Raw genomic sequence first — 138,286 nt, forward strand, 5'->3', positions numbered from 1 at the left:
AGCCACGGTGTGGTCACCACTGGTAGAGAGAGGCAGGGAGGCAGACCTGCAAGGAGAGGGGTTTGGGTTACTTTGGTCGAGTGGGTAAAGGGCTTCAGTGGCTCATTTGTCTGCGTGGCAGTGTCAGAGGCAGACCTTGTCTAGTGTCTTCCTGTCCTTCAGGGAATCTGTGCACCCATCACTGTTGTTTGGTCTTTAATCTACAGTTGGTTTATGCCTTCTGTAGGAAACCTTCCTCCCACCACACATGGTATGGAGATGGACCAGGGACCGTGTGTAGAGGTTGCTGAGCTGGGAGTTAGGACACTGTGAGAGGAGCTGACCCAGGATGGTGTTAAGAGGGTGCTCAGCAAGGTTTTGGGAGGGTGCTGAGCAGGGGTTTAAGAGGCTGCTTGGCATAGGCAGGAGCATGGGCAGCAGTGGGAGTGGAAAGCCCCCCTGGCAATGCTGGTGCTGGCTGCCTTGTGCCCCCCTGTTCCCGTGCATGTCTCAAAGCCCAGGTGTGGTGGTGTTAGGTCATAGGCTGGACTTGATGATCTCAGAGGTCTATTCCAGTCTCAATGATTCTGTGTAGGCTCCCAAACAGCCTTCTCTCTTCACTGCTGGTTTTGGGTCTTTGTCTCATTTTGCAACATCTAAGGGGAAAAAAAAAAAGGCCAACAAACTCAAAACCCCAGCCACATCAACAGCAAAATGCAAAAACCTTGAAGTGCTTAAAATGCCTAATTTTGGTGACTTTCCACAGCACAAGCTGGTGGAGATTAAAGTGAATTAATGCAGCAGGACAGTGGGCACCAGCAGTGCTGGGAGACAGGTCCCTGAAGCAGGAGCAGAGGGTGATGCTCAGGCTCTTTGGGGCTGGTTTGGGCCATTTCTCTGCTAGGCTGACTGCAGCAAGCAGCCAGCAGCAGATCAAGTAGCAAAAGAGGTTCATGACATTAATGAAAGCTCTGACAAAAAGGAAGTGAGGAAAACTATTGTCTGCTCAGCCTTGCTCTCATAACGCCTGCCTGTAATAAGTCTTTTGGTGATGCTTGTGGCTTCTGTGACAAAGCAGTGATTTAGGGGGCTGTCTTTACAGAGGCAGAGCTTGCTCTCACGGGCCAAAGGGCTGGTGAGTAATATTTTACCACAAATTGTTGTAACTGGAGCTTGACAACTGCAGGAGGAAGGAGGGTGGGGGATTGAGTTTGATTTATTGGGTGAGTTAACTGCAATTTGCAAGAGCGAGCTTCGTGCTAGTTTGCAAATCCTGCAAGTAAAAGTCCATGGGAATGGAACCAGGGAGGGGGAAACTCCCTGTGTTTTGCTGCTGGGATCCCTCGAGATCACCTGGAGGCTGCAAACCAACTGCTCCAACTGATGGCTTCTTGGGATACCCAGGAGCCTTTCCCACACAACTGGTGAGGTGTCCTGGTGGAAAACAGGGTTGAGTTAGAAGGGACTTTAAAGATCATCCAGTTCCAACCCCCCTGCCACAGGCGGGGACTAGCCCAGGTTGTTCAAGGCCTCATCCAACCTGGTCATAAACACTTCCAGGGAGGGGGTATCCACAATTTCTCTGGGCAACCTCTTCCAGTATCCCACCACTCTCAGAGTAAAGAACTTCTTCCTAATGCCCAGTCTAAAACTCCCCTGCTCTAGTTTCAAACCATTGCTTCTTGTCCTATCACCACAGCCCCTTATAAACAGTCCCTCTCCAGCTTTCCTGTAGCCTCCTTCAGCTACTGGAAGGTCCTGTCCTTTGGTGTGGATATCAAGTACAAAATATCTGCTGTGGGCAGCAGTGCTTTTCTCTCTCAGCCTTCACACCAAGCCAGGAGTCCAAGGGATATTTTCTTCAAGCAAACCTGTGAAGGAGCTCTGGAGAGGCCAGGAGGAAGACTGCTGCTTGGGCTTGCATCATTGTCAAAATTCAGGTCATGTTTACTATGGGCAGCTGGAAAATGATGATCTCAGATGCTAACAAGTAACATCTGAAGGGAAGCATTAAAACACTCGAGTTGTTTTGTAAGCACCTACTTTATTTCTTTTTTTCCCAGACCAGCTATTTTTAAAGATTCGTTTGTCCCCTTAAGTACCTGATGTCAGCTTATCTAACAGGAGTGGGAAAACAAAAAAAGAGGAGGAGGTTGCCCTTCCTTTTCATTTCAAATGGAAAAATGGTGGTGGTGTTATTGTTGCTTTGAAAAAAGACCCCAAACCACCAACCAGAGCTGCTGGAGAGCAGAAGGGGACAGATACCCATGGTCTGAGGGCTTTCTGTCCTTCTGTGAGCTGACCTTGTGTAATTTCCTTTATTTACATTTGGCTGGCACTGGCTTCATTGACTACAAGAGTTTATACAACCACTTTGGAGAGGAATAGCAGCAGCAAAGCTTGCAGGAGTGAGTCCTACCCCACGCTGTCCTTTTATTTACTGGTACCAAGTAGACAGGCAGCGCTGCCCAATAAAAGTAAATTATTTAATCCTATTTTCTTTCTGGCCTTTAATGCCTTTGTAGCAGGGGAACAGGAGGTCATGAGCAATTAATTTATACCAGGTGGGAAAAAGTACTCAGAATTCTTCCTGTGCAGGAAGACATCTGATAGTTGTTCCAGTTTTATGGGCTTTTTATTTACGTGAGCAGTGTGCAGGGCCTTTGTAAGGCTTTTCTTAGGTGGGGGAAGGAAGGTGTTTTTTGAGGAAGCTGTTGCAAATGTTTGTTCACTGTTGCTGTTGAGCCAGAGTCAAACTTGGATGCAGATTAGCTTCCCAGGACTTTGGTATTTGCGTTAAGGCTGTGCCACTTGCGTGTGTGATCACGACCCTGTTCTAGGACTTTTGCAACCAGAATGGAAACAAACTGTCCTTAATCAGATCTGTGGCCTGAGGATTCCTTCAGTAAGTTCACTTACAAATCATAGAATCATAGTCTGGGTTGGAAGGGACCTCTCAAGTTCATCTAGTCCAGCCCCCTCTGCAGTAAGCAGGGGCATCCTCCACTAGATCATCTTCTCCCTGTAGAGGCATTTGGAGTTAAGCAGCGTGGCAATGTTACTCCTTGCAGGGTTTGGTGATGGGGGTAGAAATGGCCTCAAGTTGCACCAGGGGAGGTTTAGGTTGGAGATTAGGAAAAGTTTCGTTGCTGCAGGTGTGGTCAGGCATTGGAACAGGTGGCCCAGGGAGATGGTGGAGTCACCATCCCTGAAATGTGTGGACATGACACTTTGGGACATGCTTTAGTGGCCATGGTGGTGTTGGGTAGACAGTTGGGCTTGATCTTAGAGGTCTTTCCCAACCTTAATGATTCTATGGCTCTGAGCAGGGGAGGGTGTATCTCAGCTGGTATAAAAAGAAATAAGGTTTGAAGGAGAGAAAATTGCCTTTTAGAGTGTGACTACCCTGCTATTTAGTAGCTTGATTTCTGATACATGAGCCGCCCTCCCTGGCATGGAGAAAAGTGTCCTGGAATTCAGAGATGATAAAATAATTACATGATTGCATGCTTCTTGAAGACATGAGGATAATGTTCCCAAGTGCCACCAATTCAGTCACCAATCAGAGGAAGAAAAGGCTCCTTCTAATCAGGCCTCCCTGGGTAAGGGTTTACAAGAGAACCCTTGAGGTCAGCACTAATCTACCAGCTTCCAAGCAACTCATTTAGAAGAACGTAGGATTGCCCAATTTGCAGGGTAAACACTGCTGCTTGGGGCTGAGGAAACAGCATGTGACAGCCACGCTGAGAGAGAGCCCTTCAGGGAGGGGAAGTGGTGGCCAGATCCTGAGATAAACCCAGCCTTGTCCTGGGGATGGAGAATCACAGAGCATTAGGAGTTGGAAGGGACCTCCAGAGATCATTGAGACCAACCCCTCTGCCAGAGCAGGATCACCTAGGGCAGGTCACACAGGAACACATCCTGGTGGGTTTTAAAAGTCTCCAGAGGAGACTCCACAACCTCCCTGGGCAGCCTGCTCCAGTGCTCCAGCACCCCCACAGTAAAGAAGTTTCTCCTCACATTGCGGTGGAAACTCCTGTGTTCTAGCTTGTACCCACTGTTCCTTGTCCCATCATTGGGCATCAGCAAAAAGAGCCTGGCCCATTCACCTTGACACCCACCCCTCAGATATTTATAGATGTTGAGAAGATCCCTTTTCAGCCTTCTCAAGACTAAACAGCCCCAGGGCTCTCAGACTTTCTTCATAAGGAAGACACTAAGGTCCCTTCACCCTCATAGCTCTCTGCTAGACTCTCTCCAGCAGGTCCCTGTCTTTCTTGAATTGGGGAGCCCAAAACTAGACACAGCATTGCAGGTGTGGTTTCACTAGGGCAGAAAAGAGGGAAAAGGGTGAGGAGGAAAGTGTCTACATTCTCTTTTTTTCTTCTCAATAAATGGGGGGGGTGGGGGGAGGGGAGAGAAAAAAATAGGGAAAAAAAAGGAAAAAAAAAGAAGTTTATTGCAAAACTCAGTGGTTTAGAGGATTTCCAGAGTCCACTAGGTACGTTACAAACAGATCAGTTAAGTCCTGCTTTGAACACATTAAAGCCTGCTTCTGGGTCTTCTGTGCCCACACACACACACAAACTCACTCGCTCCCCTGCTCATGCTGCTACAGACAGGAACAGAAACGTAGGGGTGAGGTCAGTGACAAACATTATTATTTGATCTGTACTGGAAATTGTTGTAAAACAGAAAACAAACCAAAAGATATATAAACTGTTTAAGTTACAGTAGACCCTCGTGAATCTGCAGAACAGGGAGCTTCCACACACACAAAAAACCTGGAGGTCTTGAATTCCACTTCCGAGCAGAGTTGTAATAGCAAAGTGCTGTAGTGAGGTCTTGTAATCACAAAGACTTCGATCATCTGACACGTCTACAGAACATTGACCAGAAAAGGAGAACCCCCCCCAAAAAAAAAGAAGCTTGAAGTATCATAAATTAACAATAAATTACTAAAAAAAAAAAAAAAAAAGAAAAAAGAAAAAAAGAAAAAAAAAGAAAAAAGAAAAGCACATCTTAATGCAACATCATCATCATCACCTTTTGTTCATTTACTCACTGAAGAGTCACAAAACTCTCTAAGGGCTTCTTCCAGTCCTGGGTGCAACACAGCAAGGTTCTGCTGGCTGTGATAAAGTGCTGAGGCAGAGGAAGGACACAAGACCCAAGGGTCTCGGGCAGTGAGGATGAATTTGCTTTAGCCACTTGGTTGCAAGAGTGCCTGTTTCTTTCCTTTTTTTTTTTTTCCCCTCTTTTTTTTTTTTTCCCCTTTTCTTTTTCCTGTTTTTTTTTTTTTTTAATTTTTTTTTTTGGACATCTAAAGACAGACAAAACAAATCAAGCACCTTCCCCCAAAAGAGGTTGTTTTCAAACAGATTGTCCCACATTTCTTATGGCTGGTAAAATACAGACAGGTCAGCGTAGCAGTTAATGAATGATGATGCCACTTCCACTTAGAACACACAGAAATGTTGGTTTGGGATTGGGGTTCTGTTGTTTTGTGGGTTTTTTTTTTAACCCCCTCCCAAACCAGAACAGACTTGTTAGTTGTCCCCCTGAGTTGCCGAGAGGCGTTAAGATGCATATAGGTGGGGTAAGCAAGCTTGTGTCACCTGTGAAGAGGAATTGCTCCTGTTAGGACTGAATGAACAGCCAGTACCTTGTCTTTTATTCCCTTCATGCCTTCAACCCTGTGCACAGGCTCTGGTTCACCCAAGTCAGCAGCAAAAAAAAAACCCACCCAAACCCAGCACCCTCCTGCTGACTTTGGAAGAGCAAGAGCAGCTAGGGAAGAAGGTACAGCTGTGACCAGCCACCCTGAGTCCCCCAGAGCTGGTAGCTATAAGGAGTAGAGTGATGAAGGGCTGGGTAACATGGCAGGGGTGATGTGGCAAAGATTTCCTTGTGCACCTGTAGAAAAGGGTTTGGATACATTAAGACATACTGGGCCAAATCCTCCCTGCAGGGTGGGCTGGTTTTGGCAGCAGAGCCAGATCCACTGATAGCAGCTGAGGCCTCGTGGAACGAGATGCTGGATGTGTAGTTTATTAGTTTGGTGGTTGGTTGTGGTTTCTTCCCCCCCCCCCCCCCCTTTTTAAATAAAACTGGGTTACCTAAGACCTACTTATTTAAAACAGCTACACTCTATGCTGTAAGAGTTAAGTTTCCCAACAATTTCACAAGCTAGCAATACAAGAGAGGTGGTAGAGAGATTGATGTTAAAAAGTCAGCTTTGTTATGCAAAAAGATGATTTTTCCTCTCCAGTTCTTTTAAGCTAACCTCCTTTACCAAGCTTAAGAATAAATTAATAAATACTAGTTAAATTAGAAACAGTACATCAGATCAAGAGAGAACAGTTCTATGCATACCAAATCAGGAGAAGAAAAATGATCTTTATGGTATATGTGCAGTAATAACTGGCCATAAAGACACACAGAGCCTCCAATTTCCCAGCATTTGTGACATTCAAGTTAATTAGAAGAAAATTAGCAATGGTTTAAGTCAGCTACCTAGCCTAACCCCCCTCCTCAAACCTAAAACACGAGTCCACGTCCTTCCTGAAGAAGATTCAGTTGACTACTGGTGGTGTAGGAAATGCTCATCTCCACTTGGTATCATCAGTTTATTGGCTGCGTGGAATTTGTGGTAGGGGATGGGTGAGGACAGTCAGAGGCTGAGCTGCTTCTGCTGTTGGGTGTTGTCAGTTCTTCTGGGATCAGTTGAACCTTTACCTATGGTTGTTATCAGGATAGCAGGAGTGTGCATCACATCTTCATGCTAGGCAGATGTTATTCTTGTGTGGCTATCTGTATTTTCTATGGAGCTTTCCATTGTTGGTTTAAAAACAGAAATAAGAAAGTTCTTTCTAGTAATAATAATTAAAACAAAAGAAAAGTAGATGTTGCTGGCAGCTGTTCACATTTAAAATTCCACATTCCCTTCAGAATGTCGGTTTTAAAACGTGGAGCAGAGCTGACGTTTCCTGCAGCCTTATGCCGACTGTGGTAGGTGGAGGAGGAGCAGCAGGCTTTTTATGGGGCACTCTCAGAGGCTTTTCCTGAATTTTCAGCTTTCCCAATATCCATTTCAATAAAGTCATCTGGCAGGTCTGGTACCGCCACAGCCGCTGCCGTGCTCTCCTCTGTGCCCTGCTGCCGCTGCTGGCACAGCCCAACCTTGCAGGGTCTCACCAGGGACAGGAACACAGCACCCAGGACTGTGCCAGCAGCACAGGAGTAGAAGGCTGAGCTGTACTTCTGTGTTGTATCCACTAAGACACCTACAGAAAACACGTTCCCAGCCATTAGCCACAAAGGATTCTCCCTCTCCCTCATCTGTCCCTCTAGAGGATCTCTAATCCAGGTCCCTCTGCATCATTTTATCTGCAGTCAGAAGCTGCTCAATGGCAAACAGAAGCTAAGTATTTAAGTAAAACATTCTAGGGGTACACAATATCTCCAGGCAAGTCAGAAGCCTTTGGGCACTGCAGGGACACTAAGCCCAAGATGCAGCAAGCATCTGTTTGTTGTGCTGAAGACTTCCTCTCTGCAGTGTGTGGCAGAAACGCGCAGTGGAAGGATCTGCTCCTGCCGCTCGCCAGAGCCTGAAGTGATGCCAGTTTTGGGTTTCTAACAGGATCAGGGTAGCACTGCAGCTTTTTCCTGCACTCCAAGGTTCCTCAGTGGAGACTGCCTCATCTGTGGGACTCTGCAGAGCTGCAATGCAGCAGGCTTCTGGCTCTGAGAGTTCCCTCATACTAGTTGCAGGGCTTTTGGGACACCACTAGCGCTGCCAGAACACTTTCTAGACATCAGCACCAATAGCTGCCAAACACACCCAAAAAACCCCACCAACCCAAGGAAGAAAGGTTACCTGCAAGGGGTGGTCCTGCCAAGCCAGCCAAGCTTTGAATGAAGACATAGACCCCAGCTGCCGAAGACATCTTCTCAATGCCAACCACATCATCTTCTGCCAGGAGGGGGATGTGTGTGCCTGCTACCGTTCCCAGCATGAACCCAAAAAATACGCTACATGTCATCAAGCCCCAGAACTCAGAGGCAAAAGGGAAGGCAAACAACGCTACAGACAGCAGAACGACGCAGATGAGCTCGATGTAGATCTTACGGATGGGCTTCTTGTTGAGCACCCAACCGGCCGAGACCCTCCCGAAGACTTCCGCGATCGCCATGGCTGACAAGATGTAGGCAGAGTGGTCTTTGCTGATGCCGAGGCTGAGGCTCAAGGGAATGATGTAAAGGGAAGGAGCAAAGAAGCCCAGGGTAGCAAAGAGGCCAAAGAATGCATAACAGATAAAACTACAGTCTTTCATCACAGAGAAGTCCAGGAGTTTGGTTTTTGGTTCTGGAGGGGTGCTGTCAGTTTCAACAAACATCTGTACGTGTTCCTTTGGTTCTTCACTTTTCGGCTCTGCTTTGGTTTTTCCAGGCACATTGCTGGGTGAGGTAGTTATTTCTACTCCTGAGTCTATGGACTCTATTGAGGTGCGTGTTTGTTCATTTTCAAGCATGTACTTTGTCTCTGTGGGCTCTTCCCGAGGCTGAGCTTTCGCTGCTTCCTCCTCTTGCTCTCTGATGATGATGGGTCGCAGGAGCGAGCCACAGATGACAATGCTCAGCTGTAACATCCCAACAGAAAGGAGGCTGTACCTCCAGCCAATCTTCTCCTTCAAAGCAGTAATTACTGAGGGAAGAGGGCAGAAGAAGAAGTCACTAAAAGCCTGTAGCTACACCAAGGAGCTGTTTGAATTTACAACTAGGAAAGAAACTGGAGCCTCATCACTGGAAGGTCTCAAGCACCTCAGCTCTTAAAGAGGTCCCTTCTGGTCCATCCAACCCACGGTCTGGCACCCATACTCATGCTACCAGCTGCAGCAAAACAAGCTAGAAGTTGCATTTCACATCTAGCTAGCAGAAGCTAACCTCTAAGCAGCCACTTCTGAGATCCCAGCAAGTTCGGGATGCACAAGAACATTATTTTTAGTGAGCAAGAACACACTCAACACTGAGGTTTCCTCTCTCAGCTGACCCCACCCTGAAACCAGCTACTAGAGGAAGTCTCTTAGCTCTACTCAAAGGTGCATGTCACTACTTAATGACAAACCTTTATCTGCAATCAGAGCAGCTTTGCAACAGGTAATAGCTGAAAGCAAGTGTGCACAGCAGACCACCACCTGAAGGGCAGAGGACAGGTGGTGGCAGAGTAGTGATAGGGCCATGCTCCCTGGCGACTAGACCCCAGGAGGCTGCAGCAGGCCATGCATGAGCTCACTAACCTTTAGGAGCAGTTGTGTTTTAAATAGCTGAAGTTTCTCAGTCTTATTTTTAGCCTCCCAGATCTATATAGGGAACCCTTTGGGCTGCATATCAGCGAGGCAGGTCCTGCTCTGGCAGGAGATGCTGGGGAGAGCTCAGGCATCATTAAACCAGTCTCTGGGACTATGTGTAACCCTGCCTGAGTTGTTCACAGGCATGTGAGCAACCACCCATAGGCTTCAGCAACTCATGTGAAGAAGGTCCCCTTTGGCTCCCTTTTGCTTGGAAAAAAGAGGTTTGAGCAGCATTGTGCTTGAGGCATGCAGGGAGGAGCTCAGAACGTCTGGGCACTGTACCTGGTGCAAAGGAGAAGACAGCAAAACATTCCCCTGTAGATGCCACTGCTGTGACCAGCGAACGTCTTTTGTCAAAGTACTGTGATAGGATGGTGACAGTCGGGAGGAAAGAGAGGCAGTACCCAAGGCCTGTGAATAAATGCCAAAAATTGCCATAACAACAAGGAAAGGAGAGGGAAACACCGCTGCAAGAACACGTTAAGTCAGCTTTCCCAGTGGTGAGATTACAGTAGCATTTCGGCCAACTCAGCAAGTCACCCTGGAAAAAAAAAATCATTGGGGAAACCAAAATGTTATTTTCTTTGATTGGAAGGGGAAAAAAACCCCCAAAAAACCAACACACCCAAAAAACCCAAACCACAACCTCAAAAAAACCCAATAGAAAGAAAAATCAAACCAAGAGACCCAACCTCCCAAACCTGCCTTCTGTTCCCCAATAGAAAGCAGGGTCCACTTTGAGGACCTCATCTGTTTAAAGGGTTTGAGCCTGCAGCAGTTGCTCCTCTAAGCAAAGCAAGCTCCCAGCCATGGACATAAGCAGGACACCCAGGCCAGACTGGAGAGAGGAAAAACCATCAGAAAAAAAATTGGGAGAAGTTAGAGGATTCAACCCCATGAACAGCTTTCATTGCCCGAGCAATCCCAGAAGCAATCAGTACAGCTGCACTTGGACTGCAGGACCAAGCCTTGAGGTGGTCCTCAGGGTGAGGCAGGCCAGGAAGCCAAGCTTTAAGCCCAGGTCATCACCTCTGGCAGGAGGGTGAGGTCAGCTCAGAAGGGGCAGCAGCGTTTCGCAAGCACTCCCAGTGCCACAGGGAGGAAAAACAACCCTGGGCAGAGCTACGCTTGCAGGAGGTGAAGTGTTCAGCAGGTAGAGGAACGGAACTCACCAGAGATGAGGCCGATGGTGACGTACATGTCCACAACAGTGCGGGCAAAGGAGGCGATGACCATGCCGGTGCTGATCAGCACCCCGCCAGCCATCACCACCAAGCGGTGACCAAAGCGATTGCTGAGAACTGTTGACAGAGGAGCTGGATGGGCAGGAGGGGAAGAAACTTGTGGTCAATACCCAACTCAACAAATTCACCAGCTACCGTCTCCTTCAGAGGCTCTTCTCTACCCCTACCCTGTGACATGCCACCTCCCCAGCCAGCTGGCCTCACACAGCAGAGCCATCCTTGGAGCACTGCACCCCTCAGAACATTTAGGATGTGCTGAGAAAGTCAGGAGGCTAGGAGCAGCTCAGGACATGCCTTACAGACCACAGTGGATCTTGGTGAGGATCCAAGTTCTTTCTTATTCTTTTCACTAGTTAGGTTTCAAAACTCTTGTTTTCACCCTTTACTGATGAGAGCCAAGCCAGGCTCAGCAACACAGACCATGTCCCTGGACCACGTAGAAGGACACAGGCTGGGGCTCAAAGGGACTGCTGGGCTGAGAGAAGACATTTCTTGGCACTTCAGGAGCACACAGCCCATAGGCTTTGTGGCTGTCATTTTTAACAGAGCCATTAGAGACACCAAAGTCACAGGTATCAGGTCCTCGCCTGCTGAGTCAGCAGCATGACTTTTACAAAGGTTTGTTGTGATAGGATGAGTGGCAATGGATTGAAGCTTCAGGAGGGCAGATTTAGACTGGAGATAGGAAGAAATTCTTCACTCTGAGGGTGGTGAGACACTGGAACAGGTTGCCCAAAGGTTGTGGGTGCCCCCTCCCTGGAGGTGTTCGAGGCCAGGTGGAATGGGGCCTTGAGCAACCTGGGCTAGTGTGAGGTGTCCCTGCCAGTGGCAGGAGGGTTGGAACTGGATGATCTTTAAGGTCCCTTCCAACCCAAACTGCTCCATGAATCCAAGACTGCCCCTTGTGCTCCTGACAAAACCTCGCGGCTCTTACCTGTGAAGGTCTGCACGAACACACATATGGATATTATCCAGGAGATCCTGCTGTTGGTTTCATCAAAGCTTTCCATAAGGTCGTTGAAGAAGACCCCAAACGATTTTAAGATGCCATAGGTTAGAGCTTCCACAAAGAAGAAAGCAAAAGCAACTGTCCAACCCCATCCTCCATCAGGCACTTTAGTATAAATGTTGGGAGCGCCGCACGGCATCCTTCCAGCTTTGACAGTCATTTTGGATCTGCAAAACAGGGTGGCAGAAGGAGCCAAGCGTCAGGCGAGGGTGATCCTTGATGGAAGAGGCAGGGCCTGGCAGGTCTCACCTCCACCAGGCACCACCAGCCCGTCCGTCCCTGTGCTGCTGAGGGATTAACGGCAGGAGTTGGGCTGAAGTTTCTCCTTTTATCAGCCTGTGGGGCTGGGTTCTGCTAGTGCCCTTTGAGCCCTGGACCAGAATCTCTCTGCTCAGCACCCGGGCAAAATGTTCCCATCAGCAAAACCCATCACCCGAGAGCTGGTGTGTGGGGGTGGATGGATGCAGTTCATGAAAGATCCACCGTGGGACCCAGCGTGGGCTGGTGGAGCTGCAGGAATTCCCACCCAGGAGCACCCATCCTTCCCCACCCCTGTGCCTGCCCTGGAGTGGCCAGTGCCACCGCAGTGCCACCCCCATCTGCTGCAGGGTTGGTCAGACACACCTCACCATCACACCTTGCAGTGTCCTAAACCCATCAGAAACTCAGGGTGAGGGGAAATCCTCGGTAACCCACCCGTGCCCCAGAATGGCTGCTCCAAGCCCCCAAATTCCTAGCAACACGGGGAAGTCACACCCCAGAAGCCACCAACTCCCTCTGCTACTCCCATCCTGTCCTCAGGGTCACAGCCACCCCTCAGGGCAAGAGACTGCTGCGAGAGGGCTGGAGGGGGCAATCCTGTAAGATGGAGCGGAGGGGAGGGGGAGGCATGTGGTGTGTCTTCATCCCTGCTCCGTGTCAATCGTGGGGGGTCCGTGGATGTGCAGGGGCAGTTTTGTCCTGCTCCTGGCCACACCTGCACAGGGTAGGAAGAAACAGTGCCAGGGTCCGTCCCCAGCACCCACCCCGGGAGGGGACAGTGGGATGCCCACGGGCAGCCCCCCTGAGTGCTGCTGGCCCCTGGACGCCCCACGCATAGCGTGTCCCGGGCACAGCATGAACCTGCGGCTCTGGCAGGCGACGCGTTTCCTCCCCGGTAGCCAGCCGGCATTTCCCTCCTCCATTTTCTACTCCAGACCATCGGCACCGACTTTGTCGGCAAGAAGAACGCAGAACGGCCTCGCCAAAGGCTTCCCCATCCCACCGCCGAACTTATCGCCGAGGACCAGGCGAGTCCATGGCGTTCCCGGTGCCATCGGCACCGGCGCCCACCCGGGGGCGGCCCCACGGGAGCCTGCCTGGCGTGGGTGCTGCAGGGGCACACCCAAGAGGTGTTTTAAGCGGGGAAGGGGGGTTAAGGGTGTCTTAGCACCCCGCTGACCCCCTCCATGACGCTGCATGGTGGGGCAAGGCTGGTGCGCGGCTCCCGGGGGGGTGCTCTACCGAGGGATGGAGCGAGGCGTGGGCTCCAGCATCGCCCCGGGAATGCCCGGGGCTAGGCGAGGGGCAGGGAACGGGATCACTGGTGGGGGATGTCCAGGTGGGGGCTGAGCCTTTGCCTAAAGTTTGTGGTTAGTGGTTGGATAACGCCCCCCGCAAGGGGAGAGTCGGAGGGGCTGCACTGAATTCCTGTGTCACTGCACAAGGCATGGAGTAGTGGTGGTGGGAAAGGATTAGCTTAGGAGGAAGCACGTTAGTTTGAAACAGAAATAACCCCCCCAGACCCCCAAAACAACAGAGACAAATCAAACCGCAAACCCCGGCGTACGTTCTGTACCTTTTAAAAAACTGAAAGAAATTATGATGGGGGGGGGGAGGAAAGGAAAAAAAATAATTAAAAATTAAAATGGCAGAACTGCGGGGCCCGGCGTGCCCCCCCCTTCCCCCACCTCCCCCCTGCATCACTTTCCCAACATTTCAGACCTGATTTCTGCATTGCCACCGCCGCACCGACTCCGCGGCCGCCAGCTAAAAATAAAGGGATGCGGGAAAAAAAAAAAAAAGGGAAGGTGGGGGGGAAGTAATGACCAAAAAGAAGGAAAAATTCAAAATAATAAAAATAATTAAAAATAATAAATAGGAAACAAAGCCTCCCACTTTCCCTTCCCCGGAGTCCCCGCTCCGGAGCCCACTCACCGGGCGGCGCTGGGTGCTGGTGGCTGCGGGGCTTAAGGGCTGCCCATGGCCGGGGCAAAGCGGGTGGGCAACCGGGCGGGCGACCCACCGAAGCGGGTAACCGACCCGGGGCGGCGGCGAGAGGTAGGCGGCCCCGCTGCCCGCCGGCCCCCGGCCGCTGCTGCTCCCGCTGCCCGCGGCGGCGGCTGCTCTGCGCTCGCTCCCAGCCCTTTATATACCGGCTGGAGCCGGTCTCTGCCGGCGGCTCCGCAGCGCCATGTGCGCGCCCGGGCCCGGCTCGCCCCAGCGCCGGCGCCGGCACCGCGTGTGAGGGGAGGGGCGATGCTGCCGATTACCCCCCGCATCAATCCACCCCAAACCCCTCTAACCGCCCTACCCCTCCCAACATCCCCCGGGCCGGCACCTGCTGGAGCGAGCCGGGCTAACGCCCCCCAGACTCAAAACTAACCACGCACCCCCCCCTCCCCGCAAGCCCCAAACCCCTCCGGGTGTGGGGCGAGGCCGGGGCTGGAGCGGCGCCGGGAGCAGCAGGTCTCTGCCGGTTCGGCCCAGCCTGAGCGCTGCGGGGAGGACGCTGGGGGCTGGGGGTCGCCGGGTAGAGCAGCGGCAGCAGAAACTCAACCGGTGCAAAGAAGGGGGAGAAGTGCCCCCGCCGTACCCCTGAAGGACTTAATAGAATCATAAGGGTGGTTTGGGTTGCAAGGACCTTAAAGATCATCTAGTTCAAGCCCCTAGCCATGGGCAGGGACACCTCCCACTAGACTAGGTTGCTCAAGGCTCCATTCAGCCTGGTCTTAAACGCTTCCACGTTTGGGGTCTCCCCCCAGCGCTTGGGGTCCTTCCACCACTTTCACCCTGCCATGCATCACTTCTGACCCACTTGGTGCACCTTTGGTGCAGAGGTTTTGAGCCCCTGTTTTGCAGAAAGACCTTGATCTCCTCATAGGAAAGAGATCAGCTAGTGCAGGTTGGGATGTGAGGAAAGGGTTTCTTTACATGCTTGAGACCCTTTGGGCAGCAACACCAGGATCTGGCCACCTGCCTCCCTCCTGGTCCTGCAGCAGCAGGATGCAGTGCTGGGTTGAGGCTTGCAGCAGAGTTGGCAGCCACCATTCCATTTGGGACTGGAGCAGCTGGGATGGGGCTGAGCGCACACTGAAGTTCCACACACCGTTTCTGAGGATGCCATGTGCTGGTCCCCTCCATGCTCCAGCACTGTGCATGGCATGTGTTGCATTTTTAGGGAGAAACATCTGCTTTATGTTGGGAATTTCAAAAGCAGCGATTTGCGAGTCAAAGTGGGCGACTCACCACCTGCATGGATGGAGGAGGAAAGGGTGCAGGGCGTCAGACATCTGTCATGGGAGAGCACAGGGCAGAGGTCCTCCCCAGCAGTGCCCAGCTAAGGGGGATGGAACTAAAGCAATGGCTGCTTCACACTTACCTCTAAAATTCCCTAAGATCTGTAAAGAAAAAGAGGAAAAACCTGACAGTTTTGCATTTATATGGCTGGTTGTGCCATAGCCACTACTACTGCTGCATCCTGGCACTGGCCCCGATGCACTGGATACAGGACGATGCTGGTGGGGAAGTTTTGGAGCCTCAGGACTCGTGGACAAGCAGCTTTTGCCTGCGGAGGGCTCAGAGTGAGGCAGTGATCGGACTCCTCCTGGCCTGCCCTCCCATGCTGGTCCAGGACCCCAGCACAGTTTGTTGGGTCAAAGTGGAGCCTGGCCATTTGGGCTCCCACCCCTGGAAAAACTGCTTAGGTTGAAATGTTCCTTCAGCACCTCGCCTGTCGGCAAGGGCTCAAGGGCTGCTGCGTTTTCTTTGGCAGGAGTCCCTTCCCTGGTGTTCTGTGCTTTTTTGTCACAATGGGAGGTGACCATACCAGGTAGCAGGGGCAAAATTCTGGAATCTTCTGAGAAATGAGGCAGATTATCCATTGCTTTCACTCAGTGATTGGGAGAAAGCTGCTGCTGAGTTCTCATGGCAGTGCTGGTCAAACAGCCACTGCCTCCAGCAAGCCACCAAGGCTCTGGTCCTGGCAGGGAGGTTGCAGCAGCTTCACCCTTCACAGTCCCATTCTAAACAAGCTCAGCTCCATATGCTGAGCCATGGGGTGCAATGAGGACTGTGCTGTGTGTGTCCTTGGGGAGCATCACGTCACCCTGTCCTACAGGAAACCCCTTCCTCTGAGCAGTTCTGCCTTTCAGGGATAGGGATCCTGGGCCAACACCTTGTCTGGTCTCAGAGAGCTGCTGTCCCGTTACACAAGCTCCTCCTCGAGCGTGGATTACCCTTCCCTGAGCTGTAATTCTTCCTGGCAGCAACAGTGCAAGTGGTTGTGGGACAACAAAAGAGGTTTGTGCCCCCAGGGGAGAAATAAGAATGCAAATATCTTTGGCATGAAAAAAACCACCAAAGGCGATTTACTCCTTGGTATTTCTTGTCAGTACTTTGCATCTGCCTCTGCCTCACCTTCAGGCTTTCCAAGTGCAATAAGGCTTTGGGGAACCATGGGAGCTGAAGGGGCCCCATCAGAGGGACAGAGCAGCCCAAGGCTTCCCAGCTCCACCATAAAGACCTTATTCCTCCACGCTGTTTGACCACTTTGAGAGGATTTCCCCTACTGCAGCCCAGCCTTGGCTAGAACCTGGCTGTGTCATGCCAGGACACTTTGCCCCAGCACATCCATTTTGGGTCTGCGTGGTGCCTGGCAGCAGCTCACACCGAGCTCTGCTTCTCCATGGGGACTTCTGCACTGCTCCCAGCACAAGTGTGTGGCTGGTGTCTGAGTGCTCTGTAAAGCATCGGGAAGGAGGGAAAGTATCCCATCTGTAGGCATAAATCAGCCTGGAGCCGGCAAACAGGGCGGGCTGTGAGCAGAAAGGGAGCTGGGGCCCCGCTTGCTGCCGCCGCCGCCGGATGGGTCAGGGACTTCCAATTCATTTATTCTGCTGGGGTTCGCCCAGCCCTGCTCGGCATGTGTAATGTTTTCTCTGAGAGACCCAGCAGTTAGATGGGTGAAAAACATTCTCCTGTCCCGGGAGCTGGCAGAAGTCCTGGGCAAGCTGCAGAAGTATGTTTTTGTCGGTGCTGCTTACTCTGTTAGGGGAACTAGAATAAACTATTCCAGTAGAAAACCTTTTCCTGGAATAAAGTCTTGACTCTGTTCAGAGCATTGTCAGGACAGTTGTACCGGGAATGGAGCTCTGCTGGTAAACATCTTGGGGCTGAGGAGGCCTAACGGGCAGACACAGAGCTTGTGCACCCTCTGCCCCGTGGACAAACCCCACACGAGGCACCTGCTGCCCTCGGCTGTGCTCAAGTCAAAAATAAAATCTGTGTGTGGTTAGCTTGCAAACAAAACATGGATTTTTTCCTCACTCCTGCTGGGATGTGACACCATCCATCCCCTCCAGGATGTGGCTGGGCATCCCCTGGTGGGGTCAGGATCAACACCATGAGCCACACTGTGGGGACGAGAGGAAATGGCCTCAAGTTGCACCAGGGGAGGTTGAGGTTGGATGTTGGAAGAAACTTCTTCACTGAAAGGGTTCTCAAACACTAGAACAGGCTCCCCAGGGAGGTGGCTGAATCACCATCTCTGGAGGAGTTTAAAAGCTGCAGAGATGTAGTGCTGAGGGACATGGGTTAGCACCAGGCTTGGCAGAGTTAGAGAATGGTTGGTCTTGATGATCATAAAGGTCTTTTCCATCTGCAGTGATTCTATGATTCTTTGACATATTCCCATCCTTTGTTACTTGGTCAGCACCTGGCTTGAGCAACCACCTCTGCTTGCCTGCCTCAGTTTCCCTCAGACTGGCATGAGGGTTGATGCTGGGAGCCCCCAGAATGGTCCTGGGATAGCACTGGGTACCCATTCCAGTTTGAATTTCTCATTCTAAACGTCTCCTTATCTCCTGGCTCCTCACAGCTAGGAGGGGGATGCCTGCTGGACTTGCAGCAGGAGAGCAGGGTCGCCGCCGTGGGTTTGGGCAGGAGATCAGAGCTGTGACACTCTGGGTGTTGGCAGGGGACAGCTCAGCACAGCCGGGTGTGCTTCAAAGGGCAGCAGGTTTTTCTGGGCTCTGGCTGCTGCTTTGCTCTCCAGGCAGGCGTGAAAATGTGAAAGAATGTGAAAAATGTGAAAATGATCGTGCTGGCCCCGGGATTTGTAACCCTCTGGTTAATGTGTAAGGACTACAGGACAAAGACTCCCGGCTCTGGGTGGGCAACCAACAGCTGCTTGCTGGTGGTACAGCCAGGGGCTGGCATCCCCAAACCCAGGTGGTATCTCCCCTGCCCTGGGGCCAGCACTGAGCAGTGCTGGTTGTAGAGGCTTTGGGGCTATTCTGAACTGGTTTATCTGGTTTTGGCTTCTCCCTGCTCTTTCTGTGGAAACGCCTCGTCTGGCTGGCAGCAGTGCCCTTTGTTTGTTTGATTCTTGCCTGGTACAAGGTGTGTGCTGTGAAGGCCAGGTCTGAGCAATGCCCAGCACCATGTGGCAAGGGGTATGGTACTGGCTGTCGTGGAGGCCTTGGTTCTTGGGTGTGATTCTGCCCAGGCAGGGAGGCAGCTCATCAAGCTTTAACCACCAGTGCAGCATTTCCTGCTTGGAATGAAGCAAGCTGCTGCAACAGGCACGTTCCCACCATAGTCAGCCTGGGGGAATCTCTTCTGAGTCACTTATCTTTTGGGAAAATAGCTAAAAGATGGTCCTTTAGCAACGTGGTAAGGGAGCAGAGCTGCTGCTGAGCACGGGTGAGCAGGGACCAGGGCTCATCCCAGGGAGGCTCCCTGTGGCCACCTTGGCGCTGCTGGAGGACATTCACAGCGGGTGGCAGGGACAGAGCCGGCACAGCCAGAACTCGCCCAGGACTTCAAGATCAAAGGGTCAGAGAGGTGCCTCTGCCAAGGATCTTGGAGGAGAGCACTAGGGTTGATGCCAAAGGACGGCCTCATGCTCCACTGGGGTTTGGACCTGCTGTGGATGATGAGGATGGTTCTGCAGGAGCTTGGCAAGAGCAGCCCTGGTGCATCCCATCATCCATGGACTCTCCTTCAAGTGGCCTCTGAGCATCAGAGATCAAGAAGTTTTCTCTGACTCTAATGCATAAATTTCAGCTCTGGATGACACTGCCCTGTAATTTAGAGGGAAGAAAGTGTCCTTTGAAAATGCTTTTGATTGTTGTTGTTAACTGTGTTATCCTGGTGTCTCTGCCCAAAGTAAATGGAAGGGACAGAGGTTTGTGCGTTCATCTCCCTTGGTTGTTGCTCAGTTGTTCTGGGTGGCTGCAGGTGCTGATGGGGGTCATGTTGCATGGTGCAGGGCCACCCCCTGGGGACAGGATGTTGCATGGAGAATGCTCCAAGAGACTGGGGGTTGGTGCAGGGACCACTTTCAGCCTGCGAAAGTGGTCTGGGGTCTGCTGGTGGGAGCAGCTGGATGCTGGTGAAGGTGCCAGAGGGATAGGATCACATCCTGGAAAGGGTGAGCATCACCCTCCTTAGGCACAGCTCAGCTGGGATGGTTACATGGGTCTCAGCTGGACTTTGTCCCTACATTTTTCTCCCCAAACCAATTCCAGTGCAGGGTGATCTCCTGCTCCATCCCTCTGCAGAGGGCTGACATAGGGCTGGGGTCACACTTAGCCATGCCCAGGTTAATCCATGCTGTTCCTATGAAGGTGGTAGCTCAAGTCCATGCTTTCCTGGCTCCAGCTGTGCTCAGATCCTGCATGAAGGAGTTGGACTAAAGCAGGGCTGCTCGTGCAAACCTCTTCCCTAAAAATACCCCAAGGGCTTTCCAAACAAATTGCAAAGGGAATCTTTAATGGGAAAACAAAAGTGATTTAGGCACCCTCAAACATGCCCAGATACCCAGTCTCCACTCTTCTTGCTGTTTGGCAGTTCAGGGCATGAAGGCTGAGCTGTGGGTTTGCAGTTATGGTGCAGAACAGGACCTGGGCTCATGTGCTTTGGGCAGGGCTGGGCAGCCTCTCCCGTGGCTCAGCCCCCTCCTACAGCTCAGCCCACCAAACCACCACATCCCACCCCCTTAATTAATGTACCAAGAGCTTCCAGGCCCTGGGATGGAAGTTTCTAAGTGGATGCTCTGGGCTATGAATTATGGAGAAGTCACATCCCCGCAGTGCTGCGCCAACAGTTCTGAAGCTGCTGCTATGAGCGACAGCCCAAAGCTTTTAAAGATGTGAACAGCAAAACCTGGGAATAATTTGCTTTGCCAGCTGCAAACCTCTTGGTCTACAGATGGGGCTCATCCTATTCCCTCTCCTGTCTTCTCCTGTCATCTCCTGCTTTTTTATTCTCCAGTATTCCTCCCTCTCCTCACCCTCTCATTTTGTCTTTGTGGATGTTGTCCTGCTCAGCTGTGGTGACCATCCCATGGGAGCTGTGTTCTCCATGGCACATTCCTCCCCCAAGGTTGCTGGTACCAACTGCAGATATTTGCCACAGTACTGGTCCCAGCTGGGTCCCACTGGCTCCTGGCCATCCCCATCTAGGAGCAGGTCCTGTGCCATCTACACAGCCAGTGCAGAGCTCTTCATGCAGAGCTCAGCAGGGTTTTGGCAGATCTCTGCAGCTTCATCTCCCTTTGGCCATAACTGTGCTCAAGATATTGTATTTCACAACCCCATCTCCACCACTGATCTTTTGAGTGTTTGTCCTTGAACCTTTCTATCACTGGAGGCCAAATCTTGCCCTAAGGCCAGGTATTTCTGGGATTTATTCCTTTCTGGGTTCATCTGAAGTCCTTCATTTTTGCCTCTGGGACAAATTCTCAATGGTTGGCAGCTGGGCGGCTGCCTGCTTTGACCCATGGGCAGCAGTGGGGCAAGGTGAGCATAACTAACTTTAAATAGGAGCTCTAGAAACTTCTCAGTTTTCACAAATGAAGTGCAAGACCCTGCACTTTCCACCTCTCCAAGGGCTGTGCACCAGGCAGGAGGGAGCTGTGCTGATCCCCAGGGATGTCAGCACTGCAGGAACCATCACAGCATGAGCTGGAAATGCAGGCCAGGGATGCTCCTTGTTTCCAAGACCTTTCCAGTTGAGCCATCATGAGCCAGGCAGCAAATAATGCAACTTAAAAGGCAAAGTCTTGTTGCCTGGATTAACCATTCTGCCCTGGTGCAGGAGGGCTCTGGCAGGTCCTGATTATGTCTTGTTTCTCTTGCGCAGGGGATGCTGTAGCCATGCAAGGTGAAGGATGGACCAGCAGATACCAGCAGAGCCACAGCAGTTATTGATCCACCTGAAACAAGGAGGCCAGGGCTGCAGCGAGCTGAGGAGTGTGGTCTGCAGGGCAAAAGCTGTTTGTTGTGTGTGTGAACATCCCCTGGGCTGTGGTGAGGGAAGAGGAGCTGCTGCTGGAAATTGAACACACTTCTGGAGGGAAAAATACCACTTTGGTCTGGTGTCTAATTAGATATTTAGCAGGAAGGAAGGAAAGTTAAAAATAGAGCACCGGTGACTTCAAAGGGTGTTTTTGACTTCCAAGAATAACACCTTTGCTGCTGCTGATTTCAGGAATATCAGCTGTGCCTCGGTGTGAAAGATGCAGGAGGTGTTGCAGCTCCATCAATAGCCAAGGGAGCAAACCTGGACCTGCTGGTCCCCGACCCAGCCTCGAGGGAGCAGCGAGGGAGCAGCAAAGGAGGGAACATCCTTTTGAGAGCCCCTGGAGAGCTCAGCTTCACCCACAGGGACACTACAGAGGGAGTTTGGGGAAGACAAAGCCATCAGTGCCCCAGTGTGGGTGGGAGGGGATGTGTGGCACCATGGGGAAGCCCTTGTCGTGGGCAGTGCTGGTGCTCGCTGTGGTGCTGCTGGGGCTCTCAGCTCCATGTGTGGCACACAGGCAGCCCAACTTCATTGTCATCCTGGCAGATGATGTGGGCTGGGGAGATCTGGGGGCCAACTGGGCAGAGACCAAGGAGACCCCATGTTTGGATGAGTTGGCTGCTGAAGGCACAAGGTAGTGTGTGTTCCCCTTCCCTGACCCTCTCCAAGCATCCCTTGCTACTCTGTCCTACAGCAAAGGGGACTCCACTCCCGTGGGGCTGTCAGGCAGAGGGATTTCATTGATGTGCTGGGTGCACTGGGTGGGTGGCCAGAGCCTGGCACCTTTGCTGCAGGTCTGTCTGTCCCCACTGATGCCTCCAAGCTCCATCCCCTACTCCATACCCTCATCCCTGGGGTGGAAGGGGAACAGGAAGGGACAAGGCAGCTTTGGACCATGCAGGGGCTTGCTGATGAAGGCTCCTTTTGTTTTCCAGGTTTGTGGACTTCCACTCAGCTGCATCCACTTGCTCCCCATCCCGTGCATCTCTGCTGACAGGGCGCCTGGGGGCACGCAATGGGGTCACCCACAACTTTGCTGTCACCTCGGTTGGAGGCCTGCCCCTCAATGAGACAACCCTGGCTGAGGTCCTGCAGCAGGCTGGATACAGCACAGGGGCTATAGGTAACAGCTGCCTTGATAGGGATGGGAGGGGGAGGACAAAGATGCTCATGTCCCTGCCCTACTGAGGAGGTATCACAGGGAGTTAGGTGAAATCCTGGTAATTAAAGGAAATCTAGAGGATCTAGAAAGGCTGAGAGAGCTGGGTTTGTCAGCCTTGAGAAGGCTCAGAGGAGACTTGTTAGGATGGACCAGGACATAAAGGGTGGCTACTAGGAGGATGGAGACTCCCTTTTTACAAGGTGTCCCATGGCAAAGACAAGAGGTGATGGGGACAAGTTACTGCTGGGGAGATTCCCACTGGACTCCAGAAGAAAACGTTTCCCCATGAGAACAGTGAAAGATGGAGTCATCTCCCAAGGGAAGTAGTGGAGAAGTATTTGGTTCCCCTATGCTGGACAGTTTGAAGACTCAGCTTGCCAGGGTGCTGGGCCAGCTCATTTCAGCTCCACTGTCACCTAGACAGGTTGGACTAGCTGATCCTTGGGGTCCCTTCCAACGTGGTATTCTGTGATCACATGGGGCAGATTTTGCACTCCCCCTTGGATTTTGCCATCCCAAGTTTAAAAATCTTTGTATTCAGTCAAACATACTTCTTGAAGTGCAGACCCACCCTGTTTCTCCACTGAAGCTTTAATTGCTTCATCTCACAAGGAACCTGCTGGGTTTGCCTTAGGAAACCTGACAGTGCACAGCAGCTCTGCCCTCTTGCATCCCACCAGCTGGGATTGTGAGTGCCACCAGCCCTGGGGCTTTGAGCACACTCCTGTCACCATGGGGCCCCTCCTCTTGGCCAGGCCCTAGCTGGCAGCCAGCCCTTTAGACCTGCAGAAAATCCCTCAGTTTCTCCTCTTCCATAGCTTTTGCAGTTTTCCCTCTTGGATCAGTACTTTCAGTGGGAGAAAGCATGTGCTGGAGGTCAGAGGATGAAGCTGGCTGTTTGGGAGGGGTTAGAAAGTCAGCTCCTCTGAACACAAATGCATGAAAGAGCCTTTTAAGGCTGGGAGCAGTGGCTCTGCATAGGCAGGAGATACCTTCTGCATTTTTTTATGAGTTTCTGCAAAAGCAAAAGGCATTCTGGAGCCGTGGCCAGCACAAACAAGTAGCTTCTCTTGCTAGATTAAAGCCCCCAGCAGTGCAGGAGCCTTGTGGGTGCTGGCTGGTGGTAGCTGTAGCTGTGTTACCTTCTGAGATGATGTTCTGTGGCTTCCATGCAGGCAAGTGGCACCTGGGACACCATGGCCGCCATCACCCCAACTTCCGTGGTAAGAGCTGTACTGATGGGGACAAGCTGAGCATCTCCTGGTCACCTTGTCCCTGCTGACACCCCCACCTTGCCCTTCAGGCTTTGATTACTTCTTTGGGATCCCCTACAGCCATGACATGGGCTGCACGGATACCCCCGGCTACAACCTGCCTCCCTGCCCGCCCTGCCCACAGCGTGGCACAGCTACCAGGTACAGGGACATGGGGGGTTCAGGTGGTGGCACTGGGAGGTGGGTATTGCACTGGTGTCCCCTGCCCTTTACTGTGGGCACCTTCCCTTATGCTCCATGCACCCAGTTTTCCCTCTGTGCACTGCAGCAGGATGCAGGTCGGGGGGAGGGTGGGGTGAGTGGTTCAGTCCCTGCAGGGCATCGTGCCATGGGGGCACTGCATCACCCCTTTTCTTCTCCCCTCCTTGGCTTTCTGCAAAGCCAGGAGAAAAGCCAGGCTCTAGTGATGAGTGTGAGGTGACTTCTTCCCAGCAGGGTGGCAAGGAAGGACTGCTACACAGAGGTGGCCCTTCCTCTCCTGGAGAACACCACCATCATCCAGCAGCCTGCCAACCTCAGCAGCCTGGCCATGCACTATGCCCAGCAGGCAGCCGGCTTCATCCAGCGTGCCAGGTGAGCTGCCACCCCCTGCCCCCCACCCCCTTCACCAGACTTCTTAGGTCACTGCTCCCTTCTCCTCTTCACTGGGAGAGCCTCTGGGTCACTGCAAGTCTTCTGCATCCTGTTAGTGCAGTGCAAGGGGGGATGGCTGGTGCCTTACGATCCTTAGGAAGCAGATCTGGGGTCCCCATGGCTGGGCTCCTGTGGTAGTTTTAGGTTGCAACCCACCACAGCTCTCCAGACCGCTGGAGAAGGGAGAAGCCACCAAGGTTGTCACTGGTGTGGAAGCCTTTTGGTGCATCTGTTCCTAAGGGATTTTGTTTAAAAACACCATCACAAGGGAGGTCAAGGCCTCTGAGCTGAGCTGTGCCTCCTTCCTGGGTGTAACATGCAGTGAGATACCAGAAGGGATGAAGGAAATGCTGCCGACCCTCTGACTTCCATCCCTCCATCACAAAGATATGGAGACACAGGGTGAGGTGGCAGCAGGGTGCTGGAGTTGTCTTTCTGGGTAGGAGTTGCTGGTGGGTGTGCAGGAGGAGGTACTGGATGAGTGCCCACAGCAACTCTGGCACTGGGACCAGAGCAGCACCCAGAGGTGTTTAAACCTGTCCTGTATGTGGGGGTTGATCCATTTGGGCAACAAAATGATTTGGGATCCCTCAGCTTCAGGGCCTGCCTTCCCATTTGCATGGGGATATGAGGAGCCAGGGCATGTCCTTCCCCAAAGAGCAAAGTGTCTCCCCTGAGATGCTGCCCTGCTGGGTTGTGTAATGCTAATCCTCAGCATGGGTGGATCATGAGCTGTGACTCTGCAGAACGCTCCCCACAGCCAGGAGGAAAGTGCTGCCAGGCAGCCCTGTCCTGTGCCCGCATCCAGGCACAACACAGACACAGGAAAGGGCCATAGTGGGGTGTGCTTGTGGAAAGGTTTGGGTAATGGGGCAAATGAGTGTCTAGGCAGGGAGCAGCCTGTGGGGAAACATCTCCTTATAAGCCTGGGTACTGCTTTGTGCACACCATACCTGTTATTTATTCCCTTTGGGTGCCAAGAATTGGTGACAGTGTGGCAGGGTCAGGATGTCCTAGCTTGTCACAGGGTGGGAGGGTACTCAAGCAGTGGGCAGCAGTGAGTGGTCCCTCCTGCTGTGCAAACCTCCAGCACTCTATCTAGGCTGTGAGGCAGCTGTGAGGCTGTGAAGCCAAGTGTGTAAGCTCTGGGTTAATAGGAAAAGCCTTTAAACTCCCAGTAGTGTTTTGGGGTTATCTGCGTTCATGGAGAACAGGATTAAGCAGGTGCCTGCCTTTTCTCTCCTTCTCTTTGATGGCTTATTCCAGTTTTCCTCTGCCTGACTCATTCATTACAGGGCAACAAAAGAACACCGGATTTGTCATCTCAGTGTTTTGTTAACCAGTCCTGTCAAGGTTGAGCAATTCATGGTGGTGAGACTTGGCTCTGCCTGAGACGCTCAGAGCACAGCAGACATGGGAGCAAAAGTCAAGGACATTGCTCTGAACTTATTGATTACATGTTTGATCGATTCTCAAAGAGAATACCAACATAGGATCATGGAATCATAGAGTGGCTTGATTTTGGAAGGGACCTTAAAGATCACCTGGTTCAAACCCCCTGCCATGGGCAGGGATATCTCCCACTAGCCCAGGTTGCTCCAAGCCTCATCCAGCCTGGTCTTAAACACTTCCAGGGATAAGGCATCCACAACTACTTTAGGCAACCTGTTGCAGTGTCTCACCACCCTCACTGTAAAGAACTTCTTCCTAATGTCCAATCTAAATCTCCCCTGCTCTAGTTTCAAGCCATTGTCCCTTGTCCTATCACCTCAGCCCCTTATAAATAGTCTCTCTCCAGCTTTTCTGTAGCCCCTTCAGGTACTGAAAGGCCACAAGAAGATTTCCTCAAAGCTTTCTCTTCTCCATGCTGAATTCTCTCAGCCTGGCCTTACAGGAGAGGTGCTCCAGCCCTCCATGACCCTCTTGTATGGCCTCTTTGTGGCCTTTTCACACATGTCCATGTGCAAAGCAAGCAGGATGTTCAGCAGAATGCTGCTGTGGTCATGAGTCCATCTGGATGCTGGAGTCCTGGGTGGGATGTGAGCTGAGAGAAGCAGCTTTCCCCACTCCAGGGTCTTTGGCATGCCAGGGGGAAAGGTGCCCCTGTGCCTTTGCAGCAGCAATTTGCAGGGGATGCCTCAGCACCCTCCACCCCACAGTGTTTTGCAGGGGCTGGGCAGGGTGCTGTGGACACACAGCCCTGTGCTGAGTTCCAGCACTGCTGGGGAAGGATGTGGCAGGTCCGGGCAGGATGGGATTTACTCATTTTCCATCCCCAGGTAGGTGCTGGGTAAAGGAAGGAAGTGCCAAAACACACGTCAGAGGGGCCCTGAAAGCTCCTAGAGGCGACGATGGGGTGGCCAGGCTCCGGCGCCTGCGCAGGATGGAGCACGGCCCTGGGATCCGGCCTCTCCTGGCCGCTCACCATCCCACCCTTCCCCTTGGAGGTCCCTGAGGAAGAGCAGGCCTGGTTGGAGGAGATAAATATAGCTGTAAACAAGAAAACAGGACGTGTCCTCTGCTGGGTTGAAGGCAAACACGCAGCAAGCAGCGAACGTGCTGCGGTCCCTGTCCGGGGCTGCGTCCTGCTGCTGCTGCTGCTCATCCGCTGCTGCAATCGCCAGTGGGGTCAAGAGCTTGCTTTAGACATTAGGAAGAAGTTCTTTACTCTGAGGGTGGTGAGACACTGGAACAGGTTGCCTGGAATAGTTGTGGATGCCTTATCCCTGGAAGTGTTTAAGACCAGGCCTGGTGAGGTCTTGAGCAACCTGATCTAGTGGGAGGTGTCCCTGCCCATGGCAGGGGAGACGGAACTGGATGATCTTCAAGGTCCCTTCCAACCCAAACCATTGCCTGATTCTATGAAAATGGGCCCTGAGAGAGAGGGGAGGGAGGCAGGTGAGTGCCAGGGGAGTGCTGGCGCAGGGTGTTTCGTTGGTGGTTGGCATGCTGCTGGAGATGGAGAAAGGGGCAGGCTTGTCCCAAATGGAAGGACAGTGAACAATGAGGAGAGATTTAGCAGGAGAAGTGGCTCACACTGAGCCAAGCATCCCCTTGCAAGGAAAGTGGATCCCTGCCGAGCTGACAACTGGCTGAGGGCAGTTTTTCCCCCAGGAGCTGTGGCAGAGGCTGAGGTGGCTGCAGAGCTCCTGGGAAGAAGGATTACTGGTCTGTGTACCCAGCCTCAGCAGTGCCACTACCCCAGTGACCTCCTGCTGCTCTTCCCCTTCCCTGACCCAGCTGAACTCTCTCCCTGTCTTCCCTGCACAGTGACAGTGGCCGCCCCTTCTTCCTCTACCTGGCACTGGCCCACATGCACGTCCCGCTGGAGGTCCCCTCGCCACCACCATCTGCCTCAGGCATCTATGGAGCCGCCCTGAGCGAGATGGACTCCTTGGTGGGATGGATAAAGCAGGTGGCTGACAGCCACGGCAAGGGCAGCACCCTGCTGTGGTTCACAGGTACAGCAGGAAAACCAACCAGCCGTGGTGCTTGGAGGTGGCGCTGCTGGCTGCACTGGCACCAGCCCCAGGGATGTGCAGGAGTGGTGAGGGTCAGGACCTGTGCTTGTCCCCTTCCCTCTACTCTCCTGGCCTTTCTGTGCATGGGGAGTGATCAGCAGCCACAGCCAAGCTCCCTGAAATGGGGACAGGGGTCCTGGGCTACTGTGGCGGCTCAGCTGTGTCCCCACCCTGCCACCCGCCTTTGGCTGAACCGGCAGGGCCCTGCCTAATTAGACCACAAATCCTCACTCATTAAGAAGCCCAACTCTGCACTCTCTGAGCAGCTGCCTAATGAGGATGTCTTGCTCCTGAGGACAGGAACCACTCCACCGCTCATTAACACCAAAGCTGGTGGCAGCTGTGTGACCCCCACCCCCCAGCTCTGCTCCAGCCCTCACCCAGCCCCTGGGCAGCCCCAGCCCTTGGAAATAAACTTTCAGAAATAAAAGGCAGTAGCCCCTTGCTCTTGCTGATGTGGGAATGCAGCATGGGGATGGGAAAGAGGGGTCACTTGACCTTGTTCCCTGCCACATTGTGGGGGTGTCTCCTGGTCCTGCTGTTGCTCATGGGGACATTTCTTTCTCTTGTAGGTGACAATGGCCCCTGGGAACAGAAGTGTGAGCTGGCTGGACGTGTGGGGCCGTTTGTGGGGGCCTGGCAGAGGCAGCGAGGTAACCTGGCAGTGCTGGGGGGAGGGCTCTGTGTTCCCTGGGGTGCAGGGTGGGGGGCTGCTCCACAAATTCCACTGTGGGGGACATGGGCACCATTTCATCTCCCAGCCTTTCCACTGGTTGGTACCTGGGGCTGTGTTGCCCTGAAAACACCCCAGAATGATTCTGTATTTTCAAGCAGTCAAGTTTTCCACTAAAACTGCTGCTGGGGGTGGTGCTGGGAGGGGCAAATCCCTGTTACCCCAGAACTCAAGGTGAGTAGCTGCTGATTTTGGAGATGGGACACTGCTGGATGTGGTGCTGGGGGTGTCCCAGTCCCTGTTACCCCAGAGCTCAAGGTGAGTAGCTGCTGATTTTGGAGATGGGACACTGCTGGATGTGGTGCTGGGGGTGTCCCAGTCCCTGTTACCCCAGAGCTCAAGGTGAGTAGCTGCTGATTTTGGAGATGGGACACTGCTGGATGTGGTGCTGGGGGTGTCCCAGTCCCTGTTACCCCAGAGCTCAAGGTGAGTAGCTGCTGGTTTTGGAAAAGGGATGCTCTCACCACCCAAGCACCATCAGTTCTGGGTGAATCTCTCAGCCCCATCCCAGCCCTCCTGGCACTGCTGGACTTTGCTTTTCTTTCCATTTGTTGGGGGTTTTTTTTGTTTGTTTTGGGTTTTTTTGCTGCCTATTCTTCCTTTCCGGCCAAGCCATCTGCTCGGTGGGTTTCTTTCAGCCCCAGCAGCCAGAGGCATGCATGAGTCAGGCGCTTCCCACTTCTGCTTGTGTTAGGCAGAGCGAACGCGCCCCGGGCTGGCTTCCCCTCTCCGCTCGGGGTCAGCGGGAGGGAGCGCTGGCGGCGAAGGGGCCGCGGCTCAGCTCCTCGTTCCCTCTTTCCTCCTCCGCTTCCTGACACCCAGCTTTCCCATTCCCAAAGATCTTCCTTGGGCTGGCCTCGGGATGAAATCGTAACCTTTCTTTCTTTTTTCTTTTTTTGAGTAAACAAACCTTGCTGCCGACCTGGGCTGCTCTTGAGCAACCGGCAGTCACAAGCCCCGGCAGATGGGACAGGCAGTCCAGTGCTCAGAAACAAAGCTAGGAAAACACGGCTCCTTTCCAGCTTCTTGCTGTCCTGGGAAAGCACCCTGAGCCTTGACTGGTGGGAGGCTGGGGAGGACATCAGGCTGGCAGAGCGCTGGGATGATGGCCCTTCAGGATTCTGTGGCCCTCCTCTTGCAGGTGGGGTTGGACTTGATGATCTCCAGAGGTCCCTTCAGACCCCTGACATCCTGTGAGCCTGTGATATAGTTTAATGGCCATGGTGGGGGTCTTAGGTTGATGGGTGGACTGGATGATGTCAGAGGTCGCTTCTATGACTGGGCAGGATGGCTCCTGAAATCCTTCAGCTGGTTGGTGCAGGAATGTTTTGAAAGCCAGTGGGGTGTTAGTGTCTGCTGCCAGCTTCTCCAACACTGCAAACACCCACTGGGGTGGGTGCTGGGTGGGTGGGAAGGCTTGGCCATCCCATCCCAGGGATATCATCCTCAAAGGGGGAAAAAAAGCCCCTCGGGAGGAGGGGGTGCTCATGTAGCTTGGAGTTTCTTTCTTGGGTCCAACCCAAATTCCAGGGATGTTTTCCATAGTGGTCACTAGAGTCTGTCCATGTGTGCCATGTCCCTGCTTCTGTTGGGGAGCTTCCCATGGTCCCCAGAATCCCTTCTCCCACCTGGGGCCAAAAGCCCAGCAAGAGGTGCTGGGATGGAGATGTCTTTTTGGGGGCTGTGATGCTGGCTGTGTTCTGAGGCAGGTTTGGGAGGCCCTTTTCTGAGGACCTGCTGTGTGTGGTAGGAAGGGGACCAGTGGTTTTATCCTGGCATAGGAATGCTCAGTTCAGCTTTCCTGGAAAACCACAACCTCCACAGTCCCTACAGCAGCAGGGCTTTGGAGAAAAGTCCCTGCTTGGGTTTGGGATGTCTCAGCCCCATTTACTGCCCAGAGTGTTAATGTGAGCTCATCCATGGGCAGCTCCAGCATCCTGCTCGGCCAGAGGGACTGGGGTGGCTGGAGGGAAATACCCACCCAATGTCCTGCCAGAGACCTCCTGACCTTGCACAGAAACCCCTGAAGATGCAGCTTCTTTACTGGGAGGATGAGTTATTTAATATGTGCAGAGAGGGGGACTGCTGTTAATTGCCTTCAATTACTATAATTTCCTAGGGTGTCTGAAGGCAGGGAGGCACCTTGCCCATGCTGTCTGGGGTATATATTGGAAGTGCTGTTACATTTCCAACAGCCCCAGGCCACCTCAGTGCTGGCTGTGTCCTACCACTTCAGGCCCCAAAGAGGGAAACAACACAAGTTTGCATGGGGAGTAGCAGAGACTGAGGATGTGCCTGGCCCATGCCAGCAGGATGGGCAGCAGAGTCAGAAACCTTTCCCATATCCCTCATGCCACTGGTGCTATGGCATCCATATGTGCCATACATGTCCTCATCCACTCTGACAGCAGCTCTTGGGAGCATAGGATCAGCTCAGATGCCTGTAGCTCCAGGAGGTGACTCCCAGAGAGGCCAGGCTGGGGTGGGGACCGTGGAGGAGCTTGGCGTGGCTGTGCCATGGCGGGAACCTCGCCTTGCTCTTGGCTGTGCCCGGAGGAAATGGCTTTGGGCGAGCGCCGTTGCCATGTGCACGCTGAAAGGCAGCAGACAAAGGCTGTGCCTGGGAAGTTTGCTCCATGAATTGGGTTGGGATTTTCTGTTTGCCCCATTCCCAGCCCCTTCCCCTGCCAGCTGCCTGGGGGGTCCTTTGGGATATGGCCAATGCAGAGGCTCTCTAACACCCTTCCACCCATTCAGCATCCCCAGTTCTGTGCTCAACATCCCAGGTGGAGGATGAGACCTGCCAGTTTCCCCATGCCATGCATTTCAAACCCAAGGACAGAGCAGGGATGTTTTGGGTACTGGCAGGGAAACAACTGCCCAGGTTAATTAGCTGGCAGGAGGGTTCTCAGCAGGGTGGGATGGTTAATGGAGCAGGTTGCCAGCAGGCTGGGGGTCTGGTGGTGCTTTTCCTTGCAGAGGGCAGCAGCCCACCTGCATGGGACCATTCACAGCCACTGCAATGAATTGCTACATTTCCCACCAGCTCCATATTCTCACCCAAGATCAAAAGTGGGTGGAAATGTGGCAGCTCTGGCAGTCAGCTGCTTTTCTCATCACTCACTGGAGCAGAGGAGAAACTTTGTAGTGGTGCCAGACTGAGGCCCCTTTCTTCTCCCTTACTCTTTCTTTTAAAAACTCATGTAACTCTTCTCCATCCCCTGACCCAGCTCCCTTTCCAGTGAAATCATCCTCTGTTGGGGTCATTTACTCCACCTTGGCCTCTGCGTAGCTCCTTTCCCGGGGAAACTCCAGGCCAGGAGGTTTCCAATCATCACAGATCTCCTGGGCAGTGGGATGCTGAGCGTTGCCCTTTTCTCTTGCAGGTGGCAGCTCTGCAAAGCAAACCACCTGGGAAGGAGGGCACCGAGTGCCAGCACTGGTGTACTGGCCGGGGCACATCCCTGCTAACAGGACAAGCAGTGCTCTGCTCAGGTAAGAGCCCAGCTGGATCCCCCTGGGGGTCAAGGCAAACCCTCTGCCCTAGTTTGGAAGGACTCACAGTGCCTGTGCTGGGACCTAGGTGATGATCTGAATTTTGGCAGCAGCGGCAGCAGCTACCCACACTGGTTATTGCCTGCCTTGTGCCAGACCCTGTACTTTTGTCTTCTCCTAAGCCCCTGAGACTTCATGCTTCAGCAAAGAGGAGCTGAAAGGGCTTTTTGTGAGGCTGGCACTGGCGCTAGCCGGCGCTGGGCCCCTTGTGCCTCCTGCCCACGGTGGCCGAGTGCCTCCCGATAATTAAAAGCTGACGATGTTCTCTCTCTCCACCAAGAAGCAGGCTCTAGGCTTTGTGGTTGGTGAATGGCTTTATGTGGAGCAGGGTGCGGTTGTGGGAAAGGCTGGACGGGAGGTGGCCCCTTTGCAATCGGCGCAGGATGCGGCCGGGCTGGGAGGTGGCAAGTTTCCGGTGAGAGCCGAGGGGAAATGCTGCCTGCTGCTCCTCGCTGAGACCTTTGCACCACGGAAGGTGACATGGAGGGGTCCTCGCTGCAGCTGTGTTGCAGCTCTCCATGCAGCTGTGTTGCAGCTCTCCATGCAGCAGTTGCTCCCCTCTTCACCCCCACTTTGCAGCAAATGCATGGAGGAGGCACAGCCTGGGCTGGGGGCAGTGCAGTGGGGATGCTTCATGCCTTTTCATCCCTTGAAACACCCAATGGTGGAGGTCAGGGTGGTGGGGCTTGGGGGATTGCTGGGTGTTGGGAATATCCCAGCTGCTGGAAGTAGGTCCTGAGTGGTGGGTGCTGGAGGCCTTGGGTGTTTCTGAGGTCCATGAGATAAGATGGAGCCATTTAGTCCTTAAAGAGCCTGAGGGCAGCTGTGGGAGCTGGAATTTTGGAAGCAAGGGAAGATTCTGGTGGAGAGGATGGTGTGCAAGCAGCAACCCTTGGGTTTTTCCTCCAAAACCTTCTCCTCCATGGCTGGGTGAGGGAGTGACCACTAAGATGTGGGGCAGAGCTGCCAACCCTCTCAGGCAGGCAGAGCAGTGCAGTGCAGGATCAGTGCTGGGCCCCATCCCCCAAGTCCCACCTTCCCCCAACCTCCTCACCCCACTGCACACAGCTGTGGCCCTGCCACCAAGCTCAGGCATCCCATTTATCTCCTCAAAGACCTTATCTCCTGCATTTCCCAGCTTTAGTCCAGCAGGTTGGACAACTGTAAATCTAGCAAGCCATCAGCAGCACGGGGTATTTTGCTCCCCAGGCTCTTGGGAAGCAGCTCTGCAGCTTCTTGGGAGTCACAGTGTGCCTGATGTCCTTCCATCAGCCTGGCATTGCCACAGGTCCATGCCTGGCTGGTGCAGGGGGATGCTTTGGCATAGGAAGAGGCCTCCCCCCCTGTTTGGGAAGCAGCCTCGGGGATGTGAGTGATGGCTCATTCTCAGAAAGTTTTTGCTACTATGGTCTTAGCCCTGCTCTGAGCTTTTGGCCAGGGAATGCAGGGGGATGCAGAGGGAGGTTGAGGGCTGTGAAGGACAGGGGTTGCTTGGTGCTCACAGTGCTGCAGGGCAGGGACCTTTTCTCTGCACACAGAGCCACCCTTGGGGATATCCCTTGAAGGACAAGTGTGTGATGGGCTGACTTCTTGTTGCCCTCATGAAATAGGATGGTTCAACACTTGTCCCTACAAGCTGACAGGGAAGTCCAAGAAGCTGGAGAGGAAATGATATCTGCATGCAGATGTGGCTGGGAGACTTCTGCTCGTGAGGAGGGACCCCTGTCCAGTGGGATCCCCCAGGAGGAGTAGGAGCTGGGTGAGAGCAGGCATTAACCACCTGCATGAGCCTTCTTCTGCCCCTGAGGTTATGAAAACACTGACAGCCCTGGCCATGCAGCTCAGAACAGCCTATGCCTTGCCTCTCCCTGGTGCAGGGAGTGGAGAGGTGAGTGAGGGTGAGTGTGCCCAGGGGCTGGAGAAGCTGAAGCCAGCAGAGAAATGCTGAGGCATCACCACAGACCTGCACCTGCACGCTGGGCTCTGCAGAAACTGCCTTGTTGGCTTTTCTTGATTGTGTTTAATTGTTGGAGCCACCCGTGGAGCTGCTGCCCTTCCCTGCCCCAACCTGAACTAGGGCAGGGAAGAAATAGGTCAGTGGGGTGCTGAGGAAACAAATTGCACCACTCTGGCTGTGCCGGCGGCATAGGGTTGGGCAGGTTGGGCAGACTGGTTGGGGTGTGGGCAGAGCTGGTTTGGCTGCCTGCAGCTGCCTGCACCACGTCATTGCAGGGGCTGGGCAATGCCTGTCCTGCCCAGGATGCTTATGGGCCAGCCCAGCATGCTGGGCAGCTCTGCCCCTCTCTAGGTACTGCCCAAGCCCCTTGCCCTCAGCCTTTTGGGTGGCAGCAGGACACTGGAGTGACTTTATTAAATCTCTCTTGGCAGGGAGCATGGCTTCCCCTTCCCCAGCTCTTCTTCTGAGATGTGCTTGCTGGTAGGGCCTTTGTTTTCATGCCAGTTTTGACCAAAATCCTATTTTTTTGTGCCTTTTTCCATGTGTTACATCCAGCCCCTACATTTCACCACCTCTGCCCTCAGTCGTGTTGTCCTCCTACCTTGGTGATGGCTTCCAGCAGTCCCCATCCACGGGGTCAGGGCTGTTTGGATCAACTGTAGAGTGTCCACATGCACTGTGCTGGAGGTTGGATCATAGAATTATAGAATGCATCAGGTTGGAAGGGACCCTTGAAGGTCATCATGTCAAAACCCCATGCAGTGGGCAGGGACATCTCCAGCTAGATCAGGTTGCTCAGGGCCCCATCAAGTTTGACCTTGAATGTCTCCAGGGATGTGGCCTTAATCATATCCCTGGGCAACTTGTTCTAGTATATCACTACCCTCCTTGTGAAGAACTTCCTCCTAATGTCCAACTTAAATCTACTCTCTAATTTAAAACCATTCCCTCTCATTCTATCACCACAAGCCCTTCTAAACAGCCCCTCCCCAGCCTTCCTGTAGGTCCCCTTCAGATACTGAAATGAAGCCAAAGGTCTCCCCAGAGCCCTCCCTTCTCTTCTCTAGGCTGAAGTTCTCTCAGCCTGTAGCAGAGGTGCTCCAGCCCTCTGATTGTCTTCATGGTCTTCCTCTGAACCCCCTCCAGCAGGCCCATGTCCTTCTTGGATACAATACTCTGGATGAGGTGGAGCAGAGCAGCATGACAGAATCACCTCTCTCAATCCTGAGGGTGCTGAGCACCCGTATGACCAGGAGCACATGAAGCAGAGCCTGCCCTGGGTTGCCATTTCAGGTGGACCTGGGCTGAGCTCAGTGAGGTGGCTGCAGGGATGTCCCTGCCTGGGGCACAGCAGGGATCAGGATGTTTTTGGGAGCCTCCTGGCTGGGCTGGCAGCAGGGGCTGCCTCCACCAGCACCGTCCCGGGGTTGCACTCAGCAGTGTTTGTTCTTATTTGTTCTCTCCGTCTCTTAGCAGCTAAATCAAAACTGGTTCTGTGGCAGAGCTGGGGGCCTGCAGCTCGAGGCTCTTTTCTCTCTCTTCTCACACAGCCACCATCACACACTGAGCAGGAGCAGCATGGTGGCAAGAGCTGGGTGGTGGCACAGGGGCAGCACCCTGGGGACCCCTCAGTTTGGGGATCTGATGGTTTTGCCTCCCCTCCCCCCCAGCAATTTCTTTGCCCTGATCATGCCCACAGGGTTTGACCTCCATGCTGCCAGCCCTGGGTTTTGCAGCCAGAAGGCTGTGGGCTGAGTCCCTGTTGGCTTCCATGCTATCACTGCATCTCCAGGGAGGGCAGTGCTGTGGTGTGTCCTGCTGTCCCTTAGGGCTGTGGGACTCCCCTGGGGCAGGTGACTCCTTTTAGAGGTGTGGGGTCACCCTGTGACCATGGCTGTGAGAGAGAGGGATGCACTTGGTGGTGATGGTGGGGATAAGACCCTTGTGCCTTGCAGGAGAGGGACATGGAAGGTGGAGGTCAGATATGGTGGCTGTGAGTGGACTGTCCCAGACCTACTGGAGTTGAGTCCGGACCCACCAGGCAACACAGCTGGTGGAGGGGAAGCCCATGCCAAGGCTGCATGAGAGGCTGGTGCCAGAACTAGGTGGTCCCTGTCCCACCACAGCAAGGGGAACTTGGCACCATAGCAAGGGCTTTGCTTGAGCCATGGTCTCTCCACACCACGGGGGTGTGCTGGCAGGTGGGGAATGGCCACATCGAACTTTGGCCCTGGGGCCACTGACAGCAGGCAAAACAGAGACTCTCCCTCCGCATCCCCATGCAGCTGGGGGGGGGCATGAGGTCACCCACTCCTTCCCTGCATCCCTCCTCACTGGGATGTGACCAAGGGTGAGCCCCAAGCTCTTTTTTTGTGGCTGAGGCTCTGAGGGCTGAGCACTGGAAGGGCTGAGGGGTGTTGGTGGGAGAGCACACACAGCACCGCTCTCATTTTCCATGCTGGTCACTTCAGCTCCTGCTGTGCCCTGCAAATGCCGGGCTGCACTTCCCTGGGGCCACAGGATCTGCTGGAACTGCCCTAAAAATCCCTCTGCCAGCACTTTCTCCAGAGGGTGACCTGCTGGCCTGCTCCATTTGTCCCCTGGGGAGGAGGACAGGAGGGGGCTGCCCTGCGGGTGCAGGATTTGCTGGGCATGGGGAGAGGCAGATCCTGGCTGCACCCACAGTGCCTGGCACAGAGCCACGCTGGGGCTGGGAGGTGTGGAGAGTGAGGGCTTGCCAGGGCCAAGTTCTGCTGCAGGCTGAGTTTAACCTTTTCTGCAGAGCTCAGCTGTTGGGGTGGGTGATATGAAGCAGCTAGTCCACACTCCAAGGCACTCCCCTGCTATCAGTGTAGCCCAAGTGAGGGGCCTTGGGGTGCAGGTGGCCTTAGAGGGACCCTCGGGGGTGATTCACTACATGTTCTGATGAAAGCCACCTCTTTTCCCAGCACCCTGGACATCTTCCCTACGCTGGTGGCCCTGGCTGGGGCATCACTTCCACCAAACAGACGCTTTGATGGCTTGGACGTGTCACCAGTTCTCTTTGGCTGGTCAGATGTAGGGCACAAGGTAAGGCAAAGCCACCCCTGCCAGTGACATCCCCCCACTGGCAGCAGGTCCCACCACCTCTGAGCTAAACCAGGTAAGTGGGAGGCAGAAAGGCTCAGAAATGGTGATGGACAGCCCCATGGGATCATCAGGTTGGACTCGATGATCCTCGGGGTCTCTTCCAACCTTAGTTATACTGTGATACTGTGGTCATCCTGCTGGCCTGGAGGAGGGGGAGAACTGGAGACCGCTGCACCAAGGCTGGGCACATGGTACCAGGGTAAAAAGGCTTTTGGATTAATGAAGAGTTGTTGTACAGTTAGTCATAAATGTGGGATTACAGATGCAATGCCTGTGCCTGCAGCTTGCTGTGCCATCCTGTGTGCCACCCAGGCTGTGCCAGCTGTCCCAAGGGATGCTCAGGCTTGTCTGCCCACACAGCAGTGCCCAGCACCGTGTGTCTGCTTCCCACTCACAACAGATACATCAGTGTGGGAAAGAGAAGATCCCAGGGGCCCGCACCTAGCTGCAGCCACTTTGTTTCTCTTGTTAGATGGAGACATAGTGATGCCCTCCTCCTCCCAGCTCCTAGGCTGGGAAACGTGCCCGCTGCTGGTGCCCAAGCAGGGCAGCCCTGTACCCTGCAGCTCTCTGCCCATACAATGGGAGCTGCTGACAGCTCCTGCAAGCCCACAAAACGTGGCTCCCAGAACAAGCAGGATGGCCACACATTCATCTCAGAGTTGCACAAGAGCTCTGCAGAATCAAAGGGAAAAACATAAACAAGAAAGGACTTTGATGGCAGCCCCACAGATAAAGTCTGATTTTGCTTTTAAAGTGCCCCCTCCTGTGAGTACCAAGAGCCAGCTCCCAGCAGGGCTCTTGGATTTGGTTTCTGTGTCCATCAGGGTTTTGGTATTTGCTTTGTGTTTATGGAACCCTCTGCTGAACCAGGAGGTGAAGTGGGAGAGTGGATGGGATGCAGCTCAGCTCTGCTCCTCAGTGGTTGAGCCTCTTCTCCTACATGTGTGGTGCTGGGAGCAGGGATGGGTGGTTTGTGGGAGCAGTGGGTTGTTGGGAATAATGATTGGCTGGGAGCAATGGTTTGCTGGGAATGGTGGTTTGATGGGAATGGTGGTTTGTTGGGAATGGTGGTTTGCTAGGAGTGATGGTTCTCTGGGAATCATGGTTTCCTGGGAGCAGCATTTTGCTGGGAGCAATGGTTGCTGTGTGTCAGGGTGTGGTGGAGAGGCACCAGCCCCCACCAGCGTCTCAGACTGAGGAACAAAGTCCTGAGCTGCCCTGCGCCACCAGACCCCACAGGCTTCCCCAGTGCTTTTCTGGGGCAGTTGTGCTTCAGTCCAAGGTGAATTAGCCCCCGCAGGGCTGGGAGCCAGGGTGGGTAGGGACAGGTTGTTCCTGCCTGTCCTGGCAGCCTGAGCTGGGCATTCTCAGGAGATGGGATCCAGCTGCCAGCGCTGCTGTGGGACAGGGTGACCTTGGAAGGGGACAGGCAGCACTCCCTTGCTCCGGCCTCATGGAGCCATCAGGAGCCTGTTCCTGCTCCCTCCTCTCTTGGCTCTGCCTTTCATTTCTCACTTGAGAGCAGCTCACAGCAGCCCCCAGTCTTATCTTCCAGGGTTTTCCTTGCCACCAACCCTCCTGAAAGCAGTTCCATTGCTTGCCTCACTACCTGGTTTCCACACAGCTTCCCTAGCTGGGGCTCCCTGCTGCAAGCTGCCCAGGCTAACCTTGCTGAGTGTCCCAGCTCAGCCCAGCACAACCTGTGACAGGCCTGGGGTGAAGCCAAGGTCCTGCTTGGAGTGAAGGCTGTTTGCAGTAAAAATAAACACATCCTCCAAGATCTAGCAAGGGTACAAGTGTCAGATAAATGAGCTCTTTCCATGAGCTGAATGGCAAAGGGGTGTGTGCTGGCCACCCCACGCTCCCTCCCTTGTGCAAACAGCCCCTGAGCAGTGAGTTCAGACAAAGGGTTTTCTGGGGTGAAAAGGGTTTTCCCCTTCCCCCCCTCCTCCCTTTTGGAAAAAAAATAAAGAAAATTAAAATAACAAAGTCACAGAGTAATAGTTGAGCTGCAGACCTGGGAGTGTTTCTTTAAAGGGCTCAATGGAAGCAACCTCCTTAATTACACAGTAACTGAAAAGAGATTTCCTCAGTATGGGGTTTTATGAGGCAGGTTTAGGAACTCACTTGTTGGTAGCAAAGGAGCCCTGAGTGCATTAACACTGAGATGGCAGTGTCCCAGCTGGGCTGCTGAAGGTAGCTCTGACTGGCAGCAGGGTGTAGGCAAAGCTTTAAGGCTAAAAGCAGATGAATTGGTTCAGTTCCTGGTAACTTGGCTTTGGATATTGTGGTCTAGAGAAGGGCAATGAAGCTAGGGAAGGGTCTGGAGAACAGGTCTGGTGAGGAGAGGCTGAGGGAACTGGGGTTGTTTAGTCTGAGGAAGAGGAGGCTGAGGAGAAACCTCCTTGCTCTATACAAGTCCTGAGAAGGATGTTGGAGTGAGGTGGGGGTTGGTCTCTTCTCTCTGGCATCAAGCGATAGAATGAGAGGAAATGGCCTGAAGTTGTGCCAGGGGAGGGTTAGGTTGGAGCTTAGGAACAAATTTCTTTACAGAGAGAGTGTCAGGCATTGGAACAAGCTTCCCAGGGGGGTGGTGGAGTCGCCATCCGTGGAGGTATTGGAGCAATATGTAGACATGGCATTCTGGGACATGGTTCAATGGCCATGGTGGTGTTGGGTTGATGGCTGGACTCTGATCATAGAGAGCTTTCCAACCAAAGTAATTTTATGACTCTATGATTTCTGCTTCAGAGCTGTCTTATTCTGACCAAGAAGTGTCAGCAGGAGGACATTCTGTAGCCTGAGTCTCCTCCTTGCAGCAGGCTCACACTGCACCACTGTAATTTTTTCCCCTAACCCATGATTTTTAAACCAGATTCCAGAGGGAATTTCCTTTTTAATTTACCTTCCAAGGAAGAGTGATAAAATAACCTGACAGCATTTGGAAATCACTCCCCATCCTCAATCCCAGCATTTTTTGGGTGAGTTACCTACTGGTCCCCCGAGCTGGTGGCCACATCCTGACCAGGTAGCGTGGGATTGACCAAGGTGGGTGCCTGGTGGTGCTGAGCAGCAGGGCAGGGCTCCGTGCCGGGCACCTGCTCCGGCATCACCGCGCCGCTCAGCTGCGAACGCTGTTACTAAACTCGGCACCGCAGCTGCCTACAACTCCAGCAGATGTTTCTCATTTTTAGCACAGTGGAAACTTCTTGAATCACTTTTCAACTCGATTCCCAGGGAGGAAATCTCGAGTGACTCATCCCTTGATGAAGCCATTGGCTCCACGGCAGATATTATCTGAGCGGCGAGCCCGCTGACCCGGCCGGCTCACTTGTCCTCTCCTTCCAGTGTGCCAAAGCAGTCGTCCTGTGTGGATCAAGTGTCCTAAATACCAAAAAGGAGAAATTTGACCCACCCTTCCCTTCTCTGCCTTCCTTCTCAGCCCCATTCCCTGTGCTGTTGTTAGGGAAGGGAGCGCTTGCACAGCAGGGTGAGTCAGCGACCGGAGACGGACCGGCAGCGATGTTCCAGCACCTCACCTACCCCAGCAGCCTCTGCCTCGCATGAGCTCACCCTCAGCTTGTGGCTTGCTGCTGGCCTCAGGCAGCAATTCGGCTCCCTTCAATGCCCCTGCCACCAACTGAGCTGTGAGCACTGAGGGAGACAGGGGTCTGTTGGCGTGGGGCAGTGGTGGGGGACACAGAGCACCTGAGTAACATCTTGACTCCAAAATGTTCTGCCCTGCTCTGCTAAGAGCCTCCACACTTTCATGATCCCTTTTTCACATTAGAATTGTTCTGGGGAGGTAAATTCAGAGGGTAAAGAAGACACAGGAGAGATGCTGGTATCCTTTTGCTGTTGCCTCACTCTTCAGCCAGCAAAACTCAGTTGTTCAGAGCCCAGGGGCTAAATGGTGTCTCTAAATGTGTGCGTCTCTTCTGGGTCTCCCAGAGTTTTCTCTGCCAAGGGGCTGACAGGCACATTTCTGTTCTTCCTTCAGGGTCTGCTCCACCCCAACAGCGGGGCAGCTGGGAAGTATGGTGAGATAGAGGCACTACGGCTGGCTCAGTACAAGGCTTTTTACACCACAGGTACTGTGTCCTTTTAGCAATCATAAACCCTGGGGGAAAACCTTCTGGAATTCATGGTTCCATGCAGATACAGGCAAAAACCAGCTCAGGCTAATTCAAGCAAGAGCAGACCCAGAAAGGAGTAAGTCCAGGCTGTCCTGTGTCTGTGTGATGATGGCTTCAGAAGCACTCTCAGACTAGCAGCAGGACCTGGGCTTCCAAAGCTGGGCCATGGTGGGATTGGGCCATCACAGATGGGTGAGGAATACAGAAAGGATCCCTGGGCAGCCTGGGAGTCCAGAGTTTTTCTCTCCTTTCCTCCCTAGGAGGAGCAATGGCTTGTGATGGGAGCACTGGGCCAGCTGAGCATCACCAGCCACCCCTCATCTTCAACCTGGAGCGTGACATCCAGGAGCAGGAGCCTTTGGATGTGGCATCTGGAGAGTATCAGGCAGTGCTCCCTGCAATCAGCAGGGCTTACGCCCAAGCTCTGGAGGACATCATAACAGACAACATCACAACTGCAGATTACTCCAAAGACCCAGCTGTGACCCCTTGCTGCAGCACACAGCACGTGGCCTGCAGGTGCCAAGTGCCAAGGTCTGGCCCAGCCATGCTGGAGCATCGACAGGAACGAAGAGCAAGGTGGCTTTGTCTCTGAGCAAATGACTCCTCAGGCTGCTCCTCTCCCAGGCCTGCTGTCTGTGAACGGGACTGTTGTGCTCACTGGCTCCAGGCTAGAGGCTAGCCATGGAGATGGGGGATAGAAGGTGCAGTCACAGAATCAGAATCCCAGCAGGGTAGGGGCTGGAAGGGACCCCTGGACATCACCCAGTCCAATCCCCCTGCTAAAGCAAAGCAGGGACACCCACAGCAGCTTGCCCAGGATCACAGTGTCCAGGTGGGTCTGGAATCTCTCCAGAGAAGGAGATTCCACAGCCTCTCTGGGCAGCCTGCTCCTGGGCTCCAGCACCCTCACAGCAAAGTTTTTCCTCATGGCCAGTTGATCCTCTTTGCTCTGTGCTAGGAAGCAGGGAGGTGAGTAAGCTGTGGGTCTGTGTGAGCAGAGAGTGTCTCTTTACTGCAGAGCATGACTGTCAGTCACCCTGGCAGAGCCAGGCACAGGTGGCTGTGGGCACATGGAAGGAGACAAGATTTCTGTAGGGCTCTTGAGTTAAAATGATCCTCTGTGAGAACTGGCTATGGGAGAGAAATCCTCTGGGAAACTGGCTTGGCTTTCCTCTAAAGTAGACCTTACAGGAGCAGAAGGGTGGGGAGGAAGAGGCCTATCCCCTCTGAGCAAATACCTTCTGGTGCTGAGAGCCTGGAATTCTTGTGGATGCAGAGAAAGTTCCTGGCTGGCATGAGGTGAGCGCTCTGGGAAGTAGAGCATCTGCCCCACCAGCTGCTAGGTGTTGCCAGGGCTCTGTTAGATCCTGCTGCCTGCCTAAGACGGATGATCCCGAGCTCTCCCATCTCCCGGGTGCTGGGCTTGTTGCATTGCCATGGTGGAGGTCTGGGATTGCAAGGCCCCAAGTCCCAGTGCTTGGAAAAGGCTTTTTTGGGGGGAAGGTGTGGGGGAGAGGTCTGCAGTGCAGAACTGGGGTGGCTGCTCCCTGTCAACTCTGCATGGAAAGACCAAGGGTGTGACTGCAGGGAGAGGTCCCTGCCCTGGGGTCTTCCAGCAGATCAGGGCTCCAGGCAGAGAGAGGAACTGCTCCTGCTGATCCCACTGCAATACCAGGGGTGCAGGTGGGGTGAAGCAGCTCTTAGAAGGCCATTTCTGGGCTGATGCAAAGGCCTGGGGAGCCGCAGAGGCAAAATCTAAGGTGCAACTGAAACTTCAGAAACCACCAAGATTTCTCAGCAGCTGAGTGAGGGTTTTCTGAAGCAACTCTGAATGCCCAGACCTTTCTTTGGACAAGCCATACATGGATTTGTGTGGACTTGGCCAGGTGGGTGGTGTGAGAGCAGCCACCCTCCTCCCAGCCCCCTCCAAACCCACTCTCCCACTCCTAAAACTTAATCAAGACTGACATCTTTAGGGCCCCACAAAGAACAGCAGGAAGACAGGCAGCCAGCTGCCAGGGACAGACTATGTGTCTTTATTCTGTCTTTAAAACATATCAAATGGCATCTTCTCTAATATCACTGCAAAAAAGAAAAAGAAGTAATACTTTGCTGGGGTAAAAGGGTCTGGCTGGAGAGACTGTACAAAGACATCAGCTGAATCTCTCTTCTAGAAGTACATTTATACACAGAAACCAGCATAAATTAGAAAAGGGGACGACTGGGGGGGATATAGAAAATTCTGGGTACATACAAATCTTGATTAAATTAGCATTTACACTGTGCTCTTACCCTCTGCATGCCTTCAACAGAGCATTCAATGTGCAGACAGTACCTGGACACCCCATCCAGACACAAACTCAGCCACAGCTTGGTGGGGGAGAAGTCAGGCCAGGGAGTCACTTAAAGCACACCGCAGGGGGGGGAAAAACCCCAAAGCAGTGTCCCACCTTGGACTGATTTAGTTAGCAATTATTATTTTCTCTTCTCTTGGGGGGGATTCCCAAATCCTGTTCTTCAAAATTCCTTCCAAAGCACTTCCCAGCAGCTGTCCTAAGCGTGGCTGTTTGCTCCTCCTCATGACCTCTTGGCTTCACCCGGCTGGCCTCCGCGGCACAAGATTATCTACCAAAATCAAAACAGAAGGCCCTTACTTTCCCCCCACCAGCAACAGACTGTGTGGCAAGTTGGGTTTTTACACACATGGGAGTGGTTTTACTTTTTTTTCATTCAAAGACAGATCTGGGATCACTTTTCCATTTGTTTATTTACTTACTCTTCCCCCTCCCCGAATTGACAGTCCTGGGAACAGGAACCACCTGGCCTGGTGATAAAGGTGGCTTTGCCTTGAAGCTGGCTTTGGGTTCAGCACTGCCAGGCTTGGAGGAGTTCAAATCTGTTTGCTTTGTTAAGTACTCCCCAAAACAATTCACCTTCTGGTGGGAAGGGAAAGGTGTGAGCCATGCATCACCACCTCCCTCTGGGGTCTCCAGATCCATCTGGAGCGAACTCTGAAGCCCAGAGTTAATCACCTACATATTAGACTGGATAGGTGAGGGGAAGCCTAGCCCAAGATTCAGCAAAAGCTTTGAGTGAAAGAGCAAAGCAGGAATGAAAAGAACCAGCAGCAGTGAGGACCCTGACCCACTTCACATCAGCCACAGGATGAAGCTGGAGACTCTGGGGTAAGATGTGCACCTGCTCCTGGATGAGGCTTGGGAAGAGCTGTGGGGCTGCTGCAGCACCTGAGGCAGACACAAAGCACAAACCAAGGCACACATCTCCCTGTACCAGCTCCAGCCTTGCCAGATGTGACCAGTGTCTCCCAGCAGTACAGATGTGATCCCCACAGCTGCAGGAGGGTCTGTGCCAGCTCTCCTCCCAGGATCTCTCTCTCCATGGGCTTCAGGACCATCCCTTGTCCAGTTTTGGCACCAGGTTCCATGTTTCCCAAGGGAACTCAGATAATGCACTGATAAGCTGAGCTTAATCCTGTGAGCCTCAGCTGCCCAAAATGCCTGTCTGAGCTACCAGTGCAGGAGCTGCCACGAGGAAGAAGAGGCCAGTGGGGTTCTGCCAAACTTGCTCATCCCCAGTGGAACATGATCAGTGAAGAGCTTCACTGCAAAATCTTTACTGCCAGCTGTTGAAGAAAAAAAAATCCTTTCAAATCACCAGTGCCACATTTTGGTGCAACAGAAAAGTGGAACACCTTCCAGCAAACAGGAAAGAGGAACCTGGGCAAATCCTGGTCCCATGGAGCCAAAGATCCATCTGCAACCTGGCTACTTCCATGAAGATCATGGTTTGGAGTAGTGGGCATGCAGCTACCCCATGCAGGGGTCCTCTGCAGACAGCAGGGCTGCCAGGATGGGGATGTTGTGCTGTGAAGAGTGGCTGCTGGAGCCTGTCCTCCTATCTGTCCTTCCAGGGAGCAGGGCAGGAGTGGAAGCTGCAGGGGAGCTGCTGATGGCTGCTGTTGACCTTTGGGGGGGCTTTTCCTTCCACCCTGTCACCAAGGCTGGAGGCAGGAGCACTGGGCAGCAGCATCCTTTGGCAGCAGAGGCAGGGTGCTCAGGCAGTTTTGAATGTGGAAGAGATGTTTTTGAAGACTGTCAGTATGTCCCTGAGGGGAAGTCATCCCTGAGGAGCTGAGTGCTGTATGCCTGACTTAATGACATGGTTCTGATAAAGTCTTCACATCAACCCTGCTTTGAAGCTGACAGGTTTCAGTATGCCGCCAAATGCAGAACGGATCATGTATGCCTGGAAAAGCACTGAGCAGCCTGCTGGAAGAAATCACCTTTCCTGCTGAATCCCAACATTTTTAAGACCCTCTGGTTGTGTTCCTCAGGTCCACACAGGCCCTCTTGCTTGCTGAACCCCATAGGATTTCATCAAACCTCACAGCACTACCCCAAAGCTGTTCTGACCATAGTGGCTCCCAAAAGTGGAGCTGGCCAAGTGGTGCCCTGCCTGTCCCAAAGCACACACCAACAGCTCCTGACACCACTGGAAACCTGACACTGACAAACCCACAGGTAAGTGGCAGGTGACCAGAAAACAGCCATGATCACCACAACCACCAGCAGCCAGAGCTGAAACACCTTCTGACCACACAGCACAAGGGCTACACAGCTTCTCCCAGCTCATCTCAAGCGTGGCTCCAGCTGAGGCTTTAGGCTCCTGTCCATCTCAATAATGCCTGAGTCCTTCCTGTGTGAGATCAACAGCAGACCTGAAAGGACTTAATCCACCCCATCCCTGCTGGAGCTGAACTTGCTGACCTCTTGCTGCAGGATCCTTCAGCAGCCTGGCGCAATCAGTAGCAACATCCGCTTTTGCTCTTGTTGAGGCTATGTTTTATGAGCCCTCCTTGGGCTTCTCATCTCTTCCCTGATCTGTACCTCCTCCTGTTTAACCAAGAGGCAGTTTTCAACAATCTCAACAGATCCTGTGTTAGACTGAAGCTGCTTTTCCTCACTCCTAACAGCTGAGCCTCTGAAGTCTTGCTCGAGGTCAGGGGAAAGCAAGATGTTTCAAAATGGAGAAGAAACTGCTGGGTCTGAGCAGTGCTGTTTGTCCAGAAGTATGTCTTAAGTTCAAAGCCATCCTCGTGGCATGGGCTGTGGGTGAATATTCCATTTTGTCACAAGTTTTGAGGTTTTTCAAACGTCTTTTTTGTTGCACGCTGGAAAACAAACAAAACCCTTCCCATGTTTCCGCAAAGCGGAACGCTGGCAAAACATTTTTCTTGGATAAGGTCAGGTTTGCTCTCCTTCCTTCTCCACACAGAAAACGACTGATGCCTGAACCACCCCCTCCCCCCGCTTCTGAACACGTCACTGAGGCAGAAGACCTCAGCTCTGAGAAAACAGCAAAGTTCAGAGAAATGGAGAGCATCAAAACAGCCTTGCGACCCTCCGTGCGCACTTGGCCAGCGGGAGCCCGCGCCGCTGCCAGACCAGATGCTGAACATGTTAGCAACAGAGGGGCAAACCCAAGCCCTAGCTGAGAAGACTTCCTCTGGAAGCTCCAATTGCTAAGCCAACATAGCAGAGAGTATTTTAGGCAAGCACCTTCCCTCCCACACCACCTCCTCCCTAAGGTTACGGATGTTAAGTTGCTCTGTCAGGTTAATTACGGCTCAGGATTGTGACAGATCAAAGTTGGTTTAATAAAGCTCCTGCTGGTGGACCACAGGGATCTGGGGCTGCTTTTACACAGCGCAGCCCCAGCAGGAAGGCTCATTCAGGAGCAGCATGATTCCTGCTTGCTGGCATTTGCCTGTCCCCAAATCGTATGTTCAAGAGCAGGTTCATCAGAAGGAAGCAAAGGATTTCTCTCTGACCCTGTTGCTCCTTCCAGGGGGCCTGGGCCACCAGCTTCTCCAGGGCCACAGGACTGTGACCAGAGCAGGGACATTTCAAACATCCTTCTTGAGTAACAGGAGCAGGCCAACTAGAAAGCTCCTGTTCTCAGTTGTATCACAGCTTACAGAAAAGCACTGGCCTGAGGTTTATGCACTTTGAGCTGGGCCTAGGCAGTGATGTTTCAAAGGGCACTGATCATCAATGAGCTAATAATCATTTATCTAAGTAACAACCTTGTACCAGCTAGAGCAAAGTGCCTCACAGAGGTCAGCCTCAGCATCTGGAACAAATTCTGGGATCCCGAGAAGAGTTTTTAACCTTCTCCTTTTGTAGGCAAAACTTCCAACAGCAGGATGTGTAAAAATGGAGTAAGGGATTCAAGGGAGGCCAAGACTACAACTGAAAATCAATATTCTGCTGTATGAATGCATTACTGCTAGGAGCACATCTGACTGCAACCAGATCATAGCATGGTACCAACATCTGTCCCTTTAGGGCTGAGATACTTGACACAATAAATGTGTGTGTAGGAAAAGGAGAAGGAGAGACACTGCCAGGCTTCAGTTGGATTTTAAAAAGCCACTATCTGCTTCCAATGATAACTGAGAAAGTGCCACATAAAAATCACCAAATGCTTTAAATCTCTGGTTTGCCTTTCGTCTTTCTACTTGGAAAAGGAATTTCCTTTCCAGTTAACTTGGAAATGAAGAGACTGGGAAGGTTCAGGTATACAGAATCATAGAATGGTCCAGGTTGGAAGGGACCTCCAAAAGTCACCTAGTCCAGTCCCAGTTGCATTCCATGCACTACAGCAATTAACTGTTTATGCAACAGGGAGCATGAAGCTTGTGTTTCTCCAAGATGGCATTGTTCAAATTAAAGCTATTCCTGCTACTACTAGAAACCTGTGCAAGGCACAAAGGTCAGATCAGGATCTGAACATCACTCTCTATCTGCACTCTGCTGGTTTGTTCAGGTCCATCTCTCGTGCTTAGGTTTGATCACCTTTGCCCCAGCCCTAGCTGCCATTTCTGGGGTACTCTTCCTGGCACTGTCCCTATAACTTCCTTAGTTATTGTAAGCTTCACAGTGAGCAGGGACAAGGTGGGGAGAGCAGTATCTCTTCTGCAAGGGGTTAACACTTTCTTCTCAGTTTTAGGGGTCCCGAATGCTCACAGGAGGGAACTCATTCTCGTCATCCAGACACACCGGTCCAGTGGCAAACTCATGCTCCGGGATCACCTCTCCTCGCAGGGCACCACCGTCCTCTGAATAGCCTGTCCAAGAGAAAACACAAACCATTGTGGATGTCTGGGTGGAAGGAGGCTGGGTACAAACAGTGGGCACGCTATTGATCAGCCTCCTCAGCACAGAGCTGCTTTCCCTGGCTTTATGGCAGAGCTCTGGGAGACTGCAGAAGAGAAAGGGATCTCCATTGATACCTGGACTGCACACACCACCATGGACTGCATGGCTAGCTCCTGTGGCAGAAGATTTCATCCTCCCACCATGAATGTAAGCCCAATTTCAGATTAAGATCCATATCTGTATGTGGACCTTTAGACTCAGGAACATAAAGTAATAGTCACCAGTCTTCTGCAGAATGTAGTGCTAAGCTTTGGTAGGGTCTGGTGTAACAGGTTCAGGAGACTCTCTAGAGATCTGGTGTCAAAACCAGTAGGATCTCACTTCTACACCCATGATTTCAACTTCTGGAAACCAGCCTGGCAGCAACCTCTGCCTGCCAGACTGTGAAGCTGAGATATAGTTATGCTCTAACCAGCAGGCCTGTTTGTGGCACAGCTTTGCATGAACAGGGGAAGCTTTGGCAAGAGGTCCCAGGGAGCAGAGCAGAAAACGCCTCACCTAGTTCTGGGGAGTCCTGCACTGCACAAGTGGTGGTTCTATTCTATTCTATTCTGGTTGAACCTTTGGAAATGAGGAGACTTTCCACTTTGCCCCAGGTGGCTTTCTTATTTCTCACTGAGGGAGGGCAGAGGTGATGCTTACCTGGCATGGTCGAAGTTGAAGGCACTGTACTTTGTCTGGCTACAGTTGCTGCGTAAGTTTGAGGTAACGGAGGCTGAAGGTTGTTTTCATTGTTCTCTTCCATCTTTCCTGAGCCAAGGAGACTGATTGTACAGGAGCAAGAGAGAAGAGAAGAGTTAGCTCTGCTCCAAACTGTTTCTCCCTCCAGCACTGGCTAAGACAAGCACATGCATCCATGTCTCCTTGAAGCACATCACCCATCAGCATCACTGCATCCAGGCACTGCCTGCAGCCCTAACAGCACCGCAGAGGGGAGCATTGTGCTCCACCAGTAAAGCATGGGGGGAAGCAGAAGATAGGGAAAGGACTACTTCAGCTAGAGGACAATGCTGGCATGAGAATAGAAGGGACCAGACTGACCACAAAAGCTTTAGGTTACAAAGGCAAACAGTGTTTCTAATCACAGAGGGGGCTCCAAAGGGCTTCCAACAGGAGCGGACTAGATGGGAAAAGCAGCCCTGGCTAGTTTAGGATGGAGTTTGAGCAGAGATATAGTATGATGTAACATAACTCATGACCCAGGGGCCCTTTTCAGTCCTCTGCTGCTCAGAGGAACCCACATCCAAAGCGGGAGGGCCGCTTGGGGCCGGGAGCGGGCGGGCGGCAGCGGTGTCTGAAGGCGGCGGGGCGGCCGGAGCACGCTGGACAGCGCAGCTTTGAAGTGCTCTTGTTTTGTGGCTTTTCCAAAAACTGCTGGCATTTTCCTGGCTGTCAGCCACCTCCCAGCTTACAGCACATGTTACATCACACCCCACCCCAAAGGCTTCACAACTGGAGCCAAGCAGCCCAGATGTGTGTGTGTAGCGGGGGAGGGTGTTACGCATCGAATCCAATCTGCATACAAACTGACCAGCAGCAGGCAGACTCTGCTCTGGCCCCACGTGCCTGCAGGCCTGCATCTCTGTGGGGTTTTGTTCAGGAAAGCTCCCTGTCACTCCGCACCATCCTACCCACAAAGTCACTTTTCTAGTGCCCATTTGTGCCTGGAGAAGCTGCTTTGCTCTCCTTACCGCCACAGTGGTCAGCATTCCGCTGCTGGAGGCATCTCCTAAGGCACAGCCTGCCCACCTCTGCTGTCTAAGCTGTCCCACAACTGCCTACACATCAGAGATTTCTCTGATGTCCTCTGCAAGAAGCCCAACGTCCCTGCCTTGCTGACGTGGTTTCCACCCACGTCTGTTAGATCAGGCAGCTAAAAATCACCAAGTCAGTTCTAGTGTTCCTGCTCCTGCATTTACTGCTTTCCAGTGACGTTTCCCTGAAGCTGTGAAGGGATCAACCTGTGTCTCAGATGTGTCTGGAGCTACAGTTACCTGTGTTTCTTAATTAAGACACACTCCCCTCCATCTTGTGGGTCCAAGTTATAGATGTAGAGATGTCCATCTGATGTAGTCACCAACAGTCGAGGCAGCTTCTGAATCCTAATGAGAAAAGCAATGAGGAGTCCCAACACAGCTGCACCCACACACAGCTACAGCACACAGCGTACTGCATGCTCTACAGGCACAAGATAAGCAGCCACCCTGGTGGTGTCCTGCAGAGATAGTGGTGCCTGCTCCCAGGCTGGTGTGGCAGAGGGGACACAGGTGTCAGTACGCACGTGGAGAGGGCACAGATGTTCCTCTGTCCAGAGACGTTGAGGCGGACGGTGGCAAAGGCTCGATCCTGGTTCATCATGCCTGACACCTGAGCTGGGAGGTAGTTGGTAGCAGCCTGGAACATCTTCCCCATGTAACCACTCCAGGTTGGAGGCTCCTCTGGCCGGCTGAGGGGGGTCACAAAGCAGCATCAGTGGGGCTATCACCGTCAGCATGACAAAATACATCAGGAACAGACAAAATGATCCTGCTCTTGGATGCACAAAGGCTTCAGAGGACCTGCACAATTTGTGCACCAGGAAGGAGGCAGGGGGCAATGGCAGCTATATAAACCCAAAGCAGGCAGGGATGAAGCTGACAGGGATGTGGTGTGCATCTTTTCCAAGGAATGAGTTCCTCAGGACACAAAGTCGAAGAGTTTGCAGCTGGTATTGGTCATGGAAAGTATGTGGTGAGGAAATGAGAGGCCAGTGCATAAAGGCAGAGACAGCCCTGGGGCAGGCAGGTTAACCCAGGCCAACCCCTCACCTGTCAGTCAGATGCTCCAGTTTGAAGACATGCACAGTCTCCGTGTTGCTGGAAGCACAGAGGAACTGGGAATCCATGCTGAACACCAGGGAGCTGATGTTCACATACCTAGGGCCAAGCAAAGACAGGACTGATCACTTCATGGCATAGCACTCAGGGAACTGCTTGGTTTTGCTCACAGAGAAGAGGATGGGGAGGAAGGAAACCCACACATAGTGAGTAGCACCCTGCCTGGCTGCTGCAGAGCTTGTGGGCTGATTGAGGAGCATTTCCCTAATCCCTTTGCTCAGCACAGCTTAGGGGTAGCCTCGAGCTAGAGACAAACAGCCAAAGAGGTGGAAATGTCCTTGCCCACAGAGCAGCCTGTGGAGTGAACATCTGTGCTGGCCTTGCTATAGCAGCTAAAGCTTCTGGTATTGCAAATGCCAGGGAGGATATCCCAGGCGCTGGCTAGTGGGATACATATGGCACCTCCTGTGCAGGTTCAGCAGGGGCAGGCTGCCTCAATCACAGCAGGTTTTGTACTTGCAGAGGGGGGTGCAAAATCACAGGCAGGTCAGGGATGGGGAAGAGAGCTAAATCAGAGATGGATCTACTGAAAAGACTCGAGGGAATAGCAACAGCCCATCAAGACCTGCACAAATGACTTAGCTTCTTGCAAGCATCTCCTTTGAGAGGGCAAGAGTTGGGTTGATAACTTTGGGGACTTAATTATTTCAAGTAAGAAAGAAGAGAAGACAGAGTGAATGGACTCAATCTCCCCCTGTTCTCTGCAATCAGCCCTGCTCTGTGACACACTGCATTGAATCACTGAACTTGCTGGAGGCAGCTGGGCGCAGCGTGGCTTGTCTGGCACAATGACATTTCTATCTGATACGTTCACTCTTGTTTTCTTTCTGCTGAAGATGCCAAAGCCACCAGGATCTGACGTTGCCCCTGTCCCTCTGTGTTTACATTTGTGCTCTGGGAGCCCTCTGTGTACTTGTCACCCCCAGAAGAATGAACTGACCTTTTCATCCCTCGCCGGAATTCATAGAGCTTTTGCCCCCCAGGGATGGAAAATACACGAATGACTGTGCCCTGCAAAACAGGCAAATGGAAAGATCATGCAGGAGCAGGGCAAAGAGCTCTTCTCTGACACACCCAGGAAACTCTGGACGTGCAAAGGCCCCTCCTGTTTGCCAGCCAGGGTCAATGTGAACCTTTCAGTGCCCCTCCTCTGTTGGCTGTGATTAGGAATGGCCCGCTCAGAAGTCCCACTCTCCATGCTCCAGAGCTGGCTGGGACTCTGCCAGCCATGGGCAGAGGGCTCAGGCAGCAGGGAGGGTGCTCACTCACTTTTTCAGAAGCACTTGCCAGCTTGGAGCCGGTGGAGTTGAAGGTGAGGGCAGCCAGAGGCCCATCATGGGCAGGAATCGTGCAGGCTGTTTTCTGCAGGGCAAAAGATTATGTGAGTGCAGAGGCACACTGCTCCTTGGACTGTGTAAGGGCAGGGCATTCTCTGCCTCACACCCTATCCAGGCCTGCTGATATGGATTTGTGGGATCCCATCACACTTACGGTGTCTCCACAGCACCCTCAGCACTCCTTATCTTTGCCCTACCTTCAGCTCACTCTGCACCTACTATGGCCACTGTGATTACAGAAAGCTCATTTCAGGGGCAGAGGTCCTCAGCTCTCCACCTCTCTGGGCTGTGGGGGTCACAACTGTGCCCTCCCTGATGCCTCTGCCTCAATCTGTGCAGAGACAGAGCTGGCAGCCCTGCCATTCCCTCGCCTGTGCAGCAAATCCTGCTGCAGCGACACCGCCCTGGTGCCTGCAGGCAGCCCAGGCCCTCGCTGGTACCTCTGACAGCAGCAGAGAGTTTTCCCCTTGTGCTCTGCTCCTCCCCTGCTGCAGATCCTCAGCTCCCGCTGCACGTACAGAGGCACAGCCTTATGTAATCCAAAGCCCTGGCATAAACAGCAGATAATCATCACCCTGCTTCCAGCCAGGGACAGATTTCCTGAGGGGACTTTGGACACCTCGCCCTCTCTGCGACTTTGGGTCCGGCAGCCCTTCCAGCCACTGGCACGGCAAAGCTGCTGCTTCAGGTCCTGTGCTGTGCCTGGAGCACCTCCAACCCCGCCCCGAGCCCCCCTGCTCACACCACTCCCATGGGATATGCTGCTGAAGCTCCTATAGGAACCTCCTATAGAAATTCCCTATAGGAACTCTGTGTCAGTGTGGCATCAGCTCTGGCTCTCTGGGGCAATGGGTCACGTTTCTCTGAGTATCCCCTGCTGGGAGATAGATCTCCTGATCTCCATGAGGCTGTCTCACTTCACATGGCATCCATACAAGGGGGATGGGGCTTGTGGCTCCCCAGGCAATTCCCCTGCAGTCTAGCTTGGTGGAGTGCATTTCTTCATCCTTCCCAACGGCCCTGCAGGCTTTGCTGTGGCTGTGTTTGTTTGCAGTCTCCAAAGGGGCGAGCTGGGCGCTTACCAAAGTGTTTCCGTCGTAAAGCGCGATCTCCCCGCTGGCCGCGCTGCCGGGGTAAGCCAAGTAGGAGTTGGCGTGGTTGATGGAGAGAGCACACAGGCCTGGCAAGCAGAGCAGGACACAGCTGAGGTTGTTTGTTGGTGGAGGACCGAAAGCAGAAACGTGGCCACGGCCACGGCAGGGGGCTCAGGCTCTGTCTCGTTTTGGGGCAGTCTGGCACTGGGTGCAGGCTAGCGGCGAGCTGGGGCCGGGCTCGGCCGTGGGGACACCTGCTGGTCCGGGACAGTACGGCTCCCTGCTGCCAGCCTCCCCAAAAGGAGCCTGGGTTCCGCTCTGGGTCCTGCTCTGGGGCATGATTAAGGGCTTCCTTGCCCTTAATCATCTCCTTTGAGAAGGCAAGAAGTGCATGAAACACAGCAAGGGCCATCTCGGTATCAGGGCTAACACTGACTCGTGCCCAGGCACAGCTGGGCACCCTCAGATGTGTGCAGGCAGTAGGTGTGTCAGATGCTCAGATGAGCAGCACAGCCTGGATACAGCCCTGGTGCAAAGCATGGCATGTGAAGGCTGGCACAGCAAGGCAGTGGCTGTGGAGCTGGGCAGCACCATTTCCTTCTTCTCTGAACAGAAAAGGGAAGCAGAGAATGACAAAGCGAATGCCACTGTTCTGGCTGACAGGGAACTTCAACCTAGCTGAATTTTAACCACAGAGGGAATTCTTCCCCATAAAAGCCATCTGGTTTTGTGCTAACGTGAGCACAAAGGTTCCCAAGCAGCTCCTTCAAAGCAAGCAGGAACTACAGGATGAGACAGGGACTGTTGGATGTGTGTGAGGGGATGTCCAGCTGCCTGTCCCCCAGATGCCCTTGGAAAGAAGCATCTCTTCCTGCCACTCAATTCTGCTGCTGGCTGAGGACCCATCCTGGTGAATCCTGTCACATACAGAACAGGCTCTCACTCGCTTCCTGCACCACATCTGCATGCTCACAGCTCTCCCAAATCTGACTCAAGGCTTCAGCACAACCTGAGCTTCCTGGACCCCACCACATAAGAAGCCACGAAGTCAAAGGTTGCTGGGGATGCTGGCAGGACCCCTAGGCAGAGGACACCTGCCTGAGTGCACAGGGACACTCGGAGCACACACACAGTGTGCAGCCCGCTGGGGCAGGACACAGTGCTGGCCCTGGCCCAGCAGCAGGGAAGGATCAGCTGAAGCCCTTCTTTTAGGTCATTGTTTATAACTAAACAAAGAGACCACAGTGGAGCCAGGAGCTGTAGGATCAGCCACGGGCTCCAGGATTCCACTCCCTATCATTCAGAGGCATGTACCCCATGCCAGGGACAGCAGGCACCAGGTGAAGCTGCAGCAAAGCACGATCAGCTAAAAGGCACCCAAGGAGGGAGGGATGGGAGGGAGGCAAGGACAGCCCAGGGACTGTGCTCGTGGTGAGCATCTCATCTTTTCAGGATGGTGTTGCTCTGGCCCAGGCAGCATGGCAGAGGGGCAGATGAGCAGAGCCCTTTCTCTACGCGGAGGATCTAAGAGAGGGCTGGAGCTAAACAAAGCAAGCTCTGAGCGGCTGCTGTGAGTCACCAGCTCCCTCTGCTCTGCGCCTGGCTGGGAGAGGCGGCTGGGAAACCAGGCCAGGGGAAAACACAGCTGTGAGTGTACTGGGCTGACCTCAGGGACACAGGGAGCAAGGATCACAAGAGACATGGGCAGCCTTTGAAGATGCTCCTCTGCTCCCAGCAGCCCCACAGCCCTGATGAGGGCCCCAGGTTAGTGCATGCAGTGGCAGGCTCGGGAGGAAAGAGGGAAGATAGTGATGCTCAGGATGGCACCCTTGGGAATGCCACATTGCAGGTGGCTTTCCTGAGCAGCATGGAAAAATGCTACTGTGTCTGAGAAGCCTGGACTTGCCCCCAAGCCAGCAGATCCATGTAAGGTGGATTCCAAAGCTGCAGTCATGCCCAAGATGTGCCTTTGTGGCATACAAGTCACCACAAGCACGGTGACCTCCTCTGTGCAAATCCTGCCCCTGCCACAAGCCATATGACAAACAACATGCTTTAGCCTTGCCCACCATGGGCATTTTCCTCCCCTGCACGGAAGAGGCTGGATTGGGAGCCAGGCTCTGGCCAGGAACAGCCAGAGATCTCACTATGACCGGCTGGTGGGACTGTAGCAAATCCTGGTCCCCACCATGCACATTACTGTGCCTGGGGTACACATTCCGAGGAAGGTGGCACACTTGCCATGTGCTCCTATATCCCCCAGCACAGATCCCTGAGAGTCCAGAGAGTGGTGAGGCTGGACTACCTCAGCCTCCAGGACACACCATGTTCAGGGATCCTCAAGCCTGGGATCAAAACAGATGGCCCAAGGACAAAGGGAGCACGTGTGGCACAGCCCTTGTCACTCAGCTCATTTCAATGACAGCTGCTGCAGTTAAAGGGGTTTAAAAAATTAAGCCTGTATGAAGTCCTGTGATCCCCAGAAGCCTGCTCATGGCCCAGTGAGCTCTGATTGCTGCTGCTCTTAAAGCATGACCTGATCACTCAGCCCCCAGTGCAGAACAGCTTCAGTCCTGGCGATCCCCGGCCCTTCCTGCCGCCGCTGGGCTTTCTCGGCAAGGTTTTAAACTTTAATTATATTTGCAGTATTTAGTGTGTTTAATCCACATGGAGAGGCCATCTGTTGAGACCTGAAGTAGGTCAGGGGAGCTACCACAAGAGTCTCCCTTGAAAGCCTTACAAGCCATGCGTGAGCACATCAGCAGCTTCCCAAGCAGCCAGCCGTGAAACGCTGCCACAGCCTGTGCCCAGCCCGGCTATGGGAGCAGGGCATGGCAGCACTGCCATGGGCACCTGGCCAAGCCTCCCTCTCCAGGGCTAAAAATAGCTCCTCTGCCATCAGCAGGAAAGCCAGATTCACCCCAGGCTGCACAGCCAGGATCTGCTCTGCAGCCACCTGCCCTGCCCCTGGGGTTTGCAGCCTACATGGAATAGTATCAGGTGGTAGCCCAGGCTCCTGGGAACTCCCTGACAGGGAATTAGTGCTATGCCTGGCTGCTTCCTGGCCTGAGAGAGCTTTGCAGGAATGATCACTGTGGGAGGTGACCACAAGCTCTAGAGGGAGCTGGCCAGGCTGGGTCGATAGGCAGAGGTCAGTGATATGAGGTTCAACAAGGCCAAAGGCTGAATCCTGCACTTGGGTAACAACAGCCCCATAAATACCACAGGCTTGGGACAGGACATTCAGGTGCTGGAGCATGTCCAGAGAAGGGCAACAAAGCTAGTGGGTTTAAAAAAACTCCAGAGATGGAGACTCCACCACCTTTCTGGGCAGCCTGTTCCAGTGCTCTGCCACCCTCCAAGGAAGGAAGTTTAGATGGAATTTCCTGTGTTCAAGTTTATGCCCATTGCCTCTTGTCCTGTCACTGGGGACCACTGAGAACAGTCTGGCCTCATCTTCCTCACACTCACCCCTTAGATATTTCTAAGCATTAACAAGATTCCCCCTCAGCCTCCTCTTCTCCATTTCTGCTGTCCTTTGACACATCTGCTCAGGACAGAGCAGGGTTTTGCTCAGGACAGAGCAGGGTTTCTGCTCTCCCAAGCCCAACTGCCTGCCTCCATGCACTTCTGGCTGCCCAGAGCTGAGTTGGGACACAAAACCCACGTTTGCTGAAATTCTATCATGAGTCTCGTGGCTCTACAAAGCCCCTGGAGAGCTGATCCCTCCCTGTCACAGAGTTTTTCTGTACTTACCTGTTGTATTTGGAGGCGTGTCCAGAATAGTCTTCAAAAGCTTCATGTCCTTAATGTTGTGGATGTAAATGGACTCCTCCAGGCACACAACCAGCCTCTGGAAGGACACAAGGGACATGCACAGAACCTCACCAACAAGGGCATGGTGCCTCTGTCTGCTGCTCCCACAGCTCAGGCACCCAAATCTTCAGTCAGAAAAATTCAAGGGGAATTTCCCCCACACCAAAATGTAACACAGCTGTGATCTCTTCTGCTTCTCCATCCTCCCTCACTGGACAGCCTTTGGTTTTGTATGACTCTGCTTTTGAGAGCTGCCTGCACCTGCTCTTGCTCTGCAAACAGCTATAACATCATGAGCCTTCTGTTAATCTTGAGAGCTGCTCTTCCACATCCTCAAACCCCAGGTTATACCCTGCCATGGGCCCTTGCCTACCAGCCATTCCCACCTCAACTCTTCTTCTCAGATCTTTTCACATCAATTACTTTTTGATCATAAAGACCTGGCTGCAATCCTGCTTGCCAGTATGCCCACAGATGGGACTATGTGCCTCATATCTTGACTTTTTCCCGACTTGGAAGTGAACATTTAGGTGATGGGCCTCCCACTGCTGCTAAACCTAATCCATCTGTTCCAGCAAAGCCAGTGTTTCTCTTCCCATTGGCCATCAGCAGGCAAAACTGCTCTGTGTGTCCTGCAGAGCTGCATAAAACTGGGCTGGGAACCATTTGTTCAGTCACACTTACTCCACCTTGGTACTTGGATTAGGTACTTCCAACTTCATGTGCTTGCACCTCTTCTACTGAGCTTGTCAGGAACATCCACCCACCCACCCAGCCAAGACAGGAGCTGCTGAGCAATGGGAAGAAAATGCAGAAAGGAAAAAGGAAGCTCAGTGCTGCAACTTTTGCATGGGGCCCCCACATCTGTAACCACTCAGCTTGGTCCAGATCACTACGTGTCCCCACGGAGGCATTTTGCACAGAGGCTTTTATTTTGGGACCAGGCTTTGGATCTTCTGAAGGGTTGTGCTTTCTACATCCAGCAAGTGCATGGCTTCCACTTGGCACTAACAGAGATGGAGTCGTGCACTTGCTGGACTTAGAAAACCCTTCCAAAAGGGCTGAAAATCTAAGGCCAGCCTCCATCCAGGCTCCTGAAGTTGGAGCACCCAAATCCATGTACGGGAAACCTCCACCTCTTTAGAATTGAGGCCACTTATTTAGTATCTAAATGTGGAGCTTAGTCACTAACTTCAAACACCCACATTAGAAAATCTTTGCCCTGCTCCACCATTGCTCTCAGATCAAACTCTTTCCCACTTCTATTCCTGCTAACCACAGCATCTGGGGCTGTGTCCTAGCCATTCTGCATTTCCAGGAAGACTTTGCCTTTTCTGCAGTAACAACCATCAATTGCAGAGACCACCACAGTAATATTTATGCAGCTGATTTTGGCAAAGCCACCACGTGGCTTTCCCAGAACTGCAGCTATTGATGTACAGGTGAAGGGAGGCTTCCAGATGATGGCAGAGCAGCAATGAGAGATGTTGGCACCAACAGGAACAAAATCCAGCCAAGTGATGGGAGCTGGAGGTGAACAGGCAAAGGAGGTCTGAACAAGTTCACCATAGGTTGGGACAAGGCTGGTTCTCTGCCTCCTGCCCTCCACACAGCTCTGTAGCCCAAGCTAATGGCAGTGCAAACCCTGCTGAGATGAGGAATGGGTTTTATCAGAGAATGTCTTAGGCTGGAAGGGATTTCAGAGATCATCCACTTCAATCTCGCTGCCATGGGCAGGGACACCTCTCACCTACAGCTGGCTGCTCAAGGCCTCATCCAATCTGACCTGCAACACCCCCCAGGGAGGAGGTATCCACAACTTCCCTGGGCAACTTACTGCAGAGGCTCATCACCCTCATACTGAAGAACTTCTTCCTAAGATCCAGTCTCATCCTACTCTCCCTCAGCTTCAAGCCATTCCCCCTTGTCCTGTCTCTAGACACCCTTCTGAGAAGTCCCTCTGCAGCCTTCTTGTAGGATCCCTTCACGTACTGGAAAGCAGCTATAAGGTCTCCCTGGAATCTTCTCTTCTCCAGACTGAACAACCCCAGCTCCCTCAGCCTGTGCTTATAGCAGAGGTGCTCCAGCCCTTGGATCACCTTTGTGGCCCTCCTCTGGACTCACTCCAACAGCTCTGTGTCCTTCTTATGATGGGGACACCAGAAGTGGGCTTGCTGTGCACACAAACAGAGCCTCAGAGAAGGTCCTGGTGCTGTGATTGCTGCACTGCATCTTCTACAAAATATTATTGCTCCCCAGCATTTTTCTTGAGTACTTCAGAAGGAAGGTATCAGGTTAGGTAAGAGAGCTGTGTGCTCAGGGCTTAAATGTGCTGGGTACAGACACAGCCAGAGAAATGTTTCAAACCCCTCCAAAGAGCTCAGCAGGGTTTCAGCAGTGAAGGAAGACCCAGGGAGGTTATGAGAGACCTGAGCACTGCCTTACTCCCCATTTGAAGACAAATCACCTGCCTGAACAGTTATGATGAAGCCTGTAACAAAGAATGCCCACAGATCAACAACAGAGGGCCTGGTTTGCACAACAAGGACTTTCTCAAGGAGATCAAATCAAAACACCCAGCATTTGCTTGAGACCTGCTCTCGTTTCACTTGCCGCAACGGATGTGGCCTTCTATGGACTTTCAATCAAGTTCAACTTCTACACAGATGCCCAGGGAAGGGGTTCAGGGGTCACAGCACCTGACTGCCAGCAGTTTAAGTCCTGAATGGAGACTGAAACACCTCTCCAGGTGTGTTTGTGTTATGGCCAGGGGATGAACTCAGCCCAGGACCTCAACTCAAGCTCACAAAGCAGCCAAGCAACACTGATGCCAGGCCAGGCATCATCTTCAGGCACTCTCCAGAGCAGCACATGTGGGAGAGCCTGAAGTTATTTTATTCTCACACTAATCTCCTGCTAAGCAGAACCTCCCAGTTTGTTTTTATACATACAAATCTATCTGCAGTTCAAAAGAAATCCTTATTTTGCCAGCTCCATTGTAAGTTTAAGTGAAAAAAACCCAATTTTGGAGAGATTTAATTGTAGTAGAGGAACTTCTGATCAAACACAGCTTTACTGGAAACTCAACCCAGAGTTTCTTTAAGGGAGAGTCTTACTGCAGGACGTGCTGTTGCTAACTGAGGAGAGGCTGATTACATACAATTACACAGACTGCTCATTTCTTCATTGTAAAATGTGCTCTGCTCCTTATGGCATACACTTGGAAAATAATTATGGACGAAAAGATGACTTAAAATCCTCCAGAAAGGCTCAGGGCTGTGTCAGTTCAGAGAATAACACTCTAAAAGCTTTCTTCTAAGTAGCCTGAATGTTTTCTATACCTTCAGAAATACAATAAGGCTCCTAGCAGTACTTGAGAAGCAGCTTTTTGCCTCTTCCAGGGTTCAGATTACTCCTGGGGTTTGTTGCCAACTTTGAAGGGCTCATTTGCAACCAAGATGGCAGAGGTGGGCCTGAAGTCAGGACGTGGAACCCAAGGGAGGAAGGAAGATGAAAAGGTGGTTTTTTGGCAGAGTTGCCTGCTGAATAGGCAAGAAGGCAGCCAACAAAAAGCCTTTGTGCAACTGCTACAAAAACAAGGACTCAGCTTCATTTTCCTGAAGCAAACAGTTGTGGCAGACAATATCCACAGCCACCCTGCTCCTCTGCCAGAGGTCACCAAGCTTGACACGGAGCTGCTAAGGAGAGGACAGGTACTGACCCCTCCAGTCCCACTTCACGGCCTCTGTGCAAACCCACCCAGGCTGCTGCTGCTTTGGCAGAGGGGACCCAGCTGGAAAGCCAGCACCAGCCAAGTGTCAGAGTGGGACAGCCGTGGCTAAGCCCTTCCCCAGCCTCTCACCTGACGGTTCAGCCGGATGGACAGAATGTTACTGGAATAGCTGTAGTTGCAGATCTCTGTCCCCTTCTTGAAGTGGTAGACATTCATTTGCTGTGGCTTGGCATGACTGACCACAACCACAAGGCTGCTGGAGAACAGACGCTCCACGATGTAAACATCTGGGATTTCATCTGGGCACAGGAGGAAAGCAAGGCAGAGGCTTTAGCTTGGCTTCTGGCTGCTTGGATTGCAGCAACAAGACTCAGCAAGAGGCAGTCAGGTTGTAAGGCTCAGAGCTAAGGTACTGAGCATCTGCTTTTCTCAAACACTTCTCACACCTGGCACAAAGTATTTAGGTCAGAGCAGGAAGCAGGTTAATGGACCTTTCCCTAAAGGCAGAATTTAAGGCTGCTGTGCCCCTACAGTACAGGGCCCCCCAGCTTGGGAAGGGGCTATAAGGAGGAGCTCACCCAGCTTGGTCAGGGACTTTCCTGGAGGGAGTGAACAAGCTGTGTGTAACTGTTTATTCAGCATGGTGTCTGATTTCTCCCACCCTCATTAAGGGAGGCTGGTATGTTTAAACCTTCCCTGTCACTGGGGTTGTGGTCTCTAGAGAGCTTTAGTGTGGCTGTGAACAGCAGTATCTTGCAGAGACCATGTTTGGGATGTTTGTAGAGTCTTCTCTTGTGTTGAGAGGGCACCACTTAAATGGTGCTGGTGGATCACTACTTAAATAATCAGGGACTATGACTTCTAGTGTAGGCAGCCCTTAATGGTGCTCAGTGCTTGGGCTGTGCTGCAGGTCCAAGGATTGCTCACGTCTCAGCCCATTACCTTGAGTATGTCACCAGCAGGGTTTTTCTTAGGCCTGACTCCAGGGGCAATCCAAACTCCTAAATATTTCTGACCTATGTCTATGGCTTGCTGCTGTATAGCAACTCAGTTCCTCTGTAAGACAAAGAGGAAAGGAGCCTGGACTTTGTGCCAGATGATGCAGCTGTGTCTGGTTCTTGAGGCTCCTTCTACAGCCAGTTGAGGGACACTAGCATATCACAGCTGTGAGGTGTATCTCAGCTGAAACACTTTTGGCAATGGCCTGAACCAGATTAGAGTATGTGCTCCATGAGGCCTGACTTGTTTTGGGCTGTTAAACACATTGCATGCTGCTCTGAGCACAGCTAATAGCTGAGAGCCTGCTGTGAATGACCTTCTTACATGGAAAACCTGTTAAAAACATCTTGCTTGTAAATACCACATTGGACTAAAAGCTTGCAAGTGAGCCAGCATCTGTGCTGGGAGTCTGCAGCCTTCTGTCTGTCTGAAACATGGTCATGACAAACTACCTTAATGCTGGTTTGCAGGACAAACTGCTGCTGTCAGACTGAGAGCAGCAAAAAAGAAGCTGAACTGCAAGCTTGAGGGAATCCCTAACCTTTGCTGAAGTGCTGCTGACTGTTCAGAAGCTTCTCCAGGGCTGTAGCTCTCTCTAAAGGCTGCTAAAGGCACAGGGCAATAACCAGAGCTGTTCCTCTCGTGCTATGGGTATAGCAGAAACACATCCCAGCTCTGCCACAGCAGTGAGCTGAGCCAGCCCCTTGAGGCAAACTGCAGTGCAGTAACACAGGTCAAGTCTGCTGGCCAATATCCCACCATGGTCAAACAGGAGACTTACGGCTTTCATGGACCTGGTCCAGTTGCTCCACAGAACTTAGGGAGAAAAGCCTGTATCCAGTTGTAGTCCCAATTGCCAGGGAGCTGCAAAGACAAGACAAAAACCTGTCAAGTTCAGATCATAAGGCTCCTGCAGGTAGGGAAAATGGGTAGTTTCTGGTACAGTGACCTATGAAGGGATGATTCACTTTGCTTCCACTCTCAACCTAAAGAATCCAGATTTCCATCTGAGGCTACTGAAGCCTGCAGAAGTATTCTTGTGAGATGGCAAACTCATCCATTAGTATGGTGCTGTGGCTGCTGGAGGAATAAAGATACATATCTGAGACCTGGGAGGCTGTAGGCAGGACCTTTGAGGAACAAAATGAGACTGTTTCCTAAGGTGATCCATCTACACTGACAGACTGACTTGGTGTGAGCTGTGGAAGTTTTGCTCCCACTGCTAAAAGGAGGAGGCACAGTCATGCTAAGCGCTGGCTCTGATCAGCTCCAGATAGAGAAAGCAGCAACACCTAGGTCTTAAATCAGCAGCTAGCCCAGAACACCAACAGCCAGTGCTTGTGCTGGCTGTGACCAGCAGGTTCAGTCAGCAGCACAGGGCCAGCCATCAAAGCTGCCTTTGTTGAGACACAGCAAATGCAAAGCAGCCCTGAAAAGGAAACGGTTTTCCAGGTGTGAGACCGGTATCTGTGAGTCTTATCTTGTTCCCAGCGACCTGGGCTGATCTTGGCTCTGACAGAGCCAGACACTGTGTGTGGTTCACTGCTTCAGGATGTTTATTTACCTGCTTGGAAATGGTTCTTAAATGATTGGCTTTGAAGGTGGAAAACCACAGGTGTGAGAGGCTCTGGGGAAATCTCTGTCTTGAGGTGGTGGTGGGGACACGCTTTGGTCCAGGCTGCTCCCCAACAGCCTATGTGGGGCTCCTGGCAATTCTGCCACCTACAAATGGTCAGCGGACAAAGCCCTCAAGAGAAAGTAAAGCCCTCAGAGAAGGTCGCTTCTCCCAACGTCCAAAAACACTTCCCGAATTGTTCGGGAGGTGAAAAACCAGTGACACGGAGAAAAAGAAATTAATCTGCTGCCTCCTTTGGTCTCCCAGAGCCCAGATCTGTGGACGCCTGTGGATGTCTACCGAGAGCCCTAGAGAGGGTAGGACCTTGCGGGCCCAAGGGACCTCCCTGGGCCATCCCCGTTCAGGCTGCGGGGAGAAGGGCCTCGCCCATAGTGCCACGAAGCTAGACCGTGCGTGTGTGAGGGTCTCACGGGGGTCGCCCCTGTAGGTCCAGACCCTCTCCAAGCTGCCACGCCCCATGTGGGCTGCGGGCCCAGCCCCGCTCCGGCCCGTGGCGTTCGGCGGAGCTGGGCCGGCCCCACCCAGCCCTGCTGCCGCTGCCGTCGCCCCCCTCCCCGCGGCGCCCGCCCCGCTTACGTGCAGTCCTGGTTGTAGGAGAAGCAGCTGAGGACCGCGGACCCCCCCGGGGCCTCGGCCGCGGCCTCCATGGAGCGGGCGCGGCGGCTCGGCCCGCTCCGGCCCCCGCGGCGGCGGCGCCTCCCCCGCGCCGGGCCCGGCCCGGCCCGCTCCGCGGCGCTGGCGGCTGCCAGGGGCGGAACCGCCTCCCATTGGCCAATGGCTGGACGGAGAGCCCGCCCCACTCACAGATGGACTCTCAGCTCAACCTATTCGCGTGGGGCAGGTGGGCTGGTCCTGCCTGAGGCTTTAGCGGAGCGGGCTGCCATTGGCTGGCGGCGGGCAACAGCTGCGCGTGGCCACGTGGTGATGTTGTGGTTGCATCAGACGGACCCGGGCAGATGTGGCGGGGGGGAAGCACATCTGGGGGATCGATGGCTGCCCGCTCCGCTACAGCGACAAGTGGCCGCCGCGGGCAGCGAGTCTGGTGTCAGAAAAGGGATGAGCGAGGGGCTGGAGCGGGGAGGGCTGGGGATGGCAGCGCCGCCCCTGCCTCCGTGGTGCTCACGAGGGTCTGGTTTTCCCCTCTTTACGAAGTGTACACCCCAAGCTTACCGCATCTGTGCGCAGAACAGCTTCATTCATGGGATTATTGTCACTGCTACTTTGTGGGGTCAAAGCTACTGCCGTAGGAGAGGTAAACAAAATAAACCTCAGCGCCAGTCACTGACAAATGTTCCGAAGTCAGTGCAATAACATTAAGAGCACACGGAAACGCAGGGGCAGAGCCTGCAAACCCCCTCATTAGATGAGTAATCCTCATGTGAGCACTGAAGTCATTGGCCCTACATCGCTCGATGTACACCACAGGACTTTTGGAAAAAAGAGCTGCATGCAATACCATCTCCATGAGGCAGATTCCATGTGGACATGTCTATCTGCCTGGATTAATCCCCCTCTGTAGCATGTGGGCCTTTGAGCATCAGTGCTATTGCCCTGTTACATAGTTTAAAACCTGCCACTGTGAAGATGATTGATTTGGGGGGGGGGGGGGGAAGAATGAAGACACAGAGCTTCAAAAGAATGTTAGCTTGGAGTGAAGCTGATGGCAGATTGTCCCTAGGATGCAGAGCACATGAGTGACACTGCAAAGGCAGCAGGGGGATAATTTCAAATTCATTATATTTAGGGGGGAAAACATCTTCTGTTTCTAGTGGCCTAGTGGGAAGCACTAATAAAACCAAAAAATGAAATGGAAAAGCTATTTTTTAGTGTCTTGAAACTGTCCCTGTGGATCAGCACAGTTCAGTTGTGAAACAGGGATGTCAGATGGGGGTTTGGGGAGGAAAATGTTTAAAAACAAAACAAAAAGCAACAAACAAAACCAGAGTCAGTGCCTTGCATTTCAAAAACCAGTTTCTGAGCAACTGCTACAGTTGGGTGGTTGTTGCTTGGGTAATCACCATGAGCCAGGTCTTAAAATGAAGCCTTGATAAAGCAGAGCCACAGAAGCATCTGAGACTTGGGCAACACAATTATTTTTGTAGCTTGACTGATGCAACCACATTGGTCAATCTTCCTTAGCTAGCTGTCTGCAATGGCTATTTAATTAGCAAGGGTGGGAGAAACAAACAGTTCTTGTCTGCCCTCTGCTACAGTGGCCTTTGGTGGCCTTTGGAGGAGGTGCTGGTGTTAGGAACAGCCATGCCACAGTGACGGCCATGGCTGTAAGACCAGGGCTAGCATCGGCTCCCCAGGCTGGAGTAGCTTCTGTGTGTTGGTGATGCTCAGCCTCAGAAGAGTCCTTGGAGCTCTTAGGTTCTCTGTTCTGGCAGATTGGGGCAGTTGGGTTTTGGGCATGAAATAGAAGCTGAGGTGCTCTGTGTGGAATTTTGTGGGTTTCATGGTGTCTTACATATAAATAAATAACTAGTTTTGAGGAACACAGCTTTAGAAGGAGGTAGTAGTTAGGGCCTGAATTCCCTCTTGGGATCTGGGTATATGTCACACCTGGGGAAATTGGTCTGGCAGAGCCAGTAAAGAGCCATGCCAAACACCAGAAGGATGGTTATTGCTCTGATGTGTGCATTTGCTGGGAAGAATATACCAAGAGTTGGCTTCCCTTTCCTGACAACCCTGTGATTGCAGTAACTCTGTGTGCAGTAACCATTGACAGTAACCTCAACTTGGTCATTAACTCTAAAACCAGTCCAGAGTGTGGCCATCTGATCATGAATTTGTTTCAAAGCAAAAAACCTCTGTATGATAGATGTTGGTTTGTGTTCTCCACCCTGGGTGTATGTATTCAAGCCATAAAGAGGAAATGGAGGTGAAGAAGCTGGGAAACCAGCTGCTGTGCCTAGAAGGGACTCTCCCAGTCACGGCATCCTGCATGTTGCCATTTGACATAAGGCCAAAGGTCCCTTTTATAGAACCATAGAATCATTTTGGCTGGAAAATACCTTTAAGATCATCAAGTCCAACTGTCAACCTAAGACCACCATGGCCATTATACCCTGTCCTGAAGTGCTATGTCCACACAATTCTTGAACACTTCCAGGGATGGTGACTCCACCACCTCCCTGGGCAGCCTGTTCCAATGCCTCACCACTCTTTCCATAAAGAACTTTTTCCTAATATCCAACCTCCCCTGGCACACTTTGAGACCATTTCCTTTTGTTCTATAACCTGTTACTAGGGAGAAGACCCCCACCTCAATCCATCCTCCTTTCAGGGAGTTGTAGAGAGCAATGAGGTCTCCCCTCAGCCTCTTCCTCTTCAGATTAAACAACCCCAGTTCCCTCAGCTGCTCCTCACCAGCCCTGTTCTCCAGACCCTTCACCAGTTTTGTTGCCCTTCTCTGGACACTCTCCAGCACCTCAATGTTTTTCTTGCAGTGAGTGGGCCAAAACCAGAACCCAGTAGTCAAGGTATGGCTTCACCAGTGCAAAGTACAGGGGGACAATCCATGCCCTACTCCTGTTGGCCACACTATAGCTGATCACAGACAGGATGCTGTTGACCCTCTTGGCCACCTGGGCACACTCCTGGCTCATGGTCAACCAGCACCTCCAGGTCCTTTTCTGCTGAGCAGCCTTCCAGCCATTCTGCCCCAAGCCTGGAGTGCTTCATGGGGTTGTTGTAACCTAAGTGCTGAACCCAGCACTTGGCTTTGTTAAACCTCTGGGTCAGTATATATATTCCAGACAGGCTCTTCCTTCTCAGAGAGAAGCATGACATATCTGATATTTGAATGAAATCTGCTACAGGAAAAAAATATGGTTTTGGTAGAGGGTAAATCTGCTAAATATTCTTCATTGGTGTTCTTGATAACTTGGAGACTGTTGAGAGACTAGAGCCTTCCAGGGGCTAAATAGGCAGGAGGGATCAGAAAAAAGGTGGATGTCTAATAAGGAGAGAAAGCATTTTTCACAGCAAGGAAACTGTTTCTGGCAGGGGAGAGGTAGCACATCCATATTTGCTTTGCTCTTATCTATTAGCCTTAGCATGATCACTGAGGTGGAGGAAGAAGGGACTGTAGCCCAGGAACTGTGGAGCACTGAACTGCCAGACCTGGCTGCTCCAGGATCTGCAGACAATAAATGCTGCCATCTGGTGCACTCAGTCTGGCTGCACACTTGGATTCCTGATGGTGCAGCATCCCTACACAGCCACACTTCCACATGGTGCTTGTTAAATGGAGAGAACTTATTCCTTGGATTACCAGAGGGATTACCTGTACCCCCACTAGCTTTCAGCCCTGATGCAGGATAAAAACACTGACTTTGGAAAGAGTTGAATAGTCCTGCTAATAAAATGCTACAGGGAAGGAATATGGAGTTTCTGCCTTGCTTTGATTAGTTACTACTTGATTTTGTCAGGACAGGTAAGGCTCTTTCTCTTACATAGTGGACAAGTGAAAAGAAGTGTTGGACTGTGTATGTCAGAGGCCAGTGTGAGTTTGGAAGAGCCCTGATCACAAGATCTAGATGCCAGAAATATCACCAGTTCGAAGCTTTTATTTTTTTTTATATCATGATTCCTGTATGCAGTATAAAAATGTGGGAAAGAAAAATCCATGGACAGAAGGTGTTTGTGCCAGTCACCAGCAGACTGGTTGGTCTTGCTGAATGGTCTGGGCAGGCATCAACCTAGTGCAGGAAGGGGAAAGGGCACACAACAAGTCTGTGCCATGTGCCCCTAGGAAGTCTCATTGCACTCTGTTTAAGGTACAGAAATCAGCAAAGATGCATCAAGACCCTGAAAGCCATCTGCTGGCACTTCCAGCAGTCAGTGTGGTGGAAGGACCGAGAGCAGTCACATCTGAGACTCTGCAGCCAGTCTGAATGTCACCTACATTTTGAGAACTTTGCTTGCAAAAATTTTTCCTTTTCAGTTTCTGATGCTGACCCTCAGCCAAAACCTGACATTTAATGAGCTGTCTCTCATGAGCAGCCTGCTCAGAAGCACTTGCTGACGTCAGAGAGAGGCTCGTCACCTAATGCTGTGCTTCCTTGTAAGGTGGATTAATGCTCCTTATCTTGTCCTCACTCTGGCAAACATCCCATTTCCCTAACGAGGATTAGGACATCACACTTACCCTGCTAATGGATTATCTCACTGGGGGCTTTCACAAATTGGTTCAAGATGAGCATGGTTGATTTTCACATCTCCCTGGGGAGCACACTTGGACTCTTTAAAGCTTTGGAGTCTGAGAACCGTAAGACCTGTACCACAGAGAGCAAAGGGTTAAAACTGGAAGGGAGGGCAGAGAAACTTTCCCCTTCCCTTTAACTCTTGGTTACAGCACTAACTAATTCCTCTGCGATTATCTAAAGATCAAAGAATGTTCTGACGTGGGAGATCAGAACAAGTAACATTGTGAGAGGGAGACTGGGAGCACAGAAGAGGCCCCAACAGACAGGGGAACACCTGGCCACTGCACAGCTTCATGTGACCAAAGCAGAGCAGCAGCTCTACTTAGGGATGATGCTGGGAGAGATGGGCTCACTGCCCAATCTCTAGAACATAAGTAAGCCTCATGACCTGGGTGACTTTCTCCCCTTTCATCCTAGAGGAGACAAGGAGAGGCTTTGAGGAGAAATGGCACAAAGCATTGCTATAATAAATACATTCATAGCAGGAACAACTTGGTTCTTGTTCAAACAGTGAATGCAGGGAGGCATCTACACTGTCTAAGGGACTGTGCCAAGGTAGCAGCAGCTATTGATAGCCATGACCTCCAAGTTCATGTGGGTGGAGCTTTGTGACTTCTTTTGGAAAGCACACTGCATCAGTTCTCTTCTGACTGGCTTAAAGATTCTTCAAGTCATTCAACTCCTGATCCCATTACTGGAGCATGTAAACATCTCAGGAGCTTGGCTTCATCCTCAGCCCAGAAAGTGCTTTTATCCATATCCATCTGTGGGAAGCAGAGATGGAATGAGGAGAAGTGACTTAGAATCATAGAATCAAGCAGGTTGGAAGAGACCTCCAAGATCATCCAGTCCAACCTATCACCCATCCCTTCCACAAGAGAGGCTGGAAATCAGTAGCAGAGCAGGAAACCAAACCTTCATCTCTTAACCATCTTGCTGCTTCAGATTTAAGGGTTACAGCTGAAGAATAAAAATGGTTCTTTACCACGAGGGTAGTGGAACACTGGAACCGGTTGCCTGGGGAGGTGGATGTGGCCCCATCCCTGGAGATATTCAAAGTGAGGCTCAGTAGGGCTCTAAGCCACCTGGTCTAGTGGAGGATGTCCCTGCTGACTGCAGAGGGGGTTGGACTGGATGACCTTCCAACCTAAATCTATGATTCTCTCTCATATCCCTGTGGCACACAGCACATGCCAGGCAAGCCTCCACTGACATTTCAAAGACCTATTGTTTCTAAAGTGAGTTCCTTCCATCTGGGAAAATGTTCTCTTATCTGGGGGGAGAAGGGCAAAGGCAGAAACTTGCATCAGAAATCACTTGATTCCATAACCAGTTTGTTAGATGTCTGTCCAGACATTGTTTGGATGTCAGTCCAGACCAAGTCCAGTGGATCTGACCAACTTGCATGACAGGTTTACTTTGCCACCTGCTTTCAGAGCCAATCACATCAGCAAACAGCTGTTTTGCAGGCTTTCATGTGTGCATTTGTCATGCAAGGGAACCATGTCACAGATGATGATGCTTGGAGAGGGAGCTCTCCCCTGACTCCTCTATGCTAAGAGCATGGAAACTGTGGATTCTTTTCCATGGGGCGATGGTGGGGGGTGGTGGTATTTACATTCTCTTACAAAACAAGCACTGGTGATATGTCACATGGCTTCCTGGAAAAGGAGTGCACAGTAGCTGCACACCATCCCATTGCTCTTTCCTTGGGTTTGCGTCACAGATCTCCCAGTCAAGAATCACATCTGCAGATGTTTGGGCAGTTCACAAACTGCTGAAGCTGCTGCCCAGAGGCTGTGTAAAGCTAACCATGCAAAACAAAGATGGGTCACATCCAAATTGCACGAGGCAAAGACCTGCTGCTCTGCCATCTCCTTCCTTTTCTCTGGAGGATGGAGCTTCACAGTTATTATTTTTTTTTGCTATGCTTCAGATGCTGCTTTATCTCACAGATCTTGTGAGGCAGCCTAGCACCCTGACCTGCATCTGTTTCTCACTGGGAGTTGAGGACAGGGAGAGTCCTTGAAGTCCTTCACACTTGTCCATAGACACTTAAGCAAGCAGTTTCCAATAGATATTGTCAGGAGGATGCTTAGAAACTTCTTGCCTTGCTGCTGAGGTGCAGGTTAAGTGCTGGTCTACACACAGCTTGGGTCAGAATAAAGAGAGAATGTTGAGTGCTGGATGGCAGCAGAACACAGATATCTGTGTTAGAAGTTAATCGAGGTTTCATGGCTTTTTCTGAGTGCTGTTGAGCCCATCCTGAAGCAAACACAGAGCTATGTGCCATATCTCAGATGATGGCACCCAGGCTGCCTGCGTGGCCACCCTCACCCTGCTGAGCTGTTCAACATTTCCACAGGAGGTAAAAATGTTCCAGCAGTTGCCCCTTGGCTGTTGGAAGCCTTCCAGCTGGAAGCAGACGGAGTGTGTGAGGGCTGTGTTGGAGCAGGCACACGTTGCAGATGTAAATGACTTCCCCAACTGGTCTATCTTTGAGATCTGGACACTTCAGGGCCTGCCTTTCTTGGCTTTCGGTTACTGTGTTTTGAATCTTACCAGTCATTTTCTTCTTCAGAGTTAGCATATGGGAATGATTTGAGATCTGCTGCTCCAGGCAAACTCATTCTGCACTGGAGACCATTTCACACAACTGTCTGCCCAGCTGACATGCAGCAAGACCAAAGCCAGCTTCCATGAGCCAGCTTTTGGGGTCCAGAGTGGTTTTTAGCCTGTGGCACAGGCTAGAGCAGGAAGCCCAAGTACTATGTTTTGATTGTATCAATTCCTTGCTTTGTTCCTTTATCACTTTTCACATGGCAAAATGACAGATGTTGCTACCAGATTGATTTATGTTGCTACTCATCCAGAGGCTCAGACTTCTTGCCAAACATGGTGCTGTGTGGCGAGTGCCACTCTCTCCTTGCATGCAGGTGTATTCAGGTGTCACACTGGAAGTTGTCAGGTTCACACAGTTGCCTCCAGAGTCTGGCCTGGAATCCAGAAGCCCTCAAATGGTCAATTTCCAGCATGAATACTGTTTTTCATCTCTCTTTTAGCTCCTAATCTCTGGATCTTCCTATATACCATGCTGCATGATCTCAATGACGCAGGGTGCAGCAATAGCTGGTTAGTTTCTAGTTAAAGCTTAAACAGCATACAAGAAGACATGTCCAAAGGACACGGCCTGAGCTCTGCCTCTGCCATCCTCACAGTCTGCAAAGAGCTCCCAAGGTTTGTTTCTGACTTTCTGATTGCAGGTTAATGTGGATTTTAGGGCTGTTGGGGCTAACGGCAGCTTCTGTTGGTAAATGAAACCTTTCTCTACCACAAAAGCTTTTTCTTTCCCCACTGCCCTCATCCCAAGGCAGTGCACAGGCAGCAGTCACCTGACCAGGTGCTGTATGTTGGGCTGTGCCTTTCTGGACCCATCTAGGGTGATGGGTTTGCATGACCAGCTTGGGGATACACACAAACATTGGCTGCTTCTGACACTTGTTCAATTCATTTCTTTCAATCCCAGTGGCTTGTCTGAGGTGGTGGTAGCTCATGGGCAGGACATGATGCTGAGCTGGGATGGGATCTTCAGTAGAACCCTGCTAGGAAACCTCCTGTGCAGCACTCCAGCTACCCACAGGCGATGTTAATTTTGCTGCTACTAAAGAACCTGTCAAGAAGCCTTTTTTTGTTCTGTGCACACAGCAGGAGAAGAGGACTTCTATGCTCTAATTTCTCATCTTGGCTCATATAACATTCTCTTCCCTGGGCTCCCCAGCCACTGCCCTGCTGTTTTTCCTGGCAGACTGAGACTGCTCATGGAGGTATTTTTTCTGGCCTGGTGGTCTGTGATTTTTACTTTTTCTTCATTTTCCTTTCTGATGGATCCAGCAACTCCTCAGCCACTTGACCTTCAAGCAGCTCTTTGCATCCCTTTAACACTGCTCTGTGTGCCCTCTCCCCATGCCATCCTCATATCCCATGCACAGCTGCCTTTCCCTGGATCTCCTTCCCTCAGCTGACCTGCTGTGCCAGTGGGCTTTTGTTTGCTCCCCCAGTGAGTGCTCAATGCTTTGTGCTTCCAGGAGAATACTGAGCCAGTATCTCTGTGGGGTTTTTAAGATTGCATGGTGGGAAGCAGAATAGAAAGCCTTAACTTCTTGCCTTCCCAGTGACCATTCTTAGCTTCTATTACTGTTGATCACCACGTTGATAAATAGCACCATAAAATTTGAGAGTAATAAATCCAGCCTTTGTAAGAGCTTCTGGGAAGCTTTGTTAAAAAGCAAACAAATTATCTTTCCACTTGGGATACTCCAGATGCTTTTTTCCAGACCAATTTATTGGTCTTTTATGGGACCAGGAATATGTAACCTACATGGTTTAATGCAGAATGGAGATGAGCCAAATGCTTAAGCACGCTGAGGTGGTATCCTCACTCAGCTGATGGGGGCATTGCAATGATCTTGAAAAGGGCTGCTGGCTTTAATCATGGAAATAGTGCTTTTGACTCCTTAGGAGGCTGAAGCAGAACTGGCTAAATACAGAAACCTAACAGTAGAGGACTTCACAAAAGAGTGGATGTGCTGGCCCAGGTTCTCCAAGGTAGTTAGATAGGCAACTGCTTAACTTGCATGGACCAAAATGTCTCTAGACACTTTCATCCAGGATCTGCCTAGAAATATCATACTTGAGGCAATGTTTCTTGGCTTAAAAATGAGAGCAACCAGGCTGCTAAAATACAGGAAGTCCTATCTTCAGCTTTCTACAAGTCAATGCTGTGAGACACGATGATTCACAGCCTCTGCCTTGGGAGTCATTTCATCTCATCCATGTTCAGACTCTGCTAATATTTACCAGTCTCAACAACTGAATGACCTACCACCAAAGACATGTGATGGTTACAATCACTGGAATCACCACCTATAGTGCTTGCATTGAGGTCTGAACCAGTACTGGCTACTAAATTGGTGTGAAAAATGACTGTCATGGGGCTTTAGAACAGCCTCTGCTACAGGATAGATGAAATGAAGTAGAAAAAATAATAAAATCACAGAATGCTGTGGTTGGGAGGGACCTTTAAAGGTCATCTAGGACCTTCAAAGGTCAATTTCCCTGCAGGGAGCAGAGCCGTCTTCAACTAGGTCAGGTTGCTCAGAGTCCTGTCTAGTCTATCCTGGAATGGGTTCAGGGATGGGGCACCTACCACTCTCTAAGCAACCTGGGCCAGTGTCTCACCACCCTCAGTGTCAAAAATTTTTGCCTTCCCTCTAGTCTGAATGGTTTAATTAATTTCTCATTACATGTAGCCAGAAGCAGCCATCACACTTCTCCCCTTTCCCCTCTCCATGTTGGCTTTCTGGGCACATCACATTGCCTTCTGCACTTGGCAGACTGGGCAGGTCTCCTCTGCTCTTCAGCAGCCACAGCCTCAGGCTGCTTCCTGAGAAACTCTGATGCATCAAATCCTTTGAAATGAAAGTTGTGGGAACGGTGCTGATGGTAATGCAAGCAATTAACTTGTGAATGTTTATTATTTGATTAGTTAAGACCAAAGCCCAACTGCAGTTCAGACCAGACCAAATGGAACAGGGCTTTTAGCAGTGTAACACGTGAATATGTGAGAACATACGCTTAGGAGATTATGAGAAGCATGGTTTAACGTCCAAAGACCTATCAGTGCTGACTCATGGTGAAGGAGTTGTGCACAGTTAACAAGAGGGAGCTCAGGGCATCACAAGGCTCCTTCTGAAAGCCTGCTCTGTCCCCTTGGTTACTCTCCAGCCTTGCTGTCCCACCTCTCTGGCTCCAGAGCTCAGGGAAGGATTGCATCAAGAGCATGGTGTACAACAGTCCCCTTATTTTCTTTAGGAGAATGTTGCAGGACAGGTTTTACTTACAGGTCTGTTCTTTGTTCCAGATGGGATCCATCCCAAAACACCAGCAGGACTTGTCCAAACAAGAAGTAAGATGTGACAGTAGCAGAAAAGGGGAAGATAAAAAGAAGTGTGCGTGGAGAACACACTAAACTCATTCCTGGTGTTCAGAAACTTCCTGTAGTTTTCAGTTACAGAAAGGAAATATTCTGCTAGCAGGGGAGCAAGTAAATTTGATATTTACAGCTACTGTTCTCTCACAGCATTTCACAAATATTAACAATTCTTCATCATTTATATTGCTTGTAAAACATCTAGCTTTTGTCTTACTGTCAGGAAGTCCTGAAGCCTGGCTGCTAATTCACCTGTAACAGACAGAAGCTATTAAACATTTGAGGAATGTGAGCTCAGGGGTTAATTTGGGTCTGTCATAAATGCAGATCTAAGATCTACATTTGAGCTGGTATCCTTTAATATGAGAACTAGTAAACAAGAAATGCCATGCCAGACAGGTCCTGATGGCTTCTCATGTCCTTGCAAAAGCATCAGTGTCTTCTAAGCTCCAAATAGACACTGACCTCTGGTTATTGGGGTAGTCTGGTTGTCATAGAATTGTTTTGGTTGGAAAAGCCCTGATCAAGTCCAGCTGTCAACCTAAGACTACCATGACCATTAAACGATGTCCCAAAGTGCCATGTCCACACATTTCTTGAACACCCCCGTGGTGGTGACTCCACCAGCTCCCTGGGCAGCCTGTTCCAATCCCTGACCACTCTTGCAGCAAAGAAAATTTCCCTAATATCCAACCTAAGCCTCCTCTGACACAATTTGAAGTCATTTCCTCTCGTTCTACCACTTGATGCTAGTGAGAACAGACCGACTCCCACTTCACCGTTCTCCCAGATGGGTTAGACTGGTTTGTTGTGGTTGAAATGCTCACGCAGGTCGAACACTGCACTGTAAACCAGCTGTGTTCTCTGCACAAGGCAAACAGCAGATGCACGATTCAGGGCTCATTTCTTGCTCTCCCAAGCCCTCAAACGGGCTCAGTCACTCCAGGCCAGCCCCAGTGACTTCTTACAAGCTTTCAGCACACAAGTGGAGGGATTCAGAGAGCTCATCTCAGCTTTATAGACACACGAATTAATTCTGCACATGGATTTTAAAGGGATTATTGTAAAATCTTTATTATTTGGGTACAATTTATTTCCTCCCCTTTAACAGTCTCTGATCCCTGCACCCGACCATTTCAAGGCCAAGGTTCATCCACCACCCGCAGCTGCACCAACATTTAAGAGCATCTTTCACCGCAGATGCCCTTTAGCCGGATTTCGGTAAGTCCGGTACTGTCAGTCACTAGGCGAGGCCTACTCAGGGGACAAGCAGCTTTCCTTTACCCGCAGCGGCCTCCGCTACAGGACCCGGCGGGCTCACTCTTCCCAAGGAACAAGGCCACAACGACCAGGCGGCCCCAGGGCCTAGCCTGGCCCGCAGTGAACCAGCGGCCATGAGTCCGTCCCGCCCCGCTGCGCCGCCCGCTCCTCTCAGCGCCCCGTCCCACTGGCCTCGTGCATCTTAAAGGGGTAGGCGATCCTCAGCGCGGACCCCATCATTCTCGCGCTGCCATCGCCCCTTTGGAGCAGCCGCGCCCAGCGTTGCCCCTTTAAGGTTACCGCGGCGACCGGGCTGGGTGAGAGCGAGGCGCATTGACGTCACGGAGGGCGCTGATTGGTTGAGCCCGTGGGTTTCCGGTGGGAGCTGCTGCCGCCGCCGCCGCTGCTGCCGCTGCTGTTGTTGCTGAGGCCGCGGCCGGGCCGGGGGCGGTGAGGTCCCGGCGGAGCCGCCCGCGTCAGGTGAGCGGCAGCGCAAGGCCTGGCCGGGCGGAGCAGCCCCCGGAGGGATGGAGGCGGCGGGGAGGCGAGGCGAGGCTAGGCGGGAAGGGCGCGGAGCGGGAGGCCTGCGGCCTTGGGGGCGGGGGCCGGGGCCGGGGGCCGGCCCTGCGGAGGGGAGCGGCGCGGTGCCGGAGCCGGCAGCTCCCGGGCCCGCTGGGAGCAGCGGACAGTGTCCCCTCTCCTGCCTTAGCTGGAACTCCTACGTTCGAGAGGCTCCTCCGGGTTTGCCCGGGCTATGCCGGGCGTCGCCTGCAGGCGCTGATCACGGAGACGTTCAGACGCTGCAACAATCCCCCGGGCTCCTATAGGGCTGGGGCTTGTCCCTATTATTGCTTTGGTCTTGGTGCTCCCCGTCCGCCCCGCTGGGCGCCTCCGGGAAGCGGTGAGCAGCCCCGGCACTGCGGTGAGAGACACGCTTGGCCTGACGGGGCAGCCCCAGCGTGGGCAGGCCGGGCCCGGGCGGTTCGCGGCAGTCTGGGTACAAGTCGGGCCTTAGGGAGGGCCTGAAGAAGTGCGGGTTTGCGGTATGTAGGGAAAAAATAGCTTGTAAAAATGCCGGAGCTGGCATTATTTCTTTGGTATGTTCTGTACTGGTCTTGCCATTCCCATGGGCAGCCGTGTCCGCTGCCAGCAGCGCGATGCTTTCCCCATAGATTGTAATTTGAAGGCTGTCATGGAGCCACTGGGTTTCTCTGGGGCTGTTAATTAGGACTGACCTTCACTGAGCGAGTTGTCAAAACAAAGGAAGTAACTGGAGAACTTTTAAGGCGCTTTTTCAGTCCATGTGAAGTCCATACTTGGTGTTTATGCAACACATAATACCTCTGTCTGTGCATACTTAGGCAGAGATTAAGTGTGGCAAGAGTGAAACCTGTTTGAAGTGTTAGCAATTTCTTATTAAGTCTCATCCTCCTGTAATCTCCAGGAGCATAATTCACAGGGGCACAGTGTTAGATTGCCTGTGTGCCCTGTGATTCTCAATCCACTGCCTCAGTAGGATCAAGCACATGGTATAACTCCACCACTTGGCTTTACAGTGACTTGTCATTTCTCAAAATTGCCTTGTCTGAATCCCATTTTTTTCCCTTTCAAAAGCTGATCCTGGGATCAACATATCTTACTGCATATTCATAAGCTGCTGCCCCTGTCCCTGTAGCAGGTAACTTTCTTTATACTTCATCCAAAATCCCCTTAGAAATCCCTTTTCTTTAGCTGTCTCAACATTAATTCTTTTATATAAAAAAAATAAAAGGCATAAAATGTGTTATCTATGTGTGTAAAAATGGATTTAAAAATGGTCTGTGACCTGAAAGGGGGGAGAGGGGAGAAAGCTGTTTGAGAACATTTTTGCAAGTGTTAGAGCTGACACTTTTTTTTCTAACTCTCTTGAAAACCTGGCTTCATAACAGCTGTGTTTAAAGAAGTCCTCTGGGTTACTTAACTGAAGGAATACTTTGTGGGTTGCAGTGTATCTATGGAGGTAGTTAGGAAATATGGACCAGTTTACACTGGAGAGTAGCTTTTTAGGAGTGATGGCCCTAAAGCCATTCTTTCTCTTAGTGGATCTGCCTTGGCATTTGACAAACTGGATTTGGCTTCAACCTTAACTTGCTTCACTTCCTAATACTTTCCATACCAGCCTCTCAGATTGCCAGCTTCCACCCACCTCTCTCCTGGTCATCATCCCACAACCCTGTACAGATCATACAGCTCTGAAGTGAGCCTCCAGCCCTACTAAATCCTGGGTTTAATCAGCAGAGAGTTCAGGTGGAACCTTCTCTGACACTGAGAGCTCTCAGGGCTTGAGCTGTTGACGCTTTTCCTTTTGTGCCTGTGGCTATAGAGCATTTTCTTTTTCTTTGCAGGTGCTGAATAAGTTCATAGCTTTCTCTCACAGTTCAGCTTAGTTGCTAGCTGTACAGGGTAAGATAGTTTTGTGCTGTGATATCAGTTAGATGATAAGGCAACAGAGCTGTCTTCTGGGCAGCAGAACGTGCCTGGCTATATCGGGCAGCGGCGTCTTTGTTTCCATTATTTATTTAACCTTCTCTTTCTCTCCTCTTCAGCAATGGCAGCTTCTAGCAGCAGCAGCAGTGAGGAGGAGCGGAGTCTTCGGGAATGTGAACTTTATGTCCAAAAACACAACATCCAGCAGCTTCTGAAGGATTGCATCGTACAGTTATGCACAGTGAGACCTGAAAGACCCATGGGGTTCCTCAGAGAGTACTTTGAAAGATTGGAAAAGGTAAAAATACATCATGGCAGGGGAGGAGAGGGGAACAGCCTAAATTTACATTGTCTCTTTGTGATTTGGAGGCTGACCTTCAGATTGGACCAGCTGGTTGAAATTGGAACTGGTGCTTTTGGGTAACAAATCCTATTTTCCAGTAGTTTGTGCCAGCTGATGGTGGTGTAAAGGCCCCTCTGTCATAACAGAGCGCATAGGGCAGGAGATAAGCTGACAAGGAGACTTACCCAGCTGGGCTGCTGTAATCCCCATCTAATGCTCACTCTTAGAAGCTAATAGATGGCACACACCATTTAGGTGATAGCTGTGGTGGTGTGTGACCTTGGTTAGATACTGGTGATAGGTGTTTGGTGTCTCATTGTGAGACAAATAGTTTGTGATAGTTTGGGTTCGGCACAGAAGCAGTCGGCCAGTGGCAGTTATCCAGGACAAGTGGAGTCAGAGGGAAGGATTTGTATTCCAAATGAGAGCAAGCCTCTTCCTGCCTTCTCTTGGGAGTTCAGTGTTGGTGTTTTGCTTTGTTGTTCTTGCGTTTGTCCTCAGGGTCTCTTTGGTGTTTTTGTTGTTGAAAGCATTCTGGGATCTTGGGAAGGGAAAGCGTTTTGTCAGCTCGGGGCTTGAATTTGAAACACTGATTTTGGATTCTTTTGAGCTGTTCATTTTATATATTGATAGCTGAGCAGAGGGGAAGAGAAGCTGCTCTGAAGACGGGAAGTTTTGGAGGCTAATGCAGAGGAAAGGTTAAATTCAGGATACAGTCAGTAAATAGTGTGGCTGCCACCTTGTACAGGAGTTGTTTGCAGGTGCTGCTTTCAGTTTTTGCATAAGGGAGGTATATAAAGAGTTATTCTTTATTTATATAAAGATATATTCTTATATATAAAGAGATATATATATTACTTGTTCTTTTTATCCTAGTTGATTACTAGTAGCTGATGTAAAGAAGAAAGAAATGAACACTAGAGATCATGCATATGCAGGGTGGCAATTGTCTTTGAATGGAAGTGTTCAAAGCAGATACTGGAAAATGATCAAATGCTGTGAACTAATTTCTAACTTGCAGTGTATTTGGGAACATTTTGTTTATTAAATGAAGAACAACTCTGCCTTATTTTAGTGTAGCTACACTGTGAGTACATTCCTTCAGACAGACTACCAGCAGCAAAACAGTAATCGGGTTGTTAAAAATCCACTGTCCCTCCTTGTTACAGTTTCTCCCTCCTCACCTTGAACTCTTGAGTCTCTACATACTGCTAAACTTGAAAACATCACCACAAGCAAAACTTCACAGTATTTACTGTATTACTACAGTTGGAGTAAATCACAAAGCAATCCACATGTAGAGATATAAAATATTCCTGTTTGGATGCTTTTGTGCAGTGGATTTATGATCAGTGTGCAGAGTTTAAGATTAAAGAAAATGTAATTTGTTTTGAGCAAGACAAGACTGGCTCTGAACTTATTCAGCTCCAGAGTACACATGATTAACTCTTGGTGATTTTATTCTGGTGCTAGAAGGCTGCCTGTGTACTTGATCAGCCTACAAGGAAGCTGAAAATAAAACTGGTTAGGTAATGGTTTTTCCCTTTTACAGTTTTGGTCAGGGTATTTTATTATGAGTTCTGCTGGCTTGGGTTGTCCCTGCCCACTAGTGCAGCTCTAGCTACACGTGCAGCTGTGGCTGCCTTCTTCCTGCTTTCTTGAATTGCAAAGTTGCTGCAGCTTTCTCTTAGGAAATTTCACTGTTCAGTCTAAGGGATTGGTCTCAGTTTAACCAGATAATGTGTTACCTTCCTAGCTCTCTCTGAACAGTGAACATCTTGTGCTGTGTTAATGACCTCCTCTGACATCCCTGTCTGGAAAGCATAAATGCTAAGTATGTCATTAAGCAGCTCTAACCCAGGGCTTAAGCTCTGGTAGGGCAAAAGTGTTTGAAAGGGAATCTGCTTCACCTTCCAAAAGTGATTCACAGCATGGCTTGGGTTGGAAGGGACCTTAAAGATCATCTGATTCCAAACCCCCTGCCATGGGTAGGGACACCTCAAAGCCTCATCCAGCCTGGCCTTGAACACCTCCAGGGAGGGGGCATCCATGACCTCCCTGGGCAGTGTCTCCCCACCTTCACTGTAAAGAATTTCTTCCTCATCTCCAGTCAAATCTGCCCTCAAACTTCAGTCCATTATCTCTCCTATCTCTACAAGCCCTTGTAAAATGTCCCTTCTTGGCTTTCTTGTAGGCCCCCTTCAGATACTGAAAGGCTCCTGTAAGGTCTCCTTGGAGCCTTCTCTTCTTCAGGCTAAACTGCTCCAACTCCAAGTCTTTCCCCACAGGGGAGCTTCTCCAGCCCTCTGATCATCTTCATGGCCTCCTCTAGACCCCCTCCAGCAGTTCAATGTCCCTCTTACTGATGTACTTTCTAAACCTGCTCATCACACTGGGTGAAATTGGGGTTGAGATGCAGGATTTGGGGTTTAAAGATGGAATTTTGAGGGAATACCATTTAAACCTGAAGGGAGGCTGCTATTTTCTCCAGTTATCCTGACAAGTCATCTCTTCCATGGTGTGCACACACACAGCTGATTCACTGGCATGTTGTTAAAATACATTGAAGAGATTTAAACATGCTTTTGAATTTCTCTTCAGAAACATTAAAATGACTGCCTCTGAGGCTGTGGGAGCTGCTGCAGGAATTTAGATGCCCTCTCTTGAGTTAGGAAAGCTGCTACCTGACTCTTAATTACTACTTGTTGTTCGCCTAACTGCTTTTAGTCTGTGTGTTCATGATGTCCTAAAGACCTCTGTTCTTTGGGCTCTGCAAACATGTCTGCTAACACCAACGAGTCCAAAAAGCTAATAGCTCTGCGGTGCTGGGCTTGGCTGTGTGATGTCATCTGAGCTGTGGAAGTTGAATGTAGAGATCATTATTCCAGCCTGCCTGATGCATCTTGGATATTGGATGTGGCTGTCCACTGCAATAAGTGCATGTTTGCAATGCTGCCTGTAAGGCAGCTGTGTGCATGGTGGGCTTTACACAAAGCTGGAATCACAGAATCAACCAGGTTGGAAGAGACCTCCAAGATCATCCAGTCCAACCTATCACCCAGCCCTATCCAATCAACTGGACCATGGCACTAAGTGCCTCATCCAGTCTTTTCTTGAAGATCTCCAGGGACAGCGACTCTACCAGCTCCCTGGGCAGCACATTCCAATGGCCAATCACTCTCTCTGTGAAGAACTTCTTCCTAAGATTTCAGCCTGAACCTCCCCTGGCACAACTTAAGACTGTGTCCCCCTTGTTCTGTTGCTGGTTGCCTGGGAGAACAGACTGACCCCCACCTGGCTACAACTTCCCTTCAGGTAGTTGTAGACAGCAATGAGGTCTCCCCTGAGTCTCCTCCAGGCTAAACACCCCCAGCTCCCTCAGCCTCTCCTCACAGGGCTGTGTTCCAGGCCCCTCACCAGTTTTATTGCCCTTGTCTGGACATGTTTCAGTACCTCAACATGTCTTCTGAATTGAGGGGCCCAGAACTGGACACAGTACTCAAGGTATGGCCTGACCAGTGCTGAGGACAGGGAAAGAATAACCTCCCTTGTCCTGCTGGCCACACTATTCCTGATCCAGGCCAGGATGCTATTGGCTCTTCTGGCCACCTGGGCACACTGCTGGCTCATGTTCATCTTACTATCTACCAGCATCCCCAGGTCCCTTTCTGCTTGGCTGCTGGAACTGTCAGATGTGAGTGGCACCAAGTCATTGTTACCTGCTCCCCACCACCCACCCTGCCTCCACAGGCACATGCCTCAATATTTTCCTGTTCTCCTAAGTGTTTCTTCTGCAAACCATGGTGGTTAAGAGGGATCTACTGTGCAGTGGTGGATTTATGGCAGAGCTTTTAATGGTGAATTTTTTAAATTCTTTTTTAAGCTTCTGAGTGTTTGGATGATTTTTTTTAGGTGTGTGGAGAGCTGATATCAATTAAATGCTAATTAGCCATGGGGTTGAGACAGTTTCTGGTGTAATGACATTCAGCAGGTGCCAGACTGTACAGTGCCAAACATAATTCTGAAATGGTGAAGCTTTTCTGTAGCTGATAGATGTGAGTCTGAGTATGTGAAGTCTCATCTCTTTAATGTTTTCTTACCTGTAATAATTTCAGTGGAATGAACAGCACAAAATTTACTCTGTGTGGTCCTTGGCACTGAAATCTTTGAACTTGCTTCATCAGCTGAAAGACTGGGATCAATATTTGGATGTAACACACAGGCTAACTTTATTAGGAAAGCTTTTTAAATCCTGGTAATGGCTGCACTGATGAGAACAGAGCACGAGGAATGCCTCTGTCCATTGTGTGTTTCATTTTAGGAGCCTCTGAACCTGAAGAAATCCATTTTCTCAGTCCTAAACACAAGCTTAACCCTAATATAATGAGAATAGCAACTGCCACTGTTTCTCCAGATCATAGTGTGTCTTTTTCCCCCCCCCCCCCCTTTGATCAGGTGCTATAAAATGTGGGTTAGTATCAGAAAAGGTATATTTAACAAAAGCTGAATCCATGAAAAACCACTGCTATGAAGACAGTGAGACTGTGGCACATCACTTACTCATGGCACAGTGTTGTCATAGAATGTTTGATGTGGCTATATGAAGATTTGTCTCAGTAATAATCTTTCTCTTGCTGCATGTGTATATAGGCTATTAAGAATGGCTGAGTTATTTGGAGTTATTTTATTATCTTCCCCACCTGTAACTTGTTTCTGTGTCCATGCCCTGCCTTAACATATCATGTTAATACAGTAATGTTAAACCTCAGATCAGGCAGAAGTTCTCAGCTCTCTTTTGCCTTAGTGCAGTTCCCTTGTTCCTCCAGTGGAGCATGTCCAGAGAAGGGCAAAAAAGCTGATGAAGGATGTAGAACACAAGGAAAAGGGTCTGGAATACTTCTAAGGGAACTGGAGAAGAGGAGGCTGAGGGGAGACCTCGTTGTTCTCTGCAACTCCCTGAAAGGAGGTTGGAGCCAGGAGGGGATTGGTCTCTTTGCCCAAGGCACAAGTGATAGGACAGGAGGAAGTTGCCTCAAGTTGTGCCAGAGGTGGTTTTGTTTGGACATTAGGACAAATTCCTTCCCCAAAAGGGTTGTCGAGGCCTGGCCCAGGCTGCACAGGGCAGTGGTGGATCCCCATCCAGGGAGGGGTTTCAAAGCCCTGTAGATGGGGTGCCGAGGGACATGGTTTAGTGGTGAACTGGCACTGCTGGGTTAATGGCTGGCCTTGATGATCTTAAAGGTCTCTTCCAACCTAAATGATTCTGTGATATCTGAGTGGGCCATCAGCCTGGTGAGGCTCTCGTTGAACACTGTGTGATCCACTGCTCCCTTTCTAAATGCTGCTGAAGTGCTTCTACCTCTGAAAGTTACAGGCTCACAATATTGGATATTTTTCATTTTATGTGATACTAGGAGGAAAATGCAGCAGCTGCTGTTCACTTATGGAAAAAGTGTCAGGCTTTAGTTCTGGGTTAATTATTCTGCATATGAGCAAAGAGCTTGTTGCTGAGGTTGGTGGTGTTGCCCACTTGGTAGAGAGGCAGTTTAAGCCCAACACCAGAGTGCTGCTCCAGCTATTTTTAAGTTCATGTCAGTTGAGCATTGTTCCTTTAATAACCAGAAGACAGAAGCAAGGTTTGAAATACATTTTGCTGCCATCCTTTGGAAATGTAGCACTATTTTATCAATGGGCAGAAAGCAGGAAGTGAAATGTCACTTGATGGATCAGTGCTTGCTCTGTGGCCATCTGAGAGGTGTAAGAAGTAAACTCTGTATCCTGCTTATGTGCTGTCCCTTTCCTCCACGTGGTGTTGTAATACATAGCCGCTGTGCACCTCCGGAGTGGAGGGAGTGTGGCAGCCAAGCAGCAATGCTGCCCAGCTGGGCAGGGATGCTTGGATCAAGGACACTGGGACAAACCCAGCTTTGAAAAGTGCTGGGAGCTTGCAGGGAACAGATGAGTCCTTGTTCTTTCAAGGCATGTCCCAAACCTCTGTTTCCTTGATGCTGGGAAAGCCTTTTGAGCTGTTATGACGCAAATGCTCTGGCTCCAAGCTTGGCTTTTTTGTTTTGGTTCTTAATCTGATTTTAGTTGATGAGGGTAAATTTTCTGGTACTTAGAAGAATCAAATTTCTGTGTGTCAAGTTAGGCTTCATTTTATTGTGAGTACTTTAGTCTTACAGAATCATAGAATGGCATAGGTTGGAAGGGACCTTAGAGATCATCTACTCCAACTTCCCTGCCATGGGCAGGGACCCCTCTCAGCTAGAGCTGGCTGCTCAAGGCCTCATCCAGCCTGGGCTTGATCACCTCCAGAGAGGGGGGCATCCACAGTCTCTCTGGGCAGCCATTTCCAGAGTCCCTCCACCTTTGTAATGAAGAACTTCCTAAGATCCAGTCTAAACCTCTCTCTCAGCTTCAAACCATTCCCCCTTGTCCTGTCGCTAGACACCCTTAGGAAAAGTCCCTCTCCAGCCTTCCCGTCTTCTCCAGTATCACTGTAGCACGGCTCAAGAGAGGGGCTGAAGAGGAATGTTGTGCAAAGTTGACAAATCTGTGGTTTGTGGAAAAATAAACCTCCTGTTTAGTCTCTAGCATCCTTCCTGCAGCTCCTTTGTAAGTGGTCTTCGTATTTCTTACTCCTAAAATAACTGTTGGTTATTGAGTATCAAGTTGGTCAATGACTTCACCTTGTTTCCAAAGCTTCTCATGTAACATGGATTTCTGAGGAGCTCCTCTTCTGTCTTTGCAATGAGAAAGGGCTCAACACCTTGTGGTGAAGGCAAGAGCTGCTGGGTTTACAGCTGGGAAAACGTAGCCTTTGTGGAATGTCTTCCATCACCTGTTGAGTACAGTAGTGGAAAGTAGAATCAGCTTGTTTATCCTTCTTAATTCATTAAACTATTAATGTAACACATTGAAATAAACACCATTGTGCTAGGAATGTTATGAATGAAAGGTATGTCTGCCATCTGCTTTGCAAGGCCTTTGATCTTGCTTGCTGTAGTCTCCTGTTTGCCTTAACGTGGGAGTAACAGGAGACAGGAAGCTCCCTTGCGTTGGCAGGGACTAAATTGGAATATAATATGGGATGGAGTTTTTTTCCTTCTTCCTTTCACTGGATTGTGTGACACAAACCTGTCTTTCTTCCTGTTTAGGAGGAAACAAAACAGTTGTTGAATCAACAGAAGTCTGGTTCTCGCTCAGACTCACGGGAGGATGAAATCTCTCCTCCTCCTCCTATGAACCCTGTGGTTAAAGGTCGAAGAAGGCGTGGGGCCATCAGTGCAGAAGTCTATACAGAAGAGGATGCTGCATCTTATGTTAGAAAGGTGCTTTGACTTGTAAATGTTGGCTAAAAGCTGTGTCTACAAGCCAAGGGCTTATCTAAGACCACTTTCTATCCAGTCTGTTAAATAACACAGCTCCTGTAGCCTGCTGAGTCTTGTGTTAACTGTACAAAGCAGACTGGTGTGGATAGGTGTTTAATTGGAGGTTAGAATAAACTGTCATGCAATTAAGCCAGTTAAGCATGATTTAGACCTGCTCCTTTTGAAGTAATTTATATTTAGATGTACATTTTATTTATATATATATATCTTATATGTAAACAAAATGCTTCCAGTCGTCTGACAGCTGCAACAACACTACATTTAACCTGCTGACAGAGCAGACTTGCTGCTGTGTTTTAGGAGAGTACAGGTGGGATGGATACTTGTGCTGTTGGGGGTGGGGGGGAAACCCTTCCAGACTTAGCTTGGAATGACACATTTACACTTGCATAAAATAATCCCAAACCACCTTCTTTACCTGCTGTAGACATTGACTGTTTGGTTTTAGATCTGTGGTGTCTGGAGGAAACAGGAGAAACTCAGGCAGTGTTTGGTAGCAATTGAATCATTTATTTATGTTGCTTCTACCCAGGGGGATGCAGAAGTTTTGCTTCAAAATATTAATCCATCCCTTTTCTGATTATATCTCAGGTTATTCCAAAAGATTATAAGACCATGGCTGCTTTGGCAAAAGCTATTGAGAAGAATGTGCTGTTTGCCCATCTTGATGATAATGAAAGAAGGTAGGAATAGATCTTTGTGGTCTTAAAGTGCAGACTTCAGGGCTGCTGAATGTCTTCGTCACGTACACAGCTGCACAGCCTCTTCACACCAGGCACTGCAAGCACATGGAGGCTGCAGGAAAAGTGGAAGGGTTGTAGAGGCAGGTGTGGGTATTGTGTGTGGCAGCTGCCCAGGCATTTGTCTCATACTGGTTTCCTTCTCTTCAGTGACATCTTTGATGCCATGTTCCCTGTCACATACATTGCAGGAGAGACTGTCATACAGCAAGGCAAGTGACAATGTTTACACTGGTGAAGGAGCTGGAGATGCTGAGCATGCTCGGTGGGGGGTGGCTTGAAAATAAAAGCATTGCCAGGAGTGCAGTGACCCTTCCTTGCTGTGTGCTCTGAAGCACAGCTCATTTTTAAGTGAGGAGGGGAGCAGCTGTAGGAAGAGGGGGCTTTGTTGCATATGTTTTCTGTTGGAAAGGTTGTCATTTGGTGGCTCTGCAGAGGACGTTGGGTCAGGTTATGGAACCTGGCCTTTGCAGTAATCCTGGAAGTGCTGCTGATCTCCCACCTACCAGTAGATGTCCTCTTTGACAGGACTGAGGAGTGTGAAATCAGCAAACCAGGCAATTTCACCCTGCAAGCTGTGCAAAAATTTGTCTCTGCCAACTTTTCTTGGGTTGTGAACATCACAGTTGGCAGAGATGGCAGTTCTGTGAAACATGACTGACTGAGAGCTTTACTCTCTTTTCCTTTTTATCCTCCTTAGGTGATGAAGGTGACAACTTCTATGTTGTTGATCAAGGAGAAATGGATGTAAGCATGCTTGGTTGCTTATTAATGCTGTGTTCACCCCTAGCAGAGCAGGCTGATTTGTAGGCCTCTTCTACAGGTCCTTCCTCTAGCAGCTTTTCTCATGCTAAGCTGCTACTTGCAGAAGCTTATTCTGCTTTGGAGCCTCTTTGCTCCTTAACAGCTCAGTCTTGCAGCACAGACCATGACTTGTGTTGAGTGTCAAAATGAAAGATTCGGACCTTGAGACAGCATTGTTCCTTTACAAGTGCAGGCTGGAGGTGTGGGACAGCCTTTAGAAGTGACCAGCCCTTGCATTTTCCAGTCCAGCTAATCCATAGCTTTCTGTGACAGAGGCTTTGAGATTTTATTTCCTATCAAAGGGTCTCAGGAGTCTCTGTGGTCTTTGTGCATGTCCTGTAGAAGAGAAGAGTCCTTTTGACAGTCAAAAGTGTGGTTGGGACTGAGATTGGCCGTGAGGTGTTGATGAAACCCTGAAATAGTCAACGCTGGCTGTCCAGATGTCAGAATGTTCCCATGGGACGGCAGGAGCTTCATGTTGTCTGTGACCAGCTCACAAGACACCCTTGGCTGACCACCATGCACTGCCTTTCAGGTCTATGTGAACAGTGAGTGGGCCACCAGCGTCGGTGAGGGCGGAAGCTTTGGAGAACTTGCCCTTATCTACGGAACTCCTCGCGCCGCCACCGTCAAAGCCAAGACAAACGTTAAGTTGTGGGGCATTGACAGAGACAGCTATAGAAGGATCCTGATGGCAAGTGTTTTTCTGCCTAATGTGTGCCTTATGTCATCGACTCAAGTAGCTGTGCCCACCAGCTAGGGGTTATGCTTTTAGGTTTGATTTTTCACTTGACCGGCTTGAGAAATGGGCCAGTGCAAACTGCGTGAGGTTCAACAAGTCAAAGTGCAAGTTCCCACACCTGGGTTGGGACAGTCCCAGGAACAGATATAAGCTGGGTACACAGTGGGTTGAGAGTAGCCCTGAAGAGGAGGACTTGGGGGTATTGATAGATGAGAAGCTCACCATGAGCCAGCAGTGTGCTCATGCAGCTGCAGAAATACCTAAATCGTGTCCTGGGATGCATCAGGAGGAGTGTGGCCAGCAGGGCAAGAGAGGGGATTCTCCCCCTTTACTCTGCACTTGTAAGACCCTACCTCAAATACTGTGTCCAGTTCTGGTGTTCCCACCATTAGAGAGACATAGATCTGTTGGAAAAGGTCCAGAAGAGGGCCACAAAGATGATCCAGGGGCTGGAACACCTCTGCTGAGGGTAGGTTGAGGGAGCTGGGGTTGTTCAGCCTGGAGAAGAGAAGACTGGGGAGACCTTAGAGTTGCCTTCCAATACCTGAAGGGAGACTGAAGGAAGGCTGGGGATGGACTTTTTACAAGAGTGTCCACTGATAGGACAAGGGGAACTGGATTTAAAGTGAAGGAGAGTAGGTTTAGATTGGATCTTAGGAAGAAATTCTTCACTATAAGGAAGGCAAGACTCTGGAATGAATTTTCCAGAGAGGTTGTGGATGTCCCCTCCCTGGTGATGTTCAAGGTCAGGTTGAATGGGGCCTTGAGTAGCCTCATCTAGCTGAGAGATGTCCCTGCTCATGGCATAAAACATGGCAGGGAGGTTGGATTAGATGATCTCTAAGGTCTCTTCCAGCCTAGACCATTCAATGATTCTCTCTGTTTCCTGGCTTTTGCTGGAGTTACTTATTTCAAACCCTGCTTTCTCAGAAAGCTGATGGCTCAGCATACATTTGCCAGGCATGGAGCCATGGGGAATCTTGCATTAGTGAACAGAACACCACCAGTGCAGTATTAAACTGGCCTAAGAAATGTCAAACCCACTGCTTAACTTGTCAGATGCATTGATTTGTGCTCAGCATTTAGCTTGCAGTGTGTGTGTGTGGCCGAGTTGTGAGAGCAGGGGTGGTGAATCGTTGGTAAGGTTATGCATTTAAGAAAACATGAAGTTCTTTATGAAGGTTGCTGAAATCCTGAAGTAATTCAATTTGAAACCAGTTCATCTTGTGGGTTTGGGGTCTGGGAGACAGGATGTGGTGTGTCTTGTTGAATTTATTTTTGCCCTGGAGCTTCATATAAAACATGAAGTAGAAGGAAAATTTACTGTGTGCTTGCTTGGCTTTTATTTTCTCTAGGGGAGTACTTTGAGGAAGAGGAAGATGTATGAGGAATTCCTTAGTAAAGTATCTATATTGGGTAAGTGAGAAGATGTCTTTTGTTCTGGAGTAGAAGAAATTCCCAGACTGGAGTAAAGCTGTTACCCAGCGTCATGATGACTGCAGGTTATTGTGATCATCCATCAAAACTGACCCCAAAGCCTCTACTGCTCTTCTGCATCATTCCAAAGTAATTCTAATTCATGTCTGGAGAGCTGATGATGCATCAAGAGTGTGTCCAGCAGGTCTAGAGAGGTTCTCCTTTCCCTCTACACTGCCTTGCTGAGACCACATCTGCAATGCTGTGTCTAGTTTGGAGCTCTCCAGTTCTAGAGAGGCACAGATCTGCTGGAGAGAGTCCAGCAAAGAGCTGTGAGGATATTGAAAGGACTGGAACATCTCTCCTGAGAGAGCTAGGGCTGTTTAGTCTTGAGAGGAGAAGGCTGAGAGGTAGCTTACCAGTGTCTGTAAATGTCTGAGGGGTGGGTGTCAAGATGAAGGGGACAGGCTCTTTTGGCTGGTGCCCATTGACAGGACAAGGAACAGTGGGTACAAGATAGAACATAGGAGGTTCCACCTCAACACAAAGAGAAACTTCTTCATTGTGAAGGTGACAGAGCCCTGGAGCAGGCTACCCAGTGAGGTTGTGGAGTCTCCTTCTCTGGAGAGATTCCAGACCCACCTGGAGGCATTCCTGCATGTCCTGCCCAGTGATCCTGACTTTGGCAGGAGGGTTGGACTGGGTGATCTCCAGAGGTCTCTTCTAAGCCCTACCATTCTGTGATGCACAAATCAGGTTCACCTCTGTGTAAAAGAGAGTGCAGAAGTCTTAATTAGTGCCCTGGGAAGCTAACTTTGGTAATGAACTCTACAGAATCTCTGGACAAGTGGGAGCGGCTCACTGTAGCTGATGCATTGGAACCGGTACAGTTTGAGGATGGCCAAAAGATTGTGGTCCAGGGAGAGCCAGGGGATGAATTCTTCATCATTTTGGAGGTAAGTAAGGTCAAAATTAAAAGCTTAATTTAATTAAAAGAACTTTACTACATGTTTTTTTCCCCTAAACATGGTTTATTCTGTCCCTTAAATAAAACGTGGAGAAAAATGAGATATGGGAATGTACTTGCCTACCAAGATTCTGTTTCTCTAGGAATTCAGGGAGGTTGGACTAGATGACCTCTGGAGGTCCCTTCCAATCCAAACCATTCTATGATTCTTTAAATGCAGAGGTTTATATTTAGTTTTGCTGTTTTTACAAATGGTACTCCCAGGGCAAGGAAAAGAAGTAACAAGTTGCTGCCAGAAACCAGTTTATCTTTTATACAGGGGAGTGGAGACCCACACTAGATAGTTAGTAATGCCCTGCTAGTGGTATCATTGTCTTCTGTCTGAGCTGTTTGGGGTTTTTTGCTGGTCATACTGGAATATTGTTAGTGTCAGGAGGAAAAAAAAAACCAAAACAGGAAGGACTTAGTGCTGTGGCTACAGAAATACCCAAAGACGTTTTATGCTGAGGGAGGAGGGAGGACCCAGCTGTTTTTATAGAGCAGTCTGGGGAACTGTGCAAGGTCTGAAGTGTTCTTTTTGCAGTCTGAGACATCCTAACAGTCCTTTCTGCAAAGCAGCTGATTTCCTTGTTGAATTCAATGTTTTGAGTGCTGCTGGAAATGGCAGTTTTTGACTTGGTGTGCTTTATTAAAGGGCACAGCTGCAGTGCTACAGCGCCGGTCAGAAAATGAAGAGTTTGTTGAAGTGGGCAGACTGGGACCTTCTGATTATTTTGGTGAGTTCCATCGTGGTGGTTCCGTGCAGCACTGCCACCATTTCACCTCTGCTGGTTTGATGACTGCTCTGGATGATAGTGATGGGATGGGTTTGCTTAATTACTGTTTTGGCTAACTCCTGTGTTTTCGCTCAATGTCGGGTGAGTGCTGGAGTCACTTGGCATTGAGGAGCGTGGGTGTGCCGCAGAAATGTGAGCCTTCTGGAGAGCTTTGATGTAGAAAGGGCCTGTGGTGGCTTGGTCTGACCTTCCTACTCTGAGCAGAGCTAACTTTGAAATTGCATCATACTGCTCAGGGATGTGTGTAGTCCAGCCTCTTGTGTCTCCAAGGGTGGAGATTCCACAGCCTCTCTGGGAAACTTCTTTCACTGTTTAACCAGCCTTGTGGTGAAGAAACTTCTTGTCTTTATGCCTGACAAGAATTTCCTGTTCTGCAACTTGTTGATTTCTCTTCGGCTTTCACTGTGCAGAGCAGTCTGGTTTTGTCGTCTTCAGCACTCCTTAGGTAGCTAAAGGCCTTAGCGTTCTCTCCAGGTCTAACTAGCCCAGCTCTTTCAGCTTCAGTTTGTACATCCTGTTCTGCACTCCCATAACCAGCTGGGGGGCACTGCTGGACTTGCTCTGTTCTGCCAGTACCTTGTGCTGGGGACCCTGAAACCACACTAGGAAGGCCACATCCAAGTCCTTATGTCCAACCTAAATTGGTCCTGCTCTAGTTTCAAACCATTCCTCCTCATCCTGTCCTTACAAAGCCCTTCTAAACAGTCCCTCCCCAGCCTTCTTGTAGGTCCCATTCAGATGTTGAAATGCACCTGAATGCATCTATAAGGTCACCCTGGAGCCAAACAGCCCAAATTCTTTCAGCCTGTCTTCATAGGAGAACTGCTCCAGCTCTGCCATTATTTTTCTGACCTCCTCTGGACCTGCTCCATCAGGTCCATGACCCTCTTGTGCTGGGGGTCCCATAGCTGAACACAGTACTGCAGCTGAGGTGGAGCAGAGTGGACACACTACTCCAGTGTGTGCACGCTGCTCCCGGGGCACGCCACTCCAAGGAAGGTCTCAGCAGAGCAGCAGAATCGCCTCTCTGGCTTGTTCTGATCAGTGTCAAACCCTGATTTTCTGTCCATTCAGCTCCTGCAGCAGCTAGACTGAAACAGGCTTGCTTCTTCACCTCCTGTGGATGCTGGTTTTGATCCCTGTTTGCACTCTGCTCTTACCCTAGGTGAGATAGCTCTGCTGATGAACCGTCCCCGAGCTGCCACAGTCGTCGCCCGTGGCCTGTTGAAGTGCGTGAAGCTGGACCGACCCCGATTCGAACGGGTCCTGGGGCCCTGCTCGGACATCCTCAAGAGAAACATCCAGCAGTACAACAGTTTTGTATCACTGTCTGTCTGAAACCTCCCTCCCTGCCCAAACCATGCTTCACCAAGGCAGACTGCTTTGTTACCCTTGTGCAGAGCCACATTGCCACTGGCATTTGCAGCTTTTCCTGTCACGTTTTAAAAGAATAAGAATAATAATAATAATTAAAAAAAGATAACAAAAAAGAAAACAAAACAGACAAAAAAAAAAAGAGAATAATTGCTTATCACAGCACTATTTTTAATTTTAGAGCATATTAGTTCTGTGCTCTGTGTCCCATTAAGTTAATAGGAAAAGTTCTATAGAGTTTATTTTTTTTTCTTTGCTCTTATGGCTTCTCTCTGTGCAACAACAAACGTCCAACTTGGGCCACTGCAGCCTTGCTTCAGGAGGGAAGAGCTCTCCTGGCACCATGCCCATAGCCATAGAGTAAGGAGGTGACAGCAGAGGGGAGATGAGAGTTCTTTTTCACTTGTTTCTCAAAGAGTCGGGCAGGTTTTGAAGGCTGTTGTCATACTCTGCTGTCTTTCTTTTTCCAATGAGAACTGCCCTTGTAATTGAGCTTCTTGTGGCTGGGAGGGGGGGTGGTTCTATTTCATTTCTCTGGGTACTGTAATCCTGGGTTCAGTTGTGAGGCATCAGCTGCTAAGAAAGCCACAGGTGGAATTTAACAGTCTGATTGTTCTTGTGTCTGCTGGTTTAAGATTGCTCAGTTATGGGTGGATTTTTTTTGGTCAAGTGTAAAAGCTTTCAAGGTTAAATAGTTCTGGTGAACTCCTGCAGTTGTTACTTCATTTGCTGACTTGCTGCAGCTGAGCTCTCCTCCTTTTTTTTTTTTTGCTCAGTGATAGATCCACCCTTTAAAGCTCCTCCTGTTCAAAGTGGCAAGAACCAAATGTTACATGAAATGCCTGAGTCTGGTCTCTAGTTCATAGGTTGGTGTAAGAATGGTGCAGCTGTCCAGCTGTTAGTCACGTTCCAGTCCTTAGATGGGTGTAGAAATCGGAAGCAAGCGTTTTATCTTCCCTGTGATTTCTGGCTTGCTTTGTATTTCTCAGTTGACTTTTGTGTTGTTGTTAATGATCCTCAGTTCAGGTGACTCTCTGTTACCAGGGAAAAGAAATGTTGAGTATTGTTTTTTTTTGGACCAGCATCAGTGGCAGGCTTGCTGGTCCCTGTAGATACCATGATGAGAATGTGAGGCAGAAAAAGTGAATGTTTTAACTTTCCTGCAACACTTATTTTAAGCTGTTTATTATTTTTCTTTCTTCCTAAGCCAATCAGCTCATTTTTAAAATGGTTCATTCTAAATCTAGTTGAAATCCCAACAGGTGCATTCTCTTCCCTTGCTTATGGAATTGACACCTCCTTCATACTCTGTTTTTTTTCCCCCTTCCCTTCCAAGTCCAATATGTTGCCGAGTCTTAAATGTAGTTCAGTATTTACCAGCTTTGTGTTCCATTACTCTGTGCACACCAATCCTTCCCACAAGTTTTTATGGAATTCCACACTTCAATAATGGTAGGCAATTTTTAAAAGGTTTCCTTTCAACTGTAGTTTCTATCCAGTAGTGTAGGTTTGTATTTGGGAGTGACAGCAAGCAGTCCTGCGTTCCTTGTGCGACTTCTTCTGCACGATGGAGCCCTCCTTTTGCTTCTTTTCTGAGGTGATGTGGATCCAAATTCAGCAGATTTTTCCCTCCCCAGGTTTGTGGATAATCAGAAAAGAGTCTGCAAACTGATGCAGAAATAATACTGAGGGTATCAAGCCTTGGCATAAAGGTTTTAGGTAATTCTGAACCTGATCTGTGCTCCTGATCCCAATAATGGGGATTTAACTGCTTGTGGGTTGAGTTCTCTACTCAGAAGGTGTTGAGTGGAGGCATTTTGCCAGAATTCTTTAAGGAGTCAGCAACTGCTACCTTGTTTTGGTTCCATTTTTTATTTGGTTTCTTAAGTTTTGACTCTCTCCAGGTTTTGGTTAGTATTTTTTTTTTTCTCTTCCTTCATTTATGTTCTTTGTGTTACTTTAAAGCACCAAAAACTGTGTTAAACTAGTTAGAGCTCCACACCCATGGAGGGGAAACAAAATGATGCACATTTTTTTTATATAAGGCTTTCTAATCAAGTTTCACTACTGCATCTTTTTAGCTTGCTGTTTAACTCCCTTTTGTAGTTTTACCTACAAGATTTTAAGATAAACCAGCTAAGTCTGAGTTTAAATATTACTCTTCACAGTTAATAGCTTTACCTTTGTGTGCAATTTAAATCTGTTTGAAAACAAACCAACCACAATTGGCATAGTTTTGCCTTAGCTAACATTCAGGGCTTTAGAAGTAATTTTTTGCTAGCCCACCTTTAGCAAACTTCTCAAAGTCTATTGCCCTAGGAAGCTATAGTCAACCAGAGGACCATTTTTGTATTGTTACCTGACTATCTTAAGTCTGATTTACTGTATGTGCTAATATATTATATGATATTCCTTTTGTTATAGATTGTCCTAATGGCAGGTAAAGCAATAAAATGAGAAATTCTTAAATGCAATCAGTCTCCTTTTCTTTTTGCCCCTCACCCCCATCCCTGTGTTGTTTCGTCTGCTGGCCTTAGAGGATGCACCATTAATGAGGTGGGAGAAACTAAGCAGCTTAATGGATTAGCTTTGTGTTAGCTCTGGAGGCTTGAGCGCAAATCACACACAATCACAGAATGTTAGAGGTTGGAAGGGACCTCAACAGATCATCCAGTCCAACCCCCCTGCCAGAGAAGGATCACCTAGAGCAGGTCACACAGGAAAGCATCCAGGTGGGTTTTCAATGTCTCCAGAGGAGACTCCACAACCTCTCTGGGCAGTTCCAATGGAAAAGTTTCCATGTTTTTGTGGAACCTCCTCTGCTCCAGCTTGCACCCAGTGCCCCTTGTCCTGTCACTGGGCATCACTGAGCAGAGCCTGGCTCTATCCTCCCAACACTGCCCTTCATGTCCTTGTAAATGTGGATGAGGTCACTCAGGCTCCTCCCAGCTGAAGAGCCCCAGCAACCTCTGCCTGTCCTCAGCAGGCAGATGTTCCACTCCATCTTTGTGGTTCTCTGCCTGACTCTTTCAAGCAGTTCCCTGAGGTTTTTCTTGAACTGGGGGCCCCAGAACTGGACACAGTATTCCAGATGTGGCCTCTCAGCTCAACTGGAGCTTGCTTGCAGAGCTTGGTCTCCATAAGCCAGCCCTGTGTCAAAGGAACTTCTGTCTGGCATTGGGTGCACATACTGCTTCTGAAGTGAGAAGGTAGCTGTGTCTTGCTTGAGTGTCTCAGCAACTCCTGCTTTGATCTCCTGTTAAAGTGGTTATTTTGCCTAGCCCAGCCACTCTTACTGGAGCTCATAAGCTTCTCTGAGTTGTCTGCTCTCATTTGAGATACCCTTAATGACAGCGTTGAGCATAAGATGGTTAATCATGAATGAGTCCTGGTGGACACACAGGGAGAAGGGGATTTTCACTCTGTGATGCAAGAAAAAGTTTTGAGAAATGGTGACATGTCTTACATCCACCTCTGAGGAACAGCATGTTAAGAAGACACCACAGAATAAAGGCATCCTTGCAACACCTATTGGTGCCCTACCTCTTCAAGCATCTGTGGGTCTCTTCCTTTCATCTGGCCCTCCCTTTCCTCCATCCTCTTGGTCAAAAAACAAAAAGGGCTGAAAACTTTTATCTACAAAGAAACTGGGAAATTTCCACTTCTGCCCTTAGAACTCTAAACTTATCTTCTGTTGCCACGTTCTTCCTGTTTGAGCAGCCAACACAACACCGACCACATTGACTGGGGGCTTGCCAAGGGCACCTAAAAACATAACCAGCAGAGGGAGATCCAGCTTTGGGAATACAGCATCCAGCACAGGAACCACTGGATGCACTGTGCATTTTAGCAGCGAGTTAAATCCCTTTTTCTTGTTATCTCTTCTCTGTTCAGGACAGCAGAAAGGTCTCTAAGCCCACCACTGTCCAGAGCTCTGTTTGATGCTGTCTAAAGCTTTGCCTTTGTGAAAGCTGGAAATGGAAGGCCGCAGTTGAATCACAAGTTGGGAGAGATCGAAAGGAGCTTGGCATGGGTTGTTTCTTTTTCTGTGTGTGGTTGCTTTAGTTTATGGGGGTTTTTCTTGCTAACTTTGGGGGCTTCAGAATATTGGTGGAACCTCTTTGCTAAGTAGAAACACTCCAAACTCCCTCAAACACTCAAATTATACCTCCACTCTCTCCTGGAGTTTAAAGTGTGAAGACAGCAGGTACTTGTACAAGTTATAGATTCATGGAATGGGTTGGGTTGGAAGGGACCTTAAAGATCATTGAGTTCCAACCCCATGGACAGGGACACCTTCCCCTAGATCAGGTTCCTCAAGGTGTTGTCCAACCTGGCCTTGAACACCTCCAGGGAGAAGGTGGCTCCTCCACCCATCAGGCAGGTAATAGTAGAGGTGGTTTTACTGCACACATGGAACTGGTGTGAACTGTTGAAGAGACCAAGAAGCAACACACAAGCTTGGTGGTGAGTGCTGTGAAGATGCTCTTCAGCCTCACTGTGCTGGATCCACGCAGTAGCTTGTCTCAGGGGCAGGTTCTGCCCTTATGAAGGATGCTTGCTCTTTTCTGAGGTAATCTTGGTTACAGAACAGAGACTTAGCAGGAAGAAAATGCTCTTGGTGTCTTTTTATTCAAGCCTCATCCTTGGGTCTAGTTTGTGTCCTTCACTAGCAAAGACCAAGACCCCGTGCAGGTTGAGCAGCCCAATGGCCACGTGTTCCCACCCCTCCCAAGGGCATGCCCAGCAATAGGACAGGAGATCACTGCTTTTCCCCCACAGAGCTCTGGTGTTCAGGGTGTATGGTTCTGCTGCAGCCACACCACCACTTACCAACACACTGGCCAAGCACAGAAGCTTTGGCTGAGTACCCAGTGTAAAAGCCCAGTGTGGTTCTTGAAGGTCTTCTGTAGAGTTTCCCATCTCAGTCTCCACAAGTGTTTGTAGATGGAAGTTACCAGCTATTAAAACTTGCCACTTGCCTCTCAGGGCTTTTCCCTACCTCTGGGCATGAGGTAAATAAGGACTTTTAAGTGGTCAGCTTCACTCTGTCAGATGCAGGAGCCTCGGGCTGCGTGGTGTCGTTGGCCACCACCTTGGCTTCTCCATAGGTGTCTATGCATTTCCTCACAGCTTTCAGGATAAGCTGTAACCTCCTGTCCAAAGCCAAGAGGTGGGGCTCGGTGAGGATGGGTGCCAGGGGGTCCTGCAGGAGGGATTCCCTCATCACGTCGCTGAGGCGGTACTCAGGCTCTGCCAGGAGCTGCAGCCGCAGCAGGGTGGTCCTCTTGATCCTGGAAAACAAATCTGACATCTTACTGGAAAGACAAAATGTAGGCTTCTAGGAGGAATGGCTGAGGGAATCTGGAGAAGAGGAGGCTGAGGGGGTGACCTCCTCAAGTCCCTGACAGGAGGTTGGAGGGAGGTGGGGGTTGGTCTGTTCTCATGTGCAGCAAGTGACAGGACAAGAGGAAATAGCTGCAAGTTGTGCCCCGTGGTTCAAGGGAAAGCTGCAAGTTGTGCCCCTTGGGAAGAATGTTGGTTCTCAGACATTGGAACAGGCTGCCCAGGGAGGTGGTGGAGTTGCCATCCCTGGAGGTATTTGATAGACCTGTGGATGTGGCTTAGCAGCAGTGGTAGGGTTGTGAGCTCTAGGCAAGAGGTTGGACTTGATGATCTCAAAGGTCTCTTCCAACCTCAACAGTTCTATGATTTTATAAACTCCTTACAGCATCCCAGCAGGAAACAGCTGAGTCAGGAAGGAGGGCAGAGGTGGGTGAAGTTACTTGGCAAAGAGCTTTGAACAAAAGCTTTCTCTTTCAGAAGGAAATGAAAGTGTCTGCTGAAACCTTTTCTTCTTCCCAGTCTATTTGTACTGCAGAGAGAAAAGCACGGTAGAAATTCTTAGGAATCAGTGTTCTTCCTCTGAGTCACAGCTGACCCAGTCCCCCAGATTACTGCAGGGTGGTGCCATGTCATCAGGGCTGGCATTTATAGGATAAGGGCAGAGAGGGAGGTAAAATGAAGAGGGATGAATGAGGAAAACAAAAAACTTCAGTTGAAACTGAGCAGGAAGAGGGAATATTTCCTGGAACTGATTTAACTCTGATTTATCACCCTAAGAGCTACTGAGATGTAAATATTCTTTCCCCTTGACAGAAAGTGGGATGAAAAGCTGCAATCTTAGAACACTTCTGGGAGCAAAACTGGGCATTCTGAAATAATTTGTTTAATCCTCAGCAAAACCATTTTGACTTCAGCATCTCTGACACTGAAATTAATCAGTGGTTTTAATGACTGCCCTTCAAATATTGGAAACAAAGCAGTCCCTGTTCATGGAGCCATTCTTATTTAGCTGAGCCAGAATTTTCAGATGGGAAAAGGTGCAGTCAGAAACATTTTAACCAGCTCCAGGGTTTGCCTTTATGCCTCTTGTTTACCCAGGGCATCGACTGGGAGCAGTCATGTGGCTGCCCGCAGCTCCAGCAGGACACAGGCTGTTCCCTTGGCAAGTGACAGGCTGGGTGCTGCTGCTGTGCCTGGCAGAGCAGTCACTGAGCTGCACCAGGCTCTGCAGGAGCCAAGCAAAGTGCAGGGCTTTGGTCAGCAATGCCTCTTGCATTGCACCAGGGATGGATGGAGGAAGGTGCTGTGCCCAGCTGCCTCCTGCACAGTGCTGCCACTGGAGCAGGTGACTTAAATTGTGGCTCTTGTCCTGGCTGCCCACTGACAGGCTTGCATTGACCATAGAATCATTTAGGCTGGAAAAGACTTTTAAGATCATCAAGTCCCACCATAAACCCTGCTCTGCCAAGTCCACCACTAAGCCACATCCCCAGGCACCACGTCTACATGGCTTTTAAACACCTTCAGGGATGGTGTCTCAAGCACCTCCCTGGGCAGCCTGTTCCAAAGCCTGAGAACCCTGAGTGAATAAATTGTTCCTAATGTCCAGCCCAAACCTCCCCTGGTGCAGCTTGAGGCCATTCCCTCTCCTTCTACCATTTGTTACTTGGGAGATGAGACCAACACCCACCTCACAACAACCTGTCTTTAGGTAGTTGTAGAGAGCAATGAAGTCTCCCCTCAGCCTCCTTTCCCTACCTAAAAAAAATAACCAATTCATCAGGTGCTACGCCTGGCAATGAGGCTTTAAATCACTGCTGGAGCATGGCTGTGAGGTTCTGCTGCTGCTGCCAGAGGAACCCTTCTCCAGAGCAGATGTGAGCTGCAGTGACTCTGCCTGTGCTCTCTTTCTAGGCAAGGGGTGACTGAGGAGCTGCTGTGGGTAAATAGCAGCTGTGTTTGCTCTGGTCTGAGCAGACAGAGCTTGGAGGTGGAGAGCGGAATGGTCTGACCCGTGGGGAACAGCAAAGGGGAGGCTGTAAGTTACATAAGAACCATGGAAGGGAGTCAGAGCTGGACACTGGCTGCCAGCCCTGCTCCTGTTCCACAGGGCAGGTGTGACCCTGCTGCTTGTACAGAATTTTGAAGACATGACCTGGAGCCTTCTAGGGACTTCAGCAGCCACAAAGATCCTTGTGCCAGTTTAACTGGGGCTGTTTTCAGGCCTGTCTGTGCCTTCTTGAGGGTCTTGACCCTTTCGGGAAGAGGCTCATCTCTGTGCTCCTTGCACAGCTGTGGTTGTGCCATATACTGTACTTGGAGCAATGCTGGGAGAGGACAGTAGCAGACAATGGGTGGGACAGGAACTGGTGTGGGAGCTGTGAGCTAAAAATACCAGATGTAAATCTGAAACCTAGAGAGCTGGGAAAGGGATGAACAGGGTTTAACAGGGAAATGAGCAGCTGCTGTTCAGCATCCCTGTGGTTGGAGTGGTCATCCCTCTTATCCAGTGCAGCTGGAGGACTTTGTTCCTGCTTAGGAGTACATGGGTGACATCATGTTGGAGCAAGGATCATAGGCTACATCTGGTTGGAAGGGACCCTCATAGGTCATACTGTGCATTTCTCTCCTGCAGTCAGCATGGACATTTCCAGCTAGACCAGGCTACTCAGGGCCCATCAAGTTTGACCTTCAGGGATGAGGCCTCCACCGCATCTTAGGGCAACTTGTGCCAGTCTTCCACCACCCTCATTGTGAAGAACAGCGTGCTTGGGGGGTGACTCAGTGGGCTGAGTCCATCTAGTGGGTCAGGACAGGCTTGGATTTTCATCTTAATCATATTAGCCTTTTGGGCTTCCAGCTTGTCTGGGAAGGAAGATGAAGCTGGCACTTACATGCAGCACTGGGAGAGCGGGGCCAGGATGGAGGTTTCATCATGGGAATGCCGCCCAAACCTGGGGGATGAAGCAGAAAGCACAGAGCTTCAGTGCCTGCCCACCACTTTCCCCCTCCCAGATGTCCTCCCACAGCCTCACCCTCTGGCGTTGTCCAGGTGTAAGAGGAAGCCATCGTCCCCAAACTTGGTGAACATTTCATAGTGGTGCCGGTCCATGTTCCCTGGGGAAGGGCAGACGGAGGAACTAAGTTGCCCTTGCATATGACCAAGTAATTCTCTAACCTCTCCTATTTTTTCTTTCAGATCTGCATGAAACAGTTGCCTTGCTGGAAGGGTCTAAGATGCTCAGAGCTGCTGCTTTCATCTTGCTGAACCCCCCCAGGGAGTGGGCTGGGGTGGGTCTGGGGGGATCCTCCTTGCCTACACATCAGGAGGGGCTGTGGGGAGGCAGCAGTCTCTGGAGCAGAAGGGATGTTTTTGAGAGACAGCATGGCATGGGAGGGCAGAGACAGTGATGCTGAAGGGCCACACAGATGGCAGGAAGGTCACTGCCACCTCCCTCATACCTGTCAGGAAGTCGAAGATGGCCATGTCGATGATGTTGAGCAGCCGGTTGCCGTTGCTGTAGGGGTAGATCTCCCTCACCGTGTTGCAGTAGAGTGGATTCACTTCCCACCTGCAGGAGATGGAGAAGAAGGGGGACCCTCACTCCATGGTTGCTGCTGCCACATGCCAACAGCACCCCAAAGAGTGTCCAATGTGGAGATGGAGAAGAGGAGGGCTTACATCTCCCTCTTTGTGCATGCAGGAGGCTGGAAGTGAAACCCAGTCAGTGCCCAGGCATTCTCTGGGCAGCCTCTGCACCTTGGCCTTCCTCTGCCTGGACATACAACTTCCATGCATCCAGCTGTGTGTCCTCCCCCTGCTATGCTCCCTGCAATGCAGATGTGGAAGCAGCAGCAGCAGCATTTACCCACTTACTCCTCTTTTCCATCAAACGAGTAGGACCGGATCCAGGGGTTTGGGATGGAGAGTCGTGGGGCCAGGTTGAGGGAGGGCAGGAAGGCAGAGAGGGACCCCTCCAGGAGGTGAGGGTTCCCACACACTGCGTACTCCGTCTTGCACATGTAGGGGCACTTGGCAAAGAAGCATACGTTGCTGGCTGGGAGGAGGAGAGAAAGGAGCAGTGATCCACAGGGGGCTGCAAGGTAGCCTGGGCAGACCTCATCCCTGTCATGCAATGGGGACTGAGTGTCTTGGGGCACAAGTTACCACATCAGGGATGTGAAACTGTGAAACGGACAATACTTGGGCTTTGGTTGATGGACAGGCCTGGTCCCATGCTAGGGGAAAGATTAGGAAGAAAGAGCAGGCAATAGACAGTTTCGGGTTGGAAGGGACCTTTAAGGCTTATCTAGTCCAACCCCCTTGCAGTGAGCAGGGACATCTTCAATTAGAGCACGTTGCTTAGAGCCCCAACCTGACCTGGAATGGGATGCCCCAGGGATGGGGCAGCTCTTTGGGCAACCTCTGTTAGTGTCTCCCCATCCTCATTGTAAACAATTTCTTCCTTCTATCCAATGTCCCTCTTTTAGTTTCAAACCAGCACCCCTTGTCCTGTCACAACAGGCCCTGCTAAAATATTGTCCCCACCTTTCTTATGGGCCCCTTTAATACTGAAATAGATCTGTCAGATGATTCCAGCTGGAGGCTGAGAGACACCTCTGCTGTAACCATGTCTTTGTGCATGTTTCACCCAAGAATTTCATTTCTGCTCAGCAGCACAAGAACTGCTGGTCCTTTTTGCCCTGCTCTTCCACCCACATGGACCAACACAGAATCACAGAATGTTGGGGGCTGGAAGGAACCTCCAAAGATCAAGTCCAACCCCACTGCCAGAGCAGGATCACCTAGGGCAGGCTGCACAGCCAAATGCTCACCTACCTGGTGAGACAAAGAAGACACTCTGCAGGATCTCATTCTTGGTGACCTCCAGGATCTCCTTGGTGACGTTGATCAACCTCCCAACTGTGGGTGGCACCCTCCTGAAATCCAGGATCCTGCAGAAAAGGGACAGCAGTCAGAGCCTGCAGTGCCAAGGGACATTAGTGCACAGGATGGCAACGTGGGACAGCAGATGCTGCCCTTGTCGCTTCCCTGGGTAGACCAGGGGCCTTTTCATAACTGCACTCACAGGGATATTTTTTTCATCTCCCAGCTTCTTTCTAGCAGCTCACCAGAATCACTTCACCCTCTGGATCGAAACGGGGCTGAGTTCAGATTTTTGCTATTTTAATAGCTGCCGCCTGGAACCATCTGGATGTTCTCCAGGATTCATGTCTTTTTCTGTAACTGGTTGCTCCCATCCCTTCACACGCAAGCTGGGTCCTTCAGAAGCCAAGAACAGCCCTTTGGGGCCTTCTGTGCTGTTGGGTTTGACGGAGAGCAAGGATGGGTTGAACCTGGTACGACAGGGCTGAGGCAGCGGGAGGTGAGGAGCCATCGCCCCACTCAGACACACTCATGCTTGGTTGATTCATCTCCAGTATGCTTCAAAAACCTCAGGGCCTGAGGCAGGAAAGCATTCATGTCAGGAATGGAAAGCTGCTGTGGGCTGCTGAGTCAGTACCATGGGGGGAACCAGCTCTTGCTGTGCTTTGCTCCTTGGGTAATGCCCTGCGCCTCTGAGAAGCAGGCAGGGAACAGGATTTAGCCTGTTACTGATTGAGCAATGGGGAAAGGAAGATGAAAAAAGAGAAAGAATATTTGCTTTCATCTCGCATCTTGCAGCCCTAAAAACCACAAAGCACTTTCGAAAAGCAGTCCAGCCTCATTTTTCTGGTGGTGGAGCTGGGCTGCAGAGAGGCAAGCTGGTGGGAGGTGAGGTGAAGGGGCAGAGCTGCAAAAGGAGTATGTCCCCCTTCATTCCCTCACTCAGAGACTGAGCTACAGGACTAACAGGCCAGTCCTGCTTATGAGAAGAGAAGGCTCTGAGGACACCTTGTTGTGGCCTTCCAGTATCTGAAGGGGGCTACAAGAAAGCTGGGGAGAGATATTTTAGGGTGTCAGGTAGTGATAGGATTAGTGGCAAATGGGAAAAGAATAGAAATGGGTAGATTCAGATTGGATGTTGGGAAGAAGTTCTTCACCATGAGGGTGGTGAGACACTGGAACAGGTTGCCCAGGGAGGTGGTAGAAGCCTCATCCCTGGAGGTGTTTAAGGCCAGGCTGGATGTGGCTCTGAGCAACCTGAGCTAGTGGGAGGTGCTCATGGCAGGGGGTTTGGAAATAAATGATCCATGAGGTCCCTTCCAACCCTAACATTTCTATTCTATGATTCTATGACAGGGGAACTAGAGCCCCCTACCCACCATCACACTCAGAGATCACTCTCCCGTGATGATCTTAAAGGTCTTTTCCAACTGAAACAACACTCAGAGTCTATAATTCTATGCTATTCAGTGCTTATCCCATGGAGGGGAAGGAGGCTACTGCCCTCCTCTTTTCATAAGGGTATTTTTGATTTTATTAAATACAAAGCCTAATGGGAAGAGGTGCTGGGTTAATTGCTCATTAGCTGAGGGTTTGAAACTGCATCGCTGCAGCAGATCTCACTGCAAACACTCCTTGATTGCTGACTGAGTGTGACTACTTCACCAGGAGAGGATTCAGCCTGTGCCCAGAGCTCATCTTTGCACTTGGGTGCATGAAAGGGACAATGTGCATGTAGCTGTTGATGGCCAGGTGAATTCCTGAGCCACCTGCAGCCTATTCTGGTCAAGGCTCTAGGGACCAAGTCTTATGAGGAGCAGCTGAGGGAGCTGTGGTTGTTTAGTCTGGAGAAGAGGAGGTTGAGGAGAAACCTCATTGCTCTCTACAGCTCCCTGAGAGGCAGTTGGAGTGAGGTAAGGGTCAGTCTATTCTCTATAGTATCAGGTGATAGAATGAGAGGAAATGACCTGAAATTGTGCCAGGAGAGGGTTAGGTTGGAGATTAGGAAAAATGTCTTTGCTGCAAGAGTGGCCAAAGATTGGAACAGGCTGCCCAGGGAGGTGGTGGAGTCACTATCCCTGGAAGTGTACAGAAAAGTGTAGACATGGCACTCTGGGATGTGGTTTGATGCCCATGGTGGTGTTAGGTCGATGGTTGGACTCAATGAACTTCGGGAACAGTTCTCTGATTCTCATGCAGTGGCCAAGGCAAAGCGAACTTCTGGGCTTCAGCTGAGATCCAGAGCTCCCCCATCCCCAGGTAACCCAGAAGCAGCAAAGGGTGCTGCAAAGCAATCACTTCTGTAAGGCTGAGCAGCTCTGCAGGGCTCAGCATGGCTCTTCTCATGCCAGAGCTGTGTGAGCAGAGGGCCAGGTGCTGTGGCAGGTCCCTACCTGTCCAGGTGGAAGGCAGCGATCTCCGCATTGTGCCGCTGGAAGTCAACGAAGTAGAAAAAGTCCTCAGGAGTCTCTTCCTCACGTTTCTGCCTGGGAGAGAGCAAGGAGGGGGTTCACCTAACTGGTGAACCTCACTGTGGGCGGCTGGTGGCAGTGGCACAAGGACAGCACGCCCAGGGGTGCACTGAGGTGGTGCAGCCAATACTAATTAGAGCTTTTCAGCTGTCAAGGCAGCTGGGTGCAGGGGAGGGGAGCTGTGCTGTGATGATTTGACACTATGAATCAATTCCTCAGTGAGGCTTGCCCAGAGAAGTTGTGGATATCTCATGCTTGGAAGTGTTTAAGACCAGGCTGGGTGAGGCTTTGAGCAACATGGCCCATGGCAGGGGGTGTTGGAATTGAATGATCTTTAAGGTCCCTTCCAACTCAAGCTGCTCTAGGATTCTCTGTGCCTGTCCTTGCCAAGGATCCTGGCACCCCTCGCTGTGGGCAACTTGGGTCATGGCTGTGGGGGTTGCTCTGCCAATGTGCCTTACCTCATGGGCTTGAACATGGCTTTTCCAAAATCCTGGAACCTGAGGACCAGCTTCAGGTGCACACCACTGGGCTTCACAACTGGAGAAGGGAACGGGACGTTAGCTGTTCTGGCATGTGGCAGAGCACCAGTTACACACTCCAGTGTGGGTCAGGTTCCCAGCTTCCTGAGAGCATTCCACAGCTACTTCCAGCTGCTCTTCTTCTCCCTTCTGACTCTGACTCTCTCCCTCTCCCCTGTGCCATAGAAGAGATTTTCCCTCCAGCACTTTCCCCAGCTGCAATTTCTTATGTCCTCTTGGGGACTTTTTCCCCCCCCAGCAGAAACCAGTGGCATACTGGTGTCCTGGCACCCACAGCCCAGCCTCTTTTGGGGTGGTAGGGTTTAATGGAATGGGGAAGGGCCTGATGGTGCCTGGGTTTTTGTTCCACTTGCTAGAGGTGAGGGTGTGGATGGAGGAGCTGAGGACTAAGGGGACAGCAGGGACCTGAATGTCACACTCACTCTGGCTGCAGTCACAGGCTCCCAGCAGTGCCTTCTCATCCTGGCTGTAGTCTGCAAGGGCAAGAGGAGTGGTGAGACCCCACCAAGCCCAGACTCTTGCTGCTGACTCCTGTCCCAGCACTGGGCATGCAGCAGTGCCACCTGCACAGCAAGGGATGCAGGGGGGGAAGGTGGTGAGGTAGACAGTTAGGATTAAACTGGTGTGCAACAGGTCCCCAGCTTGGCTGGCACCAAAAATGCTGCATTAAGGACCACAGCCAAGTCCTACCTCAAGATAAGGACACGGCAGCTGCACAGCACAAAACCTGCTGGGAAGCTGGCAGAAGGCTTGGGGCTTCCACCAGTGAGTGACAGCCTCTCCCCACCTTGTTTGCAAAGTGGCCTGGGGGGCCTTGGAGCTGCTCATCCCCGTGCAGCTCCCAACATCCCCATCCCTGCAGCAGAAGGCTGCTTACCAGCACTGATAGTGGTGAAGTCCTGCATGTCCCGGAGGAGCCTGTTGACAGTGGGGCTGGAGCGTGGGTAGAGCCCATCCCTGCTGATGCTCAGGTGGAACTGGAGCCAGCTGGCCTCTGGCCGGAGCAGCAGTGGTGCTGCTGGGGAGGTTAGGTTGAGCTCCTCCCTGTAGAGCTTGTGTCGCCTGGAAGAGAGCAGTTATGGGAGGATGAGGATGAGCCCTGGGGTGGGAACCCTTCCTGTTCTGAGCCCAGAGGCTGTAAGGGAGCAAGGAGAGTGTTGGGGAGCAGAGCTGGGGGGCACAAGGTGGATAAGGACTCTGGGTGCTCCTCAAGGGGAAACCGAGGCAGGATGACTGAGATGGTCAAAGGTCTCGCAAATTGTGTCTCCTTCTTGCCTCTGCAAAGCCCTGGGAAAGCAGCCTCAAGCAGGGAAACGAAGGACTCTGTGTCTTCTTTCTGCCCCATCAGGACCAGGAGGGGTGGCAGGGCAGGGCTAGAGCTAAACCACATCTCCAGCAACACAAGAGCTGCTCTGTGTGATGGATGAAGTGTGTGATATGATGCTTCCTGAAAGGACTGCAAGTTCCAGGCTGGGTTTGGGAGGGGATGTGTTGTGACAGCAGGTAACTTGTATCTTGACTTCTCAGGGAGGTGTCTGGAGAGCCCAGGACAAAAACAGTCTTGTTTGAGCAAGCCTCCATAGACAACTGTCCTTATGGTCATCACATCTCTGACAGAGTGTTTTCCTGCAGCTGGAGGTTTCAGGCAGGGAAAATACCACCAAGAGTCATAAATTGCTTCCAAGACCAGATTTGTGGCCCTCACTCTGGTGAAGTGGGGTGTGACAAGGCTGTTTGGCACTGTCCTGCCCATCATCTTGTCAATGAAGGTTGAACCCATTCCTTTCTTGGCCAGGGGAGCTGAAGGGGCCTCCCAAGTTCAATAATAACCCCCAAACTTCTCCCCATTCAACCTTGTGAGCTCAACCTTGTAAGACTCCCAGGGCTGGAGCCACACTTTGCTAAACTGCCATCAGAAGGTGACTGGTTCCACCCGGTGGAGGACACAGTGTTGGTTTCTCATCACCACCAGCAGAGCCATGCACGGGGCAGCCAGTCCTGACAAAGGGAAAATGACCACTGGAGGTGCCAAGATACCTTTATGAAAGAAAACAGGAGCTGGGAGCAGAAACCAGTAGGGCATTAACCACTGCTGGGGTGGAGCAACTGGCAAGAGGGAGGTGCCATGATTCTTGCTTAGACCCAACCCAGACCCTCAGCACAACATGCTCTGGGAAACAAAAGATGGAAGGAGGCTTTTCCCTGTCCACCCTATTTTTTTCCTCCTTTTTCAGGTTTTGTCCAATGCAAACAAAACTAAAAGCAGGGAGGAGAGGGAGGCTGAGAGCCATGGTTTTCAGGCTCAGTAGGAGAGAGGAATGTGCCGTGGGATCTGCTGGAATTTGCTGTGCTGGTGGCTGCAGCAAGTGGGTGCTGACTGTGCACTGAGGTTGGCTTGGTGCTGGCAAATGGAAAGAGCTCTGCCTCGTGGGTGAGGCTGGTTTGTGTTGTTTGGTTGGTGTTTGTTTTTTGTTTTTTTTTCTTCAGACCAGCAGGAAAATGTGGAGTTTGGGTTGTTGGTTGTTGTTTTTTCCTTTCCCATCATCCATCTCCAGCCAAGCAGGCTAAACGCTGTGGTTAGTCCAGTCTAACCATCAGCAAGGGATGAACCTTCCTGGTGGTGAGGGACAGGTTTCAGCATCCTGGGAGGAATCTAGGAAAGGGAAAGATGTGGTGGATCTGCAGGTCAGAGCAGCCTGTTCCCTCTCCTACCTTGTTTGCCTTTCAGTTGGATCAGGTCAGCTACAGCACAAAGTCCACAGGCATGTGGTCAGCAATAAGGGTCTCAGAACATTTGTGCATTGATCTGGTTTGGGAGGAAGCGGAAGTGATTTACAGCCCAGGGCCCAAGGGGAGGAGGGTGTGCTGCTGGGGGGGGGTCTCACCTGGCCCTGTGCTGGCCATTCTGCAGGCTTTTGGGAGATGTCTCTTTGCTCAGCCCATCTGCAAAGAAGGCAGAAGCTCTAATCCCGAATTGGGAGGAGCAGGACATAGGAGTATGCTGAACCTCTCTGGCAGGTTTGGCTGGCTACTCTGCACAAGGATGCCATCAGCTCTGATGGACATTACTCGACCTTCCAGCATGCTGCCATGCACCAGGTGTCACGTGGGAGAGTCTTTGAGGCACAACCTTGACCCCCCCTGCCACAGCCAGGGTCAAGAAAGACCTGTCAAGAGATCACTGCTGGGGAAAAAAAGGCAGCAGTTGTGCAAGGTGAGGCAGTTCCCAGCCCTGTGCCTGCATGGTCCCTGCCCTAGGCAAACTGCTACAGGGTCAGTGAGCCCTTTAAACCCCAAACCCAGCTCCTTCTGCCTCCCCAATTCTTTCAGGATTCCTGAGATACTTCCCTGTCTAAAAACTGGGGTCATTGCTGCTGGCCTATAAATAGCCCTGGGGTTGCCCTGGCTTCCTGCTCTGCCAGTTTGCTGCTGGGCTGCAAGGGGCACGGCCTGGGGTGATGTTGGGCATGGGGCACCAGTGTCCACTCACCCCATGCCTCCCCTGGCTCCAAGCTGGTTAGAGAGTTTGGAGTTTTGAGGCTGTTCCTTCAAGGATAAAAATAACCTCTGGAGTTTGCAAGGGTAGTTTTTATGGGTTTGAAGAGGTATGGAAGGGTTTTGCTGCTGTTTCCTTCCTGCGTCCCCATCCGTGGCTCCAGCTGGTTCTGCAGCCTGCAATCAAATCCTGGTCCTGACTGGAGTGCTGAGGAAAAGCATGGAACTGGGCAGCAGGCAGCACACAGCCAGTGCCATGGAGGTAGGACGTGCTGTGCTCTCCTGGCCCTGGGTATCCGAAACAGGCTGTGTCCTGGGGCCACTCCATGGGCTGGCAGAGCCCCAGTCCAGCTGATGTCCATCTGGCTGCAGGAATGAAGGCAGGCATGCTGTGCTGGGGGTTAAGCTACAGCTCCTGCCACTCAGGAAGAGCATCCTGCCCTTCAGAAAGCTGCTTTGCCAATGGCCAGACCTAGAGGTGATGCAGGAACATGCCACTGCCCAGTCACACTGCACACCGAGGAGAGGGTGACCCATGGGTGCTCAGCTCTGACCCTCCTCTGCTCGACAGTGTATGGTCACACATCAGGGAGAGCTGGCATGAGCCTTGCTCCCACAGCACTACCTTCAGTCCTCAAAAGCAGCAGCAGCTTCACTAAACCTACGGATTAGGAGAGGAAGCCATGGGTTCCTGGGTCCCACAGGTCAAAGCCGTGGGTTCCTGGGTCCCACAGGTCGAAGCCGTGGGTTCCTGGGTCCCACAGGTCAATGCTCTCAGCAGTTGTAGGGACATCTCTTTCACTGACCATGTCAGAGAGGACATGAGCTCTACAGTGCTTCTGGTGAGGCAGAAATTCCTCCATGCCAACAGCAAAGGAACAGTGTTATGAAAAGCATCAGCCCTGGCAAGGGCCATCTTATTATACATTCAATTTGCAGGAGAGGTTGTGTGTCACCTCGGCCTGTCTCTGCTTGCTGGAGGCTTCACCTGCTTGTGAGCATCATATATTTTATTTCAGAGTGACTGAGGAACAATCAATACTCTGCCTCCCTTCTCCTTCCTGGAGGTGCAAAGCCAAGTCAATCAAGGGCAAACAGCATCACAGTTCTCCTCCTGGCCACATCCTAACCAAAGCTCTGGAGAAAAGGCAAGGTACAGCCACAGCTCCATCACAAGCAGCACAACTAAAGAGAGCAGCACATAAAGCTGAGGAAGGCAGGCTTCTTACCAAAGAGCCAGAGCTGTCCCACAGGTGATGTTGGCATGGATGGAATGCCAGTGCTGCTGCAAGTGCTTGGCACTGGGTGCTCGGGGCTGCTGGGGGTGCTTAAGGAGCCATTCAGTATGTGCCATGAGCTGCTTTGGTTCACATCTCATCCCCGCCAGGCTTGTGCTTGGGAAGCATCCATCTTGCTACCCAAATCCTGAAGTCTCCAGGAGGCATTGCTCAGCTCGGAGATGTGTCTGAGGATGGTCTGTGGCACAGCATGGCCGTGTCCTGAGAATGCTCAAATCCACCACCCATGGAGCTCAAGCGATGTGAAGATTGCACCTGCTTCAAACTGACTCAAACAAGGAATGATCTTCACAGGGGTAACCCCCAGCTGAGCACATGGGGCAGCTCCTGGTGCTGCTCAGACCACAGAGATAATTCTTTGGTTCTTTCCATTGTCACTTTCCATCACGTCCTCCTGCAAATCGTGCCTGAAGCCAGGTCTGTGTGAGTCCCACAGAAATAAGAGGAATATGCATTGAATTGGAGAAACTGGGAGCTTGGAAGTCCTGCCTGTGTGGCTTAGCAAACAGCATGTGGGAGGAAGAAGGAGCAGTCCTCTTGCAGGTGGGCACCATCCCTGTCCCATGAAGGGGGCAGCGAGGCAAGGCTGTGAGCTCAGCACTCTGGCAGCTTCGGTGCAGAGGCACCAGGGTGACCTGCTGCAGCACCCCATCCCCATGGACATCCCACGGGGTCCGAGTTTGTGTGTGAGGGAAGAAGCTGGTGTGGTACAGGGATGAGCAGGGATGCCACGGCTGTTTCCAGCTTGGATGAAACCCTCATGAGAGGGGGGTTAGACTGGGAGTTCAGAGGCCCTGGGGTGTGAAGCCCCAGCAGTTGTGTCATGCAAGATGCTCAGAGATAGCGCTGAGGGTCACAACCACCCCTTGAGGCAGGGGCCACAGGAGTTAGTGATGGCAGAGAGCCAGGAGATGGGACAAACTGGGCTGGGGATGCCAGGGGGGACCCAGTTGGTGCAGGCCCAGGCAGGGTGTGCTTAAAAGGGGTGGAGGAGAGAGCTGCTCAGAATGGGGTGCTTCTGGGGTGTCTGTGCAGGGGGTGGGGGAGCAGAAGGGATGCCTGGAGAGAGGATGCTTAGGAGGTGCCCATGAGAGAAGTGCTCAGGAAAGGGGTGCCCACAAGATGCCCATGGAGGGGTTCCAGGGAAGGGGGTGTCTGGAAGATGCCCACAAAGGGGGTGACTGAGGGGTATCTGCACTTGAGAGTCTTGTGCAGGAGTTAAGCTGAAAATGGCCATGCAGGAGTTGCCCAGGAAGGAGGTGCCCAGGAGATGCCTATGTGAGAGGTGCCAGGGAGATGTTCATGGAGGGGTTGCTCGGGAAGGGGGTGCCCAGGAGATGTCCATGCAGGGGCTGCCTACAGAGGAGGTTCCAGAGGAGGACCTGCCTAGGGAATACCTGTGCTTGGGATGCTCATGCAGGGGATGCCCAGGAGATGTTCATGCAGGGGTGTCCGACAGACGCCCGTGAAGGGGGTGCCCGGGCAGGGGGTGCCGTGCCGGCGGGACGCACCTGTTCCAGCGAGCCGCCTTCCGCCGGTAGTATCTGAGGGCTTCACGGGCGCCCAGCAGCGGCTCGGCGGGGCCCCGCGGGCCGGCGGTTCGGTACAGCGGGTGGGCGAAGAGCCGCCGCAGCGCGGAGGCTGCTCGGGAGCGGGGCGGCGGAGCGGCGGCGGTAGCGGCGGCAGATCGGCGGCGGCAGGCGCAGCCCGGGGCTCTCGCCGCCAGCTCACGCCGTGCCCGGGGCCAGAGGTGGAAGTAGAGATCGGCGGCCAGCAAGGCTCCGAGTAGCAGCAGCACGGCCGGGCGGTCTCGGCGCGGCCCCGGCATGGCCGGTGCGGGGGAAGCGAGAGCCGCGGGCAGGGACAGCTCCGGGAGCGGGCAGCAGCCGCCGCCGCCTCCCGGGGCAGGGCGCACGGGGGAGCTCGAGTGGCGGAGCTGGGGGGTGCGGGCACCTCGGGGCGGGGACCGGGCAGAGCGCTTGGGGCTCGGGGCGGGCTCGGGGACCGGGACGGGGCGGGGGACTGGCGACAGGGGACGGGGTGAGGGGAGAAGTCTGGGTCCGCTTCTGCGTCTAGGTATAGGTCTAGATCAAGGTCCGGGTCCGGGTCTGGATCAGGAGACAGACGGAGGCTGCTCTGAAACGAGCGACCTGCAGCTCTGCCGCCCGCCCCTCCGCTGCTACCGGAGCACCTGGCTCATCCCGGCTTCCCCCATGCCTCCCCGCCTCGCCCCGGGCAGGCTGCGGGCTCACCCCAACGCCTGCTCCTCACCCCTCGGCTCTTTCCAGGATTTTTTTCCCTAGCTCTTCCAAAGGCGGACTGTCCACCAGGCCAAAACCCTTTGGTAGAGACTGGGAGGTGGCGAGTGGGGTTACTGGGGGGCTCAGGGCAGTGTTTGAGTCGGGGTATGGAGATGAGGTGCTGAGACACATCTGGGTGTCTGTGGGCAGAGCCCTTTGGGGGTTGTGACCCCACAGACCTTCAGCACATGGATCAGATTCTGCTTTTATTTTCTTGATGACTTAAGAAAGAAAAAAAAAAAAGAAAAAACAAAGAAAAAGAAATAATAATAATAGACGAGGAAACTCCTCCCTGCAGCTTGGTAGGAGAGTTTTGGCGATGGGGATGTGCTTGGGCTGGGACCCATCGAGCTCATGGAAGAAGAGCCCTGCTCTGAAGAAAGCCCAGCAAGGAACAGGTTGAGGAGCACCAAGCCAAGGGAGGGAAATGGAGGAGAAACTGGCTGTAAACAAAGGGAGCGTGACTAGACGAGCCTGGCTCCAGCACTCTGCTGAAGGGAGAACAAAAAATAAACTGCAGAAAGAGGGGAAAGTCAATGATGTTTTCAGCTGTCTGGAGCAGAGTTCTGTTTTGCATGCAGCACTGTGAGGGGAGGCTCTGGGAAGCGTGCTGGGATCAGGGGGTTTGGGCTGTGCAAAAAGGCATCAGTGGAGATATTGGCTGAGCACCTGTCCCAGAGCCTGGGATGCTGCTTTTGTTGAGGAGGAGCGAGAAGATAGTCCCCTGGGCTGGCCAGGTGGATGGAGGGACCTGGAGCATGTCTGTCCCTTTGGTCTCTTGATCTTTGGAAAATAGGGGCTGGTTCATGCTCACTTTAGAAACACAACTTCAAATTCATTTCATCGTTTGATATTTGAAGAGTTTGGATTTCAGGTTTGGAATCTGGCTCTTGAATACCAAGTTTTATGTATTTTCCACAGTATGTCAGAGAAATCCTAAGCACAAACTGCAGCTGGTGCTTGTGCAGGCCCCTGAGGACTGCTAGGAGCAATGTACTCCCCACACCACTCTGCTCCTGCCTGGGGACACTGGCTGTGGTCATGCTTCTGCGCCCTGGGGGGATGAAACTGGTGCAGTGATTACCCTCTAAACCAGCCATGAGCTACCAAGAGGGAAATATTTAGGGCCCTGCCTGTATTAGAAGTGCTGGGGGGCACTGGGTGGGCGGGGGCTCTGTTCAGAGGTGCTGTGTTTGGTCTGTTGGACAGGAAAAGCTCCCACCTTAGAGCTGATCCTCCTGATACTAAAGGAGAGAAGGAGCTTTCAGGACATAAAATGGGGTGGAAAGAGGGGGAAAAATAATCACCATCTCTCTGGCTGTGTTGCTTAGGAGAGAGCAAAGGGGTGTTGTGCTGCAGCAGCACATTCTGCATGGGGACACCCCGTGGTGTTCAGCCCTTCCAGGGCCAAGCAGCTTGGCAGCTTCCCCAAGACAAGTGTCATATCCCTGACAATAAGCAACGCCCTGGGACTAACAGTGGTATTCTTATTTATTTGTGTAGAAAGAGACAAAATTGGCCATCTAAAGTGAGTGAACTCTGGAGCTCAATGAACCCTAACGCATCGCCGGGAGCAAACACTGCTCTGAGGCTGTCAGCCCTCTGAAGGGCACTCATCCACTCGCTTTAAACGTTAAGAGCAACTTTTGGCAAACACTCCATCCGAAACCTGGCTAATACTTGCTTTGCTCTTAATCCTCCCGGAGCTGTTTCCCTCTTGCTAATCTCTCCCAGAAACCATTATTAAATCTTTCCTGGTTTGCAACTCTTAATTCTGCAGAAACACATCAGGAACAAAACCTCAGCTGGGCCTGTGGCTTTGTGCTTATTTGCATGCTCCACAGGAAGATCATTTTGTCTTTAATGAGTCTAATTAAAAAGAAACAAAAAAAAAACCCAAATGAATCCCATTAATCTGTAAGAAATTGAAGCACTATGGTCCTTCCTAAAGCTTTAGTGACTGCCAGCTCCTAACATGCTGAGATGCAAAATCCCTCTTTTTGTTACTGTTTAGGACATTTCAGTGATGTTCAAGGGAGGTTATCCTGCTCTTTTGAGAACCCACCTGGAGAACCGTGTTCAGCTCTGGGGCCTGCCACGTGAGAAGGACAGGCATCTGTTGGAGAGGGTCCAGAGAAGGGCCACAAAGATGATCAGAGGGCATCCCACCACCTCCCTCAGCATCTCATCATCTCCTGGTTTCTTAGTTGGACTGTTTGTGGGACTCTGAGGTATGTGCTGAACCTTGAGCTGTGTGACAGACCTTGAGCTGTGTTCAGGACCCTGAGCTGTGTTCAGGACCCTGAGCTGTGTGCAGGACCCTGAGCTGTGTGCAGGACCCTGAGCTGGAAGGGCAGCTCCTCTTCCCACCCTGAATTTCAGCAAGGCTCAGCTGAGCAAATTGGAATGGTTGGATGTGTTCCTAAAATTAACCTGCAAAACCTGCTTTGATAGGACACTGACAGCTAAAGCAGCATCGAATTATCGTTTGGAATTGCCATGAGATAATTGGCCTCATTTGCTATTTTAAGAGGGGGGAAAAAAAAGCCTCCCTCTTCCAGACAACTGCAAGGGAGAAATATTCAGGCGTAGCTGATGTCCCAAAACATATCATTAAAGCTTTAAATAAATGCATGATGACATCTCCTGTTAAGAAAGACTTCCTTTGTGTTTGAGATAGGAGCCTGCCAGGTCATTTTCAAAGTCATTGTTTAATAAACAAAAGCTATTCCTCTTGTTTTCCCAGACAGGCAACTTAAAATATTTGGAGATGTAAGGATGTAATTGGAGTTCTTTCACACATTATTGATTCAAAAATCATCTTCTTTAGAGATGCCTCTTTCTTGCCAAAAGGTAAATGCCTCCATCTGCTGCTTTTTGTCTGTCTTACTCCAAATGCTACGGAACTGACCGGTCCCACCCTGATGATGATGTTTGGAGAAGGGAGAGCTATCCCCTTAGCTGCAGGGATTAAACACCAAGGCAGCTACACAACATGATAAAGAAAATAAAAACATGACTTGGAGCAGCCAAGTTCTCTGTTTGCTCTTTCACCATCAGGATGTGTTTGAGCACACTGCAGCATGGACACGTCAGAAGCACATCCCATGGCTTTGGGCCCATTCTTGGTCTAGCTGCTCTGGTTGGGGCTCAGAGCACCTCAGAGCAGCACAAGCTTCTTCCTTCTTACACATTGGAGCTGCTTCATGCTGGTGGTAGCTGTGTTTTGGGGGTGGGGGTGTGATGGCGGGGGGCAGGGAGGCCATTGTGTGGTGGGGCAAGGAGTTTGCTCCACATATGGAGCTGCTTTAAAAAAGGTGATTCCAGTTTGGATCCCTGGTGGGGAGGGAGAAAAACCCACAAGGAGCAAGGGAGCCTGGGGACATGACAGAACAGGTCTGGAAAATAGAGGCAAAGCTGCAGCTTGGATCCTCCCAGGGAAAAGCCAGGCTGATGTGCAGCTCTTCTGGAACATGAGGTCATGGCTGAGGTCTTTGCTGTTTCCCTGTCCCCCTGATGCAGATGGTTTTGGCTGCTCCCACGGCTCTTCTGAGCAGGCTCATTGGGCTGCTTCCTCCTGTCCTCTTCCATGAAGTTCACCTGCCAGTCCTGGAGGGCCCTAGTCCAGCAGGAGCCTCTCAGGAGCTTCACCACCACCCTCCTCTTGCATGACCTTTCCACCCATAATGTGATTTGGGAGATGCAGCTGCTGGCTGGGGCTCCTGCCCTACATCAAGTGCTCAACAGTTGAATTTGACCCAAATTTTTGGCACCAGGATGGAGCACAGTTGTGCCAGATGCCACAGTCAGGGAGCTGCCCGAGATCCTTTTGAGCTTTTATCCTTCTTTTTTCCTTTGTGCTCAGTGTTCAGAGAGGTCCCTGAGATCCTTGTGGGGGCTCATTGTGGGCACGGTGGTGTGGGATTGATGATCTCTCAGGTCTTTCCCAGCCTTAGTGATTCTATCACCCTCCCTTTTCCTTTTTATACCAGGGCCAAGTGCCTACTCTCAGCCCAGCTGCTGGACCCAAAGCCCCTGGCTGGCAGCACACAGATGGGGTTCCCTTTCTGCCTTTGGAGCAGGGGATCCCCCCTATGCCAGCTGCAAACATCCAGCAGTGCAGGCAGGGTTTGTGGGCAGGGGTCATGGCCAACCCTTTAGGTGGAAGGAGGAACCACAACCGGGGGGAGGAAGCATGGTCTGGGAGCCCCTTTCAATGGGCATGGTCAGGAAGGGGCAAGTGCTGGATATGAGAGTGCTGCCTGGAGCAGGTGGGAAGGGTTAAGGGTGATGGTGGTCTTCAGGGTGTGTTGTTATACTGCCTCATGCTTTTCCAGGGGTTTGTTTTCCAGGGAAAGTGATGCCTCTTGCAGGGTGTTTGGTGGGGTCTCCTCTGCCTGACCCCATCCAGGGCTGGTTCTTTTTTTCCACCACTGGGGTTGTGTGAAATCCCTCCCCAGTCTGCTGGGCTGGTTTGGTGGGGGAAGAAGTTGCTGGTGCTCTGGGCTGGCTCATGCTCTGCCTCAGCCTGTAATTAAAAATGAAATATTTGGGCTAAGTGTTTAAATGAAGAACACATTTTTGTTAGCTAACAATACAGAGAAAAGCCCTGGAGACCCTGATAGAGCAATTAGTGCCTCTCCACTTGCACTGGAGATGAATCTATTGAGAGAGGAAACCTGTTCTCTCCAGAGGATTTGGTTTTGGTACAAAAATGCAGTTACAGGGTATAAAAGGGAGTGTTCAGAAAGCTACAATATGGGAATGAGCTCTGAAGCCTTCTTTGCTGCAGGAGGGGGAAGGCAAAAGGTGAAAGGTGCCCCAGGTATGACACCCCCTAACACTTCCCTGTTCTACCTCCCAGCCCCTGGCAGCAGCTCCCATCAGCATGTGGTTTCATTTTCCTCCTCCCATCTCTCTCTCTCCTGGTTGCTCTCCCAGGCTCATCCCTTGGCCTGGGAAGCTCTCAGCTGCTCTGGGCTCAGGAGGCTGGGTGGTTCCTACCCTAGTTGGCAACTGACTTTTGCACTGCTAAGCACAGACAAGATGAAACCATCTTCATGGTCCAAGAGAGCAGCTGTTGTGTGCTGGGGATGTTTCTGGCTAGTCTCCTCCAGGGCAGCTTTGCTTTTCTCCCCATGCTTCTCTCCCTCTAAGCCTCTCTAAAGCTGGTGTATGTATGTGTTGAGAGTGAAGGTTTAGGTGGCTGTGGTGGGTTCCCATGTTGGTCCTAACACCAGACCATCCTGCCCCCAAGAGGTGAGTAGGTAATGAAACCCTTGCCCAGCACATGGAGTCTCAGAAGTCTCTGGCTGTGTTCCCTGCACTCCAGTCTCAAGTCTGGCTGATGGATGCCAACCCTTGGAGCATGATAAAGGTCTGTAACAAGTGGAGCTCGGGGAGGAAGGTGGTGGTGACCTGCACATAGCCCAGCACATAGAATCATTATGGTTGGCCTTTCAGATTGAGACCAATCATTCTCTAACTCTACCAAGTCTGGTGCTAACCCATGTCCCTCAGCACCACATCTCTGCCTCTCTGAAGCACCTCCCCAGGGAGCCTGTTGATTGAGAACCCTTTCAGTGAAGAAGTTTCTTCTAATACCCAACCTGAGGCCATTCTCTCTCCTCTTATCACTTGTTACTGGGAGAAGAGACCGCCCACCCCCAGCTCCTTTATCCTTCCAGGGAGCTGTAGAGAGCAATGAGACCTCTCCTCACCCTCCTTTTCTCCAGGCTGAGCAGCCCCAGTGCCTTCAGCTGCTCCTCATGAGACCAGTTATTCATCTTGCTCTTTTCAGGTCAGAATTTTTCTCCTCAATCTCTTCTACAAATGGTGGCTAGGGGAAGACTCATGGCAGGTCTTGCTGTTCTCCCAGCCCCTGCAGGGCGGATGACGTGGGGCTGTTTGTCTTGGACGTGCTGGGGTGGCCTGGAAAAGAGCATTGACCTCTTAAGCAACACTGAGGGCAGGGTAGGGGGGATGTGTGTTTGGCCATCCAGGCAGTGGCTCAGCTTGTGTGTTGAATTCATGAGATCTGATTTCCAAGACAGTAAAAGCAAAACAATCCTCTGGGACAGCCAGACTGGCTGGCTGGTGTTGCCTCGGCCAAGGAGGAAGGGAAGAGGGAGTCTGTGTTGGTAAAGGTTAAATAACAGCGAATCACATTCCCCACCCCCCCCTTCCCCGCTCCCGGGCTGCAGATGATGCTGGGCCATGTGCTCACAGTCTTTAATCAGCACTTAAGTTTGTTGAATTGCTTTTATTGGTAGTTAACTGTGTAATGGTCTCAGTGGAAAAGCTTGCCCATGAGTCAAGAGTAATATTCTTCAGCTCTTGCTGAGTGTGGTCATTTTCTGATATACATGGAGGCTTTCGAGCCATTAAGAAGATAAAATGCAGATTGTTTGCAGAGTTAGTTAGGGGTGTTTTTTGTATTTTAATGGCTTTAAAAGGGAGCAATATTTTTTTGCTGTTGTTAGCAGACAGTGCAGTGGAAACCAAAAAGAAAAGCTGGGAAGAGACCTGGCCTCTATCAGCAGTAGTGTGACCAGCAGGACTGAAGAGGTCATTGTGTCTCTGTACTTGGCACTGGTCAGATCATAGTATCAATAAGGTTGGAAGAGACCTCAAGGATCATCAAGTCCAACCTGTCACCCAAGACTTCATGACTACTAAACCATGGCACCAAGTGCCACATCCAGACCCCTCTTGAATACCTCCAGGGATGGTGACTCTACCACCTCCCTGGGCAGCCCCTTCCAACAGCTAACAACTCTCTCTGTGAAGAACTTTCTCCTTACCTTGAGCCTAACCTTCCTGGTGCAGCTTGAGACTGTGTCTTGCTTTCTCACTACAGGAAGGACATTGAGGTGCTCCAGCACCAGAGAAGAATGAAGCTGGTGAAGGGTCTGGAGAACAGGGCTGGTGAGGAGCAGCTGAGGCAACTGGAGTTATTTAGCCTGAAGTAAAGAAGGCTGAGGGGAGACCTCATTGTCTCTACAACTCCCTGGAAGGAGATTGGAGTGTAGTGGCTGTTGGTCTGCTGTCCCACGTAGGAAGTAACAAGATGATAGAAAATGGCCTCAAGTTGTGCCAGGGGAGGTTTAGGTTGGATATTAGGACAAATTCCTTCTCCAAAAGGTTATCAAGCACTGAAACAGGATGCAGTGGAGCCCTCTTCCCTGGAGAAATCAAAAAGCTGTGTAGATGTGATGCGGAGGGACCTGGTTTAGCAGTAGACTTGGTAGTGTTGGATTAATTGTTGGACTCGATCTTAAGGGCCAGACACCCAAACCCAGGGCAGAGATTTGAACCTCCCTCTGAAGCAGCTGTAACATTCTCAAATCTTGCAATAGCTCCTCTGCCCACCAGCTTCTCAGGAAAACCACTGAGGGCTGGTGTGGGACTCCCTCTATAATGACTTTAGAAGAGTGTTGGCAGCTGGGACAAGGATTGTTTACAGAACAGAGAAAACTAAAGGGCTTTGTGCTTCTTTCTTTGATGGGAAAATCCCAGTTGGAGCCCAAACCTCTGTCTCCCAGCCTTGTACCAGTTCATCCAGACCACAAAAGAAAATACCCAGTCTACGTTTTTGGGGCATGGCAGGCTGAGATAGCAGCAGGGACACATCTGTCCTCAGGAGTATATACATGATGTGAGGTGATGCTTCCCCTCTGCACTGGTGAGACCCCACTTGGAGCACTCTACCACTCTCTGGGGTCATCTTAACCTTGGCTTGGCTGCTGGCCAGTGGGGATGGGCTCTTTGGCAACAGTTCTTCTGGGGAAACTCTCTTCCTGGACGTAGTATTTGGTAATAAAAGGCATGATTTTGGAAGAGAGTGCTGTGCCACAAGGATTTATTGAACAGCTTAGTCTACAATAAATGCAGCATAAATTAAAATAATCAGAATGAATGGAGGAGCTGGGAAGGATCTCAGTAAGTTTAGTGGGGCATGGTGGTATTGAGCTGATGGTCTTAGAGATCAGAGAGAATGTCTATAAATATCTGGGGAGTGGGTGTCAAGTGGAGAGGGCCAATCCTTTTCTGGTGGTGCACAGTAATAAGGAACAAACTTGAACATAGAAGGTTTCACCTCAAAATGAGGAGAAACTTCTTTACAGTGAGGGTGAGGGAGTGCTGGAGCTGCCCAGGAAGGTTGTGGAGTCTCCTCTGGAGACTTTCCAAACCTACCTGGATGCAGACTACCCTAGGTGATCCTGCTTTGGCAGGGGGGTTGGACTTGATCTCTGGAGCTCCCTTCTAACCTCTAATGGTCTATGATTCTATGATCTTTTCCAACCTTTCTGATTCTATGATGCTGTGATAGCTGCTCCAGTCCTAGCCACACTAGGATTGATGTGCTGGCTGGAGCTGGGTGATCAACAGCCAGATTGATTGCCTGACAGCTCCTCCAGCTTGCCTGCCATCAAAACAGCTTGAACTATTTTGGTCCTTAACTGCTTGTCAGCTTTGCTTCCGCTTTTCTTACTTTGCTGGAAGCCATCAGTAACGTTGAGGTTTTGGTGGTGGTGTTTTGGGGTGGGTTGTTTCACCAATGTGATGTAAAATGAGGTGAATCAGTGAATTTCTTTCACTAACAGAGAATTAGCTCCCTGCTGAAGAGCTGCTGAGCCTGTGTCTGTCTTCACCACAATTGTGTGTTCAGATCTAATTAAGATGCAGTTATGTCACTGGGACTTCTTGTAGGTTCAAATGCCTCTGTATGAAATACCTCCAGCATTTTAAACATGGGCTCTTGAGCCAGTACAATGATCTCTGACATAATTTGCCCTCTAGTACTGCTTTAGAGGTCAGTTACCATGGAGAGGTTTGGTCAACCCAATGTAGATGCAGCAAACTCAGTGACTTGCTGAAGAAGCAGGAAGAACATATCTGTAGAAGCAAGAAAACAATCAGGATAGTCTTAATGAGACACAGAAGGAAGAGTCTCTTATCGGTAGAAAATCCAGCTGCTACTCAACTCAGCCCTTCCCTGGCTTTCTTATTAACCCTTAGGCACCACCAGCAAGCGAGCAGCAGGCAGGGAACACTGTGCAGAGCTGCTAACGTGACTTCTTTCATCAGAAGCTGTAGAAGAAACCAACTGGTGTGCAAAGATGTGCTGAGTAGCTGGAAGTGGTAACCTTATCTAGCAGATCTGGGAGGTACAAGAGCTGTTTGTTCTCTTCCTCCACGCTGGCACTGCCTTGCACTGCTGGGATGGGGCCTCTCATACTTTCCAAATCAAGAAGTTCAGTGTGTGGTTTGTTGTTTTGTTGTTGGTTGGTTTTTTTTTTTCACTGCACAAGGCATGAAGATTTAAGTCCATGTGCCCAAAATGAGTTGCAAATAGCAAGTTTTCCCCTTGGCCGTGGCGTGGGTGCCCGTTGGCTCCATCCCTCACACTCTGAAAGCTGTTAAAAACAGCTGTGAACCAAATGGCTCCAAAAAGCCCAAAACCAGCAAGAGAAAAGCCTCACTTTTAGTTGTGGTCCTTTTATTTTTTTTGCCTTGCCCAACTTATCCACCTCTCTTCCCAGCCCTCAGCTCACACTGGAGCTGCTGGCTGCTTCTGGGGTGTGTGCAGAAGAGAGAGACACAAATCTGCATTGCTCCTCTCCTCCTTTCTTATTGTGTAGGGCTCTGCAGGACAAAAATTAAATAAATATTAAGGGTCTGTTGATAGAAAGAGGTTGAAAATGACTGAGTGTTTACACAGCACTCGCTTGCTGTCTTCCCCAGCAGTTTATTTCAAGGCAAAGAACAAATAACTATGTGCAGGGAGTGCAGCTAACTGCTGACCTGTGAGGTTCTTCCTGACGTGCAGATTACAGGGCAATAATTATGGCTGAGGTTGCTGTCATTTCACTACATCTCTAAGCACCAAGATCTCCTAAGAGCTGAGGGGTGAAGTTTGTTGGTTTGGGTTTTTGGGGTGGGTTTTTATTTTGCTCATATGGCAATGTTTAGTTTGAGCTGGAGACACAGTTAAGTAAGGAGCTTTCAAAACTGCATCCTAGCTGCCAGGGAATCACGACTGCAAAATCTCCTTGAAAACAAGGTGACAACTGAATTATTCCTTGCCTGGACTGAGCTCCTCTAGTTGGATTCTGGGTGTTGTTCTGAGAGCTGGCACAGGCTCGGAGGGGCATTAGCAATGCAAAAATAACGCTGGGTTTGGCCATGTCCAAGATGTTGGTTAGCAGCCTGTGAGCAGGTGGTAGAGGGGAAGGGCTAGAGATGGCTGGAGTGGGGAGGCTGGGGAATTCATTTAGTTTTTGCTCACATCAGCAGGTTATCCTTATTTTTTTTTTTTTTTTAAAATTAAAGACAGAAACTGCAGTGTGGAAAAGCATACTAAAAAGAAAAAAACCAACAACAACTCTGTGTGCTTATCCTAGGGGAATTTAGGCCTGAATTTTGGCATTGCTGGTCAGGGGATGGCTACTTGGGCAGTAGTGAAGTGATAATGGATGCTTGCAGAGGTTGCTTGCAAAGACCTGAGGGATGAGTCCGTGATGCAAACCATTTCCTCACTCGGCATCTGGGAGGTCACAGGTGAGCCATGGTGCAAAGTTGGCTCCTGCACCTCACTGGGGACAGGGACAGGTAGCACAAGGGCTACCCCTGGGAGAGGTGGGCACCATCTGTTTCTCTCCCAACATCATTTAGCACCAGGGGATGTGTATGTGTGTGTGTGAATTCTGCCGGAGGGAGCATTGCTGGAGTGGATTTCTAATTATAGCTAATTGCAGGGCTGATGCTCTCTGGATTTGTTCTGATACAAGTCAAACGATTTCCTGCTGCTCAGCACTCTGCAGACACATAGCCAGAGGCACTGAGATGGACGTTTTGTGAAGGCACCCAGCTGGGCAAACACACACTCCACCCTTTTCTTCCTGTGCATGGACCTCAGTGGAGCAAATCACCTCAGGACAGCCTTGATGTGTGCTCCTGGGTGATGTTAACGCTGTGTTTTATTAATTGTAGACTCACAGAACTGTTGAGGTTAGAAGAGACCTTTGAGATTATGAAGTCCAACCACTAAATGGTGTGGAGGTCCCTCAGCCAGGTGAAATGGCCACATTTAGCTAAGCTGAGGGCTCCTGGGAAGAGCTGCGTGGCTTGGCAATGCTGACCCTTTGTTTCTGTGGTTGGACCTTTGTGGTGTCTGGAAGCACAGCATCTTTCCCTGTTCAGCCTTGCTTCTCACAGCATTTTGCATCAAACAAGTACCTGAAGGGGTCCTACCAGAAAGCCAGATAGGGACTTCTTACAAGGGCTTGTAGTGGTAGGACAAGGGGGAATGGATTGAAGCTTGAGGAGGGCAGATTTAGACTGGAGATTAGGAAGCAATTCTTTCCGGTGAGGGTGGCGAGACACCGGAACAGGTTGCACAGGGAGGTCATGGATGCCCCCTCCCTGGAGGTGTTCAAGGCCAGGTTGGATGCCAGAGCTTGAGCAGCAAGAGCATGAGCAGCCTGGGCTGGTGGAGGTGCCTCTGCTTGTGACAGGTGGGTTGGAAGTAGATGATCGTTAAGGTCCCTTCCAACTCCACCCATTCCATGAATCTGTGAGCATTTAGGAAAGCTTTGCCATGAAAGACAGGACCCAAAAGATCTTAACTGTGCACCCTGCAATGGGCCTTGGAGCAATCATTGGTTAAATATTTACACCACTCTCTTAAAGTCAAATATTGCCTGTGTTCTAAATTTTATCCTGAGCCATTAAATTCATACTTTAAAGCCCATTTTTAATGTGCCCTAATGGGGACATTAAAAATGCATTTCATGGAGTTAATGTAGTCGTGACACTGTGCTGTCAAAGATCCCAAAGGGTTTGAAGGGGAACTGGTTAGCCCAGGCCCTGAGTACACAAAGAGATGGGCAGATCTCAAACACAAAAAGTAAACAATGAGCAGAAATTTGCATAAAAATTGTGCATTTATTTCAGTGTTAACATGGTGGCACTGTAAGTGAACTAGGTGACTTTGGGTCTGCTCAATGCTTTTGAAATGGATGCTGCTGGGCAGGTTTCTTTTCAGATGTTTGTAGGAAAGTACATGGAGGGGGGAAAAAAAATAGGGAAAAAGCCCTGCTCTAGGAGATGCCTAAAGGAAAATGAAATGAAAAGAAGGAGCAGATTTTCCATGGGCTGCTGAGTCTGGGAGTCTTCTGGAAATCTTCCTGTCAATGATGCGTTTCAGTAGAGTGGAAGTGTTGGGAGCCGAGGAGGCTGCTCACCCTCACTGCTGGGCCCTCCAGAGGTGAGCGCGTGGTTCCAGATGCGGGGTATTTTCTGGCCCTGACAGTCCACAGTGTTTCCTCACTGACTTTGCTTCCTGCTGTTCTCTTCCTCAGCTCATTTTCATAGCACCATAGAGTTATTTCAGTTGGAAATGACCTTTTAGATCATTCAGTCCAACCATTCTCTAACTCCACCAAGTCTTTCTGCTATACAGAGTGAGACAGGCGTCTGTGCAGCTATGCTGGTGCTTACTGCATGAAGATGTGCTGGAGTATATCTAAGCACTGAGACCACATTATCAGACCTTTGGAGATTATTTCTGTCTTCTCTCCTCTATTAAATACAGCTCAGCTCTGCTGCCTTTCATGTGAATAAAATTTGCTGCCCACTACTCTAGGAATCATCCTTTAAGTATTTTTCAGCGCTGCTCAATCCTGTGGCTGTGATAGGTGGGATCCATGTTGCCTAATCTGGAGTGTTCCCTGGGCATGAGGGTTATTTTTCAGCTGGTTTATGTAGGAAATCACCTTCACTGCTTCAACACTTCCTATGTCTTTTAACATGCCAGATTCTCTTATCTCAGGCTGTGGAGTTCTGACCTAGGCTGGAAGTATGGAGTGGACAAGGTGATTTCTCTGGCTGGAGGTGCTGTTTGATGGCTCTGCAGGGTTACTTTGAACAGTTCCCTCTGAAGATCTGGATGACCTTTGGAGGTCCCTTCCAACCCAGACCATTCTATGGTTAAGAACTGTGGCTGGGTGATGCTGGTGGTAGCTGGATTTCAGCAGAGAAAGGGCACAACAGGATGAGCAGTTCAGCATCCTGCTGGAGGAAGGATGCTCTGCTCATCTCCTGAGGACAACCCCTGAAGGGAGGGAGGATTCACACATAGCCAATGCTAAATGGCATATGACTCAAGGAAAAAAAAAATCACACCTCTTTATTACACAGATTTATCTTGCTGTGTCAGGGCTTGACAACCACCACCAGATGCTCATCTTCTCGGTTGCTTTATTGGATTCTGGGACATCCTCGTAATTGCCATAAGTGGGAGATGATTCCCCAGCATCTGGCCTGTGTTAATACTGATTCTGAGTGCTTATCAATCCACTTAAGGAAGGAGCATACGTGCTTGGGGTGCAGTCAGATGCAGTCTGGCAAATTCCAAAGGATCATCATTTAATCCTGCTTTTTTCCCCTCTGAATTGCTACAGAATGACTGAGTCCTTGCCACCAGACCCTGTTGCAGCTTGAGCAGTTCAAGGTGAGGAGGCATTGACCAAATGTCATCCCTGTTTGTGGTGATGTGCAGCAAAGTGCTGCTCCATTTCCCATAGCCTTGCCCCAAACTGTATTTGAAGAGCTTCTGAACTGCTGTATAAGCACAAATTGCCTCTCAGCTCACAAAAAGTCTATTTAGCAGTTAAGGTCCAACAGAAATCTTCCAATAAATTAAAAATACTTGTGTTTTATTGTTTTGGTTGAAGCTCAAACCTTTGCCTGTTCCCTTTGAGGCTGGCTGCACAGCTGCTTGGACACTTTTCAGGTGGGTGTCTTCTGACAGAGGAGGAAACACTGCTTGGTGGTCCATGGAGGCAGTGAGGTCTCATGCAGGTGGGCTTCCCTGCTCAGCTCAGAGGGAAGAAAAGGGAGAAATAAAGCTGGCTAAAAGCAGATATTTCAAGAACTGCCCCAAAGGTGCTATTTGCATTCCAGGTAGGAATCAAAACATGGGATTTAGGCAGCTTTTAAAATTCTTCTTCCCCACTTCCTTCCTCTGAGGAGCCTGGCAGTGTTTGGTCAAAGGAGAGTTCCTGCTGGCAAGCCTGCAGCAGTGCTGGCAGCCACCCATCTCCCAGGCAGAGCTTTGGAGGTGAAGGTTTTCCAGGGAGATGATGGTGCAAAATGGATGTGTTTGAACAAGGGAATAAAATATTTCCCTCATCACTCCTAGTTAAGGAGTGTTTCTGGATTGTGGACAGGAAACAAGGGCAGGGAAAAGGCATCCTTCAGGCTTGCAGCACTCCAGTGCTGTCTAGACTTCATGATGCAGTGGTGCACACCACCCTGCCTTGAACTCCTGCCATGGCAGCTCTCAGCAGGTCCTGCAAATGAAAGCTGAGAAGCTTCCCTCTGCCAAAGCCTCAGTCATGCTAATGAGACCCTAGTTCCTGTTGGATCTGGCAGTTTGTCCCACTGAACCAGTGAACAAGCAGCAGGTGGTAGCAAAGTTCATTTTCTAAACCCACATCCCGCTGGAAACAAAACCCCACACCTGGCTTGGTGTGGTGGAGCCACCACATCTCCCTCCAGGCTCCCAGAGATGCCTGGGAATGGGGATGGATGCTCCTGCACTGGGAAACTGCACATCACTTGCTCTGCAGAGGTCATCTTTGGACTGGCATGTCACTTGAGTCAAATCACTGTTGAGTCACCTTGGAAGAGTGGCACTTGCTGCTGAAAGCCTGTCCCATGACACACTCTGTGTGAGGTTGCAGCCACCAAAAGCTGTCTTGTTCTTCAGGTTTAGCTTGGACATCAGGAGGAAGGTCTTCACAATGAGGGCAGTGAAATATTGGAACAGGGTTGCCCACCTATGTGGTGGAGGCCCCATCCCTGGAGACATTCATGGTCAAACCTGATGGGGTCCTGAGCAACCTGATCTAGTTGGAGATGTCTCTGGTCACTGCTAGGGGTGAGGGGGGAATTGGAAAAGATGACCTTTGAGGGCCCCTTCCAGCATGATGAATTCTGTGATTCTGTCTGCTCTGGCTCCATGGCTGTTGGCAGAACTTGGCTGTGCAGAGTGGATTTAGGTCACTCCTGGCATTAGGATGTGTTTCCTTCTCCACCCTTTTTTCTCCTCTTCCTGGGATTGGGTTTCCTGCAGCTAAGCACACTCCTGTCTCTGTATTCCCCACTGAAAGCTGAAGCAGGGCTTGGTCACCTCTGTTTTTCTAAACCCAGCCCAAGTAATGAGCATCTGACAGCTTTGCTTCTCTTCCAGGCCAATGCTGCCTATGAGGACTGGGAGGAACTTCTCTGACCACTGCATGCTGCCTCCTGCAAAGCCCATGGGTCTCCAGCACCGAGTCAAAGCCTCCTCATTTGCCTCTCTGAAGTTCTGGCACAACCTTTCTGATGGCACTTGGTGTGGAGAAATGTCCTCACTGCTTTTCCCAGCAGAGAAGGTAATGAAGTGATGGTGCTGAGTGAAGCTGGGGGTGCGGGGTTGAGGCAGAAAATGAATGTGCATCTTCCAAGTGCCTTCCACCCCTGACTGGCAGATACTGGTACCTGGCACAGCACTTCACCTAACTCACCTGACAGGCAAACTCAGAGAACCAGCACTGCTCCCAGGAAATCCGGATCTTTGTACTGTAAAAGTGCTTTGTGGCTCCTGTTCTGGCAGTTTTGGGTTCCTGGGAAGACATTCCATGGAGAGCATCACTTTCCAGAGGTTACATCCCAAGCAATGCAGATCAGATCTCTGCTTCTTGGTGTGAAAATGAAAGCAGCTCAGGTCTTCTGTGGGTATTGGTAAATGCTCCAGCACTTCAGAAATTCTCAGGCTGCGCCAGGGGAGGTTCAGGCTAGATGTTAGGAAAAAGTTCTATACAGAAAGAGTGATTGCACATTGGAATGGGCTGCCTGGGGAGGTGGTGGAGTCACCATCATTGGAGGTTTTCAGGAGAAGACTTGATGGGGTGCTTGGTGCCGTGAGTTAGATGTTTGGGTGGTGTTGGATTGGTTGATGGGTTGGACGCGATGATCTTGACGGTCTCTTCCAACCTGGTTTATTCTATGTATTCTCCACAGAAAGAGAGATTGGCCATTGGAATGGGCTCCCCAGGGAGGTGGTGGAGTCACCATCACTTGAAATGTTTAAAATAAGACCGAATGAGGCACTTAGTGCCATGGTTTAGTTGATTAGATGGTGTTGGGTGATAGGTTGGACTTGATAGTCATGAAGGTCTTTTCCAACCTGGTTAATTCTGTGTTTTGTAATTGTCAAAAGACAGCACATTCCTGTGCAAAACTGCTGGCTGTAACTGGACAGGCAGAAGTGAAATCAGTGAAGTCTTGCCTAGATCCCAGCAGGAACTTCATCCTCACTGTGAAGTTGATCTTTAGGATTAAGAGGCTTTGCAGACCGGCTGAAGCTTCTGGGTCGTGGCATTGTTTCCTCTTGGACTGATAAACCATGTGTGGGCTTTGCATCAGGGACTGGCATGTCAGGGGACAGAAAGGAATCTTGTGGCCATAGGAAAGGGTTAGTCCAGCTTGTTATGCTGTGAGGTCTTTCTGCCCCAGGAGGGATGGAAGAGGTGCCCAGACTGGACAGGAAGATGGTCCCTTAGGGTCCTGCATCTCAGGTGAGCAGTCACTCCTTAATTCACAGGCAGGGAAATGGGCACAGGGAGCTTCTGTACTAAACTCTGTAATGAAAGCTGAGAAAACCTGCAAAGTTTTGCTCCCATTTCCTGCCCTAAATCCTGCACAAGAGACCTTGATATCCAGGGCTGGGAGCCAAACACTCTCAAGTCAATGGAAAGAGTCCCCTTGACTTTAATGGTCTTTGCATGAGTGCCTAATTCCTTCCTGTTCACAGGCTCTCTTGGCCTTGGTTATGGAAACAACTGCAGATAGAAAGTGCTGCAGTGAACTGTAAAGCCTTCAAAGCAGAGCCATGGCAGATTTTGCTGTCCTCCCAGACAGCTGGACTGGGTTTTGTTTGACAAAAAGCCTGATGTGTGTTCTTCCAGCCAGCCCCATGGCTGCAGCGTGAATGAGTGTTCTAACAACTGGATTCCTGCAGACAGGCTTTGTGGTCAGCCTGCTGGCCTCGGAGCTAAGCTCTTCCCAGCAGCTCAGGGAAAGGCAAGGAGCCTCTGTCCACTCAAGGCCAAGCTGAATCTCTGTGTTGGTGTGCCAGCATCTCTCAGAGCTGTGGTCTTGGTGTTTTGCAGCTTCTAGGGCCTCATTCAGCTCCTTGCCTGCGCTGCCATGTCACTGGCAGAGGCCAGATGTTGCCTGGTGTTGTCAGCTCCACGAGAAATGTAGGGTTTCTTTTGGTCTGACTGTCCCACTGCTGGCCACTGCCCCACCTTGGGCAAAGCTGGCATCTGAGGCTGCTGAGAGAAGGATGTGATACCCCAGCTCAGTGATGCATTTGCTTAACCAAGATTATGTTATGAAGGTTCAGGGCCATCGCTGCTCTGAGCACTCTCCTGCCTGGACCAGGCATCACACTTCTGCCACCAGCCAACCCCATGTGCTGAACGTAGATGAAGGCATTATCTTGGGGGACAAACATTGTAGCAGGGCCTCTTGTGACAGGACAAGGGTGCTGGCTTGAAAGTAAAAGAGAGGAGACATAGACTAGAGAGAAGGAAGAATTTTTTTTACTCTGAGGGTGGTGAGACTCTGGCCCATGTTGCACAGTCAGAGAAGAATAAAATGCCACAAACCCCAAAACAGCTTCATTTTGCTTCCTTAATCTGAGCAGGAATTGCCCTATGTTGAATCATGCAATTGCCCTATGTTGAATAGGCTGGAATCTTTCCAGATGAGGTTGGATGGGGCTCTGAGCAATCTGCTCTAGCTGAAGATGGGGTTGCAGTGGGGTTGGACTAGATGACCTTTAAAGGTCCCTTCCAACCCAAACCAGTCTTTGATTCTATGACCTCCGTCACTTTTGTGGCTTGCTCCACAAGGCTGTTTAGCAAAACCTTTGAAAAGGTGCTTAGCTTTAAGGACACAGTTCTGTCTCACTGACTTCCATGGGGAATAAACACATGGAATTGTGTCTGGGGCATCTTGGAGCATTAGGCTGGGCAGTATCATCACGGGGTACATGAGATTTCTTCCCTGGTGCCTGGGGCTATCAACCACCTCCTCAAAGGAGGAGATCAACCTGCTCTGGTCAAAGAGCAACAATAGCAAACAGATTATGTAGTCTTTATAAAGCCCACAGGCACCAAATCTGACTCTGTAAGGTAAACAGTGAGTTTCACAAGGGATCTGAGTGGTTCATAGCATCATGGAATGGTTTTGGTTGGAAGGAACCTTTAAAGCTCATCTAGCCCACGCCCCCTGCAGTGAGCAGGGACATTCCCAGCTAGTTTGGGAGTAGCAGAAAGTGGTTTGTGATGTGGAAGGCTGCTCAGCTGTTGTGGAAGGCTGCTCAGCTGACTCTCAGGGAGAGGATGCTGATGGGGGTTGCTGATTCTTTCTCCACGCCCTAGAAACTTTTTAGGTCTAGTTAAGGGTTTAAGTTGTTTTAATTTGCCACTCAAACCCCAGGTGGGTTTTGCCATTACTTTTTTCCACACACCCAAAGGCAGCTGGGCATCTGCCCCTCCACCTGCCCATCCCTCCCTCTTCATATGCAGAGTGAGTATGAATGTGACTCCCTTCCCAGCGTGGCCTCGGTGGCTTGGGCACAAATCCACAGTCCTGGAGCCATGGTCTGCAAGGGGAACCCAGACCTCACTTTCACAGCTGTGCATTCCTGAGATGAAAAAAGGCAGCTCAAGGCTCAGGCTGTTTCATAGCAGAAAAAAATCAGACCTGGGCGATCTGTGGAAAAGTTTGGCAGCTGCAGGAGCCACCCAGCTGCTGGAAAAATCTGTAGTGAGCTCTGTTGGGGTCCCTTCCTGACACTCTGATTTGGGGAGCACTCCCCTTCAGATTGCTCAGCTTTTGAGTGCTTGCCCATCTCACTAGAACTGTGGTTGGATGAAGGCTCCCAGTTGAGAGATGCAGGAATTCTAAAGTGCTGGCCTGGCTCTTTTGGGTGGATTATTTGCTTTTCAAAGTCTCTCCCTGCAGCCTAGTCTGATGATTCTGTTGCAGAGGAAAACAGGCAGCAGCCTGAGCTGTGGATGAAGTAATGAGTTCATCTCTCTGCAGTCGAGCCAGGTACACCTATTTTTTTCCCCTTTCTTTTCTCCCAGAAGTAAATTGAAATGCATACATCTTTGCTCACATTCTTTATGGAGCTCAATGGCAAGTAATGGTCACCCTCTAATTACACCAACATTCACTTGTTGTCAGGCCTGAAAAGGACAGATCCAAGGGCAGTATCACTCTCCTGCCCTTGGTTACTCTGGGATGTGCTATCTCCAGCAAGCAGCCAGCAACCCAGGTCTTACAATCTGGGCCAGCACTCCCATGGGCTGGGCTGTGCTGGTGAGAGGAGGCTAGACTTATGCAATGGAAAATGCATGCATTAATCTGGGCTGGCTGATAAATCCTCACCCGCCTGATGCTCTACCTGCTCCATTTTACTGCCACTGGCACAGGTCCCATGGACCTTACCCTCTCTGGAGCTCCTCTGGCTGGAGCAACAGCCCATCAGCCATGGTTTGCTGCCTGCTTGCAGCACCCTCCTGCCTGGGCTCCTCCTGGCCCAGGGCTCAGTGAAGAAAAACCAGAAAATAGAAATCCAAGCAAGTTTGATTGAATAATGAGTTGAGTTTCTTTAGCCAGACACAGAACTGGTCATGATTAGCCAGAGGAAAATTAAAGAGGGGCCCTCCTGGTGCAGTGGCATAGTCTCTCCTACAAAGGAAACCACCAGATCCATTGTGGGAGGGGTGTAAAGTTGTTGATGGAAACAAGCACATCATGATCCTATGGCCTTCCACTCCACTGTGATTTTGGTTAGTGCAGCCTATGATCAGCACAGCCAGACCAGTCCTCATCCCAGTTTAGTTGGCCACTGGCCTCTGTGGTTGCTGGTGATTGTGGCTGGCTGACGTGCCTTGTAGCAGGCTTCTCAGGAGGTTGATGCAGCCCCCAAAAATGTCTTTGTGCTCCTTTGTGCTGTCCATCCAGCTTGGGGGCACCCTGCAGGGTTCCTGGTTGTGCAATGGCTGGTTTGATCTTTAAAAATCCAGCTCTTCTTAACATGGAATTGGTTTTTACTGGTATGAAGGTTGTTCTGCTGGAAATTCCTGCTGCTCTAACATGCCAAAGCTCAGGATGTTTTGTTCCAGTTTCTCATAGAACCCTGACCATGAAAACAAACTCTAACCCCAAATCCTCACATTTCTTAACTTGCACTGCATGCATGGGGAATGAACAGTCAGATGTGCTGCCAGGATGGCTGCACGGCGAGGGAAGGTTATTCACTGTGGAAGTGTCTCCAAGTAAGTCCAACATGACTCCACTGGTGGGTGGTTTGGATCTCAGCCAAGGCTGGAAGGAAGTATGTGTCTTTGCTTAGGTGCTTTGTGGCTTGACCATCTGCAAGGAGAATGAGGAGGCAGCATCTCTTCATTCCTCCCCTTCCAACTCAGTGCGTGCCTGGAAGAAGGCAGCAGTCGGGGCTCTCTGTGGTAAAAAAATGACAACTGATGCATCTCTGGAGCTTTCCTTTGCAGGCTCAGGGCTGGAGTGAAGGGAACAACAGAAGGGGTGACTGTGAGACCAGTGGGTTCAAAGAGCTTAGCCTAGCTGCCTATTCTGGGGCTGAGTTAATCAGCTGTAGTGTGAGAGGTCTGCAAGGCAGGGTTCATGACGAGCAGCAGCATACGGCGTGGGGACAGCTGTGGAGCATTTGCCACAGCACAAAAGCCCTTCTGGCAGTCTGATTTATCAGGCTGTGATGGTGTCTTCCACGTTAGGTGGCAGATGCCTCATCATACATGACATTTGATGCATGAGGAGAATGTTTGCACCGTAGGAAGCCATTCTCTGTCTGCAGGGGAGGCGCTGGGCAGGCTGGGCCAAGCTGGCAGCGCTGGCTCTGTGGCTGTCACAGCTCAACGTTGTGCTCACAGTTGGGAAGGGAATTCTTAAAATCAGATTTTTATTGGGTGCCTAATTGACTCATCATCCCTGCCTCGCCATGCACACACATTTGCTCCGCTCTGAAATGTGAGCTAAATGAGGCTGGCGAGAAATCCTTTCTGAATATAGCTGGGGGGGGAGGAGGGAGAGAGAGAGACAGAGAGAGAGGGGGGACTGAGGAGGGTGGTGAGGATGAGCAAATTCAAGCCATGTTTTTAAAACAGAAGACTGCAAAAGACCAAAACAGCCCCCAAACCACAACCCCAAACCCTTGACCACCAAACAAACCCCTACAAAAAATGACAACAACAAAAAGGAGTTGTGGTTTCTGAAGCCAGTTTGTGTTCCTGGAAGTTGCTGACACCCTGGATTGCTGTTGGGTTTTTTTTAGGCCTCTTGGGAATATTTTAGGACAGTTTGTCTGTAGTGTGGGTCTGTGTGGGTAGAGAACTGGGGAATATGTAGGGGGGGGGGGGGGGAAGCTAAAAATGGGCAAGAACAGGCTGACAACATATGCTTTTATTTTTTTCCCCCCTTAAATGAAAAAGAGAAGAGATTGAGGTTGTTAAAGGTTTGGCTAGGTGAGGGTAGAGCAAAGGAAGCTGATCCTGAAGACCACATCTAACACAGGATCTTTTTGTGCTTCATTAAGCACTGTGCTTCCTCAGCTATAAGAGAGCTGTGTCTCAGTTTGCAAAATAATCATCAGCCCAATCTTCTGCCTGGTGTCACTTGGAAGCTGCCTTGCTCTGCAGAGAGGAGAAGGGATGCAGCCAAGCCGTCCAAATGTTCTGGGAGTGTGATGGTCTTGCAGGCCTGGCCTTGCTGCCACCAGAAAATTTGTTTCTTGTTGCTGTCCAGGTTTGGTGTCTCATCTTGTTCTGGCACTTTTGCTTAGCAAATAGTCTTCTTCAGGAAGATCTCTTTTTAATCCATGTTAGTCATGCTTACACCAAGCTAAGCCCCACCAGTCCCCAAAGGATGCTGCTGCTTTGTGGGTAGTCCAAAAAAATGGAGAGTCAGCTCAGCTGGTCCCTGAGGGGGACTGAGGGAAGGTGACCAGTTGAAGGGCCAAGATCTCCTCCCTTTCACATGAGTGTGTAACCACCAGAGCATCTTCTGACTACTCTGCTCAGTTCCTGATGGTTGCTCTGGAGTCTAATTGCTTGCACTAAATGAAAGTCCAGTTTGAACACCTAGAGAGAACTCAGAAGGGAAAACCAATCACTGCAGCTGTGTCTGAAGGAGAAATAACTCTGCCAGGGCATTCAATGGTTTCCTGGGGGAAAGAGCTCTGGGTTGGCAGGAGCTTTGGCTTGGGCACCAAACAGTGGTGCCCTGCCCAGAGATGGTACATAGAAGGGTGAAGGCACTGTAGCTGCCAGGTGAAAAACACCCACTGAGCTTCCACTCCAAGTTCTTCTCCACCCTGACACTCTACAGATGTGCCAAGATCACACTTTCTTTCCCCCCTGTTACCAAAGCAGTGTCAGCCTTTCCCACTAAGTGTATCCAACAAGTCTGTCCTTTCCTCTTTGCTCCTTTCCAATATAACAAAGCTTTGGTAGAAATTTTCAGATCAGCTCTCTTTCTTTTTTCCCTTTCCTCAGCTGGAAGCTTCTTTTTAAAACATTAATATCCATATTATTATTTTTTTTCCCCCAGCAGGTTAATTAATACTTGATTTATCACCTTGAAAGCTAATGGATATTTATCCAGATCATGGAGGAAATGAATGTCTTCTATAAATAACTGCTTGCTAGTGCTCACTGACAACCCATCTTTATTTATGCTCCTTCTTCTTCAGGAAAAATCCTCTTGGCTTGACTTGATCTTCACCTTTTCCCAGGTTTGGTTTTGCACTGGCCAGGCTTGAGGTTTTCCTGCTTGAGCTTTACTTTGTAAATTTGTTGCCTTTTTTTCATAGAATGGTTTGGGTTGGAAGGGACCCTCAAAGGTCATCTTGTCCAAACCCCCCCTGCAGGGACATCCAGGTTGCTCAGTGCCCCATCAAGTTTGTCCTTGGATGTTTCCAGGGATGGGGCCTCCACTACCTCTCTGGGCAGCCTGTTCCAGTATTTGACTGTCTTTTCCCCAGGGAGGTGGTGGAGCCACCATCACTGGAGGTCTTTAAGAAAAGATTGGATGTGGCACTTGGTAGCATGGTTTAGCTGATTAGGATCACAGGATGTCAGGGATTGGAAGGGACTCAAAGAGATCATCAAGTCCAACCCCCCTGCCAGAGCAGGACCATAGGATCTAGCTCAGGTCGTAGAAGGATGTATTCAGACAGGCCTTGAAAGTCTCCAGAGAAGGAGACTCCACTACCTCTCTGGGCAGCCTGTTCTAGTGGTCTGTGACCCTTACAGTAAAGAAGTTCCCCTTGTGTTGAGGTGGAACCTCCTGTGCTGCAGCTTATGTCCATTGCTCCTTGTTCTATCCCAGGGAGCAAGTGAGCAGAGCCTGTCCCCTTCCTCCTGACCCCCAGCCCTCAGATATTTATAAACATTTATTAAATCCCCTCTAAGTCTTCTCTTCTCCAGACTAAAAAGCCCCAGGTCCCTCAGCCTCTCCTCACAAGGCAGTGCTCCAGTCCCCTAATCATCCTTGTTGCCCTCTGCTGGACCCTCGCCAGCAGATCCCTGTCCTTCTTAAACTGGGGAGCCCAAAACTGAACACAGTACTCAAGATGAGGTCTCACCAGGGCAGAGCAGAGGGGGAGGAGAACCTCCCTCGATCTGCTGGACACACTTTTCTTAATACACCCTGTGATGTGGTGGTGTTAGATCATAGGCTGGGCTTGATGATCTCAGAGATCTTTTCCAGCCTCAATAGTTCTGTGATTCTGTTTGTGGAGAGAGACCCAGAGAACCAGGTGTGGTCACTGCACCCCGGGCCCATCTGACACCCTGGGGATTTCCATGGGGCTGGGAGGTCTCTGGCATGCTCCCAAATGTTGTTTAGGTTTGGCTATTGAAAAAATATAGTGGAGAGCCCTTTCCAAGCTCCCATCTGCTTCAAATAAATGGTGGTTATTGTCTTTGTCTCCAGCCCTCCAGCTCTTGTCGTTGGTGACCTTAATTAGGAGCATATTAAGGATCATGTCTAGTTTGCTGCTCACGTGTAGAGAATTAAAAAGCAATTCTTTACTTTTCCTGTTCACTTGCCCATTCCTCCTGGATGCAGCTCTGCATCTATGAGTGTGTTTGGCTGCTCCCTGGAGAAGAAAGTCCTTGTTGTCCGTCTAGTCTTCAAGGGCAGAAATAACTGGATGGGTGCTGGGAAGCTGGCCAAGGGGACTGAGTGGCACAGAGATGCTGTGAGAGTTGCTGTTGATGCTGGAGGCCAACCAAAGCATGAC

At 50.8% G+C, this 138,286-nt stretch overlaps 5 protein-coding genes across 9 annotated transcripts; 2 read left to right on the forward strand and 3 right to left on the reverse strand.

The window, feature by feature from the left end:
* Positions 1-6,068: 6,068 nt before the first annotated feature.
* On the reverse strand, positions 6,069-13,994 carry SLC16A6 (solute carrier family 16 member 6). Of its 2 annotated transcripts, none has more exons than XM_054170537.1 (6): positions 13,782-13,994; positions 11,511-11,752; positions 10,505-10,648; positions 9,615-9,743; positions 7,859-8,686; positions 6,069-7,265 (listed from the first exon to the last, which is right to left on the reverse strand). In XM_054170537.1, exons 2-6 carry the CDS (start codon positions 11,743-11,745, stop codon positions 7,018-7,020), a joined length of 1,584 nt encoding a protein of 527 aa, XP_054026512.1. In that variant the 5' UTR covers positions 11,746-11,752; positions 13,782-13,994; the 3' UTR covers positions 6,069-7,017. The 2 variants fall into 2 exon arrangements, with proteins under 2 accessions (XP_054026512.1, XP_054026513.1); XM_054170538.1 differs by lacking the exon at positions 13,782-13,994 and adding an exon at positions 13,569-13,628.
* Positions 13,995-21,487: 7,493 nt separating this feature from the next.
* On the forward strand, positions 21,488-42,361 carry ARSG (arylsulfatase G). 2 transcript variants are annotated; one of them, XM_054170539.1, is made up of 11 exons: positions 21,488-21,786; positions 22,088-22,275; positions 23,490-23,537; positions 23,618-23,729; positions 24,021-24,161; positions 27,492-27,682; positions 28,315-28,395; positions 31,862-31,970; positions 36,936-37,056; positions 41,120-41,210; positions 41,516-42,361. In XM_054170539.1, the coding sequence occupies exons 1-11, from the start codon at positions 21,578-21,580 to the stop codon at positions 41,848-41,850; spliced, it is 1,626 nt and encodes a 541-aa protein (XP_054026514.1). In that variant the 5' UTR covers positions 21,488-21,577; the 3' UTR covers positions 41,851-42,361. The 2 variants fall into 2 exon arrangements, with proteins under 2 accessions (XP_054026514.1, XP_009900966.2); XM_009902664.2 differs by having other exon boundaries at positions 24,024-24,161.
* Positions 42,362-43,682: 1,321 nt separating this feature from the next.
* WIPI1 (WD repeat domain, phosphoinositide interacting 1) lies at positions 43,683-64,703 on the reverse strand. Of its 2 annotated transcripts, none has more exons than XM_054170540.1 (13): positions 64,567-64,703; positions 63,136-63,218; positions 61,485-61,654; positions 57,563-57,659; positions 53,795-53,892; positions 52,645-52,737; positions 52,316-52,386; positions 51,307-51,414; positions 50,781-50,945; positions 50,494-50,601; positions 49,142-49,263; positions 48,308-48,408; positions 43,683-43,883 (listed from the first exon to the last, which is right to left on the reverse strand). In XM_054170540.1, the coding sequence occupies exons 1-13, from the start codon at positions 64,635-64,637 to the stop codon at positions 43,836-43,838; spliced, it is 1,335 nt and encodes a 444-aa protein (XP_054026515.1). In that variant the 5' UTR covers positions 64,638-64,703; the 3' UTR covers positions 43,683-43,835. The 2 variants fall into 2 exon arrangements, with proteins under 2 accessions (XP_054026515.1, XP_054026516.1); XM_054170541.1 differs by lacking the exon at positions 43,683-43,883 and adding an exon at positions 46,031-46,449.
* A 12,148-nt stretch (positions 64,704-76,851) lies between these two features.
* Positions 76,852-93,772, forward strand: PRKAR1A (protein kinase cAMP-dependent type I regulatory subunit alpha). Its single transcript, XM_054170605.1, has 12 exons — positions 76,852-76,932; positions 78,067-78,130; positions 79,038-79,216; positions 86,422-86,595; positions 87,247-87,338; positions 87,546-87,607; positions 88,096-88,142; positions 88,735-88,893; positions 90,297-90,357; positions 91,192-91,313; positions 92,019-92,100; positions 93,326-93,772. The coding sequence occupies exons 3-12, from the start codon at positions 79,040-79,042 to the stop codon at positions 93,496-93,498; spliced, it is 1,149 nt and encodes a 382-aa protein (XP_054026580.1). The 5' UTR covers positions 76,852-76,932; positions 78,067-78,130; positions 79,038-79,039; the 3' UTR covers positions 93,499-93,772.
* A 4,219-nt stretch (positions 93,773-97,991) lies between these two features.
* FAM20A (FAM20A golgi associated secretory pathway pseudokinase) lies at positions 97,992-113,497 on the reverse strand. 2 transcript variants are annotated; one of them, XM_054170957.1, is made up of 11 exons: positions 113,086-113,497; positions 107,659-107,843; positions 107,204-107,254; positions 106,701-106,779; positions 106,162-106,254; positions 103,721-103,836; positions 102,758-102,938; positions 102,343-102,452; positions 101,916-101,997; positions 101,775-101,834; positions 97,992-98,828 (listed from the first exon to the last, which is right to left on the reverse strand). In XM_054170957.1, exons 1-11 carry the CDS (start codon positions 113,400-113,402, stop codon positions 98,564-98,566), a joined length of 1,539 nt encoding a protein of 512 aa, XP_054026932.1. In that variant the 5' UTR covers positions 113,403-113,497; the 3' UTR covers positions 97,992-98,563. The 2 variants fall into 2 exon arrangements, with proteins under 2 accessions (XP_054026932.1, XP_054026933.1); XM_054170958.1 differs by having other exon boundaries at positions 98,722-98,828; positions 101,726-101,834.
* Positions 113,498-138,286: the final 24,789 nt, after the last annotated feature.

This window comes from Dryobates pubescens, chromosome 20 (genome assembly GCF_014839835.1).
Source record: "Dryobates pubescens isolate bDryPub1 chromosome 20, bDryPub1.pri, whole genome shotgun sequence".
Classification (NCBI taxonomy): domain Eukaryota; kingdom Metazoa; phylum Chordata; class Aves; order Piciformes; family Picidae; genus Dryobates; species Dryobates pubescens.

Bases quoted from the DNA above. Each gene is read 5' to 3' on its own strand.
- WIPI1 (XM_054170540.1), bottom strand. From the start codon at position 64,637: ATGGAGGCCGCGGCCGAGGCCCCGGGGGGGTCCGCGGTCCTCAGCTGC. The intron at 53,893-57,562 runs GTAAGTACAGAA...TCTGCTTGCCAG, and splicing joins CACGCCTCCAAATACAACAG to GCCTGTGTGCTCTCTCCATC. The intron at 51,415-52,315 runs GTCAGTTCATTC...GCTTGGCCCTAG, and splicing joins TTCCGGCGAGGGATGAAAAG to GTATGTGAACATCAGCTCCC.
- SLC16A6 (XM_054170537.1), bottom strand. From the start codon at position 11,745: ATGACTGTCAAAGCTGGAAGGATGCCGTGCGGCGCTCCCAACATTTAT. The intron at 10,649-11,510 runs GTAAGAGCCGCG...CTGCCCATCCAG, and splicing joins GTTCGTGCAGACCTTCACAG to CTCCTCTGTCAACAGTTCTC. The intron at 9,744-10,504 runs GTGAGTTCCGTT...ATTTATTCACAG, and splicing joins CACCATCGGCCTCATCTCTG to GCCTTGGGTACTGCCTCTCT.
- PRKAR1A (XM_054170605.1), top strand. From the start codon at position 79,040: ATGGCAGCTTCTAGCAGCAGCAGCAGTGAGGAGGAGCGGAGTCTTCGG. The intron at 87,339-87,545 runs GTAGGAATAGAT...CCTTCTCTTCAG, and splicing joins CTTGATGATAATGAAAGAAG to TGACATCTTTGATGCCATGT. The intron at 87,608-88,095 runs GCAAGTGACAAT...TATCCTCCTTAG, and splicing joins AGAGACTGTCATACAGCAAG to GTGATGAAGGTGACAACTTC.
- ARSG (XM_054170539.1), top strand. From the start codon at position 21,578: ATGTGTGGCACCATGGGGAAGCCCTTGTCGTGGGCAGTGCTGGTGCTC. The intron at 23,730-24,020 runs GTACAGGGACAT...ACTTCTTCCCAG, and splicing joins CAGCGTGGCACAGCTACCAG to CAGGGTGGCAAGGAAGGACT. The intron at 31,971-36,935 runs GTAAGAGCCCAG...CTCTTTTCCCAG, and splicing joins ACAAGCAGTGCTCTGCTCAG to CACCCTGGACATCTTCCCTA.
- FAM20A (XM_054170957.1), bottom strand. From the start codon at position 113,402: ATGCCGGGGCCGCGCCGAGACCGCCCGGCCGTGCTGCTGCTACTCGGA. The intron at 103,837-106,161 runs GTAGGGACCTGC...CCTTTTCTGCAG, and splicing joins GCTGCCTTCCACCTGGACAG to GATCCTGGATTTCAGGAGGG. The intron at 98,829-101,774 runs GTAAGTGCCAGC...TTTGTTTTCCAG, and splicing joins CCGCTCTCCCAGTGCTGCAT to GATCAAGAGGACCACCCTGC.